Source organism: Anastrepha ludens, chromosome 2 (genome assembly GCF_028408465.1).
Source record: "Anastrepha ludens isolate Willacy chromosome 2, idAnaLude1.1, whole genome shotgun sequence".
NCBI lineage: Eukaryota > Metazoa > Arthropoda > Insecta > Diptera > Tephritidae > Anastrepha > Anastrepha ludens.
The window spans coordinates 68146526-68261034 of record NC_071498.1 but is presented as its reverse complement, the minus strand read 5'-3'; the positions used below and the strand labels follow the sequence as shown (position 1 = coordinate 68261034).

The 114509-nt window shown below is 36.2% G+C and overlaps 5 protein-coding genes across 7 annotated transcripts; 2 read left to right on the top strand and 3 right to left on the bottom strand.

Annotated features, from left to right (window-relative positions):
* Positions 1-4888: 4888 nt before the first annotated feature.
* On the bottom strand, positions 4889-74939 carry LOC128871742 (dihydropyrimidinase). 3 transcript variants are annotated; one of them, XM_054113764.1, is made up of 10 exons: positions 74781-74939; positions 74372-74422; positions 16351-16414; positions 16190-16284; positions 15931-16121; positions 15587-15861; positions 15378-15524; positions 8866-9104; positions 5959-6677; positions 4889-5874 (listed from the first exon to the last, which is right to left on the bottom strand). In XM_054113764.1, exons 3-10 carry the CDS (start codon positions 16396-16398, stop codon positions 5795-5797), a joined length of 1794 nt encoding a protein of 597 aa, XP_053969739.1. In that variant the 5' UTR covers positions 16399-16414; positions 74372-74422; positions 74781-74939; the 3' UTR covers positions 4889-5794. The 3 variants fall into 3 exon arrangements, with proteins under 3 accessions (XP_053969739.1, XP_053969742.1, XP_053969740.1); XM_054113767.1 differs by having other exon boundaries at positions 5998-6677; XM_054113765.1 differs by lacking the exon at positions 8866-9104 and adding an exon at positions 8162-8385.
* Positions 74940-78209: 3270 nt separating this feature from the next.
* Positions 78210-79461, top strand: LOC128857939 (protein KRTCAP2 homolog). Its single transcript, XM_054093798.1, has 3 exons — positions 78210-78392; positions 78481-78784; positions 78853-79461. The coding sequence occupies exons 1-3, from the start codon at positions 78389-78391 to the stop codon at positions 78989-78991; spliced, it is 447 nt and encodes a 148-aa protein (XP_053949773.1). The 5' UTR covers positions 78210-78388; the 3' UTR covers positions 78992-79461.
* Positions 79462-81705: 2244 nt separating this feature from the next.
* On the top strand, positions 81706-83882 carry LOC128871741 (pre-mRNA-splicing factor Slu7). Its single transcript, XM_054113763.1, has 5 exons — positions 81706-82415; positions 82477-82705; positions 82759-82942; positions 83023-83274; positions 83334-83882. The coding sequence occupies exons 1-5, from the start codon at positions 81815-81817 to the stop codon at positions 83844-83846; spliced, it is 1779 nt and encodes a 592-aa protein (XP_053969738.1). The 5' UTR covers positions 81706-81814; the 3' UTR covers positions 83847-83882.
* LOC128871740 (probable cleavage and polyadenylation specificity factor subunit 2) lies at positions 83861-86584 on the bottom strand. Its single transcript, XM_054113762.1, has 6 exons — positions 86334-86584; positions 86006-86271; positions 85268-85925; positions 84746-85209; positions 84448-84692; positions 83861-84384 (listed from the first exon to the last, which is right to left on the bottom strand). Exons 1-6 carry the CDS (start codon positions 86480-86482, stop codon positions 83920-83922), a joined length of 2247 nt encoding a protein of 748 aa, XP_053969737.1. The 5' UTR covers positions 86483-86584; the 3' UTR covers positions 83861-83919.
* Positions 86585-92189: 5605 nt separating this feature from the next.
* Positions 92190-102134, bottom strand: LOC128871738 (uncharacterized). Its single transcript, XM_054113761.1, has 3 exons — positions 101793-102134; positions 93218-93774; positions 92190-93139 (listed from the first exon to the last, which is right to left on the bottom strand). Exons 1-3 carry the CDS (start codon positions 102122-102124, stop codon positions 92556-92558), a joined length of 1473 nt encoding a protein of 490 aa, XP_053969736.1. The 5' UTR covers positions 102125-102134; the 3' UTR covers positions 92190-92555.
* Positions 102135-114509: the final 12375 nt, after the last annotated feature.

Here is a 114509-nt window from a genome sequence, read left to right as displayed (position 1 = left end):
GCTGCTGAGCAGAGAGAGTTTTAAAAGTAGGACACGCGGGTATACTATGATCATTTGATTTACAGTGCGGACACACCGGCTGTTTTATATTTGAAGTCACTAAGGCAGCTTTCGTCCTTCCCGCATGAAGGTGGGGTTTCTGAATGCTGTGACTGCTTGACGGCTTGAGCCTCGACGTTGAGGCTTCATCGGCAGATAAATGTTGGTAGCGTTTATTTAATGCTGCCTCACACTCACGCCATAATGGCAGCTTATCATAATCCAACTGTTCCTCCCACTTTGACCGAGTAACGGTGTCAACTTTTGACATTACCAGATGAATTATGATAGCGTTTGTGATGTTTTTCTCGTCACCTAACGACAGCAACGAGTCGTAAACAGCCGACACTGTATCAATCATTGTGCGTAATGAAAGCGCAGATGGCTTTGGGATAGTTGGCAGTTCAAAAAGTTTGGAAATTGTGTCGAAAAATATTAAGCATTTATTGTCATAAACTTTTTTGAGACTAGCCAACGCCTTCGAATAATTTTCGTCCGACATTTGGAAGGCCTTTACCGTTCCCAAAGCTTCACCAGACAGACAGTTAACCAAGTGATTAAATTTCTCAATGTCTGGGATTGTAGGATCGTTGTGCACCAAACTCTCGAACAGACTCATAAAATTTTTAAATTCTGAATATTCCCCTTTAAATTTCGGTAGCGACATTTTCGGTAGTCGCGAGCTGTGAGGTGCAACAAAGGATGATTCGGCTATTGACGATTTATTTCTCGCCAGAATAGATTTTATAACGGACTTAGTTTCCACTATTAGGTCCTCTAACTCCCCACGGGCTATGTCTTCCTCGTCGATTTCTTCAATTTTCGACTGGCACTTCATAAGCTTATCGCTATGAGAGTTCAAAATGTCCAGTCGACACTCCAATTCAATTGGATCTAACGACATTGTTTTATCGAGGAGACCCGTTTTTATGCGCACTATACTATTTTTCGCAACAGTTCGCTGGCGCTTTAGTGATTTCAATTCCGTAATCTCCTTACTTGGAGAGAGACTTGGAACTGCTGTCTTTGGCTTGCTCATTTTGAGTTAAATTATTTAAACTCCCGAAAAATTTGCTCAATGTCCACAGAAACGAAAAAATATCTGTGAGAGTTTGTGGCTGAAAAAACGAAAACGAAAAGATGGCTGAATAGCCTGCACAAATCTCAATCAGAAAAACGAAAAATAGCTGTTGGACAAGGCTGTGGTCAGGCCACGAAAGGATGAGCAAGCACAGTAGCACAACACTACGAAAATTGTTCAACAGATTTGCGAAAAATCGATTTTTGTTTAAATTATTTCCTTGTAAATAATCCGTATTTACGAAAAATTTATTTAACTTTATAATAATTTTAATTTAATTGAACTTATTGTTCGAAAAAAAGGTCTTCAATTTCTTTAATTTTGTTTTTTAAATTTATTGACGATTTCGCATTTAAGGTCACACCCTTTATTATCAAATCCCAACGTACCCTTGTTTCACTTTCGCGGAGTTTTATATACGTATATTTGTATAGATAATTGTACATATGGTACATGTACACATATGGGAGTGTGTACATATATGTATGTATATATATGCAAGAAAGTGAAAAGGGGATGCAAAAAATTGAGAGTGTTTATCAACAACAACCACAACTTTCAATTTATTGCACTTGTTACCTGTATAGGCTTATTGCAAGCCTTGACTTTCCTTTTGCAAAGGATGCAGGTGCAGGTCATTCCTGGCGGCGACAGAACCAGCGGTAGGGATTGCAGCGACAGCGGGCGATGACGGCAGCAGCAGTGACCAGAGTAGCAGCGACGGTTACAGTGATGAGAGCAGCGGCGAGTATGGCAGTAACTGCGAGAACTGTGACAGCGGACAGTGATATATACACGAGGGCGACGAACTGCAAATGAGCAGCGGTGAATTGCACTGTGTTTTTTTTTTTTTTTATAAATTTGCCTTATTTTTGGCCGAGAACATTTACATATCACTGTGACCGTTTATATAAGTACCGCACTGGGTATTGTAGTTTATTCTTTTTTATTTATTATATTTTTTTTTTTTTTTTAAACTTTTAACGTTTTTTTCTTTTTTTTTTTTGATAGATGTATTAGTTTTTCTTTTTTTTTTTTTTTTTTGGTTTTTGGGGGCTCACTGTCACTGTGCACTTTTTTGTATATGCATATACATATGTATGTACATATATTAGTTTTGCTGTCTGTGAACGGACCGCGCAGGCAATATTCGTTTAGTTATTTATTCGGCTGGTTATTTTAAATGTTGGTTATTAAAAATTTGCGTGCACAAATTGCCAACTTTTGGTCTTTTATTACTATCACTTTTTACCACTTTCGCACTACTGTCCCTGCTCGGGCGCCATGAAAAATCTCAAGCGTTTTTGAGATGAGAACTTATTTTTCGTGGGACATGCGCGAATAGAATTGCCAGTTAAAAACAATGCGAGCGCGTTCGGTGGTAACTTCACAAGTGATTTATTTATTTCTAAATTCGAGTTTTTATAGTGTCTTAGCCTAACGGATTGAGTTCAAATTTATGTAATTACAGTAAATATGTATTGCTCTGTTACGTTTATGTAATATAGGTGTTTATACATATATAGTGATATTTTTAAATTCATATACGAAAATTGAACAGTATTTTAGAAAACAGTAAGCTTAATATTGAAACGTTATGAGAAATTATGGAATTTAACAAATTATTATAATAATGATTAAAATTAAATTAAATATATAAAATTAAATTAAAAATTAAAATTCTAAGCCATTTGGCGTAACACTTATTATCTAATGACAGGTGTAATATTTTATGGAAGAAATAAAAAAAAAAAAAAAAATTTTCATTCGAATCATTTGAAATTTCTGTACACATAAAATGAATGTCGATTCGAAACTTACTTTAATCTAAGAATCGAGCAAGTTTTGTTTTGTACAATATTTTGATTTTTTCTTTTTTTTATATGAAGAAAATATTTAAAAGAAATTTTTTTTTGCTAAAAACCTTCCCCTAGTGGATCCCTATAATATGAAAAAAGAACGAATAAAATTGGCCTCGTATCGGCGCAAAAAAATGCGTACAAACGAACATCATTTCATTTTTATATATATAGATTCAAAGTGTCCTTCTATTTCCACGCAGTCCTCACGTTTTTTTTTTTTTCTAAAGGTTATCCAAACTCTCTCTAAAAGCCACTCGGGCTCAGTGAAAACTGATGTTCGTAGAGAACCTTCCAAGCAAGAGATTTTCTTCCCGTACGCGCCCCCAGATTATGCTCTATCCGTGATGGAATTTTGTCTTCTACTCAAGGTTATATACCGGGTAAATATCACTGTTCACACAATGAACTGGTATCACACTATCTTTGGTAGATTCCTTCACACATACGAAGTCTGAAGCGGAAGCTTGTAGAATTGAAATTATGTTGAATAGTTGAATGTTTCGGAGTCGAATGTTGAAATGTTTCGGATGGTGCATAAAAGACATAACAGTTTTAACTCTTATTGTTGGTTGGCATGTCTACTACGCAAAGTTAAATAATTAATAATTTCACAAATCTTAAGCCAACTATGATAGGAATTTCCACGTAAAAAACGTGTAATAAAAATTACAAATAATAAAGGAGTTGAAAAAGACCATTTCTCTGGCCCATACTATTATGTATATAGTCAGCGTTAAAAATTAACAAGCAGCTGATGTTCACGTCTATAGACCTTAGTAATTTTTTAAGATTTTTTTTTTTTTAATTTACTTTTAATTCTTGATAATGTCGCCATTTGTAAAACAAAATGAATATACACAGACTATTTAAGTTCAAAGAAAAAAGTGCTTAAAAAATAAAGTCAAAAGTTAGCATACTCGGTAAATTATTTAAAACGTAATAAGTACTGTTGTTCTGCCTGGCGTTTTTACTATAGAGCGTTTTTAACCGCACTGTCTCGACATGTGGACGCTGATCGCATGCAAATAATCTCATGCGATATAATGTAATCGATGACCGCTCGCGAGACCTCATGCAATAAATCTCAGAGTTTTTTGCATGTAGAGAACTACCGAGCTCCGACTTCGGTCATAAAAGCCCAACTTTGGCCGCACATTTCTTTAACTCGTTTTTGTTGAATGCTGGTATTTTCTGTTGAAAAATTTGCTTTGAAATATCTACATATCTGCTTCTCTATCGGTGCTGCAAATCACGTAGTGAGTGAGGCGAAAATGCCGGTAAGTTTTTGTTTTTACATTACTTATAAAATTATTCAACTGTATGTATTAAGTATGCATCTACATATGAATGCAAAAATGAGTCTTTTTGCTATTTTTACAAACATAATTATAATATATCATGAAATATATCATTTACCTTTTTATAAATTTTTTTATTAATAAAAATACTGAATTTTGAAAAGGTCATTGCTTATTTATTAATTGGGCCTTTGAATATGTTCGGTTCGGCTTCGGCCTTAAAGTTCGATTTGGGTTCGTTCTCTAATCGCATACAATGATTGCCACTTGGATGTTTTGACAAATAAATTTTCACTTATACGAATTCTTTGTAGTGACAACATTAGAAAATCAAAAGAGAAATTTAAGAAGAAGCCGCTCTCTTTTTACTTTCGCTCGAAAATAATAAAAGTTCTTTGTTCCGTTTTTTTGTTTTGATGAAAAATTGTCCACGTGAAAAATATATCTGCGATAATTGTTCCGCATGCCAAGAAATTCAGAGTTCGCATGCGATAGCTCATCGCAAATGGTAATGAAAATTGTATACTTACTTGCTTCGTGGCCTTATCAAACTTGACTTATGTCAAACTATTTATCCAACAAATAAGTGAGACGAACATTTTTTGTAGCATACAACGATGATGATTTATTAAATGTTAATTTGTATATTCATTATTTCAATATGAATAAAAATTAGGTAGAAATCGTCTTACAAATTTAATCTAGTATTTCAAATATACGATCTACAAATAATCGCTTTTTTGTTTGTAAGAGTATAAATGTAGGTATCTAAAGTAAAGAAAGAAATTGGTTTTAAGTCACTTAGGAAAATGTGTGCTCACGCACTTCTAAAACCATTTCACGTGCGAAAATGAGTGCGTGTGCAGGGTAAGTGAAGGCGTGAGAAGGCGAAATTAATTATAAATTCAGTTTTTGTTGTTGTTTAATTACAATATAAATGTGTTATACGTTTATGTATGTATTATAAAAACAAATATATAAATTCATATGTACGTAGTTCAAAAACAAAACAATTTTTAAGCTAATACGTAAAATATTTATGATTGCACAAATAAGCAGATATTACAATACAATACAATTATTTTATGATTCTCTATGTACTTTACACTTTAGTGGCTACATACAAGTACACGTAGTACACACATACATACTCGTGCATGCGAATGTATGTATGTATGTATGTACGGGTATATGAATTTAACTGTTGTATAATTAAATTTAAATATTCATAATCTTCATTTACTATTCGTTAATGCTTTTTTACTCGTAGAACAGAAATTTGGTTCAGTAGCTTATCATTCCATACATTTGATTTACGTTACTTTAATTGTGGATTTGTTGTTGTTCGCTAACTATTGCTAAATCCATCCACATGCATGCAAAGCAATTCACTTGCATGCCGCCGTTATGGCTCACTCAAATCTCTAACATGTACGTATGTATGTTTGTAACGAATTGTGCGATTTGGTGCTAGTTGGTGTGTGATGATGACTGAGAGTAGATGTTGTGCTAGTTTACCAGAAACCAGAGGATTTACCCCCTGGTGGATTTCTAACACGAATGCACGAACGAGCGCATGATTTATCCAGCTCTTCTATAAAAGGAGAGAAAAAAAAAAACAAAATACAATTTAGATTGAACATCGTACTTTTCATATAAATCAAACATTTTCCCATACCGCTAACGGAAAACGTTGATTCTTGCATGTTGCGCGTACCTTCGACGCGTCCACGACCCGACGGTGTGCTAGCTAACGACTCATTCGCACCAGGCATGGATGCCAAGAGGGTGCGTGAAATTGGCTCTTGGTAGGGTATTTCGATTTCCAATGCGCCCAAATTCAACTTCTTCAAGCCGCCATTCAGCTGCTCCTCATGATCTTCACCGTTATGCTCCTCATTCAACGGTGCTACACCCTCGAGCACATCGTAGACGTGTGGCGGACGTGTTGGTGTATTGATGAATCGGCCATAACCCTCAGCTACGCGCACAGCACCATCCTCGACGCAAATACGTCCACGTACCAATACAATCTCAGGCACACCATGGCACACCATACCCTCGAAAATGTTAAAATCGCATGCATGATGATGTGTCTCCTTGGAAATAGTGCGTGTTGCATTTGGATTCCAGATTACGATATCTGCATCACAGCCCACATCAATGCGTCCCTTTTGTGGATAAAGATTGAATATTTTGGCTGCATTGGTGCTGGTGATGGCGACGAAACGGCATGGATCCAATAGACCAGCATGTACACCCTTCTGCCAAACGATGGACATGCGATCCTCGACGCCATTCACCCCATTGGGAATCTTGGTGAAATTGCCTTTGCCCAGCTCTTTATGCTCCTTATTGAAAGTGCAGTTGTCGCTGCCGGTTGTCTGCAGATCATCACTGTTAAAAATAATTTGGCAACATGTTTTTAAAAATTTCTAATTTTTTTAAGAAATATGAAAAGTTATTGATAAACGCACAAAATCGTTAAATGAAAGCGAATAGCGATTAGAATTAGTTAACACCGATACAAATACCTAAAATGCGTACAGAAGATAAATGACTGTTAGGTGTGATATTCGTATATTAAAATGGCAAAACAGGCAATATTCAATAGAACCTGTATTCAACAGAAGGACTTAGTAGAATCAGTGGAGTCATATGTTCTACAAGGATTGACTAACTGTCGATTGCTAATACAATGAGGATGAGATGGAATGTAAGGCATTTAATATAAGACTCTAGTTAGTTAAATTATAATCAATTGTCATAATCAAACTTTGAATATCCGACAGAATAAGAAAAATGCGGCCTGAGTCAGTAAGTACAAAAAATTTGTTTATTAGTTATTTGACCCCATGGTTTTTTGCGATTTTTTCGTTTTGCGAAAGTCGTTTATTGTCATTGTAATAATAGTCCAAGTCAGACAACGAATACGATGGTATCTTAGTAAATGATGAGACTTTTGTCTAAGAATTGGATTTGAAGTTTCGAACCAGACTATTCATGAGGTTAAATTTTATTAAAATCGGTGGACTCAATCATAATAATCATAGAGCCAATTTTTGTGAGGGTCAAGGTGTTTTCATAGTTCATGTTTTTGTTTTTTGGCGGTTCTTTACCAAATTTTGACCTTACTAATTTTAGCCACAATCAAGCTTCGTCTGCCGACAAACATAAAAAGGGTTTTATTCACAGATACAAATCTAGACAAAAATGTTGTGCCTTATTTTGAAAAATTAAATTCAATGAAATAGGTATATGAAAATTGAGGCTGCATAAGGGGACAGGAAAAAAATGTATAACAATGAAATTAGGTTAGGTTAGCCAAGTTACTTGTCTAAGACAAGACAACTCGGTGGCGATGGTTTGATTTCCATCCCCTAACTAAGTTGCTTAAACCACTTAAATATTTTTGAGAAGGTAACTCCAGTGAGAAATTTTGCAAACTTCCCAGGTCTTCAAAGAAATAATCTTCAGGATATTTGGCACGGCTTATTTGAAGTGCAGTGGATTCACAGAGGAGGTATTGTACCGACTCAATTTCTTCTTCATCTCCACAACTCCTGCAGAAGTCATTGTGAGGTACGCGCATTCTACTGGCTAGGCTGCCAATAGCGCAGCGACCCGTTATAACACCTGTGAGGATGCTGGTAGTTGATTTGTTGAATCGAAACAGACTTTTTTAAGATTCTAAGACTTTTAAGATTTAGTTTGGCCAGAGCGCTTTGGAGACCCTGCAGTTACTAGTCAGATGATGTGTCTCCTATATATGAAAAGATATGTGTGTGTGCTCCTTATTGGACATATGTACATACATCCTATATCTACATGCCTCGATAAGTATAAGCGTATGGATTTGTATATGACGATGGAATACTTACTACGCCAACGACTTCATCAATTGCCTTGGCGTTTCGGCTGACTCGCGTATTGGTGGACTTGTAATGTAATACAAACGATCCTGCTGACGAACGCCATTCATTGATTGCCCAATCGAACTGGCCAAAGCCTCACCGAACACAACATAACCGCTACGACGAGCGCGGCCAATGATTTCCGCAGATGATTTCGAGGTGATGCGTGTCACATAGAGTGGCGTCTTCATCTGATGTGCCGCCATTCAAATGGGATTAACGTTGATGTGTGAACGTTTGCGGTTGGTAAGCATGTATGTCAGTGTATGTGTTTGTGGAAGTATGAGAAGAGAATACGAGATAAACAAAACCAAACGAGAACAACAAACAAAATGGTTAGCAAAATTACACACAATAATTAAGTGCAGCCGCGTATAATTAGTGTCGTTAATGTTAATTAAAAGCAATTACATACACATGAGCATTGTGCCTGTGTATGCAAAACATATACGTATGTACATATGTATGTATTTAACTAGTACAGGGCGCCCATAAATGTAACCATTCCAATGTTAAATATTCTTAGATACAGTATATGCGACAAATATGTTGATTAGTTCAAAGAAATACCAAATACCAAAACGGTTAGGGTTATACTCAGCCACCAGCTTTTTCCAACATTGTTTTTATTTAGTAGTTAACCTTCTTTCTTTGCACAGTTCAAAACTTACTGCGACAGAAGTTTCATCAAAAATCCAGGTGTTGTTGGATCGGGACGTAGCGGTGGACTAAGCACATGTGCCGCCGCGTGTTGGAAACATTCATGCCAGTAGTTTCCACCATCGGTGCCGAGCGCCGCAGCCAGAGTTTCGCCATAAATACCCCGATTCTGGTAACGTCTGCGTGCACGGGCCAACTCAACGCCTGCCGATTTACTCATGATATGCACTACATACAATGGACAATCGGTCTAGGCGGTACGTTTGTGTTGAAAGGTGTGGGAGTAGTATTCAGTGCATTCATTGGGTATATTTGCATAGTGTATTGTGTGGTCAGGTGGTGTGTATGTATGTATATACAAGGTAAATAAAAATAAATAAAAATGCACATTAAGAAAGTTATAAATTATAAATTACAGAAAAAAATTAAAACAAATACAGGAGTTGTGAATTAAGTTCTGAGATAGAGTAATAAAAATAAATATTTACAATCGAAAGTGGCTGTTTTGATTTTCAAAATATTGAAATATTACCCAGGAAGATGAACCAGTCGGTTTTGCATTACCAGAACGAACTGGATTTATATCCGCACAAAGGCTGACATTTCAACAGCATTCATTACAAATTCATAGGGAATGTTCATTGTTGTTGCAACAACAAAGATGACATATCGTCAAATCGGTATACAACGTGAATAAATATTTTGGACGGCCAAATATCCACGCATTATTGAATCTTTGCGATCGCAACTATTGCCAAGCATGCCTCTTAGGCACAATATATAACTTGACGATCTTGCCGTATTAGTATCTGAAGAGCATCGAGTTCTTCTGGCACGATAATTTATTTTGGACGTTGTTCACAAAGTTGCTCCAATAGCGAAGTGCGTTCACGATTGAATTCTTACAATCACCGAAACCCGGTGACTATCACCAGAAGTCAAAGCGGGTGAATCGATACACTGTTGTTGGTTTAATTCAATTCGCCAGTTGTAGAAAATCATCGCATGAAATTTATCTCAATTTAATTCCATTTTTTGGCCAAGTTCAAACGTTTCTAAGAACAGCGCAAATAGCATTCGTATAACAAAAAGTTGTAAGTACCATTACTATAAATGCGTTGAACTTTGCGTTGGCAAATACAGATTTAACATATTCGTACTTGTGCTGCCATATCTTAAAACTTAAGCAGAAGAAAAAAAATTTAAATAATGCACATTTTTAGAGAACTATTTCCAGCACCCGTGGGTGGCTATTTTATATACCGGTAGCCCATTAAAAAAAATTAGACACATTAACAAAAAAAAAAAATGGTTTATTATTTTATGAATCGCTCGGTAGCAACGCTGATAAATACAGCAAATACTCTAAAAATTTTATTATTTGGATTGCGAATAAATTTCACGAATTCGTCTAATTTTTTAGAATTAGAAGAATATAACTATATAACTTGTTTTTACAAGTATGATAATAACGAATTCATTTGTATCCATTTCAACATTTGTTATACCTATGTTTGAAATTTTTTATATACATATTTCATACAAAATGAATAAACAATAAGTGTAGACAAGTGTTTTTAAAAAATGCATACCCGTAAATCTCGACTACTTTTGAGCGACCCCCTCCATAAAATTATCAGGGATTACTGTACATAGCCTCAGCCATTAATGAAAAACAAAAAAATCGGAGGTTGGGTGTTTTCAAATATGACGAAGAAAATGTTTCCCAAAATTTTTTAACAACAAAATTATATTAATTAGTTAAATGAATTAAATACAATTTTTTTAACAAGTTATTGAGTATGGGAAAGTTTCCCAATTCCTAGCCAAAGTTACGAATTATTTAAACAATTAAATAATACATGATATTATGGGAAGTATGGGCCATTAGAAGCTATAACTTTACTCCATCTGACTGACACGTTGCTAAATCGGTCCAGAAATATTTAGAGCGACTAAATTGGGAAATCTTGCCCCACCCGGCGTATTCTCCAGACATTGCAACTTCGGATTACCATCTGTTCCCATCAATGCATTCAGCCCTTATTGGAGAGCGGTTCACTTTTTACGAGAGCATCGTAAACTGGCTCGATGAATGGATCAAGTCAAAAGAACTCGAATTTTTCGTCAGAGGACTCCGAATGCTGCTTACAAGATGAAGTAAAATTCTAGCTTCTAATGGCACATACTTCACATAATATCTTATATTATTTAATTGTTTAAGTAATTCGTAACTTTGGCTAAGAAAGGACGGAAACTTATTCCCATACCCAATAATTATACTCGAGTCTACAAATGAAGAAATTTTCCGACAAATTTACGGCAATGCCCAAAAACTAGGATCACCTAACATAGAATGGCTCACTTTTACTGTTTTTTGTGTAAAAAAATAACAGCAAGAAGACTGCCAGAAGTTAAATTACTGTGATACATGTAGAGAAGGCTAAAAAGGTAAGACAAATTGAAGGCAAAAATAATCAACTTTAGTGCTTGATACATATATGTAGGTATATAAAGCTATATACTGTGGGCAAAAAGTAAGGTGAATTTATTTGTCAAACTTCGCGGGATTAAAATTTCGCTCTAGTTATTTTTCGATTTTTACAATGTCTGATTTGATTGAGCAGAGAAGTGCCATCAAATGTTTGCGGAATGAAATTTCGGCTGCGGAAACGTTTAGCATGTTGCAGAAGGCATTTGGTGATTCGACCATGTCGCAGAAAAATGTTTATAAGTGGTACAAAGACTTCAAAGAGGGTCGAGAACGTGTTGATGACTTGGAGCGCTCCGGACGACCATCGACGTCAACAGATGACCAACACGTCAATAAAGTGAAGGAGTTAGTGCTCAAAAATCGTCGGTTGACTGTTAAAGACCTTACTGATATGATCGGAATATCAGAAGGATCTGTGAAAACCATTTTGAAAGACCATTTGGGCCTACGAAAAGTCAAATCTCGCTTGGTACCGAAAACTCTCAATTTCTTGGAAAAAAGTCGACGCGTTGAAATAAAGGTCATGATGACAGTTTTTTTCTATTTTCGTGGTGTGGTGCACTATGAATTCCTTCCACCTGGCCAAACTGTTAATAAGGAATATTATTTGAGCGTTATGCGTCGTTTACGTGAAGCAATTCGTCTAAAAAGACCAGAATTATGGGCCAACAACTCTTGGTTTTTGCATCACGATAATCACACTGCACTCGTTCTTCGTGACCATTTCGCCAAAAATTCCACGCATATCGTTCCGCAACCACTGTATTCGCCTGATTTGGCTCTGTGTGACTTCTGGCTATTCCCAAAACTCAAACCAAAAAAGAGACCACCCCGGGGAACGCGTTTCGATAAAAGCTGAATCGAAGAAGGTGCTGATGGCTATACCAGAAATGGACTATTTGGCATATTTCGGGGATTGGAAAAATCGTTGGCATAAGTGTATTTCATCGAGAGGGGATTATTTTGAAGGGGATGAAACTGATTTACAAGAATAAATAACGATTTTTTATTTTACAACCAATTTCACCTTACTTTTTGCCCACAAAGTAAACCTAACTTTTGTCTGTGTTAAAGTTTGTGTGTCTCTGCCGAATCCCTAGTGCTGGATAAGAGCCAATCACTAATGTAGACCCTTGTTGCGGGACAACGCTTCCCCCTACCCAATGTATCTTCACGTGTCAAATAAAAGAATTATGTTAGCCTTTAACTTCGTAACAACTTCTGCATCTTTCAGTACGTTTCACAAAAGTTTTGGCAACCTTTATCTTCAATCTATTAGTGTCTCACAAAAAAGATATCTTTACCATTCTCAGAAGATCACGTACGTATTTGGGATATTGTGCCACATCGTCCCAAGAAAGTATTTGAGTGACGTGGGATTTGAATTTATTCAGTTTCTCAAGTCGTTCCTTAAGATGGGCCAATTCTTTTTCCAGGTGGGGCACACGACAATCAGTTATTGTACCCTAGTTTGTGATACGTTACTTCGCGTTATGAAAGTTTATTGGTATGTGCCCATAAACTAAACTTTAGTGCATTTAGTGTAGTAGTATTTGAATCTTTGGGGAACATCTAAATGCCCACAGTTGTATGCCTATAAATCCATGTCTCAATCTCAATCTAGTGGCTCGGGGTGTTAAGAGCCACTGCCCGGGCGAGATTATGAAAGCTATCAAATTAAGTTGTCAACTGGTTTTTATAAGAAAATCAGGAATTGAAAAATAACAACAACAATAACTTTGAGATTTTTGATTCGGGCAAGAAATTTTTTTTTTGGTGTTTCAGTGCTTCAGAGCTGTTTACTCTCTATTGGGAAGGTATTTCGCTCTTATGCTCATTTACCAAGAATTCTAAGAACAAATTGATTCACAAATTTATTCAGTGTTGCTAACTAGGCCAACTTTTGTTAGTCCTCTCGGATTTTAATTTTAATAATATTAACTTTGGGAAAACAATTTTCTTATAATAAAAAAATATTATTATTATTGTTATTCTGCATAAAAAATTAAAATTATTTGCATGCTACCACCATAATACAAAAATGTATAAGATAAAACCGCGAAGAGCCAACTGAGACATTTTTCAAGTTTGAAGACAAAATAGTCTCTCAATTCAATTTCCGCTGTGGTTTTCATTGTAGTTTTCTGTCACATCAAATCATAATAATAAATAGAAAAAAAATATATAAAGGGTGTTTTTTTTTAGAGGTTAGGTTTTCAAGTTGGCACTACTTTTTTCGTAGATGGTCTTTTTGACCGCTGTCACTTGATTTATGCTCAGTTTGGTTTGCCATTTCATAATGAATAGACTTACACCTGAACAACGTTTGCAAATCGTGCAAATTTATTACGAAAATAAATATTCGGTCGACATAATCGTCCATCAGAGTCACTAATTCGATTAACCATGGATCGGTTTCGCACCACGTTTGCTCTAGTGGATAATACGCATCCTCAGAGACGTCGTACAGTGCGCACCGAAGACGCTATTACTGCTGTGGAGCAGAGTATCGAAGAAGACCCGAATGAGTCCATCCGCCATCGCGCGCAGCAATTGGAGATGTGCCCATCCACTTTATGGAAGATTTTGCGGAAGGATCTTGGTTTTGCGGGCTTACAAAATCCAACTCGTGCAAGAATTGAAGCCGAACGACCATCAAGCGCGTCGCACGTTCGGTGAATGGGCCCAAAACGAGATGGCCACCGATCCCGATTTTCACAAGAAAATTTTGTTCAGCGATGAAGCTCACTTTTGGTTGAATGGGTATGTCAATAAGCAAAATTGTCGCATTTGGAGTGAACATAATCCACAAGCCATTGCTGAGACGCCGTTACATCCTCAAAAAGTCACTGTTTGGTGTGCTCTATGGGCAAAGGGAATCATTGGTCCATATTTCTTTAAAAATGAACCCGGCCATAATGTTACAGTCAATGGAGAGCGCTATAGAGCCATGATTAATGACTTTTTCGTGCCTGAATTGGACGATGTTGATGTGGACGACCTTTGGTTCCAACAAGACGGCGCTACATGCCATACAGCCAACGCAACAATCGATTTATTGAAGGAAACTTTTGGTGAGCGCATTATCTCGCGCCGTGGATCTGTGGCGTGACCTCCAAGATCGTGCGATATAACACCGCTGGACTATTTCTTGTGGGGCTATGTGAAGTCGCTTGTCTACGCAGATAAGCCCGAGACGATTGACGTCTTGGAAGAGAATATTCGGCGCGTTATTGCTGACATACGGCCCCAATTGCTGCAAAAAGTGGTCGAAAATTGGGCCTCTCGGCTGGAATTTATTCGAGCCAGCCGCGGCGGCCACTTGCCCGAAATCATTTTTAAAACATAATGTCAAACCCTTATCTTTATATTGTAATAAAGCTAAATTCTTGGCCATACCATTTAATTATATACGCTTTATTTCATCTTGAAAACCTAACCTCTAAAAAAAACACCCTTTAGAAACAAACACATTGACACAAATTTATTTTGTGCATACATACATATGAATGTATGGTATAGGTATATCTGTACCCATTTTGCTTGTGGTCTATCCCTTAACGTTTTATTTGGTCTATGTATGTATTATACTTATATATATTAACCACAAGCGATGATACCTGATGAGTGCGCCTACGGAAAGGTACCTTATTCAATTCAAATAAATTTATTTTTATTTTTTTTTTAATTTATTTGAATTTTTTATTTTTTTTTTACATTTGGCATTACCATTTCTCCAGAGTAAGACTTTATAGGGTAAACAAATATCAAAAAACCCATAATGGGCGACGAATTGAACGAACGGTTTTACCTTATAATATTCTTATATATTTTGTCATGGCTACGACTGTACAAGTATATTGTATTTTCGTTCCCCCTCTCCATGCAGTCAAAATAAAATGTATAAAGTAATTGTTTACATTTTTTTTTGTGTCTATGCAAAATTAAATGTGTAGTTGCTGTGATTAATCTAGGCCTGTACATATGCACATTTTTATTACAAAACTGTAGCTACCTAAAATACCATACCTGATGTGCCAGAATACAGGCACGATTCACTGCCTCAGCCTCCACCTCCTCTTGTCGTGATAGCTCATGACCCTCTGGGCCAGTTACGCCGGCAGCCAACAATTTCTGCACATTCTTTGCGATAACATCACCATTCTCGGCATGCACCTGAAAAATAAGCGAAATAATTTTTATAAATTTGCAACTAATTGGCCACTTCAAGCAAATACCTGCGCAACACCATTTAGGGAACGTATGCGCTCAAAAACATCCAATAACTCGGAGTCGTTTAATTGATAGAGGCCCTTGTAGGCCATGAATACTTTAAAGGAGTTGACACCCAACTCTTCACACATAATTTTCATTTCCTCCGACACAGATTTGGACCACCAGGTGATGCCTACATGAAGAGCATAATCACAGCAGACTTTTGGATCAGCCCAGGCGCGCCATTTGTCGTAGGCTTCAACAAGTGATTCGCCCTTGTCAGGCAGCACGAAGTCGACTGCAAATTGTGAGTTAGTGAAGGTAGTTTTTTTTTTTTGCTTTTTCTAGTTTTTCCATTAATACTCACTGATGGTGGTGGTACCGCCAGCTACAGCTGCTTTGGTGCCATGATAGAAATCATCCACAGCCACACAACCGCCAAACTTCAACTGCATGTGAGTATGTGGATCTATGCCACCTGGTAGCACCAACTTGTTGGAAGCATCCACTATACGCACACCACCGGGCACAACAATCTCAGAGGCGGGACCTACAAATCTAGCGATTCAAAAGTACACATATCAACGCGTATCCTATAATTTATATATTGAACCATAAATAATTACTTGATTATGCCATCTTCAATATAAATATCGGCCTTAAATGACTTGTCGTGATTAACAATGTGCCCATTCTTGATGTAGATGCGGTTTTGAGAGCTCTTAAAAAAATTTTTGAGATTTTAAGTATTTTTAGTGTTCTTAGTTTTGTGCAAGTTGAGACTTACCTGCAGGTGGATGGGAACCTTCTTGACGGGCTTTGGACTTGTTGCCATGTTACTGGAAATTTACCTGAAAAATAAAACACAAAAATGGTACAAAAAAATTAAAAACGAAGAATTATTTTCATAGGCCTTAAAATCATATATTCAGTTCTGCAATTGAGTCATGCATTTAATTTTATCATAAATATATGAGTTTTTAGCGTTACCGATTTATATTATTATATCATAATATATAATAAAACAAAACCAAATGCCTGACTTCGAAGGCTACGGTACGGTGCGCCTTTAATAAGAGTGGGGTGAGGTGTTGTTCAAAAGGCACCTTCGAAAATAAAGTTTTCCATGTGCAAAACTGTATCATATAGAGGAATAATTAAAAACGTTCACAATTTTTGCATGATTACTTAAAAAAAAAGATTTAACAAAATAATGGATTTTTACTCCCCTGTCGTAGTATGCAGTGGATGGATTAAAAGTTAGGAGTAGTTCAACAGTTCGGTTGTGAATATTCATTTTATTGGTTAGATGAGAAAACGGTCCCTTAACTCTCTTTATGACTTATTATGCTTCTAAAAAGGTCCATTTGCGGATGGCCACAATATAGGAATCGATTTTTCAAAATGGCGCTTATGTTACCAAAAAGGTGATGCGAGATACTCCTAGCGCTACAGCGAGCGAAGCATGGTTTTAACAGTTTTGCAAAATGTTAATGCCTTCAACAGGGTAGCTGAGAATGAGGTAGAATGTTTGACTGGTGAATCATAATTTCGAAAACTTAGTGGAGCCCCCAAATATTTAATGTATAATAAGCTTTAAGCCCTAAAAATACATTGAACTATTTTACATTAGCAGGGCGGCCGCCGTAGCCGAATGGGTTGGTGCGTGATTACCATTCCAAATTCACAGAGAGAACTTTGGTTCGAATCTCGGTGAAACCATAATTAATAAAAACATTTTTCTAATAGCGGTTGCCCCTCGGCAAACCTCCGAGTGTATTTCTGCCATGAAAAAGCTCCCCATAAAAATATCTGCCGTTCGGAGTCGGCTTGAAACTGTAGGTCCCTCCATTTGTGGAACAACATCAAGACGCACACCACAAATAGGAGGAGGAGCTCGGCCAAACACCCAAAAAGGGTGTACGCGCCAATTATATATATATAGAGTTTAAAATGTTATGTTAGACGATGTTGCAGAAATCAAGGTAAATTTCTGTAGAGAACAGACCGAGATTACGTAACATTCCTTAATAAGGTAGCAGCAGTAGAGCAGCTGATTTGACTTTTTAATTAAAAAAAAAACAAAAATCAATTTCTTTTAAAATTTTGTTTACCTTCTAGTTTGTTCTTGTTTAAAGAATTCAAGCAATAACAAATGACCTGTCTATTTTGGTTCTTGCTCTGCCGTTACTACCGTTTTGATGTGCCTTATAAGACGGCGTTAATCCGGATTAGCAGGGTAGTTAATCTGATTGAAACTGTATTTCGATAGTCGGCGCTACCCGGGTTAGTGAACAGCTTGTCTGTTTATTGGATAGATGAACCGCAGGCAACATATACGGGCCTTCAGCTGCCTTAGTACAAAAAAAATTATTATTTATTAAAAAAAATTAAATTAAATTCCAATTTCTCAAACTGTTCCGAAATGTCAAAACAATTAATGTAACTTTGTAATTTTTAAAAGTGTGACTATTTTTCATTCACAATAGATATTAACTGTTGTTGTTCGGCAGCGTCATCGAAAATTCCCCTAATCCAAATTAGGAGAACTAGACTTAATCCAATTTAGTTCCACTTAATTCCTGAGATAATTCTGAACTAAGTCGTTAATCCCGATTAATATCACCGTTTGTCAACAAACAAAAATCATACTCTTCAAGTCTCTTCATTATGCACGCTCTTTTACATGGCGCAAAAACGTGAAAGATGATAGGAGTATTCGGGATAACTATTCTAGGTAAGACCTATTGGCCTTGTACGTTTGGGCGAGAGGTACTAAAGAAGATGGAATAATGATATTTATGAGCTCTATAATGAAATGGATATTGTAAAGCGCACAAAAATATATACCAGATCTGAATCGATTGGATTACAGTTTGTGGTCAGAATTAGAGAACATGGCCTATCGAAGGCCCCACAGGTGAATCTTAAACAATCTTTGGTTCGAGAAGCTTAAACAATCTTTGGTTCGAGCAGCGACGCAAATATCCATGAAAACCATGCGTCATACAAGAGCTGAATGATCTAATCGTTTGAAGGCTTGTGTAAAAGCAAATGGTGATCCTTCCGAATGAAAAGAGAATTGGTTTTCTTTAATATTTACATGATTAAATAAAACTAACTTCATTAAAAAAAGTGTATAATTTCATATCTAATTATAACAAACTTAACTTGTAACAGAACTTATGGCAGGACTAATTAATGACTTTTTTTGGCTTGGGCAAGCCCTATTTTCGTACGATGACGCACCAGTGAAGAGATATTATACTTTAAATCGGCAACCATTAGCAGATGGCAAACGCAAGTGAACACAATTGACGAATCATACTTTGAAAGACATATCTTCAGTTGGCTTATATAGATGATGCAACTTCGCAAATCAGAGAAGCATCTAGCGAAGTGTTTTGGTTTCAACCCAAACCCACATACTTTCTGTCAAAAAAGTACCGGCAATTGTTCAATAAAACGCAAAAGAATTGTTTAATCTTCAAAATTTATTTTGTCGCCTTAAAAATAGGCTCCATTCGAAACTATACACATACGTCAACGATTAGTCCAGCCATCAAAGCTCCTCCAGCGAGTTGTCCTTAATGTCCTTAATCGAGTCAAAGCGGCGTCAGCGTAGTGGCAATTTAAGTTTTGGGAAAAGAAAAAGGTCACAGGGGGTTAAATCCGGTGGTTGTTCGATGATAGCCTATTGGCTAGTGACGGTGCGTTATCATGGTGAAAGATCAGTGAGTTTTATTTCTACAATTTGGGCCGTTTCCTACGCACATTCTCTCTCAAACGTCGCATAACTTCCAAATAATATTCCTTATTTACCGTAGAACCATCTGGAACGAATTCCGAGTGCACAACACCATGATAATCAAGGAAAACGAGTAGAATGCCTTTTACCGACTTGACGTGGTCTGCAAAAGCCTTATACCACTCATAGACCCGTGTTTTTGAAAAAGCACACTCGCCATAGGCTTACTGCAACATTTTCAACGATTCGGCACACGAAATTCCGTTCAAAACACAAAATTTAATTCTTTGTTCGATATTTTTATCCATAGTGAAAATCGCAGAGCACACCTGCGGTTGACTAATATAATTAAATGCCAAAAGCAAGCTAATTGACAGATCGCGTTCAAACTCTGGGACACTATAGGGGACAGTTGTGCCAACATTCCAGCAAAAACAAATTTAGTCATATGTGTAACGCACGCTTTTTAAATGAACAATTCCCGATATTTTTTTTATCAGAATGTATGCACATAAGAAAAATAATTTTGAGGCTATCAGCTATGACTAAACACGACAAATGTACATATGTAAGGTATCCATATAGTAATTGAGTCTAATAGATATTCTTGCCTTATCGAATCTAAATCGCAATAATCATAAAAATATAAAATTTCGTTTCGAAAACGAACACTAAAAATTACAACAAATACTTATCATTTCAAGCTAAATTTAAATGAGAAATTGTGTGAATTCCTATGTATTTGTATTTGCAACTCACCAGCCTCCTATAAAGAGACATAAATAAATATGAGCTAAATGATAAGCCACTAATTGGTTAGTAGATTCATACATATGCACGTAATAAATAAAAATCATGCAAGTACTCTGAATAATAGAAAAAAAAACCTAAAATAGAAATGGAATACACATACATACATAGATACAAACATAAGATAGAAAGGAAGCAGCAAAAACGATAAGCTAAATAAATCCTAGCAATGTAATAAAGGTACTTATATTTACTAACGGCGCTTACACTGTTTTTGTGCCTTTGACCGAACTCCTCCTCCTATTTGTGGCGTGCATCTTCGTATTGTCTCACACATGAATGCGAGTTTTAAGCCGACTCCGAACGGCAAATGGTTTTTTATGAAGAGCTTTTTTATGGCAGAAATAGCCTCGGAGATTTGCCATTGGCTGCCGCGGGGCGCTATGAGAAAAAACCTTTTCTTAATCTTGGTGTTTCACAGAGATTCGAACCTACGTTCTCCGAATTCCGAATAGTAGTCACGCACTAACCCATTCGACTACGGCGGCAGTACTTTAATTACACATAATATATTCTTAGTTTTGATTTGGCTTGATTTATAATCCAGCTTTACCCAGTATATGGGGGGTCATATCCAGGTCTTGAGCTGATTCTAAGACTGGTATGAGCTTATGGTGCGTAGATATGTGGGTCCTAGTCAAAGTACGAAAAACCAAATCCAACAGTTCCAAAATAAGGTCTTAGGTGTCAAATCACCATGTTGCTGCAGAAGTTCCGTTATTGAGCGCGATCCTAAAATCAACTCCGTCAACACTGAAATCGGAAAAATTCCAGTGGCCCATAAAGAAAGACTAATAAACTATAGTAATGAAGAAGCACATAACTTAATTCCAACCGACGGTTTTATACGAAGGCTCAGACGCACTAAACCTAGGGATCTCATACTTCCATAAAATGCTTTATATGTATTATGTAGAGTGAGAATTGTATAATGTTATCACATTTAAGTTGCTCGTTAGACATTTGTAAAAAACTCAAAAGAAAAAAGAACAAAAATATCCAGGTCTTGATAAATTAGATAACCAACACTCTCCTAATTATAGTATTATATTACTAATTACTGGCTTCATACAAAAAATCAATTCATCTACTCCTCATGATGTCACAAGGTTTTGAAAAAAGCGGGAACACTTGTGTGCCGAAAATTCCGTACTTCTTAATATCATCGATTAAAGGTTCCACGATAAAGCATATATAATCTAGGGGATACACAAATCAAGGAGAATGTGTCATGTTTAGTTAAGATTACTAATATCGCCAAGTCTTTGAAATCGAGCAAGTAATGGTGATCGTTTATGGCTGTGAATATTTTTCTACTGCCCTCCTGCTTTTATTTATTTATTTCATTTAATCATTAATGTCTAACGAAATTCAGAACAGACATTTCAAACATAAATTCTGAACTAAATTACAAATTTACAATATTAAAATGTGTAGTAAAATTAGATTATCAACATAAGAAAGCATTAAATTGCTAAAAATATATACAAGTTACAATTGAATTTTAACGAAATTAATAATTATAAAACCAAAATAACAAAAATTTACGAACTATTATTTTGATTTGTTATATAGAAAGTAAAAAGGAACATTAAACTGTATTCTTATATAACCTTATATTCAGGAGTCTCTCTGTAGTACTGTAGTTCGGGCCATGTAAATTTTATTATATAGAAAATATGGGGATATGTATATGGGAAAAAGGAAACTTTGGGGCCTACATTTTATTATATCCAGTCTTTTTTTAGCTGCATGAGAACTATCGATACCGATAACTATGGTTCAACAGCTGAGAAGTGCAAACTGTGTTGACATTTGGGGTCAGTAAGGTTTGTCAAGTCATCATGAATCCAAATTGTGGAAATTTACTTATAAAAAAAAGAACCCAATTCACGAAGTTCACAGAGCACTGGCGGCATCATCGCTACTTATACCTTTCGAAATGAGCAAGGAGCGACCGTTACGGTGAATGACGAGTGCTATCAAGCCATGCTGACTAAATTTTTATTTCCAAAAATTATTACAAAAAAATACTTTATTAAAGCGAAGCCTCTCCTTACATAAACGCCGCCGCCGATGCCCCCGAGGGAAGACACAACGAATTTTTGGGTTTAACCATTACTTTAGATGTAATACCATTTATATTAAATTAAAAATTTTGATTTCCGGTATATTTTCTGGACTCGATAAGATGTAGCCAGTGTGACCTATTTATTTTATAAAAATGAGCCTATTCTCACCTCCACGCATTTAATAATCGCTCCCTAATCAAATATATCTCTTTACAGTCGTTAACACCAAGTTCTCTTTTAGATAATTTGAGTATTTTCTGATTTGGACGAGATGGTACTCGACCGGTACGGAAATAGTTTTTCAGAATTGTATGAAATTACCCATATACCCGGCAAACAAAAATAAAAAATCTATAACCTTCACACGACAAATTTTGAGTATAGTTCTTCAGTTCGATTTTACAATATATTTTGTCAAGGCTCTGCAATATCCTTAACATTTATATAAAAACAAAAACTTTCATTCCGCAAAGGCAATTGAATCCAATCACTTTCTCTACATATAATCCTAAAGTTCACTTGTAGTTATTCAAACCATTAAGGGGTTACATGGGTTTCGTTGGTTAAAAAAACCGATTTTTTTTTTTTTTTGCTTATTAATTTCTTCAACATCTCAGGAATATTATCCTAAATTTTCAAGTCGATCCGAATAATAAATTCGGAGATACAGCGTTTGGAATGTGTGCGCTCCAAGCCACTTTTATTGTTACTCAAAACTTTAAACGCGTTTTTCTCGGAACCGTGTTTTCAAAGTCGGTTGTCAAATGTTCTCGAAAACTATTTAACCGATCTTGATGACATTTTACACAGATGTTCGAAATACAATTTACTCGTGCTTGAACGAAGGATTTTGTTTTTTTTTTCAATTACAACTATTTAAAAAAAAACAAAATGTCAAGCAAATTTGACCGAAATTTTCATTTTTTTGCAAAAATGTCTGCCAAAATTCCAATTTTTACTTTTTTTTCTTTCCTTCGTTCAAGCTCAAGTTTATGGTCTTAACTAAAGCACTAATTTTTGTTTTTTTCATTTTTGATGAGCCTGTCAGGAGTTATGCTGACAACGCGGACGCACCTTTTTTCGAGGGGTCACCGGAAATGACATCACAATGGAGGAGTTTTAATTTTTTGTTTCTTGAAAATTTCAGAAATTATTCTTTAAACATGTATCTATAAGACAGAAAAAAGTTTGAATTAAATAAATAATTTTTTACATAGAAAAAAAAAATATTGAAAATAGGCCTTTTTTTACCCGACGAAACCCATGTAACCCCTTAAAACAAACTTAAGATAGTGGCATGAAATTTTACACAGTAATCGATGACGGAGCTACCAGCCTAATCGATGTACGCGCGAAACTTAAATTGAAAAGTAACTTTTTAATTTGATCAAAAGGAAGAAATGAAGCAAGGAAAAATGAAAGTAGCACGATTTTTATATGAACCAAGCCACACAAAACAAATTTGAGGGATAGACTAGTCCCAGAATATGGACATCTACAACAACAGAATATAATTTTATGAAAGTTTGAGCCACAAGATAAAATTTTATATTAATTAATTAATTTTTTTTTTTTGTTTTTTTGCAAAAGCCATACTATATTTATAAATTGACCTGGGAGTATATATGGTGTGTAAGTGTATTTATATTTCGAAAAGTAAACAAGCAGTTAGATAATGTTTATCAATGTTTATACTGATAAGTGTGAAATAAAAGGGAAAATACAAACAAATAAACATGTATACGTACGTACATATATACCTTTGTGAAAAAACTGTACTTAAAAGTAAATATTTGCAATTATTAAATATGTATAATAAATTCTTTGTTAACCGTACCGTCCGATAGTAACAACTTTTAAAATCAAATAAAATATATAGATTGAATGGCCAAACAAACAATGCAACACCTTCCATTTCTTTGGATAAATATGCACAGGGCCTTTCAAGTTGGAATATTTTTACATTAAAATTACACTTAAGCATATTTTGAATGTGAATTCATTATTTTTTTTATCGGGGTGTGTATAAGTATACAGTAGAGGGTCTACAGTTTATGGGTGATAAAAGATATTTTCTAAATGGCCTCTGTATTCACACTTATAGAATTCAATTATTTTGGGGGATGTCCGATGACATTTAATTTCACCGAATGGTGTCATTTAAAGCTTTAATTATTTCCGGTTTATTAACATAAACTTCATCTTTGCGATAGCCTTACAGAAAATAGTCCAAAGGCGATATTCTCACTTGAAGGCCTCAGAGGTCTGGTGTTTTTTTGTCTTGTACCGCGAGTAGCAGTGTGCGTGATTATCATTCTCTTGTAGCCGAGTAGCAGTGTGCGTGATTATCATTCGAGAGTGCTCTGGTTCAAAACTCAAATGATAGATATCAAGATTTTCTAATAGCTTTTACCCTATGTAGTGAATTGTATTTCTACTTTCTGCAAAACCAGCTTCTCATAAAGAGCGTCTGCTTACGGAGGCAGCATAAAACTGAGAATTTCGGCCGAACATCCACTAAAATGTTCCCTTAATTCTTTTATTCTAGGCTTTTTTGGACGATTAGAGTATAGAAACCGACAATATTCACAATTTTGCGTATTTTATCAATGAATTTAAATTGTCTTGATATGATTTTTGAGCGAACTCGAACACATTTTAGCAAATTGCGTTTTTTCAACTTAATATCTGTGCAAAGAGTCGCAATCGAACAAATCAAAACACTGCTGATATAGAAACTCGATCTTGCAGTACCCTGTATGTACATGTATGCGTGCATATTTACATTTTTACCGCAAAACGTTTGTTACCAACTTAAGTACCCTTGAGGTCAATTTCTCTGCAAAGGAAAACCATTTGTATATGCAATGCAATTTAACCACCACTTCGAGGCGTAGCATTTGGATAGGGTCAAAGATTTCAGGTGAGTCACATCAGTTCTTTATATACTATATATGTAACTGTAAATATAGAGTGACAAACAGGCCTACGCCCATGTACACTCACATACACATGTACATACATCTATTTGGTATATGCATATATGTACATATATACTACGGTTTATATAATCCCCATGTGCAATAATAAATCAACCCCAAACGCCGCATGTCTTTTGCAGCATAGACGGAACATAATCACGGAATGATGGCGTCACTGGCTGAGACTAAAATGGGCCGCTAAAATGCTGTTGGGCATGCCGATCTAGGAGAGTGAGTTTTTTTTGGGGTGCGTATGACTCATTGCAAGGATATTAAATCTCAACGAGCGTAATGTGTTTTCCGCAGTATCTTCGCGAGCCAGCAAATGCGCCATTATGACCACTTTTACGTGATAATATAGAGTCATGCATACTCTCATATATAAGTCCTGCAGTCGTTGCTCCGATAGACTGTCTGCATTCATAACATAGTTGGCAGTCGGTCTCCAGTCACGCTGGCGGCACGCGACAGTTGTACATATAGTATGTCGGCGTGTGCAGCAAGTGATAAAAACACAAAACCCGTTATCTCAGAAGGGGTAAGGATGAACGTTTTGAAAGTGTGGGGCAAAGGCAGGGAAGTGCTGTGTTGCAGTTTTGACAGCTTGTGGCAGCAAGCCAAGGCAGCCAAGCCAATCAACCCTTAAAATCACCGTTGTGGTTCGGAAACCACAACAACACTGCATTAATAGATATGGTCGTAAAGTGGCAGTGGAAATCATTTTCAGTCTTGAGAAACAATATCAATGTTTGGTAATAAATAACAATTAAAAAAAGTAGTGTAGAGATTCCAACCCTTCTAAAAACTTCTATTTTTCTAACATTGAGCTAAATGCTTTTAGCAAAAAATACATTGATACGGCTAAATTTGAACCTGGGCTATGTGGACCGATAAGGAAAAGTCTAGCGCAGTCAAATCAAATTTTGGTGACCAATTCACGGCTCCTCCGCGAGAGTTAAACATACCACCAAATTGTTCATAATAAAGTTTTATGATTTTTACGTCCTAGTCAATCGTGCAACTTAGTATGGTGACTTGGCATCAGTGACTGAATAATAAATAACACAGCCTGTCAACATCGACTCGCCCTAACAAGAAAACCATGTACAATGTAAGTGCCATATTTGGTAGTGTTTGATATTTACCAAAATTGTATCCGTATTTCCTTATTATATCAATTTATAATATAGAAATTTTTAGAAGTAGTCGACCAGATTCATTTTTTTTTTTTTTTAACGTACTGCTAAAAGGAATTTGAGCGTTTTTATAACAACATTTTCTATTCCAAAAGTGAAATGTACTTGCATACCAACTTTCGATCTCGCAATTTTTATACTATATGTCTCATTATTTTCTTTGTTAACATTTTTATGCAGACCTCTTAAATGTAAACTCCCCCATCACTATGTAATTAGGAATCTCAACACCGAAAACACCACTTCCGTCAAAACTAATAATAAAATATTAACTCCAATAACGGGCGCAACAGGGATAAGGCAATAAGGAGATAATACCTGCTGTAAAATCTACACGGGATATCTGCTGGGAAATAAAATCAAGATAATGTGCTACTCTGATGACGCAGTTATAATGTTGGACAACGGGGACGGCCTTCAGTGGATGTTGTATGCCTTCGAGAAATCTCTTTTGGGCATTTAGAGCGAGGACGAAAAGCATGACAATATCTAAACAACCGCTCAGGTGTAAGCTAGCAGTATATGGCGAGAGTATCGAGCAGGTTATGGAATTCTGCAACTTGGGCACTATGATTACATCATCAAAAGAATTAACAGCCCAAATAAAGAACCATATGAATGAAGCAATACGAATTTCTGAATGTTTACGCGATGTCATATGGCGAAATAAGCATCTAAGTTTAAAAGGCAAAGCCCAAATTTATAAAACATGCGTCCGACCAGTACTCACTAATGCAGTTGAAACCCAAGCAGATACAACTACAACACAACAAGGAATGGCAAAGGTTGAGATGGCAATATTGCGATCAATCACAGGACATCTGGAGGCCCTCTCAAACGCTGAAATGAGTGTTGGACATCCAGCTCTATCGATAATTGATATTTATTTACTTATTTTTTATTTATAACCAAACAAATTGTATTTCTTGAATAAAATTGTTGAAGATGTTCAATTTTTGGAATAATTTTTGGTTCTTTAAGTAAGCAGTCTACTATAGTTACCAAAAGACCAAAGAAATTTATTGTGAAAAGCCTGCTAAGGTACCCTATATTTAAAGGCTTTTTAAGAATCTTAACACATTATGGGGGTTTTCGTTCTACAATTTATATAGATGCACGGAATTTTTCTGCCTAGTGGTGCACATTCACATTTTGAATTTGCAGAATCCATTTTACAGAATCGACAGATGATGGTCTCTGAGAGACCAATTTTGTTTAAGTGATATTTCAGGCTACAGTGGCCTGCACAGTAACCTGTTCAACGTAAATCCATCTCAACATCCCATGCACAAGCACACTATAAACAACTATCGGGTGTTTTTTTTTAGTAGATAGTTCCATGGTATTAACTTTTTTATATGATTGTATATTACATAGTCCATTCGATCAGTCCAACTTTTGACTACTTTTTCCAGTAAATATGGGTGCTTTTTTTAGAGGTTAGGTTTTCAAGATGAAATAAAACGTATATAATTTAATGTTATGGCCAAGAATTTAGCTTTATTATAAAGATAAGGGTTTGCCATTATGTTTTAAAAATGATACCCATTCAACCATTTGTGCGCAGGCGCTAAATTCAGTAAATAGCTAAAATTCCCAGACTTTTCGAACGCACCGAAGTCAATAAATAAGGGTGTTTTTTTAGAGGTTATGTTTTCAAGATGAAATAAAACGTATATGGTATAATTTAATGTTATGGCCAATAATTTAGCTTTATTATAAAGATAAGGGTTTGCCATTATGTTTTAAAAAAGATACCCATTCAACCAAAAGTGAGCTTCATCGCTGAACAAAATTTTCTTCGATGCGTCGCGCGAACCGAACCATTATTTTCGTAATAAATTTGCACGATTTGCAAACGTTGTTCAGGTGTAAGTCTATTCATTATGAAATGGCAAACCAAACTGAGCATAAATCTGTGACAGCTGTCAAAAAGACCATCTACGAAAAAAGTAGTGCCAACTTGAAAACCTAACCTCTAAAAAAAACACCCTATATGAATAATAAATTTACGAATTTCAGCAAAAATGCGTCGCAGATGAAGGCCATTTTGTTTCAATTCTTGCACGAGCTGTATTTTATAGACATGTAAGCCAAGATCCTTACGTAATATTTTCCATGTGGTCGAAGCACAAAGGGTACCAAATTGAGAATGACGATGAATCTCAGCGTCTTCTTCAACAATTCACTTTATGAACACCACAAACAGATTTATTTTTTTCAAAATAAATTTCCACAATTTGGAAGCGTTGTTCTGGTGTTAAACGATTTACGATGACCAGCCATACCAACAGAAATATCAATACAGTTTGCCTTTATCAGTTGTCAAACCATAATTATCGATGTCGATAGTGCTCATGTAGCTAAAAAAACACTCGATATTACGAATTACAAAAAAAAAAATCAACTCAAAAGTGTACTCCAAATAAAATTTAGGGCCTGAGTAATTTTTTATGTTCAGCTAGATAATTCACGGGTCTCCACTATTGTTGAAATCGGTTGATATTAGCAGTTAGAGTTGTAAGCATTTTTCGATTTGACAGGTCCTCTTGTGGGGAAGGGGCGAATAATATTTACATACGTGTGCGGATCTCTTTTTCATTTGATGCTACAATTAGTTTGCTTTCGATTTAAAATTTTTCTGCGATCTACCACGAATAGAATCCAAAAGTCAGTGGTGATACAGCAAATAAAAAAACTCTATAACTTGGCAACTGGCTAATAAAAACTGTTTCTGATTTACGTAAGCTATGTATGTATGTATAAGTAAGTATTTTGTAGAAAATATATTCGTTAGAATCGTTACCGCAACTTTTAATTTTTTGAACTCTCACGAATATTTTTCCTTACAGCAATAAAAAAAGTTTGGTAATATGGCTTCTACTTTATAAGTATCCAAATACTATCACATACATTTGTATTTGCATTATCAAGATATACTTTTATTCTTCTGCGCTGTGCTCATCCACAAATCTTAAGGCTTAGCGGAAACGGAAATAATAGTGGATAACACTGTTCGGTTGTGAATTTTTAATTTTTTAATATCGCTTAATTTTTAATTACATTGGAATTCATTGTCATAAAGTCATGCATATATATGTGTACATAAATTAAGCCTCCTCCCTTGATCAGTAGTCAAATTGGTGGTGAAGCCAAGCAAATTATGTCTTGTTTGTATGTAAACATCGAAATCGGATTAATTGCAGTCATTGGAAATTGAATTTGGCTTTTACAAATAAGGGATATAGAAAATTTATATACATACATAATTATAATATATGTATGTACATTAATAGAAATTGGAAGCATTTGCATACAAATTTGGCAGAAATAAAAACGCAGGTTAACCAACAAAATAAATTTACAAACCGATATGCGATTACCGGCAAAGATAGGAGGTTCAGATAATTCCATTTATGGGACGAAATAAAATTAATTATTCATACGAAAACTTTAACTAAACATACTTATTCGCGTATATAAAAAAAAAACCTAGAGCTAAGAATTTTCATCGTTGCACATAATGGCTTAAGAGCTGCGGAGATAAGACTACGAGGTGTGGCTATGAAATAAGAACACTGACGTTGTAAAACATTGTATTTAATATTCATATATACCTATATATTTACTTACAGCTACGCGCAAAAAGTGAAATTTTAAATTCAGATTGACAAAAGCTTTCTTTTCAAGTCAAAGAAATCAAAGGTTAGGGGCTCAAAAATCGTCGATTGACAATTAGGACTATCGCTGATACTTTTAGCATTGGATAATTCAAAACTATTTTGAAAAATATGTTGTACCTAAAAAAATAGAAATCTCATTTGGTGACAAAAACTCTCACCACCTCGTCAATACACCAACTCACACTTAATTGAATCTTCAAGAGCACTCGCCTAAAAATTCAAGAAATATCTCCGGAACTCTATTTCAACCCGAATGTAGAGATTAAAATCAAATCGCTGCATGCCTTGAAAGTTATCGGGGAAATTGACTTGATGATTGACTGAGATGTTGAAAATTGTTAACAGAAATGTATGTATCGGGATGAAAAAAAAAAATGATTTAGGAAAATAAACACAGGTCTTAAGAGCCATAATCAGTTTGAATTTAGTTTTTGATCACAGTAATATATTTTATCATATTTACGCTCAACACTCTATTCGTATGTTATGTTGTGCCGGATGCCGGAAGATTCAGATGACTAAATATCCTTATTTTTAATGTAGATCTCAGCATAGGAATTAGGCGCATGGAGCAAGATCTGGTGAACGACGCGAATGGTCTAACACTGGATTGCTGTACTTTGCTATATATTATATATATGTATTTCTTGACGGGCAATGCGAATTGTCTTGCTTTTATTACACTAAACACTTTTCTGACAAAACAGATGACGATCATCGAAGTTTGGCGGAAGCGTACTTCTTTCATAATAGTGCCAGAGTCGTTATTTAATAGCTATACCACGTACATATTAACATACACATACATATAATATATAAATTTCGAGTTCAAAACGGTAAAAATTTACTTCTACTACAGTACAAATGAAGTATCTACGGAAACACATATGTATTATCTAGCTTCCTTCAACTTCAGTATTGAAGTCATATCGATTGTGAGCAAGTTGTTGTAAAGAGTTCCAGGTTGTATTTGAGTTTGATAAGTCTGTATCCACCATGCGTCACCAGGAAGTCTTCCGCGGTTCCTAACACTTTGCAGATTCCACTATAGAGCAGCCCTACATACTTCGCCAGCATCTTTGCGCAAAGTGTGGCCTATCCAGGAAAATTATCTGCGTTTGATGATGAGCAGCAACTCTTGATTTGAAATAACATGAGGCTAGCAGATTAGATAGACCAGACCAGATAGAATTAAAACTTCGTTGCTTAGTTTTGACTGATATGGAATTTGAAACCCATATGTTGTACAACTGGAAAAACGCTGCACGAGCTTTGCTGATACGATGTGAGATGTATTCAATCGTTCCACCTGCTGCTGGCCGAGACAACAATGTTCCGTCTTACGACTGATCTCTTTTCCATACCCAGTAAACCGGGAGGCCTCGTTTTGCGTACAATTTGAAATGAGTTCCGTCTTGATAACGTTTATTTTCAGACCAACTTCGCTTGCGACATCACTAAACTGATAAAAAATTTGTTTGCAGATCTGACCTTTTGACGGACAGAACCGCTCCGTCATCTGCGTGTTCATAGAAGTTCCAGGGCACGCCACGTTTGCTTGTTAATGCTTTATTCAACAAATCGTCGGGGACAAAAAAAAATAACAATGGCGACATGAAACGTCCTCGTTTTCCATCGGATTTTGGGTGCTAGTTAAAGACTTGGAAGATAGTTAAGGACTTGCTTAACTTTGGAGAAGTATGATATAAAAATTAATTCTTTTACATTTAATTTTAGGGTAGTTCTTAACCCTATGTTAATACTGGACTGACTGCCAACATATTTGACAGTCGTATTTCTATTTATACCTCATCTTACTGTTTTAGGTACACGACTTGTATATTAGTTTCTTTGGTTGCTGTTTAGGAAAAATATGTTTGTCTTTTGGTATTCTTAAAATATGTTTGGATTTGTTCAGCCCTGCATGATTGTACTTAGAATTTACTTCACTATTTTTATTTATTAATATATTTGTAAATGAAATCATTCCTTAACTCGCTTCGTATCCAAGAGTGGTTTATTTCCACAACAAACATTAGATACATTTACATTCAAGACGTTTATAATGTGCTTTCATAATGCTAATGACTGAATTATCTACAAATATACCCATAAATGACATTAAAATGATTAGCAAGCAAATACCTACTAACTGATTTACAAGTACATACTTATGTACGAGTATATGTATGTAGGTATATATGTACATTCAAACATTTACTGATGAAAAGGGAATAAAAGTAATTTAAATATTACAAACTTCAAATTCTCAGAATATAAATTTATGAAGACTACCACTAATTTAATTTGACGTTACTAATCACCTATTTACAGTTATTGTCCTCAGCAGCGTTGCAAGCAGAAGAAAATCAGAAAACAGCGCAGTTCTGCGACCCAAAAACAGAAAACAGTTACGCTGCTAAAAAACACTTAGTGATACCCATTCATGAAAATAATATCCGCTATGTAATAATATGCTAATATTCGGAATATAAATATGTATGCACACACATTAGATCATCTGTATGCTAGTTAATATACACACCGCAAAAGTGTTGGGAATGAAATGGCTCACAACAAAAACAACTAAACACTTAGCTTCCATCACTTCCTGTGCTTTGTGCCCAAGTACCACCATGTACGATTATGGGAATGGTGTAAAAAGGTGTTGTGTCGGTTTTCATTTTTTGTGCTTCTCTGCGAATAAAGTGTGCCTGTAGCACGCCATAAATCTGTAATGTTGGTGGTTTACTGCCATAACCACGGACAGTCAACTTCGCAGCAAGTTTTTGTAGGTATTAAATCTAACGATGCCTGACATTTATGGCAATCGACTTTATTTACACTTGACGTTAGTGCAACTGTTCGTTCTATGAGCGTCTGTATGTGCATGTGTTAAATATACCCTACAGGAAATATGGGATAACAATTTCTCTTACACAGAGCTCAAAGTAATTATAGAAATAATGTTTCTAATACTAACCGCCCGTCGGTATCTTATAAAATGGCGTTCGGAGACGGCATAAAATTGTAGCAAAAAATCAAGACCAACACCTCAAATTCGTGGAGAAGCTAAGCCAGCACCTGTACGGAAGTTTAAAGTTGTTTGAAAATGTCATACGCCGACTGTTTATGAATTATAATAATTCCCGGGCGTTTGGGTTATTTGCACTAGCACAACGGACTCGAGATGATTTTAGATAGACATATGTATGTATATAGATATAATTTCTTCTTCTTCTTTATTTGCATATTCAGTTTCGAATGTTTAGCGATTGTACAAAAATAATTTAAATCATATTTAAGCTCATATATAAATTCACATAAACATGAAGTCAAAAAAGAAAAAAACAAATAAAGTGTTAAATAATCTCTGGCAATGTTCCATAACCGACCGCACCGACTTCCTTCGGTTTCACCTTCTAGAATAAGCTGCAACAATTGGTACTTTAGATTTCTGTCTAAATACGTTGTCTTCCTGCGCTTAAGTGTGATTAAAAGTTGTCTCTTCTTATTTATTCGCCGTAGTACTTCATTATTAGAAATACGTCCACGGTATTTTCAAAATTGTTCTGCACACTTCATATCGAATGTTTCTAACCTTTTCAAATCAGCAATTCTAAGTGTCCGTATTTCCATTACGTGTAATAGTATTAGCCCCACATAATACTTGATGAAGCTAATCTTGAGGCGTATACTAAAATTATGACTGTATTCATTCTTAAGTTATTATCACTCCCTTTAAAATTTCATTTCGCCGGTATTTTCGTTCTTCACTGTGATCTCTGCTCTTTGATTCCAGAAAATATTTACTATACATCGAATCGCTTTTGTATAGGCTGTTGAATGAAGTATTTCGAATAATATGTTGTGTTGTACGGTGTCAATGAGAACGTGAATACCAAAGAGAGTGTCACTAGTTCCCATTCCGTTTCTAAACCCGGATTGGCAATCTCCCATGACTTTCTCGCGTTTTTCATATACTATATTGTACGTTTATGTATTATTTTTGGGGATTTTTAGTTAGTGATTCTTAAACTTATTAATCTATATTCACTAAATTTTTTGGTGTTTGCATCTTTGGCAGTGTTAGTAAATTTTAAGAATACGAAATAACTAACGCATTTTAATTTTTTCTTACTAAGTGCTCTTCAAATGATTGTTTTTCTTTTTCTAACTTGGTTGAATAATAATCAATCTACACAAAGCTATTAATTATGTTTTTATTTTAAATAAAATATAAATGCTAACAAAATGAAAAAGTTTGTATTAAAAAAATATAAATATTTTCTCTTTAACTGATGAAAGTTACATACATATATGCGGTATGTTTAAAATACTTACGCCCAACAATGAATTCATTCATTACAATAGATTTCCTGTAAGGTATATTCAGGGAATCCGGCAATATTGTTTTGTGTGCAAGAATACTAGCAACTTGCAACAAAAAGTTGACGGTCTCGATTACGTCGGCTATTTATTGTATTATTTGCAATTTTAATTTCTTTCAAATGTTTTAATGTGCAGGTGATTGTTGTCTAACATAACATAATCAATAGCGTGGCCAACGGTCTTGTGCGCCAGTAACCCCAATCGATTAATTATGCGAAATAATGCATTGTATATCTGTATATGTATATGTGTATGCGCGAGAGACTTTGCATGGATGTGAAAAGCATTTCCGTTACAGTTGGAATTAAAATATATTTTTGAAACTTTTTAAATAAATATACTTTCTACAACATTTTCTGGAACGCGAGAATATTTTTCTCATAAGCCAATTTTCTCATTATCATTCAGTGTTTGGCCGAGCTCCTTTTTCAATTTGATGTCTGATATCATTTCAAAAGTAGAAAAACAGATGGTCGCCCCTCGGCAGGCAATGACAATCCTCCGAGCATATTTGTGCCATGAAAAAATCCTCATTAAAACCATTTGCCGTTCAGAGACGGCATAAAACTGTACGTCCTTCCATTTGTGGAAAAACAGGAGGAGGATCTCATCCAAACACTCAACAAAGTGTGAAAGCGCCAAGTATTATTATTATTTTATCAGCCAAAAAGCTAAGAAATTTTTGGGAGAACAGGAAAGAAAACCGTCCCTAATTTTATACTATAAATTTTCTAAATGAAGGGTTTTCCAATAACAGGTGTTATCTATTGCTATCGAGAGATGATTAACGATTTTTTATGGCCGATATTGGATGGTATTGATCTGGGCAACGTTTATTTTCAAGAAGACGGCGCTACGTGCCACACAAGCAACGAAACCATTGATCTTTTACGGGAATAGTTTCCGGACCGTGTTATCTCTCGAAGAGGTGATCACAATTGGCTACCGAGATCTTGTGATTTAACACCTTGTGACTTTTTTCTTTGGGGCCACGTGAAGAAGAAGGTCTACGCCAATAGCCTAGGGTCGATTCAAGACCTCAAAGATGGAATTCGTGAAGCTATCGAGGGCATAGGGCAGCCACTTTGCAATTCGGTTATCGAAAATTTCATGAAAAGGATATTGTCCTGTAAGCGTGGTCGTAGTGGTCATTTGCCTGATGTTATTTTCCACTATTAATGGCATACCTTTCTCTTAATAATTTCTCTTAAACTTTGGGGTATACTAATTAGCTTGAAAAATCCTTTGGTGTGAAAGATTTCTATCTTATAGCCTTTCTGATGCTAAGAGTAAAGAATTTGTTGTTGAGTTTCATTCCTGTGGAATCTACAAGAATCTACAGAACTAAACGGTAGCTGCTTAAGATTCACGAATAGCGCTAAGTAAGTGTAGAAGACCTTGAAGAAGAGGCTCCTGTAAATGGGAGCTTAATCCCAACGCCTATCGCTAGATCTATACAAAATTCGCAAGGCCTATTTTCTTGTATGGAATGATTGTGAGGTGCACTGCCTTTAGTTAAACGATCCACCTTAATTTATTAACCAAAATATAAATTTTAAAAGGGTTTGCATAAATCGATCTTTCAAGTTCATGCCAAATTTCGCTCTGAACACCATTTTACATCTCTTGCTTCTGCTTTGCAAGACATCAAAGACAGTTATTCCGGCTCCTCGTTTTAGAAAGGCGTTTTAGTGCGGACACAAAACCCCGGACCACTTTTGCATAATAATTTTTTTTCTTTTTTAACAGCCCAAATCGTCTTTAAAGCCAGTACCCGAAGATGGCAATAGTGATTGGAAAATTATCACACTCCATACAACCATTCATACAGATGGCTCAAAGCTTGATAGCAGCGAAGCCATGGCGACGGTCACTGTCTTCGTTCATTTTTAATTCTTAACTTTTGCTGGACTGTTGCCGATCTCTGAAGGAGATGGCTAAACAGAATAGGCTCAATCTTATTTGGTTCGAGGATAAAATAAATATGAAGAGAAACTGCATGTCACGTGAACTCACCACGCAATACAGGGCGAAGGATGCAATGGCATGTCAGATGCCACTTGCAAGCTGCTACTCAGAGAAATTACATACATAAAGCACTACTTTCCGTATCTCTTAAAAAAAGGAGCTCAATGAACCCCCTCGGCGAAGATATGTATATCCACTGGTGACGGGATTTCAACAAAACTCTGCGAATACGAAGTGAAGTGAATTTTATTAAGCATGCAAAATTGAAGATGCTGCTATAGCTATGAAGAGGAGGAAATGAATACGCACCTTATCACAACTTTCCAGCATTGTGCAAAATCAGGCTACTTTATATGAGGTCACATTTTCTGGCTGACTAAATATTTAATCGACTTACAATCCCTTAGGAGAATTAACAGAAGCATTCGACGCTTCTGCAAGGGGTACAAATAAATCTCTAAGCTGTATTTTCAATAGCAGCCACTCTATCGTTCTTGTATGGATTAAAAAATTGTTTTTAAATGCATGCCATTGGATCTTTATTGAATCATTGTTATTATCCTCAGAGAATTGTGTATATAGCGCAAAAAGTACATTCCTCATTATGTTGTATCCTAATTAAATAATCCGAAAGTAATTCATTTTATTTTTATTTTTTTGCTTCCCCCAAGCCCAATACTGCCTAAATCAATGAAATTGTGTCGAGTTCACGGTGTTGATAAATCACCCTAATTGGATTACAAGTAGAACTCAAAGCTATATGGACGAGTAAAGTGACTGGGTACACCATGAAGAGCGCAACGGGACTAGTGTAACAGGCATATAATGGCACTTAGTCACACATACCATTACTTAATGATTCACTTGCAATTTCGCTGTTGTTTTTAGTAATTTAGCGACTATATTCACCAAACTGAATTGTAATTGAAGTTGTTAACGAGTTTAGCCGCCGTGTAACTGTTTGAATAATATGTGTACTATATGTATGTATGTATGCAGTATACTAGATTTTAGAAATATGTCATATTTAAATGTTCAATTACACTGTGCAACAAAATCAAAAAAATATATATTCCATACCGAATACCGCTATTTTTTTCTTATGCAGTTTAATACAGAAACCACGAAAATCATTACAAAAGTTTTAATGGTAAACCTTTTTTAAGGAATTAAAAAACAAAAAAAAAACATTTCTAATGAGGAAACCGAACATACATACATATACATATGTATGTATGTATAAGAGTTCAACTGACTGTGATAGATAAAGAGGAATAACATAGCTTTCAAATCTTGACTAATAATACGTTCACATATGCATTAATCTCCTATAAATCCACCACATTAATCTACCCGTTTACATATGGCAGATTACCAGCAAAATCTACAATCAGCTGTCTATATTGCTTTGAGAGGTTTTTCTTCATAGAAATTATTTTGGTGGAATATTTCGGTGCGCTTAAACTAAAAAAATACTCATCGGTAATAGACTGTAATACACAGAAAAATTGGAATTGAAATTCGCAACTATTTCATAAGCGAATAAAAAATGATGCGATTATTGCTTCCTGCAAATTTTTAGGGCGTAGAAAACCCAGTTATAATATCTAATTCTAAATTATTGTAAATAACATATAAATATATTTTGAACAATATTTCTTATATATCGCCCTCTAATCGATAACTAACCTCAAAGTTTGCTGGGAGATTCGATACAATTATTCTCAAATATGCACATGCATACATATATAACTGTATAAACACATACACAAGTGCACACATAATACAAATTTAAATGCTTAATAGTCGTGCTCATTAGCAAATCACCTACAACGATTTAATCGTTTCAACAAAATTGAGCCAATAAACACACCAGCTCAATCAAGGCACATTTTCACATACCTATACTCGTATACCTATATATTCTCTTTATTTAAACATATTATATATAGTCGTACATATGTATGTATGTATGTAAGTTTGTACGAGTTTAGCCGCCCGGTAGTCTTATTGATCAACTTGCGTGATGATAGAGAATTAATGCTTTAAATGTGAGGTTAGAGGAATCATTGCAATTAAAAATTACAACTGTATTAAGTTTCAAGTTATTTAGCAATTTATTCAAATGTATTTTAACTGTTAGTGTAACAAAATGGGGCGACGTAAATAGGGCGGTTTTTTTGTAATTTCCACAAGTTCGGCATACTTATTATAAAATGGTGTCAACTTGACTTGTCTTCCTCCGTTTCCTAATTCGTTTTTTCTATCAAAAGCGCCGCATTTACATACATATTAGATAATTTCACAATTTTGTATTCCATTTCAGTAAGTTGGGAAAACTTATTTAGAACCAACTTCACTTAATTTAATTTTAATTTAAGTAAAAATGATAAGGAAAATATCAGCATATTCTAAGTATCACACAAAAGTGTCTTTATTTAACAAAACTATTTTTTATTTTTTTTTTATAACAAAGTACAAAAGAATTGAAAATAGTACTAAAAACATTGTAAGAAATTGTATAGACATTATTTTCAATTTAATACCTGTAAACACAAGACCGGCGGTCCTCCCTCAGCAGTCAATGGCAAACTGCCGAGGCAATGCTAACGGCCAAGGTAGGGATGACCTATTTACAAGGTTTGGCAAATAACTATGGCGAAAACCAAAATTATGCGAGCAACTTCGGCCGCAACGGGGGATTCGTCAGCCGAACGAAGCAAGATGCAACAAGCAATCTTATCCCCAGCCACTCGTCCAAACACATATTCACTCACTCGTCTAACCAGTCGTTATTCAGACCGCAACGATGTGAGATTGGCTGATTTTTACGTATATCCCCAACACAATCTCAGTTTTTTCATAAATACATTCCAAGTGACGTCAGCCCATCAGCTGATTCTGTCAAATGTTAAAGAACACACCTCTAAAAATCTTTTCTCCATGGTTACTCAAGCAGCATTCCCCTAACCTTTAAATGGAATGTTTATGTTGCTACAACAACAATAACTGAAGGCTTTTCTGTCATGAAAAAACTATCTGTCGATCAAGACACGCACCTGAAGTTAGGGGAAAAGCTCGCCAAAAAAATGTGTTTTTTGGTAATTTCGTGTCAAATTACATACATATGCATGTCGTAAAAAAATTCTGAAATTTAGATCACATACATATGTATACATATGTAACGGGGGTTTTTAAGAGCTTCAGAACTTAAAGTGATAATGCAAAACCGATATATTGTTATTATTGTTAACTATAATCACTTTTTCAATATGTTAGGGAACTAGGTACAAATGGGCCAAAAACGCTTCTGACAAAGAAAAGGCCACATTAACGAATTTCTCAGACAGCGAGAAGAGAAACAATTCCTAAGGTCGGACAGAGAAATTTTTGATAAGCTACTTCCCCTCAGCAAAGTAGACTTAAGACTTTTAACTGGTTACTTTACGGGCCACTGTAGCCTGAGATACTTAAACAAAATTCAATTCATCATCTTGCTGATTCTGTGAAACGGACACTGAACACTTTCTTTGTAAATCCCCTGTACTCGTACTAGGTAGAAAACGGGTCGTATGGTGAACGGCTGGTGGTATTACGTGCATCCATATAAATTATAGAACAATGAATCCCAGAAAATGCTAAAATATAGGGTACCTCAGCAGCCTTTGCTCAATAGATCTCTTTTGATCGCAGTGCGCAGTAGCCTTATAACAAGAAGAATACAGTATGAAAGGCCGCATATGACCTCGTCCACGGACCCAATTGATATGAACACTTTTCCAAATTGGCCGTACCCATATACATATACACTGAAGAGCAAAACTGTAACAAAATGTAATACTTTCTATTTCAACACATTTTTTTTTAGACATGTTTTAACAAATCAAATATTTTTTTTGCATAACTTTATTGGCATGTATGTACTCTCTCTCTCAAACCGGTTTGGTGTCAATGCAACAACAACAACACTAGTAGCAAGCAATAATGCAAATAAAGACAAATGTTACAGTTTTGCACTCACCCCATTTTTTATTTTTTACAATAAATAAAATAAATATTAATAAGATGTCCAATATCCTTTGGATTTTTTCAGCTCGTGGATACGATTGGGCATACTTCGTGTATACCTCAAGACAAAGTCAGTCGGAATAGCATCCCATACATCGCGTGTTCGCTCCCACAGCTCATTAATTCCACTAGGCGGACTTGAATATTCGGCAAGCTTCGATTTTACATGACTCCATAAATTTTCGATTGGGTTCATGTCCGGTGATTGTGGAGGCCACTTCAAGTTACGAAATTTTTGGGTCTTTAACCCAATACCAGGCCAGACCATCTGACTGAAATCGATTAATTTTGGTTTCATCAGACCAAATAACCTGCAATCGTTTTGAAATTTTATGAAAAAAGGTCTTTTATAATCCATTTATAAAGACGTACCTGATCCCAATCTTTAACTGTCCAGCTTTGGTGAGCCGCAACAAAATCCCGCCTCAACCGCACATGTCTTTTTGTCAGCATTGGCTTGGTTTTCTTCTCCGCTGCCTTTAGCCCCAGTTTTGACAGGCTGCGCCTGGCTGTCCACTGACTGGCATCAATATCCAGCATCTTTAGTGCTTCTTTGGGAGTGACCGCCTTGCTGCTTGTTACCAAATTTGCCAGATGGCGGGCATCGCGGTCGCTTATCTTCCTTGGCCGGCCTCCTTTGTTACTGGGAACAGCGTCTGGTACATTTTTCCGCAGCTTTTGCACAGCCATGTGGCTCACTTCGAATTTTTTAGCTATTTTTCTTATAGACTCGCCCTTCTTCAGCAAATCAATTATTTGGCGTTGTACTTCCCGATTTAACATTTTGTCTTATTCACGGTCACGTTTATAATAATTAAAAATCCACCAAATATATAATTACGAGAAAAATAACGGAAAATTTGAAAATTAAGAGTGAGTGCAAAACGGTAACATTTGTCTTTATTTGCATTATTGCTTGCTACTAGTGTTGTTGTTGTTGCATTGACACCAAACCGGTTTGAGAGAGAGAGTACATATGTACATGCCAATAAAGTTATGCAAAAAAAATATTTGATTTGTTAAAACATGTCTAAAAAAAAATGTGTTGAAATAGAAAGTATTACATTTTGTTACAGTTTTGCTCTTCAGTGTATAAGACGAAGTTGATACGTAATTTTATTGTGGGCTAACGCTAACAATATCTCTTTAGTAGTTCCTAATGAGAATTTATGTTGTAATGTTAAGTTTAGATATATTAAATTAAATATGCAAAAACTCATAAAAATTAAAATGAAAATTTGTATATTTACTGTATTAAATTACATTAAATTATTTAAACTGTTTTAGTGGTCTCCAAATATTATTTTGTCAACTAAATAGAGTAAATAAATAAAAGCAATAAATTAATTGATATTTTTAGTGATAATCCGATCCTAAGCACACAAAATAAAAATACGAAAACTATTAAATATTAAATGATTAATTTAATTAAATATTATTTAGCGGCATAGCATATTATTCTATAATATGGCATGAACTATATTTTACTTTTTCCAAAGTTTATCAGATAACTATCTGCTTATCATGTCATGTATGTATATATGTATATGTATACATACATACAAAATATTTAAAAACGCTTGTGTCGATTTTGGTTACATGTGAATTACAAAGTATGTATGTATGTATATGAGCACAAAAATATACGTTTCTTTAAAAATCACAAACAGCCACTAAAAATTTTATTTATGTACATACATACATATATGTCTAGATAGACTCATGTGAATGTTACTACATTTCTTTACTGGTTGGAATTAGTAAACAGGCGAACTCCATTCCCACATCCCCTTCAATTTTTGTTACAGAGAATCCCTTTAAAACGATTGTTCAAATATCATAAATACATATGTACATACATTCGTATATGAATATTGGTTTTTTGCGTTTTAAGCGCAGATACTTTGTTGACATGCATCGGTTAAAAGCTGAAAACAATAAAATTCCGAACAAAATACGCTGATGCTATGTGTTATTGCATTGCTGACGTAGTTTACTTGTATATACATATGTAAGGGTAAGTGTGTCATTTGAGTGAATGAATGCATTCTGCATGCACTTGCTGTATGTAGTCATCCAGCGATTGGAAATGATATAATCATAAAAGTCGGTGGGTGGGCGTCGCTGCAGGCGCGACTACTGCAACTGAATGTGTCAGTTATGTCACATCTGAGCGATGCTATGCAGAGTGTATGCATATACTTACTATCCGATTTATATATGTACATATGGTATTTATGTATGTACATGTATGTACATATGTACATATGTATGTCTACACAATACCTACCTACACGTATCTACATGGATTGAAAAAATGTGCATGAAATGTAACAGAAGATTAAAAATAGCAGACTATTCAGATCTTCTCTATTATTATTATTGTTTGTTTTTTTGTTTTGTGGACTTAATGCGATTTTCGAATTGTGTATGCTGTACTTATGTATGCACATACACTGTTTAAAAAAATATTAAAACGGTATATAAAGTTTCCATATCTGATGATTATGAATTAAAGCTTCTTTTATATGAATTGCTATTTACCTAAATCTTACTTTAAATATAAAATAGTACGCTTTCGAGGTATAACTCGTATAACACCAACAGGAAAATTGTAAAAATATTCAGAACGATCTGTTTTGAAATTACTCGTAATATGTAAAGATTTAAATGCGTTTCGAAATAAAAAACCTAGGTACGTAATTATATTATTATTATAAAAATAAATATAATTGGCGTTTTGGTCGAGCTCCTTCCCCTATTTGTGGTGTGCGTCTTGTTGTCGTTCCACAAATGGAGGGACCTATAGTTTTAAGCCGACTCCGAACACAAGATATTTTTTTATGAGGAGCCTTTTCATAGCCGAAATACACTCAGAGGTTTGCCATTGCCTGCCGAAGGGCGACGCTATTAGAAAAAACTTGGTCTTCATTTTGGTGTTTCACGTTCTCCGAATTTCCGAATTCCATTCGCTTCTACGGCCGCCATAATAGGAGTATATAAATAATATTTCGTGTTTGCACTTTTAATCAAAACTGCTAGTTTGTTTTAGGTATTCGAAGCTTTGAGCAAATTTATGAAATTACAAAAAAACAACAGTCGCTTGTAAGCAAAGTTCCCCGTATCACAGGAACATGCATTCCCTTTGCATCTCCATATTTTCCCAACTGATGCGGAAGTAAACTGTTATTTTCCAATTATTAAAATGCAGATTTCCATTTTGTACATACTCAAAATAACGGACTTAAATGGAAAACCCGATTTAGCTGTTTTTTTTTATTTACATTTCTAAAACCATTCATTGGAACGAGCTGCCTTTTTTTATGATACGGTCTCATGTTTATTACACATTTAATTTTATTTTGAACTGTTCACGTTCACTTTTGCTACTATACACGGCAGAGCAATTTCTATACTTAATTAAGACCAAAAATTGGTGATCGAATTATCGCAAGAAACGGACCAGACTATGGCTGATAAACCAGTCAACATTCAGCGAGTTTTTAACGAAATAAATTCGGTTATGCTCAAAAAAGTGATAAAGAAAGAGGCGGACGGTATGCTCTTTATTATATACCCGAAGCTATTTATAAACACTTAGTTAACTGAACAAAGTAAGGATAGCCTTACCACCTTGATTGAAAACTATAAAATTACCTTAATCTAGGTCCCGAAACATCGGAACATTTACGGTATCGGAAGGATACAATATTCCATTTCCTCTGTGAATGGCCTGCCCTATGGAAGGAGAGAATGCCAACCCTGGGCGAACACTGGACGTCAACATCCTAATAAGGTTCTTAAGCCGCAGAAACTGGATATTGTCATGATGTAAATACCCGTTAAACAAGTTGGTAGCGGGGATGTGGCAACAAAATGGTGCGGAAGCGTTAGTCGGGTTCTGGATGAATCATCACTTCAATCAACCAGGTTTACTGAAGAAAGTTAAGACTAGAAGTTCTGCTCTTGAAAAGAATAAAATCGATGACCTCAGAAGCCAGTTTGATGCCGGGGAAAGGTTTGCGTAGCCCTACTCTTACATTCACTTAAATCACCAATCAGTGCTAGGGATTATACCCATAGATTCGAAGATGTAAGGCACATTCGCACACAAAGGATGTGTGGAATGAATTCTGATTCTTCCCATTTCTAAAACTCCTACACGAGTTGCTTTTCGCATACACTCTTCTCACTCAAGCAGTCTTATTGTTATGCAATCATCTGTCCAAATCTGTGCTAATATCAGTAGAACTTATTTGCTTCAGAAATCTTATTCAGCTTTATTGCAAAATGTTATCAACTACAACCATACATACATATTTACATAGAAACATAGTTTACAAAACAACGCAAAAGAGCATCAGCAGCACAACAAACTCCAACTTTAGGCCAATACGGCCAGACAGTCAACAGCACCTACAAACTGTTTATTATACAATCATCATGGCACAAGTACAATATCCATAACTGAAGTTAGCGAAATTGTGCGGCTGTAATGTAAAACGATTCAGAGGCCAATGAACTTTTTTAATACTCAGGGAGTTGCTGGTCGCAATGCTTGCCTATAATCGCACGCAGCGTACGCGGCTCCGCAACTAGCCAAATTGCGAGTATTCAGTGAAAAGTCATGGAAAAAGTTATGGCCGTGACGTGGTTACTCAGCCTGATTGCCCTATCGCTTCAGTGCTTAGTTTAAAGTTAAAAAGTTCACGTTGCCTGTTGAGCGGTGGTTGTTAGGCATTTTCTGTAATTTCGACTTCTTTCTTAAGCCACTTTTTATATTTACATCGTTATTATTATTATTCTTTTTGAACTCTTCTGCATTCATATAATTACATGCAAACAAGTATAGCAGAAAGGTAAATACATACATATGTATGTAGATTAGAAAAGTTATTAGCCGATTTCATGTTGTAGTTTGTTGCCTGAAGTGGGGTATTGCAAGTGAGCTTACGAGTAGAACTGCAAGTAAGTGAGTAGTACTCGCTGCCGATTGCTATATTGCCATTCATACATACATATATGTAAACCTGCATGACATAAGCTAACTGCTTTTATATACATACATATGTACAATAGTCATAAACATGTATACCCCTAATACGTATTTAACCGTCCTGCTTGTTTACTTAATTTTTCACCCAATATGTGAAACTATTTTAGCAGAAATGAAACTTGAGACATTGATGAGAGTATATACATGTGTATGTACATACATATGCATGTATTAGGGCATAGAAAGAGAAAAATGAAAGAATACAAGATTGTGTAGATGGAAGTGGAAAATTGAGGGTAACTTTGCCGTGACGTAATTGCACATTAGGTGCGTGAGAGAACTAAGAATCGAGTAGGAGAAGCGCGATATTCGCAACCTTCTGTATCTCCCAACCGTAATATTTATTTATTCATTGATATCTAACAAAATTTAGAACAAGCATTTAAGCGAAAAAGTGTAATGCAATTAGATTATCAACATAAAAACCATTAAATTGCTAAATATATACACAAGTTGAAATTGAATTTTAACGAAATTAATAATTATGAAACTAAAATCACAAATATTTACGAACTATTATTTTGTTTTGTTACATAGAAAGTAATTTTTACTTGCATTTGAAAAACCGGCTTGTCCCCAGAAAATTTCAAATCCAAAAAAATTGAGGAATAATTCAAAGCATAATTAACGAGTGGCGCATTAGCACTATGTAATGCGCTACTGAAGCCAACGCGAAACATCTTAAATTTCTGCATGGAACATTAAACTGTATTCTTTCTACATAGAAGAACCAGGCAGTCAATTTCGCCGATAACGAGATCAAAGACAAAGAGTGCCTGAAGAGTACCTCTGTCACTTAATGGAAGAAGACTAATCAATCGACAGCAAGATGTGTCTAAGGAGTTGAGTGAACCCCCTCCACTCGATATACATACATATATGGGCTGAATGATAAGGTTCTCAAATAAAAGTAGCGTAATCTAATTTGGACCGAGCAAACGCAGAGTTTTATATCTTTAGAGTATATGGGTCAGCGATCGTTGAGGATGGAATTGTCGTTCCGTTACCCGATCATGACGGGGTGAGAATAGCGATAACGCGTCTAAAGAACAACAAAGCCCCGGGCGCCGACGGACTGCCGACTGAGCTATTCAAACATGGCGGCGAGGAACTGGTAAGGTGCATACATCAGCTTCTATGCAAAATATGGAAAGTATGTTCTGCTCAATTCATAAGAAGGGCGATCCTGCAATTTGTGCCAATTACCGCGGGATTAGTCTTCTAAATATCGCCTATAAGGTTCTAGCGAGCGTATTGTGTGAAATGCTGAAGCCCACCGTCAACCAACTGATTGGACCTTATCAGTGTGGCTTTAGACCTGGAAAGTCTACCATCGACCAAATATTCACAATACGCCAAATCTTGGAAAAGACCCATGAAAGGAGAATCCACACACACCATCTTTTCGTCGACTTCAAACCTCTCCGAGCCGTTTGATACCAAACGAGGTTTCAGATAGGGTAACTCGCTGTCGTGTGACTTCTTTAACCTGATGTTGGAGAGCATCGTACGAGCCGCAGAACTTAATCGCTCAGGCACAATTTTTTATAAGAGCGTACAATTGTTGGCGTATGCCGATGATATCAACATCATCGGCCTTAACAACCGCGCTGTTAGTTCTGCCTTCTCCAAACTGGATAAAGAGGCAAAGCGAATGGGTCTGGTGGAGAACGTGGACAAAACGAAGTACCTCCTGTCATCAAACAAACAGTCGGGGCACTCGTATATCGGCACCTACGTCACTGTTGACAGTTATGATTTCGAGGTTGTAAAGGACTTCGTATACTTAGGAACGAGCATTAACATCGATAACAATGTCAGCCTTGAAATCCAACGTAGAATCTCTCTTGCCAACAAGAGCTACTTTGGACTACTTGGAGTGTTTGAGAGAAAGATTCTGCGTAAGATTTTTGGATCTTTGCACGTTGACAACGGCGAATATCGCAGGCTATGGAACTATGAGCTGTATGAGCTTTACGACGACGTTCATCGTCCGTGATAAAATTGAGCCTTGAATCAAAGAAAACCCTTACCTACACCCTTAATCACTTGAGACGAAGCGAGATACTTATATAATTAATATGATAAGAGGTGTTAAGGGATTTTTAAGCTAAGAAAAATGTGATGTATGACACTTTTCAATATTAAGAAATAGACTATTCATAAGGCACCAGACTGTAATTTCTTATTTCAGATAACAAAGGTCCTAAAAGTGCGTTCCCCCCTAATGTGCATACATATTTTCCATAAACGCTACATTGACTACATTTTTTGCGTGTCAAAATTTAAAAATAAAAATAGGCGAATAGAAAGTTTGAAAAGGTGAACTACCAATTATTACGTTAATCCCCAGAGTTGAACCGATAGTAACCACATATATAAATATGTACGTGAAATGCTCCAAATCCCAATAATTACATTGTAGTGTGACCAATAAACATTATGACCGCCATGAAGGGATTGGACTGTAATTAAAAACTCTAACAATTCACGTGCATAAAAAATTTCACTGCTTACGCTTCATACACATGCAATATAATAGTGTGAACGTGGATGGGCTTATGAAATTTAATTCAACGCATCCGACATCTAATTAATGTTCATAAATTGAAGAGAATACAAACAAAAACAAAGCCCATGAAAAAGCTTCAATAGCAAACAAAAATATATAAAAAAAATGAAGTTCATCACCAGTAGTTATCAACAGCAGTATCAACGCTTCTGCCATTGGGTGTAAGAGAAGTCTCTCTGTCCTATAGAAACCTTTTTTTGTTTCAGTTGTGCACATAAACTGTTTGTATTCATTTTGTAAATTTGCAGAGGTGCTGTGGGCAATTTAATTCATTGAACAAGTGCTATCAGCAGCGCTCGATGACTGACCGAGTGGCTGAGTAGACTGACTGGCTCTGCACATGGTGTGCCATTAATCTACATTTAATCAACGAGTTATGCCGTGAATAGAATAACAGCTAAAATGTGAGTATTTAGTGGCAAGTAGTTGGCAACGCGCGCGTACGCATTGTTGTTCACCTGCGCAAACAATAACCAACAAATAGTCAGCAACAGCAAAAAAATGAAGATTCTTAGTGGAGCGTCGATGAATCTTCCAACACAGCGTGTGAGAGACGCCACACCACTCCTGCACTTGGCATTGCGTTATTCTTACCACTCTCTCTATTTGCTATAACAACAATGTAGCCCTATGTACACCTTGCTGCAGCTTTTATTGGTAATTTTGTTGTTCTAGCTTTAGCTGGCAAGCTTTGGCATCGCATCGCAATTCACCCCATTCTCATTGGGGTCCCATCTACTCGCATTTCGCTTGCCCGTCAACGCTCTTGCATGTCTGCTGCTCTCTTACCGTTCTTCCGTCCCTACATCTGGCTGCTTATTTATTCGTACGGCGATCTGCATAGACATGATAATAGATATGTATGCATAGGTGTATATATTTATGCTGGTTTGTGCCGTACCATATGCCCGTTTCGCTGTGGGTTTTCTGTTCCAATTTCCCTGGCATATGCATGTTTCTGATGTTTATTTAATTCATGTGCATAACACTAAAATTTGTACTTGATTCTAATTTTTTCTTGTTTTATTAAAAAAAAAATAATGCTACTGCTGTTGGTGATTTGGTGTTGTGTATGCTGTCAGTTTCTGTGAAAAAGAAATTTGTTGTTGCTATGAATATGTTTAAGAAGGTATCTAGGTATTTTTACGTATTGGGTGTCAAAAATGACTTCATACCATTTTACTTTTTTAATGGTCATGATCTGAAATTTTACTTAATATATTTATTTAGTGTCTGAAAACGAACGCATTTAATCATTTGTCTAACAGTTCAATACTATCATATTTTGTTTATTATTCCTGAATTAGTTTTATACATCCTGGATCCAATTGCTGGGATCCGGTGGGATATTTGAATCTTTACATGCATACAAAGTTTGCTTTCTAAAACCCTTGGAACAAAATGTACCTGATGGTACCAGATTATCTTAAGGTCAGTGGAGGAATCGAGAAAAGCGGGAGAGTAACTTGAGATTTGTTTAGGTCACTTAGGTCTTTAGATTCGTGAGCTCATTTGGGTCTTTATTTATTTAAACTCGATAGCTGGTAATCAAATCACCATTGTGATGCGGCTAACTATCTTTTATTAATTTATTGAGCCCAATGACTTGGAAGTCGTGGCTGTAGAATAAGCCATTTGAGAGATACAGCGATTTTCCCAGCAAATGAAATGTTAAACAAAGGGGCAATTTTCTACATACTTACAGGCGATAATGAAATTTACGCAATTTGCTTAAACAGTATCAAATCCCATGATCCTGACATGATTACGAATCTTAATCAAGCTTCATGATTTCTCGAAAGGTATAGCAGGTTGTAATATCTTACTGAAAAAATATATCTCCCAGGAGGGAGCTTTCTATAAGAAAATTAATTAATAATTATGAATTCCACTATCTAATTAGTAACTCCTTTATCAACAGCACTTTTCGAATAAAACATCCATGAATAGAAGTGGATGCATGCAAAGCTATTGCATCAATTACAGATTTTCCACCCAACTTGAGAGTTTCGCTTACTTTCGATTAGGATGCCTGGCAGACCAGTTGTCCAAAAAATCACTGTTTGAGAGTTTTGCTAATACACTCATACAATATTTACGAATCGTGGAAATTTGTTTGAAAAATTCATGCTCTCTGCGCCAAACTTCAAATCATTATTTCCGTTTACGTATCACCGGTTTGATGAGCCACTTCCATTTTCCAGGCAGAGGTCCACGCCTTAGCGCTGTGTGCCAGAAAATGTCTACGGAGAGACACGCACGGTGCCAATATTAACATTCTCTCCGACAGTCAACCAGCTCTAAAATTGCTGGATAGTTTCTCATTCCAATCAAGGTTGGTCTGGGAAATTTTTAAAATCCTCAACACCCTAGCATCAAGAAACTTTAGCGAAAAAGGGGGCAAACACTCCCTTTATAGGTCCTGAACCTTTCCGCGGGGTAAGTAACAGCCTCAAAAGTACCTTTCTGCGTGAGCAGGAACAACGAGGCCTAATCGATTACTGGAGAGCCCAATCGGGCATGCGACAATCGAAAAGACTCATAGATCCAGAACGGATAAAGGCTGAAGCAATCCTTAACCTAAGCAGAAAGGACATAAAACTTTACATTGAACTACTAACAGGACACTGTAAACTTAATTTTCACATGAAAAAGATAGGTGCGATAGAAAACGATCCCTGTATACTCTGCAAAGAGACATAAGAAACAGCAGAACATGTTCTATGCAACTGCCCAACAGTGGCACGACGCAGACTAAATTACCTGGGAAATGGGGCTATAGATCCAAACCTCCTGGTAGAAGTTAGGCCTACAGCTGCTTTAGGATTTATTAAAAGCCTAAAACTGTTTGAGTAGGCTACATGACTGCACAATAGATCTATTCCGGTCGCAGTGCACAAACAGCCAATCAATAATAATAATAATAACAAAACTGTTACATGTTGAGCGAAAGAAATCCACAGAAAAGTAACCATAACTGTATTGAGACGAACCCTTGGTGACCAAATCATTTCAAAAATAATCTAATGCCTGAAATTACTATTAAATATGAATTAAAATTGCGCATTACCATTGAATATGATTTTCTTCGGAAGTATACCCAATAAAGATTTTGCCGTAACATAATACGGTAACATTTCGATTGCATTTTTTTGTATTTTATGTTTGACGAATTTTTAAAGTAATTTATGCTGACTATTTATAAAGGGGAGGTGGCATAGACCGTTTTGGAATTTTTTTAACAGAATTTCTTTTTCGAAAAATTACCTTTGTATGGTAAGTGGATAGAATTATTGGCATTTTATTGGTTTTTTCGATACCAAACTATCTGGGATAGAAAGTAATATGTGTACAAAGTTGCTTTGAAATATATTAATTTTTGGTCAACTTATCCGAAGTACGGACGGACAGAGATGGCTACATCGACTTCTCTCATAGTTCTAAGCTTTCTGGTATACATATATATTTACATACTTCTAAATATGTATCTCGATTCCTTTGTGATGTTACATACAACCGTCATAAAAACGTTCCCACGACAGTCAGTTCTACGCTACCGGATGTACCCGCATTTATATCCGGCCAAAGACTTTCACTCCAACAGTATTCCAGGTATATGTTTGGAGAATGCTTATGCTGGTATAACAACAACAACGATTCCTATATAAACAAAATTCAATACCCTTCCGCACAAGTGCGATGGTATAAAAAAGATTGCGGTACTATGTATATGGTAATGGTTTCAAATTTAATAGAACCAGACCAGTTTGAAGCTAGTGTATTAGTTTTACGAGCACAACCACGTTATGTTATTATTCGTGGGTAGTGAATTAATTCATATTTATGTATGTATATACGTTAATATTCACTTTTATTTTAAAAAGCAACAAACTTGCCCATTATCAACAATGTAGAAATTCAGCATTTCGTAAAGAACTGTGTAACTATGAAAATGACAACAAGGCCAATTTCCCTTGCGTTATGTCGGTTTAAATAATGGTTGGTTATGTTAAATGCGGTGAGATGAGTTTTTTATTTTCTCGTTTTAGTTTTGATTTTTGAAATTGTTTCAATTTCTTTTTTATTTTACTTACATATATAACACCGTGCAACACTGAGAATACACCTGATAAATTACACACTGTAGGTTGTTTATATGGTCGAATAATGCATAAAAATATGTTTGTTATATTTTTTGTACCCTCCAATTTTTATTTATTTATAAAAAACCGTTTTTTCAGACTTTGCGCGGTAATCTACGGATATCTCAGTCACTTTTTCACCGATTTTCAATATTTTATATGTTTTAAAAAGGATATTGTCAGACCTTTCAAATGATGTACAACAAGTAATTATTCAAACTAGTTAGTTCTGATTTTTATTTGATTAAACCGGAGAAAGTGCTTTTTTTATCATTTTTTTAACTTTAACAATTTTTTATTGCTTAATTTTACAACAAAATTAAAGATGTTTGTTAATATTCTTTGAGTGCATTTATTAACGAAGAAATTAATGTATTACTTTCAATAATCGGATAAAAATTGCGTAAACTACGCTAGTTTTCCGTAAATAGAAAAAAATGCCTTGAATATCTATCCATATGTGGAACCATAGTTTTTGTCTTTAATAATTATTTACTTGGAAAAATCACTGCATTCTTTATGTATTGACAATAAATGTTTGACAATGACAATTTATCATAAATTACGAATGATAATGGTCATTCACAGACCAGAAGACTGCTACTTTTGCCAAACCAACCTCCAAGGTCAGCCCTTCAAAGCACGTAACAGTATAAAGTATCCCGAAGTGCTAACTGCTACGAAACCATCTTTAAGAGAAAATGAAAAAAAGCTAACTGAAGTAAAAAAAGTAGATGATTCAAGAAGCGGTGATAACAGTTCATCTAATAGTTCACATAGTGATGAACCTTTTATCACAGCTACGTTAGAATCAAAAGAGCGGCATTTTGTTTCGAATTCAGATATGAACGATTTAGTACGTGATCTAGAACTCTCATACAGACATGCTGAGGTTTTGCCATCACGATTAAAACAATGTAATCTTGTAGAAAATGATTTCAAAATAACATTAACAAGGAAAAACTCTGAGCGGACTATTTTCAATAACAATTTTGAAATTGATGGCGATGACCAAAACCTTGCTTATTGTAAAGATGTTGAAAAATTGTTTCAATGCTTTAACACGGAACATCTGACCTCAAAGTTTTAACGATTCTTTTCGGAATGCAAGGAGGTTACACCAAATATCCCTGTTATTTTTGTGAATGGGATAGTCGTGCAAGCAATCACTATGATCGAAAAGAGTGGCCATTGCGAAAGTTTTTCAAAATCGGAAAAAACAATGTTGTTAACATTAAATTAGTAAAAGCTGATAAAATCATATTACCGCCATTGCACTTGAAACTCGGCTACATGAAGCAGTTTGTGAAACGTCTAGATAAAGACAGTGAAGCTTTTTCACACTTAAAAACGACTTTCCCTAAAAGTCAACTACGTTGCCGTCGTGCATGAATTTTTACGGGCCTACGGAGACATGGGATGTAGAATGTCCATCAAAATTCACTTTTTGCATTCACATTTAGACTTCTTTCCGGAGAACCTTGGAAAATTCAGCGATAAACAAGGGGAAAGGTTTCATCAAGAAATTGCGTCAATTGAAAAACGTTTCCTCGGAAAAAACAAAATACATATCGCACCCTAAATACAAAAGGGTCACAACTCAAAATGTGCCTTCTGCTCAAATATGAACGAGACGTTATCAATAAAACGGTCCGCGGATGACATATGGCAAAAATAAATTTTTTGTTTTTTGGTAGGACTGTTAAAAGCTTACATGCCAAATTTAAGCGTGATATGTCACATAGTTTGTTTTCTGTGCTACTGTAAACAAGTCAAGCTCGAGTGTGGAAAATTTTGAGTTGTGACCCTTTTGTATTTAGGGTGCGATATGTTGGCGGATTACTGTTGGTCGCTCAAACGCGAGACGAACGATTCTTCTTTAAAACGACGAAGGTCGGGTAAACATTTTTAGAAAAAGTTAGGTATGTAAAATCAACAAAAAAATTTATATAAAAAACAATATGATTGTTCTTTTTACTCCAAGTCAGAACAACTTCATCCCAATTTTCCAAGTTGACAAAAAATGTATGACCAATACATTGTACACACTGCAATACACATGATGGCCCATATTTTCTATTAAAGAAAAACTAGCGTAGTTTACGCAATTTTTGTCCGATTATTGAAAGTAATACATTAATTTCTTCGTTAATAAATGCACTCAAAGAATATTAACAAACATCTTTAATTTTGTTGTAAAATTATGCAATAAAAAATTGTTAAAGTTAAAAAAATGATAAAAAAAACACTTTCTCCAGGTTTAATCAAATAAAAATCAGAACTAACTAGTTTGAATAATTACTTGTTGTACATCATTTGAAAGGTCTGACAATATCCTTTTTAAAACATATAAAATATTGAAAATCGGTGAAAAAGTGACTGAGATATCCGTAGATTACCGCGCAAAGTCTGAAAAAACGGTTTTTTATAAATAAATAAAAATTGGAGGGTACAAAAACTATAACAAAAATATTTGTATGCATTATTCGACCATATAAACAACCTACAGTGTGTAATTTGTCAGGTGTATTTCGTTTTTTTTTTTTTGTAGCACAGTGTAATTTATGTACATATGTATATTAATTTTCATTTTTCGTTTTCCGCTCCTTCATAATTTACTTATAATATTTCCTTTCGGCGAGTCAAACTAATATGAAATGATCATTGGTGATTATGGATATTTACATATGTATATACATATGTACCGCATAAGGCCTTTGCTTTCGTTCTCCAGCACTAAGGATGCCACAACTGAAACTATTCAGAGGGCACGACTGAGAAAATGACGGTTGGCCGTTCGATCTCATTATACTTAAATGTACTCATACCATCGGAGAGAGTGTACTACGTGCTGCTCCAGTATTTGAAGCAAATTCTCATCGCTTAGATAAAGTGCTGTCATTGCCGCGGTTTTTTGCGGCAACTTTCTAAATTTGCTTTACATATGTATAAGTATATGTAGACCATGCGATTACTGCAGGGTGAGTACCGTCGAATTAAAAATCGTTGAGTCTCAGAGAAATACAGATTTATTTGCTTATTTTAATATGGATAGAAAAAAAGGGCTCGAAGCGCATAGTGTCTGAAACGAAGCTCTATTCACCAATACTAAAGAAATGTTCTATTTCTGCCATGGAAAAGCTCCTCATAAAAATATTTGCCGTCCGGAGTCGGCTTGAAACTGTAGGTCCCTCCATTTGTGGAACAACATCAAGACGCACACCACAAATAGGAGGAGGAGCTCGGCCAAACACCCAAAAAGGAGTTGGTTTGCTTCCATAAGATATTGATTTCAGCCTGAAACTCAATTCCGATCTTATTAAAATTCTATTTGTCCAAAACAAGAAATTAAAAATAAAATAAAAAATACCAGAGCCCTGTCAGAGGAGGTCAATTTGAAGGAATAGAAGTTAAGATTAATGGAATTGGTTCTGATACTAATGGGTTGTTGATTAAATAAGCGTAGGTAAAAGTGCCTGAAGACCCCTAATTAAGTGATTTTAAAGAAGTCTCCAACGCTTCGGCCTAATAAACCAGCTAAGGGGTTCTGGGAGTTGTAAAGCCTGCCCAAAAAAAGATGTAGCTAGTTTCCCCATATTTCGTATTGCGCCTAACATAGAAAACATAGCATAAAAAATTCTGAATATTATTTAAGCTTTAAAATATTCTGTTAAGACCAACTATTTTGAAATTTAAAATCCCTTATTCATTTCCAAAATTTTTTTGCTTCGATTGTAATAAAAACATCCCATTATTTTGAAATTTTGTTGATTTTTTATGACCAATGTCTTTGATAACATAGTGGCATAACGCCAGCTGAAATTCATTAATAATTGCTTTTTGGCTTACTGGAAGATACTTATCCTTAAATAAAAACTCTAACCGCGTCTAATCACAAGATCTTGACTATCTATTCATATCGCCTCAGCAAAAATCAAATCATTTCGATAGCCGATTTCTACAATTTCTATGAATTGCGTGCTCGATAAAAACTCTATACGATCAACTCAAAAATAATTGCACTAAATTCAAAACACAATTTACAATACTTATCGATGCATCGGAATTTCCAAACTATAAAATGATGCTAACATAATCCGTTTTTGATGACATACAGTTGTGGATAAAACAATAGAGACTAATTATATTAATTTATATATAATTTCTTTTGCCAACCTTACATGGGGACAACTAAGTACTATGTACAAATCATTAATGGATATCACAACTCTCGAGAACACTTAGATGAGATTCGTAAAATCACGTGGAGCAGTTATAGTGCGTGGACAAAAATATAGGGTCGACGGCCTAAATAAATTGAATACTTATTTTGGTGATAAAAATATATACAGTTGGTATTTTTTGTCTATTTTAGTTTAGTAAATGCTATTATCAAGAAAAATATACATTAGTTTCTATGGGGCGTAGAAACCATATTAGAGAAGAGTGCGCAATCATTCCCGAATGAAGAAAAGAATCAAGGGAAATAGCTACAGCAAGTGGACCTTCTCAAAACATTGTTTATAACGCTTTATTGCCAATAAAAACGCTATCTAAAAAAGTGGAGAAGGTAAAATGATAAAAAAGGATAACGAACTTATTAAGCTTGCCTCAACCCGTGATCCTTTCAATGTACCTGAGGGAATAATTTTTAAGTACCTTCTCCTACTGTCGGGTGAAGATTAGTTGGAAAAAATTGTATAGAAGATCTTCGCGAAAGGTGCGGAGTAAAGGACTTTACTTGCAAAATCTCACAAGGATTGGGAGGCCACATTTCGCCGCGGTCGGACGAGAGCAAAATAAATTTACTTAAAAACGATGGAAAATCTTTCTTAAGACGACCAAACACTAAATCGTTTAACCCACGGTATGCCACTAAAATGTCTAAATATTGCAATGGTGGTATTATGGTTTGAAGACGATTTTCATATCATGGAATCGGGCCCAGATTTTCGAAGAAGGAAAACAAGCATACTCTTCGATTACTCAGGATGCAATGCTCCCCTTTACTAAGAGGCATATGCCTTTACAATGGATATACCCCCAGGGCAACGACACAAAACATACCTTAGCTTTGGCGAAAAAATGGATTTTGGACAACAAAGTTGAAGTAATGGGAAGGCCGGCGCAATCTCCAGACCTAAATCCTAAAGAGAAATTATGACAAAACGAATGCGTATAATCAATGAAGCCCAACCACCAAGATTAACTATGGGAAGCAATAAAAAGTGCCTGGTTCTCCATTCCACAGAAGACGTGTCAGGATTTAATGGAATCTATCCCTAAATTATGCATGACCATAAATACTTATCCAAGAGTGTTACATAACGTATTTTTTTAAATTATTTTCTTTTATTTTTATGTCCAATGCAATTTTTGCGTCTGTCTGTAAGTATTTTAATTCTTACAATATGTGTGTAGACTTTTTTGAACTTTTTTTAAAATATTTTGTTTAGATAGCGTTCAATGTGATATTCAATTTCAAATTTAATCAACAACAACGTCTTTCTCTTCTTGAGTCATAAAAAATCGTTATGAGTGACCCTATTGTTTTGCACCCAACTGTATGTATCCAAGAGTGATTTTAAATAATCAAAGGCAAAAAACTGATGGTAATAAAAACTTAATGCGTTTTTGATCATAAAATATAATTCTAACATTTTTGTTTTGAGTTAAAAAAAGATTATAGTACCAGTATTTTTAGCGATCTCTAACCCTTACAGTTTTAATGACTTGGGACTATCAATCAAATCGATTAAAAAGTCGTTACATTCAATTTCAATACCTTTCCCCCTAAATTTATAGTCGTTTACTTTAAAAGAAGTACAAAATTTATATGCTTTTCCAAACAATCCCAAACAAATATTGATTTCATAAAAATAAAAATAAATGCATTAGTATGCATTGGGTTAGGAGCAGGCGTGTCCCAATAGAATGCGCATTTACCATATTTCATTTCTTAAGTTGATTTTAATAGCTGCATGAAATGATTTTATAACACATAGTCTATATATACTGAACCAGCATAAAGATTGTTTGGTATCGAATAGGTGTGCTTCTGGTAAATTTAGAAGTAGCTCTTTTCCTCTCTTTCCCCTTTAAGCAATTGGTGTAAACTATGGCCTGCTGTGTATCAATTTCAAATACCCTGAATACCCTTTTCGATAGTTCCGAACTCATTATACGTAATGTATACATACATGATGGCGTTCAGGCAGTGATGCAGAATGTATTGAGAAATGCAAAAAAACACCAAGAACGTTCTGACTCTGTCCGATCTAAGGACTTTATTCAACAAGTGCAAGCGATCATTGATGAGGGCCCTTCAAAATCAATGAGGGCCCTTGTATGTGAGAATGAGTCTTATCGGTTTCTGAGGGTCTCATATGTCGTGTTGTCTATGAAGATCCTATGTCATGCGCAGAAGACAGTTTATGTTAGAGCAAACACGAGAACATCGAGTTATCCCATCAAAACGCTTTCTAAAGCAAATTAAACACCATGAAACGCTTGATCACACTTAGCTCCCCAGACCTTCATACCCTGGTTTACTACGTATAAGGTGTAGTAGAGCGTAAAACCAATAAGCATCCTCATAACGCCATTTCTTCTCTGAGAGCTGCAATTAATACCGATATGGTCAATGGAATAAGGAACATTTGGTTAGAGTATGTAATCTTTTCCCGCCGGATCGAGGACATTATTGCAGTTAATGGAAGTTTTATTGAATGTTTTTATAGATAGATAATACGTTAAAGTTATGTAAAAAATTCATGAAGTTCCATTAAGTTTTGTGCAAAACTATTTATTTTTACTCTCAAGTTGTTCTCAAATACAGTACGCACCCAGTATATGAGAAACAAATATTGTGCTATTGCCGCCTCGGTAGGATAGAGCATTGGCGTCCTATTCAAGTGGTACTACCAACTCGAGGTCACACGACTTCAATGCTTGGGAAAGACAAAAACATTTAGTAGAGTTTTCTTATTCTTGAATTTAATAAAAATGTTATATAATAATTAACATTATATGACAACATAAATGTGTATCGACTAATTCAAATTTTATGTCATATGTGTCAGGTTTAATATAAAAAATTACTGGCCTAAAACTTATAAGTATGAAATCAGTTAGCTTTAGAAATATATTATTTTATTGTATTCCAGTTCGTGACGAACAAGCAGCTTACTGCATCAGAAGTAGAGACATTCACACTTGAACTACCTGCGTACTGCAATTGTTTCGTCTCTTTTGAGCATTAAAATACTGAAAAGAAATTGTTTCACGGTGCAAATAGCTTTATTTAATTATCAATAAGACATATTAAACTAATGAAAAAGTTTTATATTTTGGTTTTTTTTTTTAAAAACTAGTTTTATAAAAACTAGTTGGAAAGGATAGAAAAGAGTTGAAAAGCGGAAAAATTATTAACAGTCCAGAAGGATGAGTATATCGACTCCATAAAAATATTTTTTGTTTAACAAAACGTACTTTCGTTTTACTCTATTATCGTTTTTTGAAAATGAATGACTCGCAATTCTGCTTTTTATTTTTTTTTTTTGCCTTTTATCAATGCAAAATGTATATTCGATGGATTAAAACAGTTTGAATTATTTCACAAAACTTTATTTGGAAATGAAATTGAATGAAAACTATAATACCATATATGGGTAAATATGCGATAAACGATCAAATGACTATTTTATTGCACAAGTGTCAAATATTATTGAGGCAAGACGTTAATTATATATCTTCCGATAGGATGATTAATTTTGCGTCACCTTGTACTTGTGAGGGACCAGACATTTGTTTCAATAGTTCAGGTTTTTCCTACAGGGTATGATTGCTATTTGTGGCTTGTGGCCCATGCATGTCTGCATTTCTTTTTCTCTAAGCAAACATGTATTTAGGTGTGAAAGTAATGTTTATTTGCTTGAAAACTCTCATTGAAAACAAAATTAAAAGCACAATTTTTATTATGCTGTATTTCACTCTTCGATGTTTTGTTTTTCCATGCACTCATAAAATAACCAACATAATGTTTTACTTCTTAAACAGTTTTATTTTCAATACGTACCGTATTTTCAATGCAATTATGTTAGTAATTTAAAGTATTTGTTTTAATTATCTTGCATTGTCAACTTGTGTGCACTCGTATTTATTGATTTTGTGTCATTATCAAAAGTAAATAAAGGAGTAATATCGAAAATGTTCGGAGCGTCATGGAGGTCAATATATGTATGAAGCTTTCGCAGAAAGTTATTTTAAAACTTAACACCCCGAAACAGAGCAGGATGAAACTGCTTAAATATTCCTGAATGTAATAAATGTGGGTAAGTAACGAAGCACTTCATAGATTACATTTTTGTCTCCAGCTAAATTAATCGAGTTACCATATCAGCACTCTGCGAATAGGAATGGAAAAATCTATACCGATTCTTGTCATTCGAAAATATGCTTTTCTTTTAGAAGACCAAATTATTGTAGATATAGGGGAGACTCCGGCCGCCGTAGCCGAATGGGTTGGTGCGTGATTACCATTCGGAATTCACAGAGAGAACGTTGGTTCGAATCTCGGTGAAACACCAAAATTAAGAAAAACATTTTTCTAATAGCGGTCGCCCCTCGGCAGGCAATGGCAAACCTCCGAGTGTATTTCTGCCATGAAAAAGTTCTTCATAAAAAAATATCTGCCGTTCGGAGTCGGCTTGAAACTGTAGGTCCCTCCATTTGTGGAACAACATCAAGACGCACACCACAAATAGGAGGAGGAGTCGGCCAAACACCCAAAAAGGGTGTAAGCGCCAGTTATATATATATACAATATATATATATAATATATGCGTGTATGTATGTACAAGTATATAATTTTATTGGATATATGGTACAAGGTGTGGTTTTGCATATACAGAGTGCCTTTGTTCGCCAGTCAAATGTATTGGATAGTGAAATACTCGTAACTACAAAAAGATAACAACACTGACTTTTATTTGAAAAGCGATGTATGTAAAGGTAATACATACATATAAACATAGTTGGATATGTGCATATGTAAACATAGGCATTTCACATTACAGCTGTTTATTTTCCCAAAAATATATTCACATACTTCACAGGCAAATTGCCAATAAATGTATAAATGCAAAGTACTACTTATCACACTCTGTAACAAAATAATTATAGAAAAAAGTTAGTATAAAAATACAAAATAAATATTATATTATAGCTATCAGTCGTTCCCTTCAAGGAAAGTTGCTAGCTTGATCCATTTCAAAATCTATTTTTTAAAAGTCGATTTCACAATTCATTTTTAAGCTGAGGTTAAATGGGAGTTAAGATTTTGAATTTCACTAACTATTTTTGTAAGGGAATCAAGTTGAAGTGATGTCAAGAAAGTCGGCGATTTAAGTTGTGATTATATTCGCTAAAAGGTTGATATTGTAAAGTAATGTTTTGAAAAGTAAATTAATTGAAATGAAATTGATGTCATTATCGTGGCAATGAGGAACTGATAAATACTTTTCATTGCGAAGAGCTAAATGAAATCATGACATCTACATAGGTACATAGAAGGCTTTTGAATACATGAGATAATTTCATGGAATTTTTTCCTTCTTAAGCTTAGTACTAACTTACATTTCACGTACAATGGCTGTGCCGTTCATTGCCGTGAAATATGCGTGGAATTTCATATGTATCTCACGGCAAAGTAGTACTGAGTTTACGTTGCGAAAACACCGCGCAACATGATGCCAGCAACATTTTTTCACACCTATTGAAATGCACATCCCATGCGAACTGTCAATTTTCACACAATTCGTTTGTGAGTGAAGTGCCTGAGTTTGAATACTCCGAAAATATAGCATTTTTAGCGCAACGTCTCGGAAAAGAGTATAAGTAAATCTTCTATATATACCGCCGACGGAACTCACCATTACTCGCATCAGGTATAAGTTTGAAAAAGAAACGGAACTATTCAAGATGTCCACAACCAGCATTTTGGGAGCCTACGGGCATCCACAAGCGCCAAATGAGAATAAAAACTACTAGAACTTATCGCGAATCTTCAAGAAAACCTGTCCAACAAACAGGGCGTGAGTTATATACATATATGTATACAGTTTGTCTCATAAATCTTTTCATATGAAAATATTTGACAAGTAAAAATGCTTGAAGTGGATCTCGAAAATATTGCTCATACATATTTATCAATTTTTATAAAATAACAATATAAAACAAAACAAAATATATCAAACATATTTTATTTTTCCACCATTTACGAAAAAAAGATAATTATTTATTTAAAGCGATTAATGCTGAAAACAGTGACCGACGTAAACGCAGTCCCCTGTCAGCTGTTACGATCAAACTAATGAGAACCCCATGTAAATGAAAAAATCCTTCCTTCCGTATCGTAAATTTTATCTCAGGTTTTTTAAAAATTTCCGTAGAACCCTGTCAGCTGATTGCTCTCTCACCACACAGTGTTGCCAAACAGTACATTTCGAAATCATTTACAAAATAAACTAAGAAAAATTATAATTTTTATTAAAATAACTTAAAAACACTGATGAACAATGTTAATTATAGATAAATGAACTATTTGCATTTGTTGGTTTTTGGCTTTGGTTTATTAAACAATGAAAAATTGTAACTGATAACGCGGATGTGTGAAAAAGTGTGTAAGCAAAAATATCAATGGCAACATTATTATTATTTATTATTATGTATTGTGTAAATATGTAACTAAAAGAACGCAGTTGTTCTCTACGGGATGAGTTTTTGTGCTCGTTAGGGGCTGCGGTAAGGCACTGCATACGCCGGTCACTTTTTTCAGAAAAAAAGCTATTAAAAAAGTATTATTGTTTCTCACCGTTCTGAGACACACTTCAACAAAATTTGTCGTAAAAGATCAAATAAATGTACAGGAATAGTTAATATTTGGTGGGGCCGCCCGATTGCAACCTCCTGGTCCGTGGTTTAGTTCTTTTCCCATTCTTCTTATTTGTTGTTTTTGTTTGTAGGACACATTTTTGTTACTTCCTTTTTTAAATGCAACTATATGAAAAAGGAATAATGTACACTATTAAAAAAAACTTTTTCTATCAATTGGGGTTTCGAACCTGTGCATTTCCGAATGGAGTCACGCACGCACCCTTTTGGCGTGAATTAGGCATTTCAAAATGGATACAAATGGGAATCAACTTGAACATTTGTCCTGACTAAATACATTACGATTTTACATATAAATATCATATTGAATTATCACCTTACTAAATTGGGAATATACTCCAAGGGAAATTGCCGGCATATCTTAAATATACATATCTTCTGTACCCGCTCTAATATATTTATCGATGTGCACAGCTACCTACTAATGCTCTGTACAGATTTGGCTAAATTGTTTCTATTTTCTAATTTCTTTTTACCAGAAATTCGGTTGTGTAACACAGTATTATTCAACGAATTTAGGCCCATAAAAACACATTTGTAGCAATACAAAGTAGTAATTGCATTTTCCGTACATACATATGTACATACATAAGTACATATGCATGCATACATGTTATATTATCGTATGAAGCTCATAAAAGTTGCGGCATGAAATATGAAATTACGCAGTTTGAAATATTCGCCACTAAACTGTTCTGGGGCTTAATAGTATGTATGTATTTAAGTCTTGATTAATAAATAATAATAATAGTAATAATAAAAATAGAATTAATTTTAATAAATAATGAAAATAAAGCATAAATAAAAATAAAGCAACCACGCATGAATGGATTTTTTCAAATATTTTTTTACTCAAGAATATTAATAAACATATCTTGGTTTGAGCCAAATCAGATGAAGAATGTTGGACAATAATGCCGAAAATATTTATGTACATATGTATGTAATTTTATTGCTTAACTGTAATTCTCTCTAATATAATGAAATAGAAATAGATTAACGGAAGCCAAGAAAACGTATATGTGTATGTGTGCATATTCACGAAGACCTTCACCTTTGCGAATCAACATCATGGGAAACACAACAAATGCAAGCCCACATACTATGTTCCAATAAATAAACAAAAACAATATGAACGAAAAACGAAAAATCTAAAACCTACTTACATACACGCAAATGCACTTTTCAATATATCCAGTAGAATAATTTAGAACTATTAAAACTGTATCTATTCTCCACAAATAACATTTCATGGGACAAGTAAAGAATAGATACGCACCATTTCCCAAAACAAAAAAAAAAAAAAATGAGATTCATATACATACTATGTTACACATGATTACTAAAAAAAATGTCTGTGCAAATATTAAAAATGGAAAAGATATCGAAGACATATTTTTAGACATAAGTTTTCGAGTAAGTTTTTTAGAAAGAATAAAATTTATAAAACAAAGATTACATAAAACGATTAATATAATTAAGTTATGCTTTAGCACCTGGGTGGTGCTACGACTACTTACATGCCTGTCAACTTCGATTATTTCTGTGATTTGAACGATATTTTCGACATTATCGACATTTTCTTTAACAGCAAAAATTCCTGAATGGAATCGGTGGAACCAAAATTGCTGTTACAGTATCGGCATCATGAACACCATTTACAATTTCAGCCTTTATCAAAGAAAATCTGTAAAATGTACCGAATTTTCACTTTATTGACTTTCATTGAGAACACCCTGTAACTCCCAACTGAATGGAACAAACAAAAAACAGCAAAAGAATTTTTTTTAGTGTGAAATGTCACCTTGACACCGAGCATAAACTTTAAATTTTTTAATCGATGCTTTACGAGATATCGATCACTACAGCCATCTATCGACCAAATAATGGATTTCTTTTTCTCCAAACCATTTATCTATTCTGACTTATTTAATGATGGCGGATTATTTTTAATCGAAATAGACAATGTCATCAAACATCGTACAGCCAGAATCAGCCGCTTATTTCGATGGTCAATTGATTGATTGATGTTATCTATAGAACAACCACCATTTATCTCTCTCAGGTGAACTGACATACATACTTTGGAAGCAGTACGCAAAACAGGCGCCCGTATTTTGCTTTTTGCAATTTTTTTTTGTACTACAGAGAAAACCAGCAGAACCAAGAAACATATCCAATAATATTTGATTTAGGTCACATCCATTTGAACGACTTGAAAGAGCTTGCGGATGCACGAAAAGTTCTTGTGCATCCATCCAATGTTGTGGCAGATAGTTTCATTGCAGTCATAATTGCAGGAATATATCATAACCTCCGGAAGCGTGTAAAACATGCATCCGTCCTTTGCATTATCTGATACCGCCAATATGAAGAGGACCAAAGTCTATTTCTCTCGAACCTATCGTATATCCTTCTGCACCATATATAAGTAATAGGCACTGTAGCATTTCGTTTGGTTCATCCCACAGCATCTGTTCTCCTTACCAAAAGTGGACCACTGGACATATTATAGCATAACCTCAACCTTCATATCAAGAAAGGTGAGGTTCTTACACATTTAAAGTAAGAATATATTTAATGTGCGATTTATTTGACGAGGGACTACCGCAATTGGTTGGTTACCTAAGAGAAGTGGAAGAAGAAGAATTATTGTCAGCAGGTATTAGGTAGTTTGATTGAACTATTCTGACTTCGGCTTGGATAATACTAAACAGTGGTCTTACTTATTTAACCAATAATACGTCAAGCTTGTAATTACTCAATTTTGGAATGCCGTTTGCTAGTTTGCCCGCCCTCATTCAGTGTTCAATATGATTTTTGTAAAATTAAATGATTGTCACATTTTCTAATTCCATTAAATAAATTAGGCCTCAGTGCTATATTGCTTACATGGAAAACAAGAATAATTTTGATGAGAAGTGGTGTAACCAAGTAACGTCCTTTCTCTACTGGGTATCATTGCAACTACTGCTACGCCCAGAACAATCACCGTTTCACATAGCACCATAAGATGTTTCGAATTGCTAAATTTAACAATTTAGTAATGCAAATTATACCTACACGTCAACACCAACAAGCCAAAGGGCCTTAACACTAATTAGCAGGTAAGTAACAAAATTCATCGTAAAACTAATCACAGTAGTTTATATAAAAGTACTGTACATTGAGTTAAAATTCAGTATAAATGCACACATGTACTTATATGTGCTTTTGTATGTATATGTGAATATGTACCTACACATGCAAGCAAAGCTTTCGGTAAATTTCGCTGCCACTAATCCAAACAACTATTTGATGAAGCCGACCGGCTTTTTCTTCTTTTTGTACTGAGAATACCAAATACTTAGTATTACCGTGAAAAAACATGCGCAGTGCATCGTACAAAATGTATAATTCTTGTTTCTAAATGAATTTCTTGGGGTTTATATACATATACATATATCTGCGCATGTATAATTGTCAAGGGCCCCCCAGAACACCTCACATTATGACGACACTATTACAAATTCGTGCACTGCTGTACACAGTCTGCCGAAAAAGTAAACAAATAAATACTATGAGCGAGCAAGCTTATATTAGGCCCCTTCGAATCGCCATTTCTCTGCTCGCTTGACGAAAAATTTACACGTGAAAACAACAAAAAAGTTGTCGGGCAAAATTCGCCGCTAGCGAGTATGGTCATACCTCATAAAACTGGTATAACTCACTATGTTCAATGCTGTCGACTTCATTTCAAGAGAGCTTCATTAGACCGCGTTCAACATTACGAATTCTCTTTTAGTGTTGCCCGTCGTGCTCCGACACCTTGCAATGGTTAGTTTTTAGTCTAGAGTCAACAACAACATTGAGAAGAACGAGAACACAAACGGTGTTGACAGAGCACAAAGTACCGTGTTGAAGCAGCAAGGTTTCAGGTGTTTTTTTCAAGCGGTATATTTATATACTAGCTTTAGCCCGCGGCCCCGCTCGCGTAGGAGTAGTTTTGAGGGATTTAGGATATGTACCAATATAAAAGAATTACAAAAAATAATTTCATAGAAAATAATTTTTATTAATAACCATAATATGTATTACAATACCCGGCATCCGTTGCTATGCCTCGTTGAATAAAATCCAAACAACCAATCAGAAAAATATCAAGCAAAATTATTTTTATTAATTTTCTATCTCAAACCGTTTTTGAACTTTGCATTTGGGTCATAGTTGAACAGCTTATGCGGATTATGAAGTCTAGAGTGTGCTATAAATAGTGGGAAATAGGAAAAACTAAGATTTTTTAGATTAAATGTAGGCAAATATTCGATTATTAGTGACGAATGAGAGTGGTGGCGCGGCCTGGGGGCTGTGGGAAGGGAGTTCCGTCATAAAAACATGCCTATAACCTTCATTGGGTGAAAATATGAATGTATAACCATTTTTACGTCATTTGGTGTTGTCGTTTCGTAGTGATGCGCGGACAACGTACAGACATTCACCTTTATAGTATAGAGATTTATTTATACTGGTTGCTTCATCTATTTGCCACTTGCGAACGCTTGGCGAATAGACGTATTATAATAGTAAAGTTGGTAGATACCCTAGAAGAAATTTCATATGTGTATAAAAGATATTATAAGATACAAGTAATCCTCCACTATTCGTAAATTTCCATCGACAATGACGTGCAGTATCGCCCACTTTCAAATTATCCGAAAGAAGAAACGAGAGGCCGAAATACGTGAGTGCGAGGAGCTTGAGATGCTGGCCAACAGGAACAACGCCCGAAAATCCTACCAGAAAGTTCGGCGGTTTACAGAAGGTTTTAAGACCGGGGCGTTTTCCTGTAAGAACAAAGACGGCGAACTGGTGACTGACGTACAGAGCAATCTTAAATTATGGAGGGAACACTTCTCGAACCTGTTAAACAGTGATACTAAATACATAAAATTACACTTTTGTGTTATCCAAAGTCGATGAAAAATTGTTTTCAGCGTTGTTATTTGGCAGACCCACCATTCATTTTTTAGCACTCGTAAAATATACACATTTAACGTAAAGCTTGTGATTCCTGCAACTAATTGCAGTTCCGAAGATATAGAATTAAAAACTTTGTGTAATAAAAACTCAGAAAGAGAAACAGTGCCAAGCAAATTGTGTGGCCTATCAGAATAACTTAGAATAACGAAAACGACATAAATGCAGATCCCAGCAGTGCTTTTAAAAGAGACGCGAGCAGGTGGGCAGAAGCTTGTAATATAACCTTCACAAGCTCTTCGAGCTTTTATTCATTTCATTTTAAGAATGAAGATTTTATATATTGTACATAAAATTATTAATGAAAGAGATTTTCTTCGAGAAGACGGGTGAATATTTGGCAGAAGCTACATTTTTCAGCAAAACTACATGGATTGGGATGGTTTAAAAACAAAAACAGAGTTTTTATCGAAAAAAATGTATTTAGTGAATGGGGAATTTGTCAAATTTAAATGAAAATCTATTAGCGAAAATCAAAATATACCTTTAATGGGGGAAACCCCAAAATAATGTTTTTCGTTTGTAGAACTCAGTTTCGTATTAATTTTTTGAATAAGGAACTTAAATCCCAGATACGCAAAATACTATTCTTCTTCTTAATTTGCGTGATACCCGCTTATGCGATTTTGACCGAGTTTAACAAAGTGCACCAGTTGTTTATTTCTTGTGCTAAACGGCGCCTGTTGGACACTCCAAGTGAAGCTAAGTCCTTCTTCACCTGATTTTTCCAACGCAGAGGAGGCCTTTCTCTTCCTCTGCTACCACCAGCTGGTACCGCATCGAATAATTTCAGAGCCGGAGCGTTTGCATGACCCAGCCAACGAAGCTGCTGGATCTTTTTTCGCTGCGCTATGTCTATGGCGCCGTAAAGCTCATATAGCTCATTGTTCCATTGCCTTCGATTCTCGCCGTCACAAACGTGCAAAAGTCCAAAAATCTTCCGCAGAATCTTTCTCTCATGGTCCAACCTTCCGTGTCATACGTTAGGTACTCAACAAAAAATTCTAACAGTGCCAAACCGCATCTCCGAGATGGCCAATTGACAACCCCGAGACGACTGATAACTCGATTACGAAATTTAGCGCACAAACGATGTCTTCATGTTCCGGCTACCAAAAATGTTTCCTGCAGAAAAAGGGGCTAATAATGCGCTTTGTCAGAAAAGATAATTTAGACTTATCTTCAATAAACGCACTGTTAGGACTACACAACATTGACTTTGGAAATAAGTTTGCAATGTTTCCCAAATGTGTTACCCTCACAAAAGATATTTTGATTCACATCCATAACAATTTGTGATTATTCGAATATGTATGTATGTCTTCTGCTTTGACATTTCCTTGAAAACATGTTTACCGTTTTATATATAAGATATGCGCCATATTGAGTATTCCAAGGTACAACTTCTGTTGGTCCTGAGGAAAAAATCATACTATTTATACACTGATTGACCGATTCTCATTGGGTATTAAAATAAAAAAAGAAGTAAACTTATATGAATTTTCCATTGATTACAATATAATTATTATTAAAATTATCTTAGATATGTGCACGCTTCTCTTTTGCACTCACTGTGGGTTGATCTAAAATTGTTAACAAATGTAAAAATAGAATAAAATCGAAACACCAAATCACATTTGCGCGCGGCTACCACATGAAAGATTTCCCACCGGCTTTCCTTTGTGGATTTCATATAAACATTTGAACTGAAGAAAAAAGAGATGAGAGAATCAGCATAGTTCTTATTTAGTATGTATATAACACTGCGTTACAAAAACGAGCTCTTTTTCTATCCTATGAACCAAATCTACTTTTTCGGAAAGGGGAGAAAAAATAAAAATACACGAAGGTCACAAAAGAGATCAGCATTACACTGAATTTAAGTGGAAGCCGCGAACATGCTACAAAGTAGCCGTAGAAAGTATAGAAAATCTACCATTAGTGCAGCCATCTCAAATCATTTTGCCATCACTACACATTAAGCTCGGTGTCGTATCAAATTTTGTTAAAAAACTGGATCGTGAGGGCGAGGCGATTGCAAGTTTGCGCAATATTTTTCCGAAACTGAGCGGCGCAAAGATTCATGCAGGTATTTTTTTTACGAAGGCTTTTAGTAACTTTATTTTTTTAATGATGTGTATAATTTAAGGTGTTTTCAGTGGTCCGCAGATAAAAAAAATAGTTGCAAGTTATGAATTTTCATCAAAATTGAATGCTATCGAACAACGTGCATGGAAAGGCACAGTTGCTGTTATTGAGCAGTTTCTTGGCAACAAACGAGCAGACAATTATAAAAATATTGTTGCAGAAATAATTTCGGCATATGGCGAAATGGGCATATTATGTCGCTAAAGATCCATTTCCTTCACAATCATTTAGATTGTTTCCCTGATGATTTAGGAGCTTGTAGCGATGAACATGGCGAAAGGTTCCATCAGGACATTGCGGCTATTGAAAAGCGCTTTAAAGGACAAGACATTACGCATATGCTTGGCGAATACTGTTGGTCTATTTGTCGCGATACTGACACAAATGCTTACAAACGCAAAAATAAAAGGCCTAAGTTTCTTTAAAAGCATTAAAATTTTTTAATGTAACAATTTTTAATTTTAACATAATAAAATTAATAACAAAAATTCGGGGTTTTATATCTCTATTGTAATGCGGAGTGAAATACCTTCCTTTTGATACCCACATCGGCATATCTCATGCAATTTTTTTTTTTAATTTCGAACAGGTGGCAACCCTGTGAAACATTGTTAGTGGCAACACCTAGGTGAAAAGTCTAGAAATGTGATACACTATCTGTGTGCCCGATTTCATTCAAATCCGTTAAGCTAATCCTGAGATCGTGTGGCTATACAGATATGCATGTATTTTTTCCCCCGGGCCGGAGTTTTCAGAAGGGCCCGGACTCGAGGGTAATTCCAAGAAATTTTCTGCTTGAAAAAATATAGTAAATAATACTTCTACCAGAGTTCCGTCACAGACTTTTTTTGGTGTCACCATATCGAATGTTATGATCACGATTACTAAGAATAAATATAATATAATATGGTGATACAAAAGTGTATATTATTGAGCTCTTATTAAAAGGGAGCATTTTATGCTACTGATTTATAAGGTAATTAATAATTATAGTGATGATTAGATTAAATTTAGATAGTTGTATTTTAAATGAAGACCAATTTTGAAACGTAGTTATTCTTTAAAGCAATTTGTCCTTACGTTGATAAAGAATTAAATGTAGAGATAGCAATAATACTTTTTAGAGACTAGAAATTTTTGATTTTTCACTGGGTATGTTATTATATGAATAATTTTTTAAATTCGTTTCCCCAGTCAATTTCACACTTTTATTTTATTTTTTTATGTGTCGGGAACTAATGCGTGGCCCCTCTTAAGAAAAGTTTGCTGTGTGAAATAACGTTACATTCTGGTAATCTTGTCAATTATTTTGAGTTTAAAACTTATACGTTGAACAAGTGAACACAGTATCGGTTGCCGGCGCCGAAAGATCGTTCAGCGCTTTATCAAGGATCAAAGAATACCATCGTTCTTGTTCAACTCAGAGTCGTGTAACAGGATTGGCAACTTTGTATTTGGAATCTTGAGCATCGTGGCAGTCGTTTTCAAATATTTGTAAGGTTTACAAAATGAATAAAAAATTTTAACTTTTTTCAGCTGCGTTTTTGATTTCAGATCTGCTGAAGAGTTTTCTAAAATTCATTTTAATCAATATTTCATAATTAATTCTATCAAAAATTTTATCAATGAGTTTTTCAATGTTTAAATGTTATATCACTATAACATAATACGCATTTTGATAAATAAAAAAAATTTGAAGGGGCCCGCATCTCAAGTTTCCCCCGGGGTCAAGTTTCCCCTGCCCTGGAGGCAGGATTTAGACATTACATTAAAAATATGCATTGAAAAATATTCATGCGCTCTTCCATACATATTTTGAATGGGAATTATTTATCTGTCTAGTATTTATGCATCATTGTGTCTCTATCTCTGCACTAATGCTATCTTGAAAGTATTACCCCGGATAGTTTCGTTTGTAATAAATTAATTACAGTACTATCTCGATGTTAGGGGTCGTCCGGATTATGGGGGTGCCCGGATTATAGATGATTTTTGTTTTTCAACTAAACGTTGTTTTTTTGAAATGAACAGATATATGTATGTACATAAATAGTTTTATTAAATACAGTACAATCATACTTACATAATAATATGTACATCTGTACATAATCAAACATTTTTTTTATTTAGTATGTACTATTTCATTTCACATTTAGTCGCGAATTTTCTAATGGCATCACGTTTCTTTTTTATGTCAAAAACAGTAGATTTGTTGACACCAAATTCTGTTTCAAACCATCTTAATGATTTTCCTTTATCAAGGAGATCTAAAATTTCACATTTTTTCTGAAGAGTAAGGGTTTTATGAGCCCCTTTATTAAATTTTCCACTGCTCATAATAATAATGCCCACTCAATTCACTTTGTCACTAAAGAATAAACACAACGCGTGATTTATGCTGTTGCATTTCGTATACATATATTGTTGTTAAAGTACTGCTATTTTACGAAAAACTCACAAAGCAAATTAAAAATTAAAATACATATGTATGTACATATTGCGAAGCAAATTTGAAAAATGTCCGGATTATAGAGTAAAAAATGTTAAACTGTCCGAATTATGCAGTTGTCCGGATTATAGATGTGACCGGACTACCGCGTGTCCGGATTATCGAGATAGTACTGTATTTTGTTGACAGCCGAGCGAATCGGGTCGTAGCGCTCAAACCACATATTGTCAGCATTCATTCCACTTAAAATTCTCCATTTGCTAATTACAGATCGGGCCTATTGGCTGTGCACGCAGTAAAATATCTAAAATTTTAGTCTTCTTCAGGGTAATTGTATACATATTTAAAGCATACATCCATTGTTTGGCTTCCAGAGCTCGAATTTGAGTGTGTGTGAGAGACCAACAGTTTTATGCCACCTTTGAACGAAATATGCTTTTTTATGGAAAGCTTTTTCAGCATTCAATGAAACAGTTGGCACGAACCACAAATCCATTCATTGATCGCAGTGGATTTTAATTATTTGTATACAATCCTTGAACGAAATCGGGTGGATTTGAGTAAATTTCAGATTTTTCATCAAAAGAGATAGAGTCGAACTTTAGCAGTTGGTTGCCTAAAGGAACTCAAACTTGAAAGACCCTGTGTATGTGAAAAATCAATTCCATGCACATTTCGCATCACTGCTTGGATGCCAATACGCGAATATGGCCAAACTTTCTGTTTAATTACATAATATTTGCTCATAAATGCTCATGTTCATCGGTATATATTTATGATAATCACCAGTCCTTAGTGACTGCATTCGCTTTCAGTTAAAGAAGTGTTAACTAGGCTTGATTTTTCCATTTAAGTTTGTTAAATCAATACTGGCGTCTTTGGGGCGTAATACAGCAACAAAGCAGTCTATTGCCGCTGCTGCATAAAATACACACGCACTCACGCATACGACATACATGCATGCCTTCATATGTATATAGACACATAATATGTACATTGAATCCGAAAGGATGGGACAGTGTTGAGTTGGGGCATTCGAGATACATACAAGGTGGGGTGGCTGCCTTTGAAGGAAAATGCGTTTGGGCGACTTAAAACCGCAAACTCGCCTCACCGCTTTTGGGGTCAACCGTTCGAAGAATGTGCTCCATATGCGGTATAACTCCATGATAAGCATTAGTTTTGGTGTTTGATATTGTGACACCAACACCAACCAAGCAGCCAACGAAGAAAGCAGAGCCATTGGCAATGTCGAATATGTTGTTGACTGTGCGGTTGCCTACTGAAAAGGTATCAAATAACGGTGCAACATAATACGACAACGAAAAAGGCGTGTCGACATAACGCAAAAATCTCGCAAAACTGCAGCAGTGGCGGTTAATAAATTGAATTGAAAGCAAGTAAATGTTTGAAGTGGTACATGCTCAATGTGGCCGTAAAAAATGCGTGTTTATCAAAAGTTAGTTATTGCCATAAAATGCAACTTTTTATACTCACTTTTAATGAGTGCAAGTTCATTAAAATAATTTTTTAAAAGAGGAATAGTAGGCTTACCTTACTCTCAACGTTCAATTTATCGTAAACGGCTAACGGCTGTACAATATCCTGAAAATGCAAAATATGTTGTTTCAGATTCACTTTTTGTTTCGCAATTAAAGAGAAAAGCTTTTCTTTTCAATTCCTATTATATCAAGGCATACAATTTCCACTTAATTTTCTTTCGCACTTTCCCTTCCGAAAGCCGATTTTCTCAATTTTCGCTTTTTTATTTCCTAGTACACTTATTTTTCGGACATACAGATTTTCCAATAAAAATCTACTGTAGAAAGTTCGTATAGATACACTTTACCGCGCACTGTGTACATACACTTCACTCTCTTCTGATTGTTCTTGAACCCTAGCATGTATTTCCTCTATGCACTCTACCGACTTCCTAATTCCACTTGAATATGGTGGTACTCACAGTGTTTTATTCGATTGATTCGTAACGGTCTATTCCGGCACAAACTCACAATATAAAATATGAATTAAGAACTTTTTATAAAATTCTTAGCAAGCCACTACTTGTAGTTAAGTCGAAATGTATCAAACACGCTCACGTTTTAAACTCAACTGATTTGTTAATTTCTTGGCAATTGTTATGTGGCTATTGTCGGCTATTGCTACATAGTTGCTCTTCTGCCACTGCTCTGGTCTCATTTCCTTAGCCAGCAGGTGGTGGTTGTGAATGGGCTGAGAGCACTAGTGATGTGACCCCGAAATAGGATGACTTCTTATATTGCTAATATCACAAATTCTATTTCATTTCACTTCGTGAATTCAATAATAATCCCTTGGGACTCATTGCGTTTTTTTAAAGTACAAACATATATTTGTACGAGTATTTTTTATTTTAAGCCACCTTAAAGTGTACAGTTCCCATTTTATACTCCTATGAAATTCTGAGTTATTAGTTATTTATTCTTCCTAATATCCCACGCATAAAGCATGTAATAAAAGAAATAATTAATTTTGCTATAATTGTGGAAAATTCACCAATAAAAGACATGCAAGAAAAGATATCCACAAATATCGGTGATATTTTTAGAATTACAGATTACGAAGAAGAAGTGAAATTATTACATATACTTATAAAGTAAAATATACACTTGTACTGTTGCGTTCCACAGAAATAGCAACATTATTACAGTTTACTTAAAACCCAAAAACTATTAAGTGGGTTTTCAAGTTCTAGCTCAAATTTAGGGTAAAGCCCTAGGAAACTTTCCAATTAAATTTTAGTTATAAATATTTAAAACTCCTTTGGATGATTTCGGATATGGTGTATTCCATTATATCTCAGAATTTCATACAAGTATAAAATGGGAACTGTAAACTTTGAGCTGGCGTAAAATAAGAAAAAATACTGATACAAATATTTGGTAATGTTCTTATTTTACGTATACTATTGGAAAAATTCCATGAGCCCCAGATATTAATTTTTTTTTCATTTGTTACCCAATATTATTATCGAATTCACGAAATGAAAAGAAAATTAAGAGTATACGTGAATCAGTAAAAGGTAATACTGCGAATATATTTTTGAGAGTTATGAGATAAGTAAAGTTTCATTAACCCTCTCGGCTACAGTAGGAGAGCAGTTTTTAACAATCGCAAGCTATAATATGCATATCAATTTTAGATAAGTTATTGCAAAAAATTTAAGAAAAAATTATAAAAGATTGCAGGCAGGAGGCACAAATAGAAAATGACAATATATTACTATTACTTTGTTTTCTGGAATATGATTTTTCTAGAATATCAAATATTGTTTTTTTTTTTTTTGCTGTGAATTACTTTAATGTCTTTTTTTTTTATTACAGCATCCATGCGCTTTCATAGAAGGCAGTACAACAAATGTATCCATGCTATTTGCTAAGGGCTTTTTAAAAAGGGGCGGTCGCCGTAAACAAGGGAGTGACAATAACTCAATTTGTCTCGGATTCGAGTTCAAGTGGATATGAAGTAACGAGAGACACGTTTTTCAGGTGGTTGTGACCTCTGCGCAGGCAATGGTAAACCTCCAAATGTATTTCTTTCATGGAAACGTTTTTCATAAAAAAATACCATTTGGAGATAATAAAAAAGTTTTGGCCTTCAATTGTTATATGGTCCATTAAAGCCCTAACAAGGGATGTACATGTTCGCCTTTCACTTTTTTCCAATAATAGAAAGCACGTACATAAACATATTTATGTTAGTTTTTAGGTGTATATTCGACCGACGATTTTTCAACACACTTGACCACACCTAGTAGTACATTATCACCCCATCGGTATTCATTATTGGATTTGAATTTACTACATCGTGTTTATACAAAATGTTCTATAAAATAAAAAGTTATATAAAATGGATATAAGCATCAAAACAGCTAGCTTGCTTGGCGACATCGTCTCTTTTATAAACCAAGTAGTTAGGCTAGAACAGAGAAATTGAAATTTGTTTCCACGACAGTCGGTTCTACGTTACCGAAACGACCCGGATTTATATCCGGCTAAGGACTGTCACTCCAGCAGCATTCACCGTATGTAAGTATGGGGAATGTTTATGCTGCTACAACAACAACAACAGAGAAATTGCACTCGCGTCACTCTACCAAAATTTATGAGCGACTTTTACAAACTATAAACCGATTAATTCCAAAATAATCCAAGTTTGAAAGATTCTGTGGGAATTTATAAATTTTTTTAAGGATTAAGAGGTCACTTTTTAACTTTACTTTTCTGAGCTCTCAGCTTAAGATCAAATTATTTACAACAAAGGCGATTCGGGCTTCGCATCACTACTCGTCACTAACTTTGTGTTGCTGCTCTACTCTTTCACATAAGTGTGTCATTTGACATCGGCAGTGAAATCCAATTCGAAGAGATTTAATAGTCACTTAGTCAAGAGAGAAAGAGAGTTTTGAAAATAAGCATGCTATCATTTCGCTCTTTGTTGATAAACTCTTATCAATTGCATTTTTTGTCAGTGCTATCAATTGTTTTTGTTTGGTTTTTGGTGAACTTTTTTGCGAATTAATTTTTTAAATTTTATTTCTCCTTTATAAAATAGACATAAGGTACAAATTTTGAAGAACTTGAACGTTTTATCTTTGCTGTTGAATGTTACTCTTTAGATATTGTGTTAAGATTGGTAGATTCATGAAATTTAAAAATGATTTGTTTAATTTAATAATCGTTAAAATTTTACTAAAACATTGAGGGTTAAATATACTTTTTTATTGAATATGGTACACCATATTTTTTCATTTAAAAATAATATTGAAAAAAATTGCTTCGACTAAACCTAAAAAATATTGATTTGTGTAAATTTGAGAGGAACCCCGTTCAACAGCGGCCAAGAATGTGTGCACAATTATATGCGCATAGTCGTAAATCAGGGTGCCTCACTAAGTAGCAGTTTTTCCACCGGTTTCCCTGCCAGCTCACATAAATTTTAATAGTTTTCAGATATTTTTTAGCAGAAGTCTTGTAATTGTATAATTCCTTTGGGAAACAGTACAGTTTATTTTATATGGAGAGTGATGAGCCCTAATATACATACATATATACATATAGATACATATACACATATTTTATATAAATTCTTTTTTATGTCAAATTATCCACTGAGCACGAACAGTTGAAATAATTTAAAATATACTGATAGAAAAAGCGCCTACTTCCGTTAGGAAATTGTATTTCTTTCCGCTTCTTATTGATATTTCAAACGGAATCTTTATCGATATGAGTTGTTCATTGCACTAAAACCGGTTCACTACCTTAACATTGGAAGTTTCAATCAGTACTCAATTGGTAAAATCAACCGGAGCTTAACTTTGATAATCACACTTCCTGCGCCGACTCCGTGCAGGTGACATATGGTGACGTTTTCGTCATTTGAAGTTATTAATTGTTACTACTGTTATTGCTACTTGTTTACAAAGGACAAAGACAAAAGGCAAAGGAATTTCTAGCTTGATATTCAATTTGCGAATATCTGTTAAAATTTTAACCACCGGCATTTGTTAGCAAACGAAGACAATCAAATATGGGTAAGTTTTGTGAAATGGCTAACATATGGTACTACAAGCATTTGCATACACTTGTACGTATATCGATTTTCATTTATCATCGAGACAGCAACGAAAGCAAAAGACGGCGGCAGTCTACTTGTGTCGGCGGTTTTCTCCTGCATTCTGAGTTTGGTAATATTCTTCATGATGCGTTTTTATGCTGAGTGGATTGCTACCTCACAGATGCATGCTATAGTGATTGCTCTCATTGGCGCATTGCTACTTCTGCTCGCACTCGCTACTGTCTCCAGATCTGTGATTTTGGTGTTTGGTAACGAGTTCCATGCTAAATTCATACCCGATATAATGGCGTGTGTGGCACTTGCAGCGGCTGCATTCGGTGTTGTGCATCGTGTTTGCACCATAACTTGGTAAGCTAATAATCGTTATGGTAATATGTTGAAAAATTTTGTTTTATCAATTGGTGATATTTAAATAGGATTCTCTTTGGGATTGTGGCAGTATATGTAGTTAATCGCATCTTCAACAAATTTATTGAAAAAGCATCTATGCCAGAAGGAATGTCACCATGCAAATCCGAGAAAAAGAAGAAAAAGATAAAACGCCAACGCATATAATGAATTTAATTAATTTTAGCAAAGCGATTATTGCTTTAATAGTAGTTTACTTTATTCCAAACAAAACTTTTTTGTGAGTAATTTGGCTCTGGCTTTGGGCTTTAAGATTCAGTACGGACAGATACTTTTGAAATAATATTTTACTACGAGAAATTTGTAGAGTTTGTAAAGCTTTTAAAGCTGCGAATTGCGGGTTTTATACAATAACTATGCAAAGAGAACAAATAATGAAATTTTTATATAAACTTAAAAATTTAGCACAAAAAAATACTATAAAAACGTGTCAAATTTGAGAAACTTAAAAAGCTTTAAATTAAAATTAAAAAAAAAAAATCGCGAGGCCAAACAATGCCTTTTTGCAAATTTGTCTAAATCAATATAAAAGTTACACTATATCTATGTATGTATTTAGCATTTACTAAATTCAATATACACAAAACATCCATATTATATATTTTTATTCAAACAAATTTGATATACATAAATACATTACTTACTTACAAGTATTGATATACATATACATATATTTCTATTTAAAATAACATGTAAAATGTTTAAATTTGCATCTTGCTGGCTTAAGTAAAATAAAATACATTTTTATCATTGGCAAATGTTTATATAAGTGGTTATAGTCTATTTAGCTATTTTCTATGTTTCCTAATGTAAATCTTTAATACTGCATATATTGTATAGCAATAATATAATCTCATAGTACAGACGATAGTCCGATCTGCGAGTATATGTAGGAGGTTTATTAAAAAACAATATTTAAAAATTTCTTGGGTTATGTGCACACAAATTGTTCTCAATCAGACGTTAAAACAGAACAGGAAATTATAAATACGCATGTATGTATAGGTGCTCCATGAGTATACCACATATGTAACGGTATTTTTAAGCGCATATGCATTTGCGCTAACAAACACAACGCGCATCGAAAATTGCCTATAATCCGTATAACATAATATCAAATTAATATTTATTGCAGGAAATTACGAACTGAAAATGCAGGCAGTAAGGAAAGTTTTCAATTAATAGAAAGATACGTATTGATACATATGCATGAAGCAATAAGCAAATGTGATATAAAATACCTAATTTTTACCCTGTGTCGGCCGCCTTGTCCGAATTAAAAAAAAAATGTACTCAAAGGCATAGAAAGGAAAACTTCTGCTAAAAAGTTTAGAAGGCAATACCGTTTTTTTGTTCCCCAAAGACAAAATGAAAAGAAAAGATTGGGTAAAATCGCGCAGCACCAGGCGAAAAGATTTGCGGATTATAACTTTTTAGCAATGGTTTGCGAGATCGGGCCAGATCGGAAGAGGGCGAAATTGTCTAGTAATGCCTATCGAAAATTGGCATTGCGGAAATTAAGCAAAAATGGCCCATCCTTTGGTTCACGCTTCTGTGCAAATCCTTTACTGATTGTCATGTGCTTCACCTGGTACATATAGGCCTTTTCCAAGAATGATAGAGAAGAAGATTGCGCCTTCCGAATTCGCCGTGCCGTAAGAGTCCACCAATAAACAAACAAAAGGAAGGGGAGTTACTTGTTTCTGAAGAATAAGAGTAGTTGAAAGCAATGGAAACAGCCAAACACAAGAAATTATACACATATACTCATACTTTCTAGTGACGGCGTCTTCCGGATAAAAACGCAAAAACTGCATTTAGAGTCTTTATATTCATTTGTGCTTTAACAATTAACACGCGGCACTTCGTTTGCATTAGTTTGTTTAGTTTTAATCTCACAAATCACAATATTATCAAGCCATTCACTGAATCTTCACAAACATGTAATTTTTCCTACTTTTGTTTGTTTTGTATTACGAAGGGAGCTGACGTCAGACTTGTCAAAATCGCAAAAAATAAAGTAACTGTTTTAAACTGTTAATGGCGCCACCTCCACTACTCAAATCGCCTTGGCTTTAATGCAAATGCATTCAAATGCCAAAGATATTTATTTAGTGAAAAAAGAGGTTGTCTGTAAAATCGGTTTACAGACGATAGTTTAACGTGACAATGTCATAAGAAAATAATTATAGAATGATTGCATTTTTCAAAAGAAAATTTAATTTTATTTGTTTGATAGATATTTTGTATGGATATAGAGAAGGAGGTAAATGGAATCGCAATGGAATTGATCAAGTTACATTGACTCAAACGTGAAAAATTACGAAACATTTATCAAATTCATGAAAGATATGTTCAATTCAACAACACTAAGAGGCACCATCATCGATTTGACTTTTTCAAGATACATTACACTCAAAACACTACATTTCATTTCCTACTTTCATCGTCCTATTCTCAACAGAGAAATGGTTCATTACCATGCACACAGGAAGAAGGCATATGCAAATATAAATATGTGAATTTATATACATACATATGCGCATATACATACATATATATGCTCACTCAAGTAGGAGAGAGCCAGATGTCGAACGTTGCCGAACGCAGGGGCCGATTGTGCCTCTTTGTTCCGCGCTCTCACTGTTTTCTTTTGAAAAATGCAACCACTCCATCAGTACCGACTTTACAGATAGATATAGTTTATTTATTTAAAGTGAAACGCTAAATTAGCTCAAGTATGCATTGTATTGCCTCGCGGCCCACTTTTACAAAACCGATGTACTGTTCGATAAATATTGTTTCAAAATCAAAAATCGATACATTGCTTGCATCTTCGATAGATTCTGACAAATTTTTGTTTTGATCTTTTCACATTTTGTAGTATTCGTCGAAAAGAAACGCCTTCAATTTGTTTACGTAAAAATTTAAACATAAACAGATCAAAATAATCTATAAAAATCTGCAACAATGAGTTCAGGTGCCATACGAGCCCCTGTTTCACAACTCATCCATAACAAAGATGAAGATGTTGATAGTGAAGAGCCAAAGAAAAAATCACGCGAGGATTGGCGTAAGGCCAAAGAATTGGAGGAAGCCCGAAAAGCGGGTACCGCGCCTGCAGCTGTAGACGAGGAGGGACGAGATATTAATCCACATATTCCACAATATATTTCTAATGCGCCCTGGTACTACAACGCCCAGGGACCTACATTAAAACATCAGCGACCACAGAGGGAGGATGAACAAGGACAGTTGGAGAAACGAGCACCAAAAGGTTTGGACGTCACCAAGTTGGTGACAAAATATCGAAAAGGTGCTTGCGAAAATTGCGGTGCAATGACGCATAAGAAAAAGGATTGCTTGGAACGGCCTCGTAAGGTATTGGCAAAATATGCCGAATCAATTGTCGTGCATGATGAACATGTGGTGCAGGAGACAGCGGTAAACTACGATGAGAAACGCGATCGTTGGAGTTCATACGACCCAGCAAATCATAGAGAAATCATCGATGAATACGAAAAAGTGGAGGAAGCCAAGCGGCAGTTAAAAGCTGAGAAGCTTAAAAATAGTACGTGCTTAAGGAATATTTTTCAATATTTGATTCTAATTTCCGTACATTTATAATATAGATCCCGATGTTGAGCTCTCCGATGACAATGACAATGAAGATAAATATGTAGATGAAGTAGACATGCCTGGTACTAAAGTGGACTCAAAACAACGCATCACTGTGCGTAATTTACGTATACGTGAAGACACAGCCAAATATCTGCGTAACTTGGATCCAAACTCGGCATATTACGATCCCAAAACGCGGTCTATGCGAGACAATCCAAATCCAAATATGCAACCAGAAGAGTGAGTGAAATAAATTATTAAAACTAATAACATTACATATTGGTTACTTAAAGGGTCGAATTTGCGGGAGAAAACTTTGTGCGTTTCTCAGGTGATACCACAAAACACGCTACGGCCCAACTCTTTGCTTGGGAAGCACATGGAAAAGGTGTCGATGTGCATCTACTTGCTGAGCCAACAAAATTGGAGTTACTGCAGAAGGAGTACGACAAGAAAAAGGAGCAGTTCAAATCTAGTGTAAGTAAAAATTAACATCTACTCCATTTGCATCGTTGTACTTTCATGTGCATCATGGAGACTTTAATTTAATTTTATAGACGAAGGAACATATTGTGGAAAAATATGGCGGTGAGGAGCATTTGAATGCACCTCCGAAATCTTTACTATTAGCCCAAACGGAGGAGTATATTGAATACTCACGAAGTGGTAAAGTAATAAAAGGCATGGAAAAGCCAAAGGCGCGTAGTGTTTACGAAGAGGATGTGATGGTCAATAACCATACAACTGTTTGGGGTAGCTACTGGAATGGGGGACGGTGGGGTTACAAATGCTGCAAGTCATTTATTAAGGTAAATATTGTTTATTATTAAAGCATGAACTATAACTTTTTAATACATTTTTTTCGCAGAATTCTTATTGTATTGGCATGAAAGATCCCGAAACTGTGACCGACCTTCTACACCCTGCCGCAACTACTAGTGCAATCGAAACAGAAACCGTAGCAGAAGATTCGGCAGCTAAGGAGCCAAATGAAACATCGTCGTCTTCCTCTTCGTCGTTATCATCTTCATCGTCTACTTCATCTGAAGACGAAGTTAAAAAGTCGAAATTGGAAAATAAAAAAGCAAAGAAAAAATTAAAAAAACTTGAAAAAAAGCGGAAGGCCAACATCCAAAAACGAAAGGATAGAAAAGAGAAAGCAAGAGAAAAAGCTTTGCGTGCCAAAGAGAAAGCGCAATTGGAAGCTGCTCTGCAGGATATACGTGCCAAGTCGGGCAATGATGACGAAACGCACGATGAACGTAAACGTGGCTATAATAGCAAGTACGACGTTAAAGCACCTACGGAAGAGGAAATCGACGAATGGAAACGCAAACGGCAGCGCACCGACGATCCTATGTTACATTTTATGTCGCAATAAAGTTCTAAAACCAATGAAATGTGTGTGTTTTTCGTAGAAATATAATTTATTCCGACTAACTAATATCTAACAATTAAACGATGGCATATTGATCATAAAGTAATTCCCTAATTTTATAGTATTCTTCTGAGATGCAGCCCTCCATAGTCACTTTACCCGTATCCATTCGCCGTAGTGCCAGTGTGCCGTTGGCACACCACAGCACACCACCTGAAAACTCCGAGCTGATATTATTGCGCATGAGAACTTGCTTAAAGTCCGACAGCTTAAGTTCGTTGATTAAAACTGCATTGTGCACAGGTATTTCATCAGTTTGGAGCGTTTCGAGAGTGAGCGTCTTATCGTCTGATACTTCGACGTCCATGTTGTCGCTGTCGTGCTGTGTTGTACTCATGTCAATAGCCTGTGAACGGACGCCAATACGTGCATCCACCCAGGCCACTTCAGCATCTTTGCCTTTCTGGAATTGCAGTTGAGCAACCAGTCCCTCGGTTAAACGCACCTGATAGATATGCGATTCGGTGGTGGCATCAATCGTCTGCGGAAAGTGAATTCAAAGTTAAAATATTTGATTAAAAAAGAAATATGTGTTCACACGCACTTCACCCTTTTGCGGCGTAAAAACACGTGCGCCTATGTTTTGCTGACAATGCTTCGCTACAACGCTAGTTGCATCCTCCGTACCATGAACTACTATAACACGTCTGGGGCGCAATTGAGAAAGAATTTTCAGCATCGATTCACCATCCGAACGACCCTCAAAGTCGATACGTTGAATTTGGGCATTTATTTCAATTGTTTTCCTTTGGCTGGTACATTTTGTCGGCTTCTCCAATAATTGAACATCTGAGGGAAAGAATTTATAATAATTTAATTTGAAAAAGATATTGTATTTTTACCATTAGTGCTTGGTTTGTTCTCTTTCGTTTCCTCTTTCTTGATATTTTCTTTATTATGCTCATCCACTGTCGCTTCAAATCCGAGATCCGAAATCCGATAGTCATCTAAATTAATAATTTCGCCATACTCATCACACTTTATTTTTTCTTCGTGGAATGGGAACATAGCATAGTGTTTCTTGGTCGATTTAAAAAAGCCACTATGATGCCGTCCTTCTGGCCGCACAACGATGTCATGCTTACCGGTGATTACACTCATTTCTATGTCATCATCGGAATCAGAGCTGCTTTCCTCTTCTACATCCTGTTTAACAATCAATCGGTTGAGCTTTTCGCCTTGTGTGCGCAGATATTCTTCCAATTCAGCACCTTCCAACTCGATACGACGGCGAACGTCCAGTTCCAACTTACGTCCGGGCGAAGCATTCTCAATCAAATCCATTGCTAATGTGCCATGCGAAGACCTGATAACAAAAAACGAAAATGAATGTACTTAAATATTTGCCCAACTATACTTCTCACCTAGATGTTATAATAATGCTATTCAGTGGATTTGCCGCCCATTGCACAAAAAGCTCACGCGTAAACCCGCATTCCATGTCCGGGGTACTAGCCAACACAACCTTTGGACTGGGCATTTTCGCCAGCTCAGCTAAATTATGACAAAGCTGCATGTGACGAAATTGAAAGGGATTGTTACGTGCACCTTCGAAAGTCTTCATCAGCTTATCACTCATCCACTCAATTTGCGATTTCGCAAATTCAATTACATTATAACTAACATTATTCAACATTGCCAGGGAGTATGCCATCAAACCAGATTCTTTATTCTTCCAAAGTTGATCAAGCATATGCGCCAACTCTAGCACTCGGCCCGCTGTATCAACCGCAATAAGAACATTGCCATTATTGCGTACAGTCTGCAGAATGTTTGTCATCAGCTTTTCATCACGTGCTCGACGTCGTGCCTGTTGGTACTGTGCATTGTAAGCATCTGTAATTAGTAGCGAAGGGCGCTGAAGGCGCTCCAGCTCACATCCATTCAGATGACGTTCTTTTTTATGATTGAAATCTGTTGCATATACAATATCTTCCTCGCCAACTTTTAGAATCTTCCAGATAGTGCCGCCGATCATATGGCCCGCAGGAAGTGGCGTCACGGTGATGCCGTAGCCTTTACCTTAAACGAGACACGAAAGATGTACGAAACTTATTACCGCTTCTACCTTTACTTCATTTATGCCCATATGTTTAGCTCACCTTTTAGAGGCACAGTTTGATTGTATTTCAGCTGAATGATTTTATCAAATGCTGCATCCACATCGTCCAGCGAAAATAAATCAAAATCGTACATGTTATAATGCGACATATACAAATCGTACATAAACATTTGGCCCATTTTGTACACCGGAATGGTAGCATAGATTGGACAATTCATGCCGAGCTTGCCAACAAGGTAGGGCAGCGCACCTAAATGGAACACATCTGGATGTGACAAAAGCACCGCGTCGATTGTGTGTACATGTCTGGGAAAAATTAAAACAATTTGTTGAATATTATATACATAGGCGCTCTTCATCATCACTACCTTTTTAACTCTTTGATTAGGTTGGGATCGAATTTCTCGTCCCATCCGCAATCGAGCAGAATCCGCACCTCGTCAATTTGCAGTATATAGCAAGGAGGTGACTCGTCCATTGCACCGGATATTGTGTGAAGTTTTATTATAGAGGTCATTGCGTATAAATGCAATTAATTATTATGATAATGTCAATAATATTTTTGCACAAATTGTTATTTTACTTTGCCGGCTACAATTGATGTTGGCTAGCCGCTAGCGCTGGAAGCGCATTGATGATAAAATCGATACATCGATGTTTATACGGTTTTCCGAAATCGATAACGCATTTCGCGCCCAAAATGGTAAAATGCAACTATTTCAATTTCTTATGAATGATAATATTTTATTTTATTTTTTATTCAACACATAAACTAGTGCATTGCGGTGGTGTTTAGGTAGCGTGGATAAATGTTTGTAAATATTTTTTTTATCACGCAGTTTTTATATAAACAATAACTACTTGTGCAAGCAGGGATGATAAACTAAACAAAAATATTAGAATACTTAAAAAAATGTTGTATTTGTCAAGATAAACATTTTGAATAGTACGGAATTCAAAAGCATTACAAATTTGTATGGTCTTGTTATTGTTTTTAAATCAATTCGTCAGCAAAAATCTAAACAATCCTTAAAAAAAAACTTTTTGTACAAACTTACTTCATTTATAAATAATGTTTGTTTTAGAAACGCAGAAGGGGGAAAAAATTATAATTTATTCTATTCAAGTTAAATATAGGAAAAAATAAAGTCTATATTGTTATAAACATATTTTATTTAATCCAATTTATTCCGACGCGTAAAGGATTAACAATAAATTGAAGGTTTTTCTTCATAGAAATTGGTTTTCTAGTATTTTGGGTTTTTTTAATTATTATTAACGATATGAAGGAAAAACAAAGAGAATATATAGTTGATTTAATTGCGCAACTTGCTGCTAGTAATAAACAACTGGAGGAAATCCGTAAACGACGTCTACTAAAGTTGCGAAACTTATGGTAGCAATACGCAGGCGAAATTCGTTATTACATTTTATAATAAGCACTAACAGGCCAAAGCGTCTATGTAGACACGCATTTTTTCTTTAATATTAATACATAATTAATAAAATCTAACAAACATATTATTAGAATTATGTCTAATACTTATTTTCTTTGCCGGCGCCCATTTTATTTAGTGTTTACTTTGACGTTCCTCCTTACATTCGTAATAGTGATTGTCAATAGCACAGAAAACACAGGGTTGTATGGAAAAAAGTACCTTATAGTGGTAGTCGGTCTGTACGACCAACTCACTTATACCTTACAGATCCGTTGTGATACCATTGCGCTGCACAGGAACCCCATTTACTTTCCTTCGTGGAACCATTTTGTGGCTCTTATGAAACGTAGAATTGATCCCAACCCCACGCCAGAGAGCTCTGTAAAAGAATCGAAAAAGTATTTATCTAGACAACCTGCTCTGATTTTAGTTAGAGCTGGACAATTGTAAAGGAAGTGCTCAACTGTTTCTTCCTCTTCCTCATCTCTGCAACTTCTGCAATATTCATGGGAGAAAACTCTTAGTCTGTTGAGAGACTAAGCAATTCCTTTGTCCTTTTCTTGTTTATTTGCGACCATAGTAGCCTAGCTGTTACACATACATATATCTTCATCTCTGCATAACCTATTGGTCTCTTGGATAATATTGTTTTTTATTATTAGTTTCCTGTGCAACCTACGATCTTAGTATAGCCTCATTCATTGATTTAATGGCCGCCTGGCTATCCGACAATATATTTATAGTCGTTTTTGGTACGGCATGCGTATTTAGATATATAGCCACTTCTTTTATAGCTGGAACCTCTGCCTGATAGAAAAAACTCCGTAGCCAACCTTACCGTCTAGCTTGGAATCATCTGTATAAAAATGTAATCCCCCCTTCTCCATGGCCTTGGTGTCGGCACTCCCTTCTTGACGGTATACTCGTCTTGAAGATCCTTTCGAAGGTGAGTCTAGGAATAGAGTAATATATTTCTTGTTTGTGATTATTAAGAGAGTGCAAAATAGAAGCGTGACCAAACCACCGGTCTTTCCATAGCGCCATACTTTTGAGTCTGAGCGCCGAGGCGGTGGCCGCGTGTTCCCCTTTCAGATTTAGTGCAGGTAAATTGAATAGCACTTCCAGCGCTTTGTTTGGGGTAGTCCTTAAAGCACCAGAGAGGCATAAAAAAGCTGTTCTTTGGACCGTACTCATGATTTTAGCATAACTCGCCTTTTTAGCATAACAACCCCCTCTGCAGACCTGTCTGCTTAGAGTAGTGCTGCCTAATTTAGCCGTTACCTTTATTTTGGCAAGTATAGCTTCTATCAGCGCAACAACGTGTGGTTCAACTCCAAAATCGTCTAAAGAATTTGGCTCAAACAGGTGTCTGCAAGGGTGAAACCTGCGGTAGCGTCCTAACAGGAACTGCTTGCTGAGCAGTTTGTTGTGCTCCATTACAGGGAGCATCTGTGCCTTATTGTGCAGGTGTTGAAGCGGGGACATCAGTAGGCAACCGGTCGCTGTCCGAATAGCAGTATTTTGGCATGTCTGTGGCTTTATCCACTGCGTGTCACTGGGGCCAGGGGACCAGACAGGCCCAGAATAGTTTAGAACCGGCCTGCCTATTGCCTTAAATGCCGTTAGCAACAATTCTTTGTCTTTGCCCCAAGGAGAACCTTGTTGCGATTTTGGACTTTAGTGGCTATAGCGGTAGTGTGCGCAGAGAAGAAAATCCCAAAATTTTGGGATTGTTTACTGTCGTCATCGGTGTGTCATCGACTTTTACCTTTAGAGGCAGTTTGACCTCCTTTGTACAGGGGGTAATGAGGGTCGCCGTGGACTTAGTGGGGGAAAGTTGAAGATTCCTCGTAGCGAAAAAGCGAGAAAGGTCGGTGTGGTAGTTGTTCACTTTGCAGCACAAGCCATCGATGTCATTGCCCGACGCCATTGTCGTGCTGTCGTCAGCGTATGACAGGGAGACTCCCTCTGGTGGTTGGGGGAGTTTCGAGATGTAGAAGTTGAACAGCAAGGGTGAAAGGACACCACCCTGCGGTACACCTTGCTTAATCTTCCTCTGCTTTGATCACTGACGAGTGATTCAGTGACGACCGCCCAGGTAGTTGGCGGACCACTTCTTCAGCCCTAGCGGAAGTGTCGACTGATAAATATCATCTAGTAGTGTGGAATGGCTAACCGTGTCGAAGGTCTTCTTCAGGTTCAACGCTACTAGGACAGTCCTCTCGCAGGGGCGGTTTTGGTTCAGCCCGCGGTTTATCTGGGCGTTTATGGCGGTGAGTGCAGTAGTGGTGCTATGCACTCACCGGAAACCGTGCTGATGTGGGGCTGGGGCCAGGTGTTTCGTGAAGAGTGGGAGTAGGATGGCTTCAAGTGTCTTCACTACTGGAGAAAGGAGAGTTATTGGACGATAAGATTCCCCTTGGTTGGCGAGTTTCCCAGGTTTCAGTAGTGGGACCACTCTCCCTGCTTTCCACTTCTCAGGGATGATGAGAGTGGCCAAGGACAGATTGAATACCCTTGTGAGACATTCTACTCCCAATGGTCCCAGGTGCTTTAACATCAGCGCGTTCAGTCCGTTGGCTCGCTTTTGATGATTTTGATTTGTTGGTGGCCCCCTGAACCTCATCACTGGAGAAGGTAAGTGGCGCACTGTCGTTCGTCAGTTTGTGCAGCCGTCTGGTGGCACGACGCTTGGTTCTGTCGGCCGGAGGATGCAGTGTAAAGTCGGCTAAAATAGCTCGCGCATCTATTCGGGTCCGACGAAGTGCAACTGTTGAAGGTGATATCCACCTTGTCGTTGTGCTTCGTCGGGTTCGACAGCGACCTAACGGTAGACCAGAGCTTACTCACACCAGATACTCAACCCATTTAGTCCGCTTATGTTGATCTACCGGTTGCCGGATCTCCAAATTGGGATCCCTTATGCGGGGATCCCCTGGATCTATCTGACGTAGGTGGTCACGCTCGTTTGCTAAACTGGCTGCTTTGGCTGGGAAATTAGGACGAATGACCTTGAGCCTTCCAGCAGGGATGAAGCGAGCCGCCGCAGCAGCTGCGAGCACCTTGCGGAATGCGCGTTCGCCTGCGCGCACATCAGTGGGGATGGGAAGAGTGGCGAAGTTGCTGCAATTGCCCACTACCCTAGTGGGGGCGTCGTCGTTCACAGTGTTGAATGTCGAATCGTTTATCTGCTCTGCCAGTAGTTGTCCCCTACGATCGTTTGGCCGGCTTGAATGCCAAAGATCGTGATGCGCATTGAATTCACCTACAACCAATCGGTTTTCACCTCTGCGATAGATTCGAATGGGTGCGTCAACAAACCCGAACCTTACGACGTTGTTTTTCTGCGCCAGTGGGGCTAGCGATTCTCCATTGAGGATGAGCAGCACCTGTCGCCTACCTTCTACTGGCTCTTCTATTCTACCTACCTTCCAATAATGGGTTGGCAGGTCTCTATTGCAGGATTTGAAAATCTCCGCTATTTTATTTGGCTCTGCTGGCTCGGCCGGAATCCAAACTCGAGCTCGAGGCCTGTTTGGAATTTCATCCTTACTGACCGCTTCGATGTGGGTGACCTATTGTCTTCGCAGGCGATGAGTTTAGCTCTACCTAGCCTGTGTCATGACAAATGGGAGGAGGTCCGGAGTGTCCCTCTAGGACCTGGAGGTACACTTCGGCAATAGCCTCATCAATCCACGTCCATTTTTTCTTAGAAATGGCTTCTTCCTCTTCTCACTTGTCCATGATGGCCAATATCTCACCGTCGCCCTTTGGAACCTCACTAAAGTTTGGATGCTTTTGGTCATCTACCTATTGTCTTTTGGCGACCCTTTCTATTGTCTGCTCTGCAGACCATTCATTTTTGGTCCCACGAGTGTCGGACAAGAGAGGTCCGCCTGTGCAGAGGTCAGTATGCACAGGTAACATTAGATAGAACCGGAGGGTACCAGTTATCCGGAGCACTTCGTTCGCGACTGGGCTATTTTTTGTCTGGGCTGAACGTCGGAAAAGCTTTGTTGCTCCCAAACCCACAAAAGGGTAATTCCCTCAGTTAAAGCAAAACGGAAACGACCCGCAGGTCCCAAGACAATGAGTTAAATGGCAATGACAGTGACAAAGTAGAGTGACAGCTACCGTAATCTATTTTTAGGAGCCAGCTAGCTATCTCTCAAAAATATCATAATCAAATAGATCTCACTTCGGCTGAATTCTTGAAATCTTACCATTGGCTGTCGAGGGCTTCCGGCATTAGAAAACCCTTCTCTTAATACTTTGATGTCTAATGACCATATTGGAAATATGTATATCCTTGGACCTAAAATCGGAATTTTACACACAAACACCCTCGGCTACGGCCGGAAAAATAAATTTGCTACATCACAGACAATTTAGTGCATGCACTAAACTCCAGGCGGGAATAACGAAATTGGGATATTGGGGAATATTTGTTTTTTAAAAGTGAAGTCTTTGTGAGTAAGCCAACAACGATTCCAGAGCAGAGACACAATATTCGGATTGAGATTGATCTCTGCGATACCGTGTGAATGTGTCCTTGAAAATTTGAATTCTCGCATGATAGCCTAAAAATTGTGCGCCATTATTTCTTATGCAAATCTACGGACCTAGATTCGTTCAAACAACTGACGTTGAAGAAAGACTAGGTGCTTATAATTAGAACCAGTTTGGTCGAGAAAATGAAAAAATCGTCTGTCGGACATTTTTAAGGTCATAACAGTTTAGTAGATGTCTAATGGGATAAGAAAACGTATTTTTATCGGTTTTTATTTCTCATATCGATAAAACTCTACATAGAATGTAATAAAGTTAATTATAAATTAGTATAAATAAGTATGAGTAATATTTTTAGAAATTTTTAGCGTTAATAAAATATGGTACTTTCGAATCGAGTCCACAATCCACGGTTGAGTTTCAAATACAATTAAAAAAATATTTGTCGTACCCTTAGCACTAATAGAAGATTTGGTCAACCACTTCACATACGTAAACCTATTACGCCATGGACCGCTCTCCGAGAATATTTCTAGAAGAAATTTACCAAAGATTGTGAACTCGATCTTGAAAAGTGAATGGCTATACATCACAAGAATCTTTATTGGCTTTTAACAGCAGAATGCTCCTGTAATTCTGCCATCAATCAAATAATTTTAATTCACGTGTGATCTTTTTAATCTTATTATCGAGCGTTTTGTCCTCAGTTTCACAGATATAATAATGTCTCGAAGTACATTCCTGTCCGTAGTAATTGTAAATGTGTTTCGCTGGATTATACGAGAGACGCAAGCATCGACCCTGACCTTCAATTTCGACGGTATTGTTAAGAATGTTTTCGTTGATGGAAGAATCTTCTTCGTCTTTATTTTTATCCTTATCATCACCATCCACATCGATTGTATTGCTCTCTGTATTATTGGCATGTAAAATGGCGATTGACGTAAGATTCATATTAGGATTAACGGGTTTTGCTGAATTTGACCAAATCCAAAGCAATCCAGGGTTCAAGCCGCCTAACCAATAATCGCGACCACGGTGTTGAGGTTGATTTAGTATGTAAGCCATTATCTCTTCATTTTCCGACACCTTTTCAAATTCAGCGAGGTGTGCATTGAGCCCCTTACAAGCAGAATTTGCGGTCTTCCAGTTCACCTGCTGCTGACTGTTGATGTAATAGCAATTGTCGCTGATGCGAGTAAAATTCGTTGGACAAGGATCACGAACTGAAATTGTAATTAATATTAGTTAAAAGTTAAAAAAAAAAAAAAATAATTATATGTAGGAATGATTATGTTAATCACCTTCTTTCTGATTATTCCCCGCCATCAAATAGTAGATTAACTGCTCGGCACGACGAATGCGACTCTCCAAGTAATCAACGCGGTACACAAGCTTCTCTATGGCGCCCAGTAAATATAAATCATTTTCGGTTACGGCACGAAATGGTGGTTGTGGACCGGTATGTTGTACCGGTGGTGAGGGGTGGTGCTGTTGCACAGGCACTGGCCGTACCGGTTGACTACTGCTGCTGCCTCCTCCCCCCAAACCAAATAGTTGTTGGAAAAACCCCGGTTGTTGACGTTGCTGTTCCTGCATTTGTTGCTGTTGTATCATTTGATTGGTCATGGGTCGAAATTGTGGGTTCACTACATGAACGGGCGGACGCATGTGTGGCTCCAATTCAACCGCTTCACCAATGCGTTTTGTTATATAGACATTTGGGCGCTTGTAGGCCGATGAATGATAAGTTAACGGTCCTTGCATACCAATTGGCATGTTCGGGCTCATCATAGACATATCGTTTTGGCTGGGAATAAATGGAAGATCTTTTGACGTACGAGCACTGGGACTTGATTGGCTGCAAAAAGTCAATAAAAGAGAAAATTTTAATTTGGAAATTTAATATTCTAACACCGTAATAATAACAATAATAATAATAATAATTAGCCCCACCTATTTGTGGTGTGCGTATTAATTTATTTTCACAAATGAAGGGACCTTCGAACAGCAGATGATTTTTATGAGGAGCTTTTTCTCTTTAGAGAAATTTGTTGTGCAATTGGATATTGGCAAACAGGTATTCTATGGAGAAATCCTGATTAGGAAAGGGGCTGGATTTATGATTCAATAGCTAAAAGAATTTGTTTGGGCAGAAAGTTCCAAGCAGACAATTGACAGATCGAAAACGGCGTTAAATAAATGAACTCCCAAATGGATATATGAAACTGGTACCACACTTTCCGTTGTGTTTCAGACCGAAATTCTTACAAACACAACATGCGTCAGCATATTTCGATTTTATAAGGTTTAATAGACGGTGGCGTTGGTTGGTGCATGACTACCATTCGGGAGTGCGTAGGTTAGAATCCCCGTGCATGAAACAGCAAAATAAAAGAACAAGTTTTTTCTAATAGCGGTCGCCAGTCGGCAGCAATGACAAACATCCGAGCGTATTCTGCAAGAAGAATCTCCTCTCGTTCGGAGGCGACTGAAAACTGTAGGCCCTTTCATTTGTGGAACAATATCAAGACACAAACCACAAATAGGAGAAGGAGCTCGGCCAAACACTTAACAGAAGTGCACGCGCAAATTATTTATTTATTTTTTTAAGGTTTAAAGACGTCTTTATTGCCATCTTTCAGATAACGGAGCGGTTATCAAGACGTTACTGTATTTTGCTCGATAGGTCGCCACTTGGGGATTGCAGACGAACTCGTTTGACCAAACCTATGACATACCCATATGAGGTAAGAAAATGAGACATACAATGGAACCCGGTACCGATATGATAAGCCGCGCTGGATAAATTATTTTTTGTAATAATAATTTCTCTTTCCCTTTCTGAAAGTAAAACGGATGGTTATATTTACTAAAAACCCGCTACACTGTAGGACAATGGTTAAATATCGATTATGAGTTTATTAATAGTTTTTATTAAGTGCTTCAAAATGAAATAAAAAAGAAGTTTTTAGGATTAATCGACCTCCGGCTATGAAACTTAAAAAATAGGTATTCAAGCGAAAAGCTACGAAACTTAAAAACCCTACATTTCAACAACACGCAACCTCCATCCGAATATTTCCGCCATATTGCGTAGCGGAACATTGAAACTAAGAGTTAACTTCTCCCCTTAACGCACTCTCTCTGTCGCTATCTACAAACGCCTGCGATCTGCATCGCCTCGAGCGCTGCTTTTGCATTTTGTATAAGTAGTAATTTTTGTTCAAAATTCCTGTACACGATTAATTACTAATGGGGAAAGTTACAATTAGCGATTGAATTTAATTTACAATTAAAAATTAGTGGATAACTGGATCCTGTAAAACACATTTTAGGTGCCCCGGGGCCATATTTTGAGCGGTAGTGATACCAAAATGAAACATAGATCTAACCACTACTCTCTTAACAGTAATTCTGTATGCATATATGGCGTAAAAAGGACTAGGCAGTTTTAATTAAATAGGTTAATTGTTATTTTTCTTTCATGGAACAATTAAGCCTGGGTCAAATTTGTAAGAAAATTCGAATGCCAGAAATGCATTATTGAAATATTATTAGGTGACAGATATCTTGATATTTAGTTTAAGAAAAAAATCTACAAGAAGGGCAGGGTCTATGCGAGGAAGCAATAGACAACTTTATCTCCGCTAAGCCCCATATAAAATACGGAAGCTCCTCTGGCGAGGACTTGGTAGCAGAAGAATTTGAACGGGAAATAATAAATGGACCTCAGCTAACAAAGGTTGAAATGTATTGATGTCGTCGTCCAACCAGACGCAAATGTTCTATAGCGCAGCGATTCCATTTATTCCCTTTGAATGTTCCTGTGCCAGTGAGACAGCGCACTGTGAGATTATGTTCAAACAGGCAGCTAACTGCCATTGAAAAACACTTCAGCAATTTAAGCGTTAATTGTAACCCAATTTAATTGGAACTAAGTTTATGTCCGCTTCTCTACGCAACCCTGCAAGTGTGATAGAATATGTATTCAATTCGCCTTGTATATTTAAAGAATAATATTTTTTTGTTTTGCTTTACTAGACCCGAAACAGAATTTCAATATTTGATTTTTTTTTACAAAAGAACCAGACCATCTAATTCCAACGCAAAATTGGCCGCTAATAAGCGGAAATCCACATACAGTTTGTCTCACAATTCTTTTCACAATGTAATGTTGTATAGCAGGGCTTGCATTAACTGAAAACATTGCTCTGCTCTCGCTACTACTCTGAACTTGAACAGATAGGTACAAGCAGGTAGCGTAAAACACGCGATCAGCTGTTTTACACCGCTCCGAGCTACGATTCGTTACTGCTAGTAGCTCAGAGTACTAGTCAAAAAAATTGTTCACTATTCTCTGTCGTTGCAATTTCCCGGAGCGTTATTTGCGAAATTATTCAAGTGTACTCCAGAAGTTGTACTTCTGTTGCGCTTCTACTACTCCCATAGCTGCTACTTGAGCAGTGATCATTTTTGTTTTGTTAGATGCCTTTTTTGTATGCAGTTTTGCGGTGCTACACTGAAAATATAACCGGCAAATTCGGTACGTCCGTATCCTGCAAGTTGTAGGTATGGTTAAATAGAACTGAAAATTATGTTTTTTATTGTTCCTGAACCCTCTTACTTTTTATATTAAAAAAAAAAACGTAAATGTTTGATATCTATTGAAATCTTAACGACTTATTATTTATATATGTATGTCTATTATTTGTGACGCTATAGGGTAGCAATTTTTCTTGACTAGTACTTTGAGCTACTAGCAGTAACTAAACGTAGCTTGGAGCGGAATAAAACAATTGATCGCGTGTTTTGCGTTACCTGCTCCACTACTCATTTGTTCAAGTTCAGGCGTTTGTTTTTTGTTTTTTTGATATCGCCTTCTATTAGATCCTGTGATCAATAAACAAACCGCAGGTACTTAACAGTAAACTATTTTCTTTTTGTAATATTATATATACAGTAGGTTCTGTTTTTATGCGGCTTTTTTTTATGCGATTTTGAAATAGTGCGGTTTTTTTTTAAATTACAAAATGCATGTCGACCTATCGGGAATTGTACATATAAACAAGATTCTGAACCAGCTAAGCAAAAACTCATCACAGATTACATCAGAAATGCTAACCCTACAAGTATGGAAGATATATAAAGATATAATTTTCAAAGATACAATATTTTGTTTATGCGATTTTATTTAATTATTTCAGATTCATGCGGTCTATGGAACGTATCTAATATATAGTAATAATATGGGACTAGTGCCCTTTTTTATGCGATTATTTCAGATTTATGCGGTTTTAGCATTTGAAACGTATCTATAGTTTTACTATAGAACTAGTAGCTTTTTTTATGCTGTTTTTTTTTTATTCTGTTTCTTGTGGAACGTATCTACCGCATAAAAACAGAACCTACTGTATATGTTTTGTGTTGCTCTAACCTATGTTGGGCATTAATGTGTTGTTTTTGTATGATGAGACCAAAATAATGCTCTATAACCACGATGGACTCAACAGAGGTTGGGTTAATCCGATAAAAACATTACAAACAAGTACATTATTTCCACACTGAAGCATGGGAAGCTACGTGTTATGGTATGGGGTTTTATTTGTGGCAAAGGTGTGGGGGAAATTAAAATTATTGAAGACAGCATGACAAAAGATCCACTGTTTTTGGCACCTAAAGACGACCTGTTACCCACAGTTTAATTTGGAGAGAAATTTGATGGCACGCAATGGAGCAATCCAGATTGCATTTGACGGATATTTTCTTTACCGATGGGTCCAAGAATGAAATAGGGTCTGGAGCCGAATGGTGCTTAAGCGATAGTAATAAGTATCACTATGCTATCGGGGAAATGGCAACTGTTTTCCAAACGGAAGTTTTTGCCATCCTGAAAGTAGCCGAATGGGTAATCGAGAGGAGATGGAGCGGGAAACAGATTGGAGTTTTCAGTGACAGTCAGGCTGCACTGAAAGCCCTGTAGAACGCGAAGCAAACCTCAAAGATTGTTCACGAATGTAAGAAGAAGCTTAATTCTGTCGCAAGACAAAACAGGCTTGTACTTAGATGGGTTTCAAGACATTCCGGTGTTCGAGGAAATGAAATTGCCGATGAATTGGCCAACCGTGGATCAGCGGTTCCCCCACAAGGGCCAGAGCCAATAATCGGAATCAGTTCCGATGAGTGATGGTCCGGTCTAGAACGCTGCAGAATTGCAAAGTGTTTTGTGACAAGTCCAAACAGAAAACTGTCAAACTTTCTACTAAAACTTGGAAGGAAAGACGTTGGGTTGATGATCGGTATCATTACACGACACAACCTATGGGGTCAGCATATGACCACCATTAGAATCATTGAGGACCCAATGTGCCTGTCGTGCTTGGAGAAGGTGGATATCTCTGAGAACTTTCTCTGTGAGTGTCCTGCTTTTGCTAGAGCACGGCTACGAGTTTTGGGATCCGATGTTGTGACAATAAGTAATATTCGGTCTCTGAAACAGGAGGATATTTACAGATTTGCCAAATAATTTATCTCTATCTCCGTCTCTATTCTTTCTTATCTCTTTCTCTGATACTTTTCTCCTTCCCTCCTTGACTATCTACCATTTTTCCAGAGCTTTAAATACAATGGGATTTTTAACCTGGTGCTCCTTGGCTCGACCTTTTCAAATTTTAATTTCAATTTTCATGACAAAAGAAATCTATTTAGACATTTCACATAACAATTTCAAACGAAGTTTGCAAAACTTTGGACTCACTGATGTAGAAGATCGAAATAAATCATTACTTAAATTATACTAATACAATGATCCCCAGCACAAATCTTACATACGCTGGCCTTGGTTGCTACACAATTGCTCGAAAGTCGTATATACTCCTGTCCATAGTGCAATTCCTTGAACACCGGAGTCTCCTGTCAATCCAATTGAAAATTTATGGTCGCATTTGAGAAATAAAATGACAAAAAGGTGTCCTACAAACAAAGACAACTTGATTCGATGCATCAAAGAGGAATGGGAATGGGAAAGATTCCACTGGAATATCCCCTAAAAAAACCAATTTCAACAATGGCCAGGAGGTTACAATCGGTAATCGGTGCCGCAAGTGATCACACCAAAAATTAACATAAAAATAGTCATGTGCATTTACTTGATCTTTTATTTTGTTGATATGTGAAATGCATTTTGAAACAATGCCGAATATAACTTATTTTTTTAATATCTTTTTTTCTCATAAAGGGCGGAAAAATTGTTATGGTTGGTTGGTTGGTTTAAGGGTGACCCCGCATCGGAGTGCCACATAGACCGCAAGTTGGGTCCGTTGTATTGCCTTAGAGCTCATTATATTATATGATTTCCCCACCTAACCGAGATTTTTATTATAGATTTTGGTCAAAGATATTAATTCGTTTCGAGAATTTTATGACAGTTTCGATTTTCAGGTCCGAGAGTACTGAAAGATTGTCAATTGTTGGAGAGCCTGGAATGGCGAGTCGACTTCCGGCTAGGCCGGGACAACTGCACAGCAAATGCCTGCTCGATACTTCCTCACCTTCGTCCTCGCAGTATCTGCACAGGTCGTTTTGAGGAACCCCGAGCCGACGTGCATGAGTGCCCAAAAGGCAGTGGCCGGTGATAAGAGATATTATATGCCTTAGTTCGTGTTTCGAAAGACTTATAAGGGTTTTTGTCTGTTTCAGATTGTAAGATGGCCAGATTTGTCTGGTCGTAACGCAAGTAGTTTCCACTCGCCACCTCCGATCAGCAATGCTGTGAAATTCTCGATCAATGATCATTTTACATGTTGAGAGCGGAGTGTGGGTTGTGGGTAAGTTACTAACATTTGATTGCGCAGCTCCAGCTCTTGCGAGCTCATCAGCTTTGCAGTTACCTTCGCATCCACTGTGACCCGGTATCCAGATAACTTGGACACTTATTTCGTTAAGAGATAAGAGACAGGATCGAACCACATCTGAGTGGGTATAAGAGGAGCTGAGTGCTCGAACGGCCGCTTGACTGCCAGTGAAAAAGCGGATATCCTCTAGTGATATTCTCTTTTCTAAGAGAGTTTTCGCAGCATACCAGATAGCGCATACTTCCGCTTGGAATACACTAAAGTAGTCGGGTAATCTAAATAATAGATTGATGTGAAAGGAATTGGAAAAGATTCCAAATCCCTCTTTATCGTCTTGTTTTGAACCATCTGTATATATAATCAGAGGGCCATCGATTTCGGTAAGATTTGCCTTCCATTCTTCCCTAGTTGGGAGTGAACAGGAAAATAGCAAGGGTGGTGATGGAAGACTTACATGATAGTCTATGTCGGAAGAGATAACAGTGTTCCTGTTCAGTATGGCCGAATGGCCAAGATACTTATTCCATTTCGATATAGCATTCATGCGTGTCGCTGCTTTCGCTGCAATCGCTTTGCCAGCCAAATCGATAGGGGACAAGTGAAACAACGTATTTAGAGCCTTAGTAGGTGTTGTACTTAAGCATCCTGTTATCAGGAGGCAGGCTGTTCTTTGGACTCGATCAATTGTGGCTACTCTACACCGTTTTTCGAATGGTGTCCACCATACAACCGCACCGTAGAAGAGTATCGGTTTGATGATCGAGGTATATATCCAATAAATGATCCGAGGTGAAAAACCCCAGGTTTTGCCTATAGCTTTCTTACAAGTATAAAGAGCTATGAAAGCTTTTTTACATCTGTTTTCAATGTTCAATTTCCAACTCAACTTCCTATCTAGAATTACTCCTAGATATTTAGCTGAATCTGATAGAAGTAATGATTCCCCTTTTAAAGTTATTGTTTGCAGTGGAGGAGATTGTTGTTTCTTATTGAAGAGAACAAGATCTGTCTTTGCTGGATTCGCATTTAGTCCGCATTCGGTGCACCATTTTGGCAGAATATTGATTGAGCATTGCATGAGCTCAGTGAGGGTATTCAGGTGTTTGCTTGACACGCAGAGAGCAATATCATCTGCATAGGCTACAACCTTGCAGCCTGCTTTTTCCAGATTTCGAAACAAACTGTTTATAGCGAGATTCCAGAGAAGGGGTGAAAGTACTCCGCCTTGAGGAGTGCCTTTGACGGCGTACCTTTTTACGCGGCTTAGCCCGAGCTCTGAAGTGATTATTCTATTTTGGAGCATTTGTTCGATCATCTTTCGGATGGAGTAATTAATACCCAATTTTGCAATTTCAGACAAAATAGCTATGGGTTCAATATTATTAAAAGCACCTTCTATGTCCATAAATGCGACAAGAGAGTACTACTTATTGTGAAGGGAAGTTTCCACTGTTTGCACCAGGGAATGAAGTGCCGTTTGAGTCGATTTCCCTTTAGTGTAGGCGTGCTGTGTCTCAGAGATCAGCTTAGTATCAAGTTTGGGTTGAGGTTGTTTTGTTATAATAATAAATAAATATGAGCATTACTTTCGAAATATTTGACCTTACCAAATATTTTCATATGAAAAGATTTATGAGACATATTGTAATTTGTTTCTGCTATGTAGTTTTCTATACTTATACATCGCCAAATAACGTTTTTGGATTAAAAATAACAATGTAGATGAAAAAACTTCTAATATCTGGAGAACCCGTTAACCGATCAAAACAAATGGTATACCAAATTAGAGGTAATTAAATAATAATAATAATCGTTTTGATTTTTAATCCATCGCTAATTTCACAAGACCTAATTTCAATTTATTAAGAGACATACCTACAACTCATACTTCAAGCCTATGCAATCTAAATTACATGCAGATTTTGACTTTATTCAATATTGACGTCCATCAAATTACATTTATACATTACATACAAATTACATTACTTAAGTTAATATTTTTTCAAGGTCAAGCCTCAAAACTTACCTCAATACATAATCCTCTAGAAATTCCGACCAGACCAAGGGGGAAGCGTTTTCTAATGAAATGGCACTGCTCGCTAAACCAGCAAATGAATCATTCGCATACTTAAGCGAATTTGAGGTTTGTCCATCATTTATGGCTACATTGCATAACACCAAATTGGCCAAGTTTAAAACATAAAAAACAATTGCCACCATCATCCACTTAGTAAATGGTTGTATTCGAATACGGGTAATATCACTAACATAACCGTTATTAGTATGACCAGCGGCGGCGGGGTAACTTAAGAATTCAATGTCACACTGATTTCGCTTGCGTTCCACTTTCGCTTTCATTGTAATGCTTCTTTTTTTTAAATGATTTTTACGAAATTGTTGTTGTAAACTATGTGACACTTCTTAAATATGATAAAACGTTTACAAAAAAACACAAAATTTATATGGAAAATATTTTCTACATATATTTACTTTGTGCACTTTTCACTTATTTTATTATTTATTACATTTTTTATTAACACCATTGACATTTCATCTATTCGAACGTCCACTCGTCACTTGGATAAAGATTCAACTGAAAATATCACTTGGTTGCAAATGTCAGTTTAAAAATTTGAATATCTTCACAACAACATACCTAAAAAAGTACATATGTATGTACCAGTATACCTACAACAGTCAACAGTCAACTGTTGCCTGAAAATGAATAAATACACCATCGGACGTCCAAAAACTTATTAGTCTTCAACTTAAGCAGTAAAAAAGCACATTTATGCATTCGCTTAAGTACGCACACATATTTATGCATGTACATATGTTTCTATGCTTACATGAGCATGGGCATGCCCAGTACCGGCACTGCGAGTACTCGGCGCTGGATCTCAACCACGGCCACTTTCAGCCACTGTCACTTGGCACTCATTTACCAATGCGTGTTGTTGTTCCACACCTTAGTCGCTTAAACTGCACGCATGCGCATAAAGACATCAGTCGAATATTTTAAAAACTTTCTCCATTTACTCATTGCTCACACAACAAAATTTCAACACAATTAAAGGGTAGGCCGTGCGTTGATTAAAATTTGTAAAAATTCCTCAAAAATATCGTTCATTGTTTTTCTGCCTTTTTTAATTATTTAGTTCGCTAAGACGGCTGAGAGCACTTTTATCGAACACAGCGATTTCTTGATGCGCTACATATCAGGGTGTGCAACTTTGCTGAAGTAAAAAATGGTCCACGTTCATGATTCTGTAACAGAAATGGCTTTCTCAGCAGCATTTTCGCAAAAACAGTCAATGGCGCCATCCCTTTAAGATTGGCAATAAACTTTCAACTCTCATCAAACTACGACTCTCTTTGGTTAACTTGGGTTTTTGACAATTACGTGAGAGTTCGATCACCAGATGCAGATATTCACATAGTCATTGAGGTAAAAAAGTTTCTCGTCCGAAATAGCTTTTTAGTAATCGCGGTCACTTTTAAGAAAGCGTTCAATTAGTAGCAAAATATCAGGTGAGTTGAATATAAATCAGCCGATGGTCAACCCTTTATATACGGGCATATGCGCATATCAACATAAATATTCACTATACAGCTCTCAGTGGCAAATAAATTGGAAAATAAATAAAATCATTAAAAAACTGGTGGAGCATTTAATTTTTTATTTTTAATTCCTACGTGCATATATACACCAACACATATGCACATACATAGCTCTTTCGAATAACTCACTTTCTTGTACTCCTACATTCATATAATTAGTTAAAATCTCCCAGCTGAGCAATCAAAACTGTGATTTCAATAATAAAACTACCAATCAACATTGATTTTTTTGCACTTGATGCTGTAATAATGAACGATGAGATCCGAACTGCCGTCGCTCCACCGTGCAGAGACCAATTTGGATAAAGATTATAAGGGGATAAGCATGGGATGATGATCGATTTTTGCGTTACTCTTTTTGGTTTCTCTAAATGGAAAGTAATACAACACAGGCGTGTCTCAAGCGCTCTCCCATCAAACAACTGAAATTAAAATCTTAGGATTTGTCCCCAAAAAGTTTTAGAAATAAAGCATATACATACATATATTGTCGATACTTTTATATAATTTTTTTGAATAATTTTTTTTAAACAAACAAAGAGCTATAAAACAAGAATAACTTGCCATATCTTCATGCGGACCCATGAAAGACCTTTCTGCTCATTTTGGACCATAATATTACTTCCCTAAATAAAGTACTTTCTTATTTTAATACCCTGTATAAATTTGTTTGGATTTTTTGTGGGATCGCTTCAGAGAGCTAAAAAAGGAACAGAGACGCATTATCCGAAAGAAGAAGCGAGAGGCCGAAATACGTGAGTGCGAAGAGCTTGAGATGCTGGGCAACAGAAACAACGCCCGAAAATTCTACCAGAAAGTTCGGCGGCTTACAGAAGGTTTTAAGATCGGGGCGTTTTCCTGTAAGAACAAAGATGGCGAACTGGTGACTGACGTACAGAGCAATTTTAAATTATGGAGGGAACACTTCTCGAATCTGTTAAACAGTGACAGCTGCGCACATCACAGAGAATGTGAAGATCCCGATGCCCCAATCGTTGACAACGGAATTGTCGTTCCGCTATTCAAACATGGCGGCGAGGAGCTGGTAAGGTGCATGCATCAGCTTCTATGAAAAATATGGACGGATGGAAGCAAGGTGGATTTAATAAGGTATCAGCATTCACCCAGCTGAATTTTTCGCCGTAGGTATGGCTTACGTCAAAATGCTATGCTTTGTTTGTATGTATTGGTATGTTTACATTCGTATGTTTACATTTGCTTGCTGATTTTGACATGATGCTTGCACCAAACGCAACAACAAATACATGTAGGGTTTTACTTATATGTGTTTGCTGTCACCTGTAATAAATTCGCCTTGGCTCTGCCCAATTCATAAGAAAGGCGATCCTGCAATTTGTGCCAATTACCGCGGGATTAGTCTTCTAAATATCGCCCATAAGTCAACTAGATAAGTCGAGTTAATTATGTTATTATAATCAAACGAGTGCATATACACTATATAAGTATACATACATATATATATAATTAAACACCAGTTAATTAAATGAAACTGCGGTGAAAAAAGTCGGCTTAAACTACGTATTTAAAATACTTAATTACTTAATCGTTTCTCCTGCTTTTCATTTATGCGGCATTTTATGATCTATTGTGTATTTGTTGTCTACGTAAATGACTTAACAATTGAATTCATAGTACAACAATCAGCGCATCTTTCATTCATTTCTCTCCCGGCACTATGAGATAGCAAGCGATTAAAAGTGGGCAATATTCGAAATCTTATCGGAATGCCTTAAAAATAGCTACCCGGTTTTTTGGGGTGATTCAATATGAATCTAAAGATAAATTTAAAAAAATACAAAATGGCGAATTCAATGACGAATCTAAAGTTCGATTTTAAATATCCAATATTGAAGACAAGATTTATTACTCTAGGATTTTTGGATTCGCTGATCACGAATCTGAATCTAAAGCTTAAATATTTAAAATATCGGATCTTATATGGCAGACCATATTTTGAGAACCAATCGCGTTGGCTTGAAACTTGTTACTCTAGGATTTTTAGGGACGCTGATCACGAATCCGATATTAAATTTTTAATATTTAATACGGCCATAAAAAACACCTATGTCAAATATTATTTCCGACACTTACCACACGGAGATTATAATACGAAATTGGACTTCACTTTTTGACTTTTGTAAACTTCACGTCGTTTAGATCAAGAACATTTGCCATCACATTTAATATTCGGACGATCGGGTGAGGTCGAGAACTCTTTTTTATTTTAGACCAGCTTTAAACTTCTACAGCAAATTGCGACCTTAATATTTAAGCAACTAATATACAATAATATTTGGCGGCCGTCGTGGTCGAATGGGTTGGTGCGTAACTACCATTCGGAATTCAGAGAGAGAACGTCGCACAGTGCGGCCGATTCCCGAAAAGCTGGCCAAAACTCAAAAATTAAGTAATTGATTCAAAATTTCTTACTCGGGGGTTGTCGGGGTCGCTGATTACGAATTTGATCTTAAAATTTTGAAAATCCACCCCCTTCCACCCCTATTGGCCACCCCCTCACGTGAAATAGCGTATATTCTAGAACATAATCAAGATGCATGTACCATTACTTTTTTGAGTAACTTTTAATAGGTTTCAAAGCAGCATATGACGGCGTTGTATTACTATACAGTTTGAAAACTCAAATTTTATAAAAAAAATTGCAAAAAATATATCTACGTATAGCTGCAGCTAAAAATTTTGTGTCGAGGTATTGATATGTACTAAAGATTTCTCGTATTTTACTAACCTTCCGAAGATGATTCCATTTGGTTTTGTTCAATTTACTCCATTACAAAATCTTTCAAATGTGTACAACTTTCACTATTCATCGACAGTAATACAATGCTCAAACGAAGGCCACGTTGCGACTGAAAATACAGAGAATACTTAGGGTACAGGACGTTGCTATGAACGGTTTTCACTACTCAAGGCATTACTGTAGCCAACCCAAAGACAAAAAAACTCTATCTAGAAATTTTTTTTTTCGACTTTTGGCCAGCTTTTTGGGAATCGGCCGCACTGTGCGTCGGTTCGAATCTCGGTGTAAGATCAAAAATTAAGAAAAAGTTTTTTCTAATAGCGGTCGCCCCTCGGCAAGCAATGGCAAAACCTCCGAGTGTATTTCTGCCATGAAAAAGCTCCTCATAAAAAAAATATCTGCCGTTCGGAGTCGGCTTGAAACTGTGAAACAACATCCTTTACATCCTTTTAGGGTATTTGGCTCCTCCTATTTGTGGTGTGTGTATTGATGTTGTTCCACAAATGGCGGCCGCCCCTCGGCAGGCAATGGCAAACCTCCGAGTGCATTTCTTCTATACAAAAGCTACTCATAACATATATACTACAGTAGGTTCTGTTTTTATGCGGTAGATACGTTCCGCAAGAAACAGCATAAAAAAAAACAGCATAAAAAAAGCTACTAGTTCTATAGTAAAATTATAGATACGTTTCAAAGTGCTAAAACCGCATAAATCTGAAATAATGTAATAAAATCGCATAAAAAAGGGCACTAGTCCCATATTATAACTATAGATACGTTCCATAGACCGCATGAATCTGAAATAATTAAATAAAATCGCATAAACAAAACATTGTATTCTTGAAAATTATATCTTTATTTAAGAAACGTCAGAATCGAAAAATAAATTTAAGTCAGAAATAGAATCAGACAATACCCACATGTTGCGCGTTCGTTCGCGCGTAAAATCACTTTCGTCACTTGAGGAAATGTACACGTCTGATTTAGATGGTTATTCAGGCGATTCCATACTTGTAGGGTTAGCATTTCTGATGTAATCTGTGATGAGTTTTTGCTTAGCTGGTTTAGAATCTTGTTTATATGTACAATTCCCGATAGGTCGACATGGATTTTGTAATAAAAAAAAACCGCACTATTTCAAAACCGCATAAAAAAAAGCCGCATAAAAACAGAACCTACTGTATATATATATATATATATATATGTTGTGTTCTGTTGAAGGATGAACAAAAATTAAAAAAATCTGAAGTAAGTGCTTTAAGTTTAGATTATTTATCCAATAAATGTAATTCAGTGCTCTTTAATTCATTTAAATAATGAAAAAACGTCTCAGACTTATAGTGAAGTGAGAGCAACCTCTGTGAAAAGCCTGCTCTTTTAAAACATAATTTGTAATCAATAAAACTTATTAAATACAAATATTTAAGTGTTTTTTTTTTTAATTTTCACATTTTTTTTTAATTTTCCTACTGCCCATTTTCAATTAATCGAAGATTACTGAAGTGGATTTTAATAAACCACCCATATAATTTACCCATGAAAACTCCTCCTCCCTGATGTTGGGAATCTGAGAGCGCATGCGATTTCTTACAGAAACGACCTACAACACTCGTCATTCAAAGTGTCAAGCATCACTTAACGTTTAACATTCGACAACATGGATGCCGTTTAAATAAATTTTTTTAATTAACATTTGCATGTGCATGCATTCCTACTTACATATATGTAAACAGAGTCCACTGCGCATGGACAACTCATCGGCATACATCGGTAAATGCATTATGTATGTAGTTGTATTCATTTGCATTGTACCATAGAAAAATTTAAAAAAATTAGTGAACGCCAATGATTTTGTAACTACATATACATATACTTATACATTGTTATTATATTTGTTACCTCTGAGACTACTTGACTACTCTGTAATGCTCGTAAATATTTTATTTTAGATTTCATAATACACATTTTTTACTTTCCACCTTGCTTTTACCATGAATAACGGTCTTTTTTTGTGCCAGTCTCTTTGCCATTCTCTTTGCCATTATCATTGATGTTATTGATCAATTTATGGTTTTCCTCGTTGGTGACGCAGTATTTAAGTGTTTTTTAGGTGTTCAACTACACTAGTCTACATAATAATTATTAGGCATGGAAGTTGGTAATTATGGTATAGATAAGCTTAAGTTAGTTTGAGCTCTTATGATATAAATTGATATTTCCACTATTATATCTGCAACTGTAATTTTGGCATTAAACTCAAATTTATTCACAATACTGGTAATTAATTGAAATTTGGACTTTTTTATTTTAATTTATTTTACTTACTATTAAAGATCGAAAGTTCAAAATAATAAGCGAGTACAAGCGTAGGCAAATGGGCAAGAAGTAAGCAAGCGTAATGCGGTGGGTCAGGGGCTTGCAATGGTTCGACTATGCGTCCCTGCTGGACGCTTTAAATCGCGTTTACTGCTTATTAGGCAAAATTTCACTCATATTTAGACTGAGAGAGACACCAGCGCAAGATACTTGGGTAAGAACAGTAAAGAAGATCTTAGAAAGAAGAAATTACGAATACTTTTTTTAAAGAACGGTATAGTCCAAGGCGAATCGACACAAGGTAAGTTCGCTATAGCAGCTAATTTGTTTCTTTCCTGTGATTTGTTGGTTTGAAAGTCAGTGTCTTGCTTCTGTTTACATTCTTATTGAAATTTGGCAAACAAAACATAAACATAATACATGTAAATGTTGGTGTTGCTTTAGTGAATTCATCTGCTATAAATTCATCTTGGTATGTTACAATATTATATTATTAACTGTCTGAAATTCTGGCAAAAATTCGTGGTGTACGAGTACAATACCGTTGTAATCCATGAAAACAATTTTGGTAGGAATGTTAATCACAAATGTGGCCACCTAACAAAAAAACAGAACTCAAATCAATTGACTTAGAGCGTCACCAGGTGGCTGTCCCGGGAACTTTTTAATCAAGGTGGTATTCTAATAAAATAATCACTTCTTGTACATATATTTTGTAATCAACATCACAAAATAGCTTTCAATGAAAAATAAGCTTTTATCTTAAAGAAAATGTAATAAAAAAAATGGTGTTTTTCTTCTGATTTATCGCCATACATATTATATAAAGTTATTAGAAGAAAATGACGAAGAAAGTTTTGGGAAGGTAAAGTGAATTTCACAGTGCACAATTTAGAACTTAAGATAATAAAATTATAAATAAAAAGCTACTAGTTCTTAAACATTCAATAAATATTAATGAGCAAATATTTGAAAATTTAAAAAATGGATACATACTAACAAAGCTACTTTAGTTTTGAGAAAATCGGGTTTATGTACAAGTCGGGAAGAAAAAATTATCAGAACATACACAAAATATTAAAAAAAAAAGAACTATCAGTTCGACAAAAATTAATAAACTATCATTTTTCTCTGATGGCCAGAAGCAATGGAAGAAAATCCTAAATGCATTCGTCAAGTCAAATCCTATTGTGAAGATATCGTATATTCTATTCATAATGATAAAGTTAAAACGCCAAAATTAATTATGCTTGAAGGCCTTTGAAGTAGTCGCAAACTAATAGATATAGATATTAGGTACCTATTCTTCTTCTTCTTAATTGGCGCGATAACCGCTTACGCGATTTTGGCCGAGATTAACAAAGCGCGCCAGTCGTTTCTCTCTCGTGCTAACCGGCGCCAATTGGACACACCAAGTGAAGCCAAGTCCTTCTCCACCTGATCTTTCCAACGCAGAGGAGGCCTTCCTCTTCCTCTGCTACCACCAGCTGGTACCGCATCGAATACTTTCAAAGCCGGAGCGTTTGTATCCATTCGGACGACATGACCCAGCCAACGAAGCCGCTGGATCTTTATTCGCTGCGCTATGTCTATGTCGTCGTAAAGCTCATACAGCTCATCGTTCCATCGTCTACGATATTCGCCGTTGCCAACGTGCAAAGGTCCAAAAATCTTACGCAGAATCTTTCTCTCGAACACTCCAAGCGTCGCTTCATCGGATGTTGTCATCGTCCAAGCTTCTGCGCCATACGTTAGGACGGGCATGATGAGAGTCTTGTAGAGTGTTAGTTTTGTTCGTCGAGAGAGGACTTTACTGCTCAATTGCCTACTTAGTCCAAAGTAGCACTTGTTGGCAAGAGAGATTCTACGTTGGATTTCAAGGCTGACATTGTTATCGGTGTTAATGCTGGTTCCTAAATACACGAAGTCTTTTACAACCTCAAAATTATAACTGTCAACAGTGACGTGGGTGCCGATACGCGAGTGCGCCGACTGTTTGTTTGAAGACAGGAGGTACTTCGTTTTGTCCTCGTTCACCACCAGACCCATTCGCTTTGCCTCTTTATCCAGTTTGGAGAAGGCAGAACTAACAGCGCGGTTGTTAAGGCCGATGATGTCAATATCATCGGCATACGCCAGCAATTGTACGCTCTTATAAAAAATTGTGCCTGAGCGATTAAGTTCTGCGGCTCGTACGATGCTCTCCAACATCAGGTTAAAGAAGTCACACGACAGCGAGTCACCCTGTCTGAAACCTCGTTTGGTATCAAACGGCTCGGAGAGGTCCTTCCCAATTCTGACGGCGCTGCTGATGTTGAGCAACGTCATCTTACATAGCCGTATTAGTTTTGCGGGGATACCAAATTCAGACATCGCGGCATACAGGTAACTCCTTTCCGTACTGTCGAATGCAGCTTTGAAGTCGACGAAAAGATGGTGTGTGTCGATTCTCCTTTCATGGGTCTTTTCCAGGATTTGGCGTATTGAGAATATTTGGTCAATGGTGGACTTTCCAGGTCTGAAGCCACACTGATAAGGTCCAATCAGTTGGTTGACGGTGGGCTTCAGCCTTTCACACAATACGCTCGCTAGAACCTTATAGGCGATATTTAGAAGACTAATCCCGCGGTAATTGGCACAAATTGCAGGATCGCCCTTCTTATGGATTGGGCAGAGCACACTTAAATTCCAATCGGCAGGCATGCTTTCATCCGACCATATTTTGCATAGGAGCTGATGCATGCACCTTACCAGCTCCTCGCCGCCATGTTTGAATAGCTCAGCCGGCAGTCCGTCGGCGCCCGCGGCTTTGTTGTTTTTTAGCCGTGATATTGCTATTCTCACCTCGTCATGGTCGGGTAACGGAACGACAATTCCGTCGTCAACGATTGGGGTATCGGGATCTTCACATTCTCTATGACATGCGCAGCTGTCACCGTTTAACAGGTTCGAGAAGTGTTCCCTCCATAATTTAAGATTGCTCTGTACGTCAGTCACCAGATCGCCGTCTTTGTTCTTACAGGAAAACGCCCCGGTCTTGAAACCTTCTGTAAGCCGCCGAACTTTCTGGTAAAATTTTCGGGCGTTGTTCCTGTTGGCCAGCATCTCAAGCTCCTCGCACTCACGTATTTCGGCCTCTCGTTTCTTCTGTCGGATAATACGTCTCTCTTCCTTTTTCAGCTCTCTGTAGCGATCCCACATGGCTCGCGTTGCGCCCGATCGCAGCGTGGCTCTATAGGCGGCATCCTTTCTTTCTGCGGCAGCATGACATTCCTCGTCGTACCAATTGTTTTTTCGGGCTCGCCGGAATCCGATTTCTTCTTCGGCGGCGGTACGTAGTGAACGAGAAATGTTGCTCCATTGCTCGCGCATGCCGGTTTGTTGGGCAGTGCTCTCCGAGAGCAGGAGTGAGAGTCGAGTGGCGAATCTTCTGGCTGTCTGTTGTGATTGCAGCTTTTCGATGTCGAACATTCTTTGCGTAGGTAGATGTACGTTTTTTGCTGCACAGAGGCGGGTGCGCAGCTTGGCTGCAACAAGGTAATGATCCGAGTCGATGTTGGGCCCTCGGATCGTACGTACATCTAATACACTAGAAGCGTGTCTTCCATCTATCACAACATGATCGATCTGGTTTCGCGTTTTTCGATCAGGAGACAGCCAGGTAGCTTGGTGTATCTTTTTATGCTGGAATCTGGTGCTGCAGACTACCATGTTTCGGGCCCCGGCGAAGTCGATCAGCCTCTGTCCGTTACCGGATGTTTCGTTGTGCAGGCTGAATTTTCCGACTGTGGGACCAAAAATTCCCTCCTTGCCCACCCTGGCGTTGAAATCGCCAAGCACGATTTTTATGTCGTGGCGGGGGCAGCGCTCATAGGAACGTTCCAGGCGCTCATAGAAGGAATCTTTGGTCGCATCGTCCTTCTCTTCCGTCGGGGCGTGGGCGCAAATTAGCGAGATGTTAAAAAATCGCGCTTTGATGCGGATTATTGCGAGACGCTCGTCCACCGGAGTGAACGACAGTACTTGGCGACGAAGTCTCTCTCCCACAACAAATCCGACACCGAATTTGCGCTCCTTTACATGGCAGCTGTAGTAGACGTCGCAAGGTCCTATGGTTTTCTTACCTTGCCCCGTCCATCGCATCTCTTGGATGGCAGTGATGTCAGCCTTTACTCTCACGAGGGCATCAACCAGCCGGGCAGAGGCACCTTCCCCATTAAGGGACCGGACATTCCAGGTGCATGCCCTCAAATCATATTCCTTATTTCGTTTGCAGGGGTCGTCATCAGTAAAGGCAGTTCTCATCCGAGGCTTTGTAATTCTTTTCATTGGGGGGATTTTTAAGTGGCGGGTCCCAAACCCAGCGCACAACCAGCTATCCTGGAATGCTTCGCCTTCTCACGTTAGCTCACTCCCGAACGGGTGTTCGGGAGCTACCCAGAGGATACGTGGGCTAATCCCGGCCGTTGTGAGCTGCTTGAACCATATGTAGAAGAATCGTCCTGGCCACTCCCAAGGGAATGGCGATCAGTAACTTTCCCCACTTGCGTGGACTTCTACACATGGAACCATCCTTAGGTACCTATTACTATAATATAATTTTTAGTATACCACCAAATTATCACGTATGTGCTCATATTCGTGGCAGCATTGTAAATACCATATGCCTGGGGAGTTTTTTCGCTCCTATGATTTGTCTGTAAGCTAACAAATTGGATTAAAATGGTTTTCGAATTGTCATATATCGGGTATTTTTTTAGCTGCATGGGAACTATCGATAACTATGGTTTGACAGCTGAGAATGCCAAACTGTGTAGACATTTCTGTACAGTAAGGCTTGGCAAATTATCATGAATTGTTTAACGACGACATTTGGTTCCAACAATACGGTGCAACTTGCCATACAGCGCGCTTAACAATCGATTTATAGCAATATTCAAGCCATCATTGACGTCAGACGACCAGATTTATTGGAAAAAGTAGTCAAAAACTGGGCTGATGGTATGGGCCATGTAACTCGTAGCTGCGACGGACATATGTCGGATATAATATTCAAAAATCAATACCATGCCAAAAATTATCTACCAGAATAAAAAAGTACATTCTCAAGATCGTAAAAAAACACCCGATATAAAAATTAAGACTTAATTCAATATTTTATTGAGATGGAGCAATATCGTTGGAAAAATATTTTAAGTAACCGATTCTGTAAAAAATATTTTCGTTTCGGAACTCTTTAGTAAAACATTAAACAGAATTTATAAGTAATTTTTATAGTCCTAAAAAATTTGCAATAAGCAGCCTAGTGTTATGAATTCGTTGCGTTAAAATCATTTGTCAACACCGAATGACGCATTAATTTGACTTTTTTCTGTGAAGCGTTGGGAGTTTCCATAAATTCCTTATAAAAAATGGTTAAGGTCAATTCTCTCTTAACATTTTCAAAATGATTCACTCCGCGTATATTAAAGTATTTGCATGTGCATGTATTTACATGCGAGTTGTGACCATTAACACTAGAACTACGAACCGGTCAAAATGACCGGTTGGAACATTTATTTCCCATTTCCTCTTAAATATTCCAATTACATTTTTTTCGATAGTGTCATGATTTTTATTAAATTTGTGTATAGAATAATATTATAGATTATTTTGTTCCTACGCTTCCAATTTTCAGAGTTAACTATGTGTTATACCTAAATATACGAACCGGTCATTTTGATCGGTCATAAAAATATCATGAATACTTTTTGTATATTCTTGAAATATTCATTTGGAATATGGAAAATTCCCGGAATTCAAAGATTTTGCGTTTTCCATATATTATGCGAAAATTTGTATAACTGTAATATGGTATATACAGTTATACTAAATCCGTAATATGAATACAATTTCTACAGTCAGTCTGTAACCCCTATACTGATAAGTTATCATAAATCGTAGCATATAAACATTTCAATTTAGTATTCTTACTTACCGTGTATAGTTGCAAATGACAATAAATTGAATATTTTTTATATTTCTTTA

Coding starts and splice junctions, on each gene's coding strand:
- LOC128857939 (XM_054093798.1), top strand. Junction 78,785..78,852: donor CGTGTTTGCACCATAACTTG/GTAAGCTAATAA, acceptor ATATTTAAATAG/GATTCTCTTTGGGATTGTGG.
- LOC128871741 (XM_054113763.1), top strand. CDS start 81,815: ATGAGTTCAGGTGCCATACGAGCCCCTGTTTCACAACTCATCCATAAC. Junction 82,416..82,476: donor AGCTGAGAAGCTTAAAAATA/GTACGTGCTTAA, acceptor TTTATAATATAG/ATCCCGATGTTGAGCTCTCC. Junction 82,943..83,022: donor AGGAGCAGTTCAAATCTAGT/GTAAGTAAAAAT, acceptor TTAATTTTATAG/ACGAAGGAACATATTGTGGA.
- LOC128871740 (XM_054113762.1), bottom strand. CDS start 86,482: ATGACCTCTATAATAAAACTTCACACAATATCCGGTGCAATGGACGAG. Junction 86,272..86,333: donor CTAATCAAAGAGTTAAAAAG/GTAGTGATGATG, acceptor AATTTTTCCCAG/ACATGTACACACAATCGACG. Junction 84,693..84,745: donor GAACAAACCAAGCACTAATG/GTAAAAATACAA, acceptor TCTTTCCCTCAG/ATGTTCAATTATTGGAGAAG.
- LOC128871742 (XM_054113764.1), bottom strand. CDS start 16,398: ATGGCAACAAGTCCAAAGCCCGTCAAGAAGGTTCCCATCCACCTGCAG. Junction 16,122..16,189: donor ATTGAAGATGGCATAATCAA/GTAATTATTTAT, acceptor TTGAATCGCTAG/ATTTGTAGGTCCCGCCTCTG. Junction 9,105..15,377: donor CCTGTATTCTGGCACATCAG/GTATGGTATTTT, acceptor CGTACCGCCTAG/ACCGATTGTCCATTGTATGT.
- LOC128871738 (XM_054113761.1), bottom strand. CDS start 102,124: ATGAAAGCGAAAGTGGAACGCAAGCGAAATCAGTGTGACATTGAATTC. Junction 93,775..101,792: donor CTAGAGGATTATGTATTGAG/GTAAGTTTTGAG, acceptor GACTTTTTGCAG/CCAATCAAGTCCCAGTGCTC. Junction 93,140..93,217: donor GGGGAATAATCAGAAAGAAG/GTGATTAACATA, acceptor TTACAATTTCAG/TTCGTGATCCTTGTCCAACG.